We start from the raw sequence: 144,179 nt of genomic DNA, 5'->3' as shown, positions 1-144,179 counted from the left end.
CCCTTCTGTAGTCAAATTAAGATTAAAAATCCTAAATAGGTTTATGAAAGGCAAATAAACATTTGAATTTGTCAAATGCATGAATCAAATACCAAATTTAAATTGAATTTCTCAAGTGAAAGTTTGATTCAGTTGAAATCCATTTTCAATCAAGTTTTGGACGAAAATACCCTTTTCGAACCAAATTTGATAAAATTTTTGAATTTTATTAAAATTTAAATTGAATTATCATAATTCAATGGCATTTAGAGCTTAGTAACTAGGTTTTAACCTTACAAGCTCAATTTCAAACAAAAAATAAATAAATAGTACAAAATAAGGGCAAAACCCTGTGCAAGGGCATTTTCATCCAAAATTTTGGTCAAGATGGTCACCTAGGTCTGAACCCATGTTGACCAAACCTAGCCCAGCCTACCTAGCTCATGGAAATGGGCTGAGAAATGGTCAATTAGAGCCTTTAAAGCCTATTTAACTCATTTTACAAGTCCCCAAGGTCTTAAGCAAGTTCCCAAGGTGAGTTAAGAAGGTGGTTGAACTCACCTCCTCCTCTATATAAACCTCCCTTTGGCCACCAAGGGGGAGGACGAAATTTTGGAGCATTCTATCAAATTGCTGCAGCCAAGGAGCTAGGAGGGAGAAGCCAAGGAAGAGAGAAGAGGTTCGTCCAAGCCCTCTTCCCCTTTTTCTCCCATTCTCTTCTTCACTTTCTTCTATTCGCCCCATTGATTTTGTTAAGGTGCTTAAGTGAACCCTTACTTAGGATTTTCGTGGTGAGAAGCCCTCTTTACCACGGTTGGATTCTTGCTTAGGATTGCTTGAGTTAGAAAACAAGTGAAGACGAAGGACAAGCATCAAGACCGACCGCAAGGTAGGTGATTTTAACTCACTTCTCTTCTACTTTAGCTTATTGTTGTTTTATTTTAATTCCAGCAATTCATGGGAGAGTTTATTTTCATTTGCTTACGGCTGGGAATGATGTTCAGCTAAGGGAAACCTACGCTTCAATGTACATGTTAATGCATAATGCATGTATATGTCGGTTTTTCTTAAATATGAACCTAAGTATCAAATTTTGAAATGGGCCCCAAGGCCACGTCTCTTTCAAAGGAACCAACTTAATACCATTTTGAACTCCCTACCATGAGAGAATCCCACGGTGAGAGAGTGATTTTGCTGCACCATGTATGATGAAAATGCTTATAAGGGATGGATACGTTCTTATGAATGTGATCCACCCTTGCATGGCGAAATGATGGACGAATAAGCTTGAGCATTGTTTTATTTTCTTTCTTATTCACAGTCATTTTGATTCATGACTTTCAATTTAATTGATCAAGGGTAGTAGGGAAGATTTGAAACAAGTTTTCAATCTTCCTACATAAAAGAACCCAGCCATGAATCATCATGATTCATGAGTCATGCGGTCCCTTGATAAAATTTCATTTTGAAGAGTAAGGTATGTATATATATATACGTTGTTATATATATACAGACATGTGTCCAATCTCTTGTTGAAAATCATATTTCTTTTCTTAAAATCAGGTTGGAATACGTTTCCAAACTGGTTTTTAAGAAGGATGATCGTTTTGATTGATTTTCATAGTGCAAGGCTATAAAAAAATCATTTTCATTTCATTTTTACTTAATTTCAGCAACCCCATACGTAAGATGTATGTATGTTGTTGAAATCAGACCATGTTTTATGGGAATTGGTTTAAGAATATCAAAATTTACATATTTGAAAGGCCAATTATCCTAGAATCATCCAAAAAGAGTTGACGATCTCATTAATATCAAAACTAGAATTTGAATCTATTTGAAAGACTTGTCATTTCCATCTAAGAAACAAGATATTTATTGGAATCAATGTCCACAATTTTCAGCTATTTAAATCAACACAAGGTCTGATTTTTATCTATTTTGAAACGAAAGTGGATGTCATCCACATCTCCCATCCATTTCAAAGATAGAACTTGACATCATTTATATATTTTCATCATTTTGATAATTTTATGTCAAGTCTCAAGCTTATGGACTACATCTCTAATTCATGTGCTTAATCATATAATGAGCACATATAGAGAAAGTCCTACATTTTAATCAATCTTCATCCATAGATTGTATGACATGCAATATAGACTTTGAGAGATTATGAGAGAGCGAAGAATGTATGTTTCATATGAATGAATCTTGAGGGATTATGAGAGAGAAGAATGAATGTTCCATATAGTTTCCCTTCTCGTTTCATGCATTCACTTTCACTCAAAATCAATAGCACCACATGCACATTCTCAAGACGTTAAGTGATTCAAATTTGAGTTGCAAAAAGTGACCAAGTCATATTGCAATGAGAATTTGTAAACCTCACTTAACTTCAAAAGAAAACACAAGCAATGCATTCATAATTTTTTGGCCAAAGTACGTTTGAAAACAACATGTTTTCTAACAATTTGGAACCTATGTTCTTTCAAAAGAATCAATTTTACAAATCACATGATTTGACAAAAGAAGACTTCAAAATCAATTTTGATTATAAGATGATCATCATCATCTAGAGTTCACAGCAAAGAACTCAATTCCAAATCTTCAAAATCCTCAAGAATTATGTGTTTCAAATAACACCAAAACAAAGGTTTTTAAACCAACTTGAAAACCCCCCCAATATTCAAATTCATTTATTCAAAAAAAAAATGAATTTCGGTTCTTGAATCCAAAACCTCAATCCTTATGATTTCAAATCATTGGAAGATTGATGCACTTTTATTCTAAAATTTTTGAAATCACATTAAATTGATTTTGGAATTAACTTCAAATCCTTTGAAAAGTCGAGCAAATGGACTCAGAAATCACTTTAAAAGTTAACTAGGAACCCCTTGGAATTGATTTGGAAATCTTATAAACCTCTTCAAATCGCTTGAAAATCCTTGATAGTTCATTTGGAAACCTCTTTAAAGTTAACTTGAAAGTCATCATGGAATTGATTTAAAATCCAATTGCAAATCCATTTGATCGTTTTTTAGAATCATTTGCACGTCCTGAATTTAATTTGAAAATCATATGAAATACATTGAACTGAAATTTGATTCACTTGAGTTTGATTGGAATTTTGAAATGAATTTAAATAATTTGGACCGGTGAGCCCACTTTAGGAAATTGAATCTTAAATCCGGATATGAGATTATTTAGGCTTTAATCGGACATCGATCCAAATCTAAAGATGACTTAATGTCTGGATTGTAAATGATTTGGATAGACAATTCACACTCAGAAGATTAGATATATCAAAGTTCACCCAACACGAGGGGTTGGAAGTTTCAAAAGTGAGAACTAGATCCAAAAGTAAAGATTTTGGACAATAAATCTTGATTCGATTATGAATCATAATTGTGGATCCAAAGTCTGAAACAATGAACTTGGATTCTGGATATCAAAATGAGTAAGAATTTGAGACTAGGCACAATGAGTTTTTTCTTGAATTCATTTATAGGGATTTGCCTAATCATTATTAGAGCATGGTGGGACAAAACTGAAAATGATTGAAGATGATAGAACATGGGTCCAAGGCGACAAGACGATCAAAAGTAGGACAGACTGAGAAAATAGGTTCAGACTTGATCCAGGTGTGAGTTCTTCAATTTTTAAAATGCTTTTGCAAAGAAGTTCGAGAATGACATAGAGTGGTAATATGACAATTTGGTCAAGTGAAAAGTTTCGGGTGTTGTAAGTGTCTATTGAGAAGTAATATAATTATTTTAAGTAATTGCTTTTTCAGCCGGACACCTACCCTACATGTTCGACACTTCATCAGGCATTCCAGAAAAAAGCAAGCTTCTTTCAATTGAGTCCTTAAATTCAGGGGAGGAGGGATACAGTACAAGAGATGTCCAGGGAAACCTCATAAGAGAGTTTCTTGCCATGTGTTCTCCTCATGAGTCATGACATGTGTCCTGCTTCTCACCACAACTCATGTGTTGACTTGGATGCTGTCAAATGAAGTATCATAGAAACTTCAACTTTTTATGCTAAAGTATCTACCTGCTTTTCACGTACTCTTGATTTTTATTAAAGAGAACATCCCCAACTTTCAGTTGCTTTATTTCAATGTCTTTTTTGTTAGCATTTTTCCGAGGCAGCATTGTTTTGTTCCTTTCCATGAAATCTTATATGCCACCGTCAAGGTCATTTATGGAACTATATATTTTCGTTCAACTAATTTGGACGGCCGAGCACATGTTCCAAATGAGGCTTGTATGGTTGTCAAGGAAGAAAAAGAAATAGACCGAGTTTTTCTATTTTTTTCTCTTTGTGAATAACCAACCAACTGATGCATTTGGAATTTTGGAGCCTTCAAATTAAGAAGATGGCTACTCCAAAGTTAAGGGCAGGGCCGACGTACCATTTGCTTGCTTTAATTGGCATCCACTCAATCACAAGTTGTATCCCGCGCCGACCAGCACATGATGTCTATGTAGGTTGGTTGTGCTCCTTTTCAAAATTGTGTGTGCACTTGGCTTTCTCAATTGCACTTTTCAGCTTTACATGCAATCAAAGTTAAGGAACAGCTCAGTCAAGGAAGAAAACTTAAAAGCGTGCAACCCATGCCCCCACACGTGCGTGATATACACATATATTGTAATCACAATCACCTCTGTTTGTCCGATATATTGCATGAACCGGCAATACGCTATGAGAAGTCTGAGGATTTCAAATATATATATATATATATATATATATATATATATATATAGAGAGAGAGAGAGAGAGTGATAGACTATATAAGATAGACCTTAGTAGCAGAAAAAAGGAAGGGCAGCTTGGAGAACGACAGACTATTGGGCAGTGACATAAAAGACTTGAGAGAGAGAGAGAGAGCGGAAAAAATCAACTACTCATCAGAAAAACATGAAGAAAAAAAATAAAAAAAATAGTTTAAAAAATATCACTCTCATTTTTACTGGGCAGCCAGAGCAGTCCTAGAATTCTACATTTGGTTGGTAGGATGGCAACGATAATACATTCATCTGAGCTCTCATATGTAGGATGCGTTCTGTATCTCTCAAATCTTGGTTATGGGAGTTGAGATGAAATAAAGGTAGGCGGTGTTAACAAAAATATAAAGAAGGCTCTCAAAGTGAATTACTTGGGAGATGAAAAAACATGTCTCTTGAGGGATGAAAAGTCATGTCTATTGGGAGATGAAAAGTCATGTTTCTTGGGAGATGAAAAGACATGTCTCTTGAGAAACAAAAAGTCATGTATGTTGAAATATGAAAGGTCATGTTTCTTGGGAATAAGAGACCTCTTATGTAACTCCTCTATATAAAGGAGTCTCTCCACCAAAATGAATGCAAGCAAGAAATGATAGAGCAGTGGACGTAGGCCTATTGACTGAACCACTTTAAAAATTCATGTCCCTTTAGTTATTTCTTTATTTTGATTTCTAACATGGTATCAGAGTCACTGGTCCTTGTTAGTGTTGCTACTAGATCCTAAGGATTACATCTTGTGTTGACGTTTTCATTCTCATGGCAAATCAAGAAGCATCATCAAATATGGGAGTCAACTCTAATACGGGTATGAATTTTCTTGCTTCTCCTCTTCAGTACCTAAGCAATTTACAACATTTCTTCACCATCAAGTTAAATGTTGAAAATTATCCTATTTGAGAATTTCAATTCACTTCAATCTTGATCTCATTTGATCTTATGGGATACATTAATGGAAGCAAACCTGCTCCGCCAATGTTTAGATGTGGAACAACTGAAATTAGTTCATAATATATTGAATGGCTGAGAAATGATCAATTACTTTTGAGTTAAATTAAGTCCTCTCTATCTGAAGCAATACATACCCAAATTATTGGTTTAAAAACCTCTTTAGAGGTTTGGAGTGCTCTTAAGTCATATGATGCTCAATCCAGGGCTCGAATAATACAATTGAAATCACAGTTTTAAGATTTGAAAAAGGGGTCTAGTTCTATGGATCTTTATATAAACAAAGCAAAAGCTATTGTTCATCAACTAGCCATTGCATCTAAACCCGTTGATGAAGATGATCTTGTTCTTCAAATTCTTAGAGGATTGCCAAGTGAATATCTTGCTTTTAAAGTCAGTATGGAAACTCGAAATGACCTTGTCTCTTTGAATGAACTTTATGGGCTTCTTCTTATACACGAAGCCAATTTAAAAGAAGATGATTCTCAAACTTTGGAATCTATTATGTCTGCAGCGAATATTGTCTCAAAACAAGTTTACAATAAGCAAACCAACTATAGAGATCCTGGTAGAAACAACTACTAATATAGAGGAGGAGTCTGAAAAAGTGAGCAATATAAAGGTGATAGTCTTGTGTGCCAAATATGTGAAAAAGTTGGTCATATTGCAAGGTTTTATTGGTCATATACTAACTTGCTTAAAGAAAAAAGACAACATCTCCTCAAGCATATCATGCAGTTTCTTCTATCACTCTGAGTCAAGACATTGGAGATGACAATTGGTATCCTGACTCTGGTGCGACTCATCACATCACCAAGGATATCAATAACTTATCAATTCATGCCAAAATACAAAGGTGGAGATGCAGTAAAAATCGGAGAGGATCAAGTTTGAGAATTTTTCATATTGGTTCTTCAAACACATCTCAAAATTTAGTTTTAAATGATCTCCTTCATGTGCCCAAAATAACAAGAAACTTGTTATATGTACAACATTTTTCTAAGGATAACGAAGTCTATTTTGAGTTTCAACCTAATATGTGCTATGTTAAGCAGCATGAAATAGGAAAAATTCTTCATCAAGGAACTAATCGTGATGGACTATATAAGATAGACCTTAATAACAGGAAAAAGGAAGCGCAACTTGGAGAAAGACAGACTATTGGGCAGTGACATAAAAGACTTGGTCACCCTTCATTTTCCATTATTAAGAAGGTTTTGAACAAGTGTGATTTGTCTTATTACGATAATTGTTTGAATTATTTGTGTGAATCATGTCAAAAAGCCAAGAGTCATAAACTTCCATTTAGTGCTATTTCAAATAAGGTGAAACGTCCGCTGGAACCCATTTATTCTAATGTATGGGGTCCAGCTCCGGTGGAGAGTGTGAATGGTTTTAAGAATTATGTGATTTTTATCGATGTCTTTTCAAGATACACTTGGATTTATTTGATGAAAAAAAATAGACGTTAGTCGTGTTTTCAAAGCTTTCAAGGCACTTTCTGTAAATCTCATTGGACACAAGATAAAATATTTTCACTCAGATTGAGGATGAGAATTTCAAGAGCTTCAATCATATCTTGTCGATAATGAGATTGGACATAGAATATCATGTCCTCATATCCCTGAACAAAATGGAGCAGCTGAAAGGAGACATAAACATATTGTTGAAACAAGTTTATCTCTAATGGGAAAAGGTAATATTCCCAAGAACTTTTGGTCCTATGTTTTTTGTACTGCTGTTTATTTGATTAACCAAATGCCAACCAAGATTCTTGATTTTGCTTCTCATTTGAAAAAATTGCTCAAAGAGAAACCTGATTATGGCTTCCTCAAAAATTTTGGATGTGAATGTTTTCCTTGTTTAAGAGCTTATCAGAAAAATAAAGTAGATTACCGATCTGAAAGATGTATTTTCTTGAGCTATGCTCCTCGACATAAAGGATATTATTATTTAGGTGTACGAACCGATAAAATCTATATTTCGAGACATGTCCAATTTAATGAGAAAATTTCCTTTTGTTGATACTCAAGAAACTAGAACTCAAGATATAGAAAGTCAAAACCAAGCTATCATTTTAACTTTCCCTCATGAATATCAGTTCTCAAACCCTACATTACCATCATCTAGTACATTCACAACATGAGGGAACCCTTACTTCAGTCTGAAACAAATAATGAATCTCAACCTGAAACTCTTGAAAATGAGGAGCCAACCCAATCCAATGAAAATAAACCAAATGAAGAAGGAGTTCATCCTATGACTATTAGATCTCAAGTGAGAACCTTCAAACCTAATCCTAAATATAATGAGTTCCATACATATTTTTCTAGCAATTAATCTCTTACAAGAGCTCTTGTCTCTACTCTTTTTGAAGACAAAGAACCCTCAAATATCAAGGAAGCATATGAAGATGAAAATTGGAGGAAGGTCATGCAAGAAGAATATGATGTTCTTATTCAAAACAATACTTGGAAACTTGTTCCAAAGCAAGAAGCCAAACACATTGTAGGTTGTAAATGGGTGTTCCAAATCAAGCGAAAGGCAGATTGATCGTTGGAAAGATACAAAGTTAGAGTCATCACTAAGGGGTATAGTAAAAAAGAAGGAATTGACTATACTGAAACCTTCAGCCCTGTTGTGAAGCCTACTACAATTTGGACAGTATTGATTATTTCTATTAGTCACAAATGAAAAATACATCACCCAGATTTCAAAATCATTCTATCCCAAATCATGTATGCAAGCTTAAACATGCTTTATATGGTTTAAAACAGGCTCCTAAGGCATGGTTTACCCTTCTTAGTCTATTCCTTCTAAATCTTGGTTTTAAAGGGGCTCAAACAGATTCATCTCTTTTTATTTTGAGAAAAAGAAAAATAATTCTAATTGTTTTGGTATACGTGGATGACATAATCATAATAGGAAGCTCACCTGAATATATTCATAAAATTATTGGATAATTTAAAAGTGAGTTTATGTTTTCATCCCAAAATTTTTATTGGTTTTGGAGTGTTCCAGAAAAATGAGGTTTAGTTTTGAAATAAGGAAGAAAGAGGATCGACCGTTCCCGGCGCCTTTACCGGGGGTAATTAACCCAAGGGCTATGTTTATCATTGATGTATTTCATTTTGACTTAAACATTTTTTTGATTCTATATGCGGTGTTGAAAAATATTGAAAGTTTGGTGTTTCAAACTTTTGAAAAGATTCTTGAAGAATCGCTTGAGAATGTGAAATATTTTGAGGATAAAATGGAATTAGTAAATATCATTTGAAAAGCTTGTGAAATCATTTTGAAATTTCTCTTAAGACTTTAAATAGGTTTGAGGTTTTGCTCTAATTCGGTTACCACCTAATTAAAGCTTCATCCCCTCTTGCTTAAATTCAATTGGAGATGTGCTTGTGTTCATTTGTGATATTGAGTGGAAGTAAATGCATGGATGCATCTATCCTAAGATGAATGGAAGAAAAATGACTCATTCCTACCACAACATTTATCTAAGGCATTCCTACCATAACATAGATCTGAGATTTTTTGTTTTTATAGTTATCATATATATGAAGGAAAAGTTTTTGAAAATGGATTGGGGTTGTAGACCATCAAGCATAAATCCCATATTGGATCATCACTTGGTTTGTGGTCTTGATGAAGTCAGCAAATGAAAAATTAAAATCTTACATGGTAAGATATTGAAAGGATGGAAAATATGAAGGACTACATCCCAAGAGGGATATAGAGAAAGATATATATCTTAAAAATCATAAAATCACATGTTTTGAAAAAGAAAGATACGTGTTTGTATACATATATGAAAGCTTATGAAAATGATATTTATATCAAGTAGAGAAGAGAAGATCATTTTAGAAAGAGAAAGAGAAATCTAAAAATGGAATACACGTACATATATATATATTTATATATACGTATACGAGAGTTTATAAAAGTATGTTAAATCATAGAAAGAGAAGCAACAAAGAAAGATATTCATGTGTATGCATACGTATATAACATGTATATACACATACGTTTTCATGAATATGAAAATCAAGGAATGATTTGAAAATAGCCGACTTCAAATTTTGATATAGGCCGGAAGAGAGCTTGGACTCATGCAAGAGCCTAAGCTAAGTCTCCAAGGCCGCATTAGAGAGATTTCTTTTAAAAATGTTTTGAAAAATATAATTTATAACAAAACATAGAATGTTATGATTTAATTTGCCACAAGGGATATATTTCTTCCACCGTTGGGTATGGAATGAAACAAATCATACAATAAGATGCTCATTAGGGTTCTAAATGGGATGATTAAAAGGAAACTAACGAGAAATGTCATGTAAATGCATATTAACATATACATATTCATGAGGGTTTCCCCGAGTTGGACAAGTCCCAACCTCAAAAATCAATACGAAGATAAAGAATCCCCAAACAACACTCTCATTCTCACCATACATTCACATATAGACGGAAAACCAAACAACTATGCATGGGTGATACATGGACAATATTCAAGGAAGGAAAGAGAGAGAGAGAGAGAAAGAGAGGACGATAGGAAGAGAAAGATTCAACTAGGAAGGAGAGCATAATATAACTATGAAATAAAGAATCATCTCATCTTTCCATACTCCCGGTGCACTTGAGCATAACCTCTTGTCTCTAAGAAGAGATTGAGTGCTATCTCCTTTGGCTATGGGGAGACAAAGATGAGAAGAAAATGAAGAAAGGAAGACAATGCTACATTCAATAAAGGAGAAAACATGATTCAATCATGAAATGAAAGATTATCTCATCTTTCCATGCTCCTGGTGCACTTGAGCATAGCCTCTTGTCTCTAAAAAGAGGTTAAGTGCTATCTCCTTTGGCCATAAGGAGATGAAGAAGAGAGGAAAATGAAGAAAGAAAGAGATGAGATATTGATTACATATCTCTAGTCAAAATAACTTTTGGAAAAATGAACACCCTATATTGAAGATCCCCTTGAGTGAAGCTTCAAGATGATGCCTCCAAGAGGGTTGTGGCTTGCTCTAAGTTGGAGAGGAGTGGAAAGAGGAAGCGGGAGAGAGAAAGAGCTCAAGAGAAACCCTAAGTCTTCAAGTGAGAATACTCTAGGGTTTCTCCCAAGACCAACTCTTGCCCAAGAGGGGGGAAGTATGAGATATTTATAAAGGATTTTGGAGCCAAAATTCGAAATTCGAATTCAAGAGGGAAAACTTTTAAGAGCCAAAATTCGAAATTCAAATTCAAGAGGAAAGAGTTTTAGAGCCAAAATTTAAAATTCGAATTTAGGATTTGAATTCAAGAGGGAAGAGTTTTAGAGCTAAAATTTGAAATTTGAATTCAAGATTTGAATCCAAGAGGAAGGAGTTTTGGAGCCAAAATTCAAAATTTGAATTCCGCTTTGGAATTTGAGTTTAGAATTCTCGATTTGGATCTAAACTTGGATTTTGGATCTAAATTTAGATTTAAAATTTATTTTAAAAATATTAGGACCAAAATTTTAATAGCCCCCTTTTTTTGAAAAATTTGGGGTGATTACAGTTTGTCATTAAAGATATGGGTGAGCTTCATTTCTTTTTGGCCATAGAAGCAAAAAAAAATTACAATAAGCTAATATTGTCTCAAAGGTAATATATATTTCAGCTTTTCAAAAGAACAAATATGCTTGAAACTAAGGGAGTTTCAATTCTCATGGCATGCTCCCATGATTTTTCTGCTAAAAAATGAATCTGATTTTTATGATCCAACTCTTTATCACAACATTGTTGGCGCTTTTCAATACTTTACTATGACTCATCCAGACATCTCTTATGCTGTCAACAAGGTTTGTCAATACATGCATCATCCTACCGATGCCTATTGGGATGCCGTAAAGAGAATCCTAAGATATTTGAAACACATTATTGATTATGGTTTTATTATTAGACCTAGTTCAGTTCTTAAAATTAATACTTACAGTGATGCAGATTGGGCAGGATGTCTTGATGATAGACGGTCTACAGGTGGATATGTATTGTTTATTGGATCCAATCTAGTTTCATAGAGCACTAAAAAGCAGCTAGTTGTCTCTCGTACTAGTACTGACGCTGAGTATCGATCTATTGCCAATACTACTGATGAAATCATGTGGTTATAATTTTTATTAAAAGAATTTTGTGTTGTTCAATCACAACCTCCATATTATTGTGTGACAACATCGGCGTAGCCTATGTTGCAGCTCATCCTTTGTATCATAGCCACAACAAACACATAGAGATTGAGCTTCATTTTGTTTGAGAAAAATTGGCTAAAGGATATTCAAAAATTTAATACATCTCTTCCAAAGATCAGGTTGCTAATATTTTAACTAAGCCACTTATTAAGCAACACCATTATCAAATAATTAACAAGCTCAATCTCATTGCCGGAGCATTGAGCTTGCGGGGGGATCTTAACAAAAATATCAAGAAGGCTCTCAAAGTGAATTACTTGAGAGATGAAAAGTCATGTTTTTTAGGGATGAAAAGTCATGTCTGTTGGGAGATGAAAAGTCATGTTTCTTGGGAGATGAAAAAACATGTCTTTTGAGAGACGAAAAGTCATGTCCGTTGAAAGATGAAAAGTCATGTCTGCTGAAAGGTGAAAAGTCATGTCTCTTGAAAAATAGAGACCCCTTATGTAACTCCTCTATATAAAGGAGTCTCTCCACCAAATGAATGCAAGCAACAAAATGATAGAGCAGTGGACGTAGGCCTATTGGCTGAACCACTTTAAAAATTCATGTCCCTTTAATTATTTCTTCATTTTGATTTCTAACAGGCGGGTGGGGCGCTTCGAATTATTTTGTGGGGAAATCTAAAATGGTTCCTTTCCCATTCAAAAAATGGATCCTACGCTAGGGGTTTGAAGGTGAGGGCATGGTCTTCTAAGGGAAAAAATAAAGACCTGAGGAGATGGGTAAGAACTCTGTTACCGCCTGCATTACCAATGTGAGGCCCAAGACGGTTTATTTTAATTAAATGCATCAACAAACAACTAAAGTATCAACTTCTTAAAAATGTTGACAAGAGTGTTGCATGGTAATGAATTGCAATTGCATTCAGAATGAGTGACCTAGTCCATGTTTTGCTTGGGTGGTTTAGGGGTTGATTGACATTAGTAACAAATTATTACCATATAGTGAAAAAGACTACAAATCGAAGAAATTCTTACCGTATAGTGAAAAAGACTAAAAATTGAAGCAAATTCATGAAATCATGTAACATAGTGTTTTATGAATCTACTTCAAATTTTGTGGCAGGATCAATAGACAGGAATAATATATTACTTGTACCAATGTATTAATATTACGACCATCATAAGAAGGTTTAGAATCACATCTTTTGCTGTGAGAAATTTAAGAGACAACTGATTAATTTGTTGATGAGTCCACTACTCGTCCAGTCAGTAGCGATTTGTTAAGGCTACCAGAGTTGTTAGCACATCCCAATTCGAGAGGACAACTTTTGGTGCATCATTTACAGCCACCCAGCTAGCTTGCTCTTCATTTCGGTCTTTGCACCAACCCAAAAAAAACAAAAACAAACAAAAAAAGGACAGTATGGCTCCATTACTAACAGTTTGTCTTACGGATGGACTTATGGATGGACCACCAGATATGGGCTTAGGTGTGAACACCCTGACCTGCAAAGCCCCAAGTGGAGGATGTGGGTTCCACCTCCTAGATTGTCTGTAATACTCCAAAATCTGCCCCAAGTTTAAACTATTAATTGACACGTGAAACACAGATATAAATGTGGTATTGACAAGATTTGCCTGCATATTTAAGTATATGGCATGACCGGTTTTGTCATGAGTTCAACGTAACAAATTCTCTATGGCACAATCTATCCTAAGCAGATGAGAGGATCTAATAAAGTGGGTTTCCAAAGACTATAGTTACGGACTGTCTTATTAATATGCATATATAACTCAATGAGATGTTTACAAGCATGGGGTTTCAAGATACTCTGAACTAGCTAGAGAGCCATTAACAATCAACACACACATGATTAAATTAACTATAACAAATCAGAAATATAAAAGCATGCATGTGTGGGCTGCTGATCCTCAGATTGTTCAGCCAGAGCTAGTTTGCAACAGCAATCTACTAAATTTATTTGTAAGATATAGATAATGAAGGAGTATATTTCCATATACTCAATAGGTCTTCCATGTTTTATGTTATTCAAATGATTATGAATGGAGTGAACGTAAGTTATGCATGACATGGAAACACACAACATGCAATCATAACAGCGTAGGAGCCATATATATATATATATATATATATATATATATATATATATATATATATATATATATATATATATATATATATATATATATATATATAAACAACTAATCAATTAGATCACTAATGTTTAAAAGCATGATAAAGACAAGATATCACATTTTTCAGTTGTCACTTTCAGAATCCCTGCAAGGTAGGGCTGCAGAGTGCCATGTTTGTTCAGTTATCAATTTCTTTTTAATGGTTCCAACATTGAAGTAGTCCCTCCCATTGATAGACAGCCCCAGCCGTAGGGAAGCACAATGAGTTGAACCAGCGTGGGTTCTATTATGGCTGTTTTAATCAACAAACCTTGTGATAATCTTGTAAAAGAACTCGCAAAATGGATATATTCTTGTAAAGAATAGATTGCCACTGTAAACGAATACTTATGAAGACAACAACCAGCCAATTTCAATACTTAATACTACCACAAAAGCTCTCAAACTTCAAGAATGCATATATCCAATAATTACACAACTAGTGGTAATCTTTAGCATCAATACAACATGCCAAACCAAGTAGTTTGATAGCAAGAAATGTCCAAAACTGCTCATACAAAGATCTTGACAGCTAGAATAGATATAAGGCTAAAATTTCAAGAATAAATGAACATATTGTAGCAATAAAACAGTAGAAAGTATGCATACCAAATTTACATAGAAAAACCCCCAATAATGGGGTAAAAAACCATGGGCAAGGAGACTACACACATACACACAAAAAGAAGGCCAAATACACTAGTAGCAATATCTCTATTGCTTTAATAAAAATAGTTAACACAAGGAAAGAATAGCACTCTCTTATACAAATGAAAGAAAGAACCCCAAGAGATAAGAAAGAGATCACCCAATGAAGATTGTTTTCATTCCCTCTTTCTCTTTTGTCTTTTCTTTCTCTTCTTGACCTGCTGAAACCTACAAAGTAAGACTACGTTCTTCTTCTCCTCCTCTTCTTGCCTTCTTCCTCCCCTTCTTACCTTTCCATGTGAGAGCCCCTTTTTTTTATTTGAAAGAGAACGATCAAGAGAGTGAGGGTACCCGATGGTACCCTAGTCTTTTGACGAGCCCTTACTAAAGAAATGAGGTCAGGTCCTCTTTTGAGGCTGGACCCACCCCCAACAAACTACCCCTCTAGGCTCATGTGAGAGATCACACCTATAAAATGAACAAACTTAGCGCACTGCCTTCAAAGTAGTCATCCTAACTAAGTCTCTACACTTGTCATGTGTCTCCTTAGTGGAGACTTCGTCATTGCAGGATTATTCTTTGCATCTGTCTTTTCTATCTGCATTAGTTTTTGCTCAAGCACATCACAAATCCAATGACATCTAATATCAATGTGCTTGGTCCTTGAGTGGAAAGCTGAATTTTTCGCCAAGTATATAACACTTTGGCTATCACAATGCAAATAGGTCTTCTGGCTAAAACCTAGATCATGAAGAAAACTCTTCATCCCCAACAACTCTTTACAAGTTTCAATTGCTGCAATATATTTTGCCTCCTTAGTAGAAAGAGTAACACACTTTGTAACATGGACTTCCATGAAGACATAACTAGAAAGAAACTTCCTAGAGTTCAAGTCACTTGTCATGTCTGCATCTACAAATCCTTGTATCTTTAAGTTAGATTTACCAAAACCTAAATAGTAACTGAAAGTATTTTTAAGATTCTTTAAGTTCTACTTCACTGTTGCCCAATGCTCCTTGCCTAGATATAACAAGAGCTACTCACTACACCAACTACATAAGCCAAGTCTGAGCATGTGCAAACTGTAGCATACATGAGACTCCATATTGCGGAGGCATATGGTACATTCTTCATTTTTTTCTTTCTCATCCGCTAAAGATGGACATTGTTCATTTTTTAATTTAAAATATGCTGCTAAAAGTGTTTTGACTGTCTTAACATCTTTCATATTGAACTTGTTAAGCCCTTTCTCAAAGCATTTCTCTTGTGACAACCATAGCTTCTTGGCCTTCCTATCACAAACAATCTTCATGTCTAACAATTGTTGTGTTGGTCCTAAGTCTTTTATATCAAAGAACTTCCTCATGTCCTTTAATTGGCTAATCAATTGATAGTCTTGTCCAATAATGAACTTGTCGTCTACATATAACAACAAGAAAATGAAGTTACCTGATGATAACTCTTTGATAGACACAATGATCTATGACTGACTTTCAATGCTTTTGATTTATCATAAATGCATCAAATTTTTTGTACCACTAACTAGGTGTTTGTTTAATAAACACCTCTTAATTGACTACATAATTTTCCATAATTTTGCGATGCAAGGGTGGATCACATTCATAAGAATGTATCAATCTCTAATAGGCATTTTCATCACATATGTTGCAGCATGTGGGATTCTCTTATGGTAGAGAGTTTAAAATGGTTTTAAGCTTGTCGTTTTGAAATGGACGTGGCCTTGGGGCTCTTTTCAAAATTTGATACTTGGGTTAGTCTTTTTAGAAAAACCAACTCATGCATGCATTATGCATTAACATGTACATTTAATCATAGGTTTTCCCTAGCTGGACATCATTTCCAACTATAAAATAAATGAAAATAAACATCTCCTATGAATTGGTGAAATTAAAATGAACCAATAAAAAGCTAAAGTATACGAGAAATTGGTTAAAATCTCCTACATTGCGGTCAGTCTTGATGTTTGATCTTCTTCTTTACTTGTTTTCTAAATCAAGCAATCTTAAGCAAGAATCCAAGCTTGGATTCAAGCTTAGCAAAACAAGAAGAAGAAGAATGACTTGTTGGAATTTGCAATGAGGAAGAGAAAGCTTCTCTCCACGAAAATTCTACGTAAGGGTTCACTTAGCCACCCTAACTTAGCAAACTCGATAGAGAGAATAAGGGAAATGAAGAAGAAAATAGAGACAATGCTTTTATTGATCTCTTATCTCTCCAACCATCACTCACCAATCACCACCCACAATCTCAGCCGGTGAAAAGTGGCTCTGCCCACTCCGCTGCTGCCCACCATCTGTTGCCACACACTTTCGGCGCACATCCCCCTTGCACACTGCCTCTAGTCTGTGAATGAATGAACAAATCACTATTAATCTACCCACCATCACTGTGCATACGAATATCTGCCTTTGTTTGCATCTCTGTGAATCTCCGTTGTACGCTGGGATCAGTACACTGTCGATCGTTGTTTGGTGATTCTATCTTTTATTCTTTTGATTAGGACTTTCGATTTGTCCCTTTAATTGGCAGAATTGGGGGTTTTATGAATATGTTATTCTATTTGCAATTTTTTGATATATATATATGTGTGAATATGTTATTCTTGTTTAAAATTTTTTGACATATATATTAATATATATATATATATATATATATATATGTTACGTGTGTTCTCTGTACCCATACCGGCACCCGTACCTATGTGACATAGGTCTCCACACACACACACGAGTCCATGTATTGTGTGCAGCAGTTGGAGAGAGAGAGAGAGAGAGAGAGAGAGAGAGAGAGAGAGAGACTAGAAGAAGGCTTAGACGAATCTTCTCTCTCCTCCTTGGCTTCTCCCTCCTAGCTCCTTGGCTGCAGCAACTTGATGGAAACTTCAAATTTTCGTCCTCCCCCTTGGTGGCCAATGGAAGACTTATATAGAGGAGGAGGTGGGTTCAACTACCTTCTTAACTCACCTTATGAACTCACTTAAGACCTTGAGGACTTGTAAAATGAGTTAAATATGGTTTAATGGCAATAGTTGACCATTCTTAGCCCATTTAAACGAGCTAGGCGGCCTGGGCTAGGTTTGGTCGACCTTGGTTTAGACCTAGCTGACCAATTTTGACCAAAATTTTGAACGAAAATGCCCTTGCACAGGGTTTTACCTTATTTTGTGCTATTTATTTTTTTCTTTGTTTGAAACAGAGCTTGTTAGGTTAAAATCTAGTACTAAGCTCCAAATGCTATTGAATTATGATAATTCAATTTAAATTTGAATACAATTTGAAAATTCTATCAAATTTGGTTCAAAAAGGGTATTTTCGTCCATAACTTGATTAAAGATGGATCAACTGAATCAAACTTTGGTTTGAAATATTGAATTTTAATTTGGTATTTGAATTATAAACCAATTTTGGCTTTGCAGTCTCAATTTGATCATAGAAGGGCAAAATTGTTCAAATTGGTCAATTTCAACTAATTGACCAAAGTCAAAGATCTTTTGCAAGTAGTTTGATTTTGTTTGAGGTAATTTGATAAATTTGAGCTAAGAAAACTCTTAATTGAGCTGAAATGTACTTCGATTGAGTTTAGTCAAAGTGGACTCGATTCGGTCAAAGTTCATTTTCATCCACTGATTGGGTCACGGGACAGACCTGCCATTTCGACTGAGCTGAGCCATGTTGACCGAGCCTAGCTAAGATTGGTGCCATGTTTTGGTGCACTATGGTTGACCCTACTTGGATTAAGTGGGTTTGACCAACCTAGTTATTGTTTATTGGAGATTGACATCTCTTTAAAGAGTAACTAGTTAAAGAAGAGAGATGGACATAAATATCTCTATTTTCTTAGGTTTCTCATTCATTTCTCCTTCAAAATGACTTTTTTTCATTTAATTGAGAGAATTTTTTTTAAAAAAAAGGGTGTGTGAGCCCTTGGGTGGCTCTTGACCACACGGGCTAGGTGGGGCCCACACTCCCACGTAGCATTTAGATTGAATTAGATCTAATTCTTGGATTCAAGTCAAATTTGAATTTTGCAATTGGATTTGGATTTCAAATGACATTTGTAATTGGATTTGGATGTCAAATGACATTTGGACATAGTTTGGACTTGTAATCATGCATTGGGATTTGTGTCACGAGTTAAATTCATGATTTGAATCTAAATTATTCTTTAGATTCGAAATTGGCTTTAAAATTACAATTTTTCACAATTATTTTGTAAAATTTTCACATTGCTCCAATTTTGATGTGGAAAAATTTGGAGTGTTAACATTCAAGTTTCAAATCTGGTCGCTCAAGGTTTACTGGTCATGTCTGGTGTATCTGCAAACATAATCAAGCAATAAGTTCTTTACTCGCTTCGCTTTACAATTTATACAAATATGAAACATAATCATTGAGGCATGTTGTTGCCTCAAGAAGGTGTCGACGGGTAGTGTCGACCCACAAAGCCCTCCAATAGGCCTATTCCCAACTCTTTGAGTTTGTCACCGAATGATTTATGCTATGCTCTTTCGATTTGAACCAATCACTAATCTGTTTCTTCCTTGCTTCCTTAGTTGAGGCGTCTTCCTAACACCTACTATTTCCCAAAAAATGACGTGCATACATCAAAAGAAGCATATTTCCCGAGCTCGCTAAAACATTTCTAAACCTTCCCAACATCGTCAAAATTTCCATCATGTTTTCAAATTGCTTCGAAAATCAACTTATCATGCTAAAAAGACAGTTATACACGTAGATCCTTGTCCTTCTTAAAATAGGCATAAACTTTCCCCAAAATAGCAACATCGCATATGCATTCCAAATCATCGCATAATGAGTCTAGCATGCTCAAATAATAATTATATATGCACTAACAGTCAATTTTAGATAATTTAAGCTCGATTAAGCCTCGCTCACCCAATCTTAGTGTCCAAACTGCTGCAATGTTCCTGGCAGCCACCTCAAATGTTCGATTGAGTGTCAACGCCAATGATTACTCGCTGCCTTCACCACCAACATCTTTACTTCACTGGTATGGGGGGAAAGATGTGTCCCCAAACTATAAACTGACCAAACAGCCATAAAGAGGATGCGATTTAGCGAAAGAGAGGTCAAAAGAGGGATCTGTTGTTAGAAAAAGGCAGTCGGTCGAGAGAATGAGGTTCGGCTGAAGGTGAGAGGAGAAAACAAGTAGAAAATGAGGAGAGGAAGACTGACCACGAGAGTTTGAGCAGAGGGGAAAGCGTGCGGGAGAGAACCGACAGGAAGGAGAAGGAGAGTGACGAGGGGGAGAGAGCGGGTGCGAGAGAAAGAGGGCGTGCAGAGAGGGAAGACTGGTGAAGAGAGTTCGGATAGAGGGGAGAGACAAGCAGAGAGGGAAAAATCAAGCGGGGAAAATGGGGGAGATGGAGAGGAGGAGATAGAAGAGATGGGGAGAGAAAGTGAGAGCAGAGAGAGAGCGAGAGAGCGGGCAGAAAGAGGGCGTGTGAGGAGCGTGGGAGGAAGAGGGTTGCGTAGGAGGGAGGAGGAGAAGAAGGAAGAAGGATAAAGAAGAAGAAAGAGGAGAGAGAGAGGTCAAGAGTGCTTACTAGAGCACTGCCATCGCCCTTCCTCCGCCAACCCAAACGTTGCTGCAGCCACACCTTCCGCCTCTTGTTTTTCTTCGGTGTTGTGGTCGTACAAAAGAGGAGATGAAGAGGGAAATGAGGGAGAAAGGGTGTCGTCGGGCTCTTTCATGCCTGGAGTTTGGGCCCGGGTTTGGACCTGCTCCAGCCCAATCCTGAATTAAAAAGAACAAGGATTACAATAGGAGAGAGAGGGGGCACTCCCCTTTTTCTCCATCGATATCAAACTAAACATTTTGTACATTCTCTCTCCTCTCTCAACTCAAAACCACATACTAAAATAATGTTTTCAATCAAATTGTGCTCGATGTAATCTCATCCAGATTTCATGGGAATTAATCTCACATGTGAATACTGGATCTTAGTTTGATCTTTATAACCAAATCTAGGTCTAGATTTGAGGAATATTCTAGAAGATGGATCTAGATACGGTATTAGAATTTGGATTATGATTTGATATCCAATATCTGAAATGAGAATAATAGATCTAGATCTATAAATATAGATTATATCTAAGACTTGGATATGAAATCCATACATGGAAACAAGACTTGGATATATAGTATTGATTAGAAATATGAAATAGAGATCTAAAGATAGCAGGGACCTGGGTTAGGTTCAGTTTTGAAAAATTGGGTTCAAACCTAGATTGGGTTCACACTCAACCTAGGTTTTGTCATTAGAAAAATTTATCTTGAATGAAAAATTGGGGTCGTAAATGATTCAAACACTTTTGTGTGTGATTTGAGTTGAAATGGATTCAAATAAAGGGATTGGCTTGAACTAAGATTTTAAAATCAAACAAAATTGTAAACCAATGTATATATGACCGATACCCTATGTTTATGTAAAAAAAATATGGTTAAAAAAGGAAATTACAATTTTGCTCTCACATTTATTTCTAGAGTTATGGATGAATTTTCTTCACGTGAGTAAACTGGCCTATTGGCCAGGCTCCTAAACAGGCTTTGGTTAAAACTGTGTTGAAAGAATCCTCCCAAATTGCTTTGAAAATAAGAAACAAATTTTTACCCAGCCATATGCAACACGTTTCTAAAGGAAAATAGATGAAGACTATAAAAATTTTATTTTTATTGGAATTTTCACTAGTGGAGCAAAGGGTGCTGGGAAAAGCTACTTACCTATAAGGACATGCTAAAAGATTGGAAAATTCACTTTAATTTTGCAAAATTTAGCTCAACCATAGTTTAAAGAGTACTAGGAAATAGCTCCATGACCTTTAGAGATGAATTGAACTCAAACCAAACTAAAAGAAGCATGATTTATACGAGAGTGACATGATCTTAGCTCGGTTTTAACTCTCTCAAGTTTAGATGAAATTCAGCTCAAACTCCTAAAAACATGAGAGAGAAAGTACTCAGAACTAAATTGAACTTAAACCTGAATGAATGAACTCAAACCGAGTTAAGGAAACTTAATTTATCTATGATAAACATGACCCTAACTTAGTTTTAGCTCAAATTCAATTCAAACTCCTCAAATAGCAATCTGCAAGTTAGTGTATGATTGAAAGTTGGGTTGGGTAACTCGAAAATATTATTTTCTCTTGATCAAGGTTAACTTGCTTTGACTTGGTTGACCCAAAGACCATAGTCATAAATTTTGGAAGCTGATTTGAACTATAGAAGAGATAATTTCATACTATAATGACCTTGGTGAGCTGACTCTAGCGACTCTGGGGTCATATAAAGTTGAGAAATTGCTAATTGCTCAAATGCTGAAAATTTCATATTTTTTATATTGTTAAGCTAGGATGAAGGGGCAAAAAGGTAACATTTAGCTTAAACAATTTGGGTGGACTGGGCATTCAACACTTAGTCAAATAAGAGTTCATTTTGACTAGACCTTAACTTAATTCTTTATGTCAACCTTGCCCCATTTTGGCCAATCTCTAGCTAGGTCTACCCCAATCCACCAGGTCCTAGCCATGAGAATTCAGAATAGATCAAGATCAATTGGTTCAAATCTTGATTTGTAACAAATGACTTAGAATTTGAATTCGAATTTAATTCTGGATTGGGTCAAATCTCAAACTTTGGATCTATGTAGCTTGGATCATGGATCTCGCAATTAGATCAAAAAAATCTTTCAAGACTAAACTATGTGAATTTCTGTCAAATCAAGCTCAATTGGATTTAATCTCAAATCCTTGAATCTTGGATCCAAAACTTTGAACTTGGATCAAGAGAATTTTGAATATTAAACTCGGATCTCATACCCTCTTGAATTTGAAACTAGACTTAGATCAACCTAGTTTAAATTTGGACCTATCACTCTTTAGTACTAGATCTTTGATTTGATTTTATATAGATCTATTAAGTTCAAATTTGGATTATGAATCATGATATTGGATCTTGATCTTGGCGTTCAAGTCTTCAATTTGGACCTTAAAAGTTATTAGGTTTCAGATTTTAGATCTTTTAGGTCCACATCCAGGCAGCCTAGACACTAAGTCTCATATATGCTTGACGTTAGTATTAATTGCATCATATTTGTCTTAGGTTTGTTTGCAAGGATCAATGATGATCAAGAACATGAATAAGTCTTTTGACCATATTATCCACTCATGTAAACCTAAAGCATGATAATGACATAGATTTTCAAATCACAAGTTTTTCTAAACCTAAGGCACATTTATTTCTGTTTCAATAGGTTAAGACAATAATCTGAACTTATATTTAGGCCATAAACTTAGTCTGTTGCCTAATTACCCTTAGTAAAAGTACTAAGAATGGTTAAACCTTGTATCAACAGGACAGATCTTATCTCTCAAATTCTCACACAAAGAAAATAGAGGCAAGTATGAATTTTATTCCCCAAAGAAACGGTTTGTATGCAAAGATGAAAAAATTTGCATGTAGGCAAAAGTGGTGATCATGATGGGACTTGTCACCATTTACTAAGTTGCATACCTCGAGATTCTAAATTTTGAATGTGACCCAGACATTAGAGCCTCAAAGTGCCTCATGAAAATACGTATACATGTTTTCTTTGAGCATTATGAGATAGAATTGAGAGAGAAATTTCATGTTCACATAGATTTAGAAACAAATATAACCTCTCTCAATTTATGAGTTAGTTGCAGAACATATTTGTTCTCTTTGTCTATTTTAATCCTTATCTTAAGCCTCATTGCATTCGAGCCTAGTGTTTATATGTGGTCCCATCTCCAACTTCCTTGAACCTATGCAAGTCATGATCATCATGTTGCATAACTCAGCATATTAAGCAACTTCTTAAAGGAAGTTCAACAGTTGGACGAGTATAAAATAGAATAAGACAAGCAAACAAAGTTTATAGCTGACACATTGTTGTAGCAAACAATAAGAAAAAGCAGCAAAATCTTAAGGCCAATGTGGTAACAAAAAGGCAAATGACACAGTAGGTCAATCTAGAAGTTGAAGGTATTTATAGCTCTGCACCGTAAGCATCACCCTAGCTATAATCTGCATCGAAACTTCACTATAAATAACAAAAAACTGTGAAAAATTTTACTGCAGGTTAGGAAAACAATGGATTATTTTATTCCATCCTTCAGTTTCTCGCAGCCCATGTCCTTACCAGAATTGGTAAGAAGGCCAATATAGTAATCAATGGTTTGAATTTTTGTGGCTGCATGGTTATGAACCTTGATCTCCAAAAGCAAGCAGTTGTCACGTTTACAAAAGATATTACAGTCAATAACCATATCCTCACCTTTGCTTATAGGACTAGGAGTCTGACACTAGAGCACTTTTTAGTGGCTCATTTTGGAATGGGTAGCTAGATGAACATTTTAATGTAATGAAAAGGAAACCATGCTAGATATGTCATGTATATTTCCATTCTTAATACATCATATATATTTTCAATTTGAATACCGAACTCAATTCAAATCTGCAATAGAAATCTAAAAAATGGTATCCACAAATATAGATGCAAGATAAGTGGTGAACTACCAGGTAGAAACTCTATGTAAACCACTACTAAATGCTATTTATTGTACTCTACATTGTATGCCTCTAGTATCTTGATGGATTGGTGGGTAGTTGACTGGTTCGAGGCATAAAAAAAAGTGTCAAAAGCTTGGGTCGAGGCATAAACTAGGTCAGCTCAGGCATATGGATGCAGCGATGCAATGACTTGCCAAATACACACAAAAAATAAGCAACCGTATGGACAAATGCTTCGTCTGTTTCACCTGTCATGAACATTTGCAAGTAGGGATGGACACTACTCTGGGTTGCAGCGGATATGTATCCGCCTTTCTCAAATGCAGAGATAGTACATGAAACTACCTCCAGGTTATTACCTGTAGAAGCCGTGAAGTTTTAGTAAACTGGGACTACCATATACAACAAGAACTATCAATTAAGTGAAAAGAGATCATATATTGTCTATATTGGCACATCGACGACTGAATCTATTGTCACGTTAGAAGAAATGAGTTCCCTGCAGGAACTTTCTAAGGCTTGATGTGCTTGATCACCTTCTGTAACTAGGCTGTCTACTAATCTCACCAGAGTTTCCCTCTGGAACCGTTGCGAGTTGTTCTTGAATAATTCTAACCATACTTTCTTAGAGAAAGCCACTGAATATCCAGCCAAGTCACGAACACAAGCAATAGCACCAAGACAATCTGCTTGCTGCAATTTGTAGCAGAACCTTTCCTTCACAATAGATATTGGAGGAATTCTTCCTGACTGGACCAATTGACTATATGCTGTCTCCACCACATGCCCCTAAAGTGGAAACCAAAAACGTAGATCAGAGTAACTTCAAGCTAAGGAAGATAAAATAAAAATAGAATTGGTTTGTAATATTAACAAAAACACTGAAGCTCATCATTAACAAAGTCATAGCAACCCAGCCGAGTCGACACATGCAGAACTTAATCTCCCAGCTATGTCAGGACCAAACTGCTCCAAATGAACTCATTGGATGGGAGGAATCAACTTTCATATGACTTCCCTAGCCATTAAAATACTTTAAAGGTATAAACATGGTTTGACATCAGGCAAGAACTCTTGCATATTTCAGCAAACATTGACCAGCCATATCAACTATCAAGAGGCCAAGTAGGCCACTCCAATGGAATTTCCAGTTCTTAGACGTTTGATCCTTTCATAGTGTGAAAGGCAACAGGGAGTTTGAAGAAACTGCTCCCTCAGCAGGATCTTTTCCAAAAAATACTCTATTTGATATTGGTAGCAAAGAACATCAAGAACTTCGCTGCATGTCATGCAGGGTTAAGACACTAAGGTATGCAAAGCAAGGGAACCGTATGCCACAAAAGAAGCCACCTGTACCGGTTGTCAAAGCACAACCATAATTTACTCTAAGCAAATGCGTGTGGAGTCGCACCACAAAACCTTATCACACCAAGATTAAGTTGCCAGTATCACATTTTAACAATAGAAATTACATTTGGTGTATGAGAGAGTTGCCAATGCAAGAAAAGTACCTTGCCAGCTTTAGAAGCTTCCAAGACTAGCCGAAGGTGCCTTTTCACATCAAACTGGTACCCATGATGCAACATTCTCTGATAGACACACTCAAACTCATCCCACTTCTCCTCTGCTGCACATGCCTCTAACATGGTGTTGAAAGTGATGCTATCTGCCATCAGTTTTTGCCCAGAACCAGTCACTTTACTGCCAACTTCAGCACCCTCCAGGATCTTCCAAAACAGACCTTTTGCATCATTAAACATTCTATGGCCTACATATGCCTTCAGCATCATGTTGTAAGTAACCAAATTGGGGGAGCAGAATTTTGTCATGTGATTATACACATACATTCCATTTTCTATGCTTCCAGAATCAAAGCAAGCTTTGATTAGCCCAGTATAAGTCACAACCAAAGGTTTCCTGGCAACCTTGCATATTTTGTCAACCTGCAAAAAAAGGAATGAACCGAACAAAGTCAACCTTTTTTTTTTACCCTTAATAAAAAATCACACTCCTCTGAAGTATAAGAAAATAAATTGGAGATGGAGAGAAGCACCCAAAACCATCACATGGCTAGTGGGCCTTCGGGCCTCGCTTCGGGCGGTGGGATGATCCTCTCGCTCACCCGAACTGCCGTAGTTTGAATCTCTCTCTCTTTCACCAAGGGTCTAAAGCAGGGAAGAGGAAGGCTCCTGGCTTGTGAGAGAGAGAGAAAGAGAGAGAGAGAGAGAGAGAGAGAGAGAGAGAGAGAGAGAGAGAGGGATGGAGGGAGGGAGGGAGGGCGATGTCCCTTAGACAGCAGATATTCGGCAGTATGATGTAAGGATCCTCTGTCCAACTATTTGCGGTCTAAAATGGGTCATCCAGTCTCCATAACATCAGATGGTCCTCTAAAATGGGTTATCCAGTCTCCGTAACATCAGATGTTTTTCCACACATTTTGTACGTACAAACAAAAACGATTCAAAGCTATTTGATGAACAGTAAGTAAACTACAGTGATAGAATAAAATCATGGGCTCTGCAAGCTAAAAGAACTCAAGATAAGAATTCAGGATTTTATTCTTTTGCTTGAATTACTATGGTTCGAAAAGGAAATTCACATTCACTACAAGAACATGAACATACTGAGCAACTCAAATGCAAGTATAGGAAGGAAATCAATCCACAATCAGCACCCTATAGATTTAGTACAAAGTCACAAAGTACAAACTACGAAGCCTGTGCTTAAGCCTTCAAAAAGTTTAATTCAACGAAAGTCAGCTAGCATGTACATTACTTATTGATAAAAAATTAATAAAATTATAAAATGGAACTGTATCAAGTTATCAACCACTATTCCTGGACAGCTGAACCTGAACCCTTACTGTTCTTGTTCAGTATCACTCAGACAAAAAACAAAGCATCTTGAGGCATGCTGTATCGCTGTTTCCATGTTTTGGGCATGCCATGGCCCATGCCAAAAACATGGAAACGGCGATACCGCCTAGTGGGCTTGAGGCAGAAGACATTAAGCCATCAAAGCAGCCACAAGAGAGAGAGAGATATAGAAGCAGACGAGGCAAAGAGAGGCAAAGAAAGCATAGGGAAAAAACAAAGAGAGGGGGACAGGAGCAGAGTGAGGCTGCGACAGAGGAAAAGCAGAGAAAAAAACGAAGAGATGGAGAGAGAGAGCGATAGGTTGGGATTTGGCCCATTTTAGAAAACAGAAAGAAAAACAGAGAGAAGGAGAAAGACTGCAACAAAGGGAGAGAGACGCTGGAAAGAAAAAGGGAAACACGCCTTTTACCGTCAATAGCAGGAAAACGAAAACCCGATCGAGTGTTTCAGGTTTTCGTGTTTTATAACATGTCTCAATCCCCCTCCTCCCTCAAACAAATTCTAGTTTTTCTCAAGCAAGACTCGGCGAATAACACTCACCCACGACTCGTTGATGCAAAAGCTCGCCTGAGTTTTTTAAAAAACTTGACATAACTCAGGCAAGTCTTCCATGACTCGACTCGGCCGAGTCAACAGAGTCTAACCCGAGTTTGACCTAGTTTTTGTAGAATCCAAGTCCCCCTACTAGGTCGACCCAGTAAGAGGGTGAGACGAGCTGAGTCAGCCAAACCAACGAGTTGACTCGGCGAGTTTTTTAAACATTGCATTGGTGTAGCCAACACATGACACATGGTGAGAAGGTTTTCTAAAGCATCTCTATCATACTGTACAGTCCCTTCTTCCCCACTAGAGTTCTCACTCAACTTAGACATGGGGATAACCATCTGCATACTCCGACACAGATGACTCAACATTAGGCTTAACCAGCACAGACCTCTTAGTCAATGTGGGATACTTTTTCTGGACATGGACCAACTCTTGACACCTAAAACATAGGGGTGTGTCAACACTGCAGGTTTTTGACCGGGTATTATAGGCAGAACCAGTTTAGTCATGCTGGGGAGTGGACTTACACTCAGACATAGGTTTAGAGTTATCCATCTTCAAGAAGCTTGCTCCCTGTGTTTGTGGAAGATAATCTCATATGTTGGAAGAGTGAGAAACAAAATGCTATTTCTAGGTCTAGTGTAGAGTCAGAGTATCGGGCTATCGCACAAACTGATGCAAAAATGATATGGTCTAGATTTGAGTCTTGGTATTCTGACTTCCATACCTATGAACATGTTTTACAATAACAGGGCTGCCACCTACATCACTAATAACCCAGTATTTTATGAGGGAACAAAGCACATTGAAGTAGATTGTCATTACATCTGAGATATGGTTCAAGAGGGAATCATATCTACCATACATGTAGCCTCAAAAGATCAAGTAGCTGACGTTTTTAGTAATTACTTATTACTGAGTTTTCTAGATGTTGTGATAAGCTGAGTACGATTAACATCTATGCTACAACTTGAAGGGGAGTGCTGAATAGTATTTACGTTAGGTGGTTTTTTGGAATACTAAATAGTTTAGGAACAGCTTTTTATTAATATTTGCATTTTGTAATTAGTTGGTTTCACCCTAATTCTCTTCTAACAAGAGATTAGGGCAGATTAATGAACACAATTTTAGTACTTTTGTCTCTCCAAAACTCCAGTGTAGACCATTTTAACCAGGTAGAGGTACTATGCTAGTACATCTTTGTAACTTAAAATTTTAAATCAAGTAGGTCCAAAAATTATCCATTTCCCTCCATTCATTTCATCAGAATCACCATTCAAAAGGCTAAAATACATCGATTAAGCCTTTTCCGATTCAAAGCATAAGAAGGTAAATGTTCCACTATTAAATGATTTTGTAAGTTATCAAAATATACCTGGAATTTAAAAGCCTCAATCCCATAAAGAAAGCAAATGACTCTTGAATGTTAGTTGATATACATGCCTGAACTAGTGCATCCTGACACCTTCCTGCACTGCAAAGGCAACGGGCAAGATCATAATACAGAGAAGCCGAACCAACTATCCCTCTCCTTTCCATGTCTTGGACAGCAAGTACAGCCTCTTCCGTCTTACCTTCCTTCCAAAGAGTATTCACAAGGACTGCAGAGAAGCAAACATCAATTATTCACAAAGTAAAAAACCATGGTAAAGCAACAGACCAATTTTTATAGATTGGTACCTCTGTATGTCAAAGCGTTCAGAACTGATGATTTATCAACTTTGTGGAAAAATTCGTGGACCAATTTGTACTTGCCACATGTAAGCATGACCTGTCAACCAAAGTACAAAGGTCAACGAAATGAGCTTTCAGAAATTCGAATCAAGATAGAGGGAAAAAAATAAGTTTCATTAATCAGTCTACTTTGAAAAATGATTTAGATAGAAGGCCCTTTTGTTGCTCTGTTATTATTTATGTTGAATTAGAAGAGTTTAAATTTCTAACTTTCTAGGTGGCTGTTCATAATATTAAAGAGTTATAAGACCTCTTTAATATTTTCTTTATTTTTCATTGATGTAATTTGTAAATCCCTTTTCTACCCTAATCCACAATCAGCACCCTATAGATTTGTGCCGCCCAGCATCGCCGTCCTGTGACGCCGAGTGTTACGGCCCCTGAGACTCTTGTTGGGCTTTGGTGCTATTCCTCTTGGCATTGTTATCAGCTTTGATTTGGGTGTTGGTGCACTTTTTTGTTCGGGGAGAAATTTGGGTGTTTTACCGACGTGATGGCGGATTCCCGTATGGGAGAGTGGATCATCGATAGTGGCGCTACTCACCACATGACCGGCGATCCTAAAGTCTTTCATGGGTATAAGCTTTCGTCAGGAAAGGAACGTGCTTCTCTTGTTGATGGTTCATCTATCTCTGTGGCTGGGAAAGGGAGTCTCCCACTTTTGAACAAGTTCTTAGTCCACAATGCTCTACATGTTCCTCATCTTCCCTTGAACCTCTTGTCGGTTAGCAAGATCACGAAAGAGTTGAATTGCGAACTTATCTTTTCTGCTGATCGCTATGTTATGCAGGACTTGGTGACAGGAAAGAGGATTGGGATTGGTCTGACTTCTGACGGGCTATATCGTTTACCTATGCGTACTGCTCAGGCTCTCATGACGGCAATCAGTCAAGCAACGAAGAACAGAGAGGACTCCCTTCAGTTGAATCTACGTTGGCATGAGCGCCTTGGACACCTGTCTTTTGAACTTCTTAGACAGCTCTTTCCTGATTTATGTTCCAGGTTAGATATGACTATGGTGTCCTGTGATGTCTGTCACCTGGCCAAACATGTTAGGGCTTCATACCCTTTGTTTAGCCATCGATCTAATGAGGTATTTGCCATGATTCATTCTGATGTGTGGGGGCCTTCAGGGATTCCTTCTTGTCATGGTTTTCAGTATTTTATCACCTTTATAGATGATTGTTCTCGTAACACTATTGTCTACTTGTTGAAAGACCGTAGCGAAGTTCCTACTGTCATAGAGACTTTCATTGCTTATGTGGAAACTCAATATGGAGCATCTGTTAAGACCTTTCGATCAGACAATGCTCGTGAGTATATGTGTCAGTCTGTTGATAGCTTCTTTCGAAAAAAGGGAATTGTTCATGAGACTTCCTGTAGTTATACTCCTCTTCAAAATGAAGTTACTGAACGAAAGAATCGTTAGTTATTGAATATGACTCGAGCTCTTCTTTTTCAACGTCATGTTCCAAAAAGGTATTGGGGGGATGTTGTGTTGACTAGTGTGTATCTTATAAACCGTTTGCCTAGTCGCGTGTTGAATGGGCAGACGCCTCACTCTATGTTACCGAGGAGTCGTGAACCTTTCTCTCTTCCACCAAGAGTTTTTTGCTGTGTTTGCTTTATTCACAATCATAGTCCTCACATTAAAAAGCTTGATCCAATGTCTATTAAGGGCATATTTCTAGGTTATGCTCCCACTCAAAAAGGGTATAAGTGTCGGGACCCTTCCACTGGTCGTGCCTATATTACCAAAGATGTCACTTTCCTTGAACATGCTTCTTATTTTGATGAGAATCCTCTTCAGGGGGAGAATTCTATGTCAAAGGAAGAGTATTCTTCGAGTCAGGAAATTCTATTTACAGATTTTTTGGACTACAGGCATGAATCCGTTGGTCCTTCTATTGAGGTGCTTGAACAAGAGACAAATGAAAAGTGTTCTACTGGGGCAGGAGAGGAATATAATCGTCTGTTTGGGTAAGTTTACTGTAGGTGAAGAGTCTGTACTGATGAGATGACAGGGTGAGAATTCTACTCCCAATCCAGTTAGTCCTTCCCTGGATGACCCAAGTCATGCTCAGAAGCAACCTGTTGAAGAAGAGATTCAAACTGTTATTGCAAGTGAAGAGCTTCCCATCGCCCTGCGAAAGGGTGTCAGGTAATGTACTCAACATCCTATTGATAACTTTGTTTCATATTCTAGACTGAGCAAGGACTACAAATGTTTTGTATCTTCTCTTTCTTTGGCTATGATTCTCAGGAATGTTGTTGAGGCTCAAAGTGATCCCAAGTGGACTTATGCAATGCAAGAAGAGATGGAAGCCTTGAGAAGAAACATGACATGGGAAGTTATAAAGATTTCTGAGGCGGCTCACTTAGTTGGATCTAAGTGGGTCTACACCATCAAGTACAAACCAGATGGAAGTATTGAAAGATACAAAGCTCGTCTTGTAGCCAAGGGGTTTAGTCAGAAATATGGGATTGATTATTTGGAGACCTTTGCTCCTGTTGCGAAGATGAAGACTGTCAGAGTCATTATCTCCTTAGCTGTGATGAAGGAGTGGAAGATGTACCAACTTGATGTCAAGAACACATTTCTCAATGGAGACCTTGAAGATGAAGTATATATGTGTATGCCTCCAGGATATGAGGAACCTAGAAAATGTTGCAAGCTAAAGAAAGATTTATATGGGCTCAAGCAATCTCCTCGAGCATGGTTTGAACGACTTAGACTTGTCATGAGACAATGTGGATACCATCAAGGGAATCGAGATCATACACTCTTTGTGAAGAGAAATGAGCAAAAGGTTACTATTTTGTTGGTATATGTTGATGACATGATTGTCACAGGTGATGATGAAGATGAAATAATTAAGTTAAAGAAACTGTTGGCGATCGAGTTTGATCTCAAGGACCTTGGTAAGTTGAAATATTTCATTGGCAATGAAATTGCTTGGTCTGGGACTAGCCTCGTGCTAAATCAACGAAAGTACACTTTGTGAAAGGAGACTGGGAAACTGGGGTGTAGACTAGCTTCTACTCCTCTAGATGCTGGCCATAAGCTAAGTCTTAGAGATGGGGAGCCTCTCTATGAAGAGGCCAAAAGAAGATATCAATGTCTTGTAGGGAAGTAGATTTATCTTACTCTCACTAGACCTGATATTACCTTTGCTGTGAATGTGATGAGTCAGTTCATGCATGCTCCCACGGATGCCCACTTGAAGGCTGTTGACAGGATCTTGTGCTACTTGAAGAGAAATCCTGGCAAAGGTCTTTTGTATGTCAAGCAAGACACTCTTGGGATTGAAGGTTATTCAAATGCAGACTGGGCAAGCTGTATTGACACTATGAGGTCCACCTCTGGCTATTGTATTTATTTGGGAGGGAATCTTATAGTGTGGAGAAGTAAAAGACAAGATGTTTGTTCTCGTTCCAGTGCTGAAGCAGAATACAGAGCAGTGGCTGTGGGAGTTTCAAAGCTTTTGTGACTAAAAGTATTGTTGACTGATATTGGTATAAAGGTTGAAGAACCAATGAAGATGTATTGCGATAACAAGTCTGCAATCAACTTGACCAACAACCCGGTGCTTCATAGCAGAACAAAGCATGTTGAGATTGACCGGCATTTCATTCGAGAGAGAATTGATGCTAAAGAACTTGTACTTCCTTACATGAGATCTGAAGATCAAACAACTGATGTTCTGACGAAAGGTCTATCTTCGACTTCGTTCGAGAGAAATGTATCCAAGTTGGGCATGTTTGATATGTATGCCCAACTTGAGGGGGAGTGTTGAAACATATTAGATGGGTCTCGGGACCGGTCTGGATCCATAATCGATCCATCGTGTAGCCCTTGTTGGGCCTTACTTAAAGATTGTAACCCTAATTTTGTGAGAGTTAATGAAATCTTAAGAGAGAGAGAGTCTGGTTGTTAGTGAGCACCAGTCCTCTTCATCCGTGGTTTTTTCCCTCTTGTTGAGGGTTTTTCCACGTTACATCGTGTTCATCGTATTCCTTTTTCTTATTTTCCGTGTTTCTACAACTATCAACAAGTCAGAGTATGAGGACTTCATAGTACATAGATCTATTCAACCGTCGGTCTCCACAGTCATGATCGACAGCGCTATGTCTGTTGACACTAGCCCACATGATACATGCACTACTTGGATTATTGAATCAAGGGCATCGAGGCACTTTTGTAGTAAACCTTCTATGATTATTGTGCTACACTCATTACCTCAGACACGTCATGTGAGACTTGCAGATGGTAGATGGTCACCTATTATGGGTTATGGAGATATCGAGATTTCTCAGTCTATGACTATCCCCAATGTGTTATATGCTCCTAAGTTTCCCACAAATATGTTATCAGTTGGACAATTGATTAATGATTTATATTGTCATGTTACGTTTGACTTTGGTTTATGTTCATTTCAGGACTTGCAAACTGGAAAGACGATTGGTGGAGGCTATGAGAAAGTGGGCATCTACTTCCTGTCGAATCCAGTGGGTATTGCAGCATCATTGATCACCTCGTTGTCCTCCTCCTTCCAGTGGCATCTCAGATTTGGTCATCCATCTGTTGCCAAGCTCCGTCATCTTCTTCCACATCTTTCAGTACCAGAGTCGTTCCAGTGTGAAGCCTGTCAACTTGGCAAACACACCCGTAGCAGTTATTCATCGAGTCTTAGTCCGTCCAGTTATGGACTATTTGATCTTCTTCATGTTGATGTGTGGGGTCCTAACAGAGTTGCTAGTAGGTCAAGATTTCGTTATTTCCTTGTCATTGTTGATGATTATTCTTGAGTCACTTGGATCTTCCTTTTGAAGGAACGGTCTGAAGTCGTATGTACTCTCAAAAACCTTATTATTGAAATAAAGACCTAGTTTGGTATTCTTGTTAAAAGCATTCGCACTGATATGCTCTTGAGTTCAAGGCATACCTTAATGAAGTTTTACTCTGATAATGACATTTCTCCTCAGTTTACATGTCCCCATAGCTCCCAGCAAGCAAAATGGAATAGCTGAGCGAAAACATCGCCAACTTTTAAATGTGGCTCGTTTCCTTATGCTTCATACTGATCTACCTACATTTTTTTGAGGAGATGTCATTCTCACTGCTTGTTACTTGACCAATCGTTTACCCTCATCCTCCATTGACAACCAGGTTCCCATTAAACTTGTGCACCCACAAAGACCCTTGTTTCCAGTAGCTCCCAAAGTATTTGGTTGCACATGCTTTGTTCACATACTTGGACCCACACGTGATAAATTGGGGGCCCAAGCCATTAAATGTATCTTTATTGGCTACTCCAAAAACCATAAAGGATACAAATGCTTTGATCCCTTGACTAAAAAAGAGTATATCAGTGCGGATGTCACATTCTTTGAGTCTCAACCTTATTATAGCTCCACTCCTATCTCTACGGAGATGCCACGGTCACCAGACCCACTACCTATTCCTCCTATTCCTTTGGAGTCATTCCCTTCTGAATCTCCTTTTAAAGACTCTCCGGCTGTAGTGTCCAAGTTTCGTGATCCTCCGCTAGTCTACACACGTCGACAGGACCCTTCTCATGATCCTTCGCCAACCGCTTCTCAGGAGGTAAGTTCATCTGAAGTGAGTAGCCTTAGTCCGTCTGATCCCTGTCAAGACTTACCTATTGTTCTTCGCAAAGGCAAGCGACAATATCCTCTGCATCCTATATCTCATTTTGTGTCTACTGACGGTGTGGGTAAAAGTATGCAATAGTTTATTCAAGCTCTGACTACTCATACAATTCCTACGTGTCATCAGCAGGCTTTAGATACCCAATGGAGACAGGCTATGCAAGATGAGATGAATACATGAGTTCAGTAAGGCACCTGGGAACTTGTTGATCCTCCTCTTGATTGTGACATTGTTGGCTCTAAGTGGGTATTCACAGTGAAATATAATTCTGATGGTTCTGTGGAACGATACAAAGCTCGGTTGGTTGCTAAGGGCTACACACACGAGGTGGATTTCTTTGAGACCTTCTCTCCAGTTGCTCGGTTGGGAACCATTCGTCCTATCATTTCAGTGGTTGTACACCATGACTGGTACATGTATCAGCTTGATGTCAAAAACGTCTTTTTGTATGGTGATTTTGATGAGACTGTCTATATGCAACAACCACCAGGGTTTGAACGACAGGGGGAGTGTGGAAAAGTGTGCAAACTGAAGAAAACCATTTATGGACTCAAGCAGAGTCCTCGTGCGTGGTTTCACAAGTTCTCCGAGGTAGTCTCAAAGTGTAGCTTTGCGAGATTTCCTCTTGATCATTCTCTGTTTATCAAGAAGACTTCCAGGGGTATAACCGTTCTAGTGGTTTATGTTGATGATATTATTCTGACAGGCGACTTCGATCAAAAAATTTCTGATGCAAAGTTGTTCCTTCAAAAACACTTTGTGACGAAAGATCTTGGTCCACTACGTTATTTCTTGGGAATAGAGGTTGCTCGCAATAGGGATGGTGTCGTTCTCTATCAACGAAAGTATGTTCTTGATTTATTACAGGACACTAAGATGCTAGGAGCTAAACCGGCTAATCTACATATGAATCCACGCATACATCTTCATGATGACCAAGGAGAATTAGTGGATTCTCGATCATATAGATCCCTTATTGGAAAACTCCTCTATATTACTGTGACCAGACCAGACATTAGTTTTGCAGTGGGGAAGCTAAGTCAATTTATGGAAAAACCCAGAAAAGTTCATTGGGATGTTGCTTTGATGATGGTCAAATATCTGAAATCGTCTTCTAGCAAAGGCCTTTTGTTCAAAAAAGGAAAGACCCTAAAAGTGGAAGCTTATAGTGATGCTGACTATGCTGGCTCAGTCGAAGACAAGAAATCTACCACTGTATTTGTGGGAGGCAACCTTATATCGTGGAGAAGCAAAAAACAAGGTGTAGTGTCAAGATCTAGTGTAGAATCCGAATACAGAACTATGGCTCAAATAACAGCAGAAATGACTTGGGCTAGATCCATGCTATTTAGCCTAAGTGTGTCGATTCCGCTTCCCATGAAGATGTATTGTGACAATGAAGCAGCCACATACATTGCAAACAATCCAGTTTTCCATAAAAGAACTAAACATATTGAAGTGGACTGTCATTACATTCTGGATCTCGTTCAAGCAAGAAGCATTGCCACTATTCATGTTCCTTCAGAAGATCAAGTTGCAATATCTTCACCAAAGCTCTTCCTATTGGTGATTTCTCTAGATGGTGTGACAAGCTGAGCATGTTTAATATGTATACTCCAGCTTGAGGGGGAGTGTTGAATTAGAAGAGTTTATGTTTCTAACTTTCTAGGTGGCTCTTCGTAATATTAAAGAGTTATAAGACCTCTTTAATATTTTCTTTATTTTTCATTGATGTAATCTGTAAATCCCTTTTCTACCCTAATCTCTTTTATAAGGGAGATTAAGGTTAACGTAAAGGAACTTTTTCTCTCTCCAAGACTCACGGCTGCAACAATTTCTATATCTAAGAACTAATAAAATAATTAATTTGATTATGACAAATTTAATTAAAAAGATCCCAAATTCCTAAAGTTTACACTTAAACATAGTGTAAACTACAATTATATCAAAATATAAAGGTCACCCCAACGTACTCACATCTAGATTCAGACTCAAGCTGTCTTAATGCCCACTACCATGGTTGGTACCGGATTTACTACATCCAGCCATTCTCCATGGGAAAGAAAAAAACCAAGAAAACGATTCTTACTAAGCATATCCAAACTGTATTCTTATACCTCTTGTTTGCTTTTGCTAAAATAATTGATTGAAGGATTTTTCTAAAATGCAAAAAAGAAAAAAAAAGCTGCAAGCATCTCTGAGAATGGAAAAAAAAATTTCTAGATGATGGTTGCCAACACAGAAAGAGAAGCTACAATTACCTCCATCACAAGACCATATGTTGTATTTGAAGGTTGCATTCCCTGTTGCTTCAACTGTTGCAACACCCAGAATGCACCTTCCCAGTTCTTCCTCCGAACACATGCATTTAGAACCTGAGAAGAAAAGAACCATACGTGGTTCTACCACAACAGAAAAGGAACTTCCAAAGCCAAAAAAGAGTAGTTCCCTTACAGCATTATAAACGACAAGATCAGGCTCGAGGCAGGGATCCCACTTCTCCAATATCTCTTTATTTTGCTTTTGTTCTGGGCCAGATCGCATACAGTCAATAACATCAAAAAGTTCCTTCAGATAACCAGCTTGTCCTAGAGTGACAGATATGCAATGATATGCTGCCATGTCAGGATATGATGATAATTGTTTCTGGAAATTTATATTTATGTTAGGCCTGTTCTAAAATTTCAGATAAGAAAAATTTAAAATATTATGAGCCCGAGAACATATATTACACGCATAGAATGGAATACATTAAGTGCCTCCACAGGCCTTCCTGCCTTCCCAAGCACACTAAGGACAGTTGTATAAATATATCTGCAATGTAAGGTGATTGCACATTAGGCAGTATCAGTTTCGTTTGCAGTTATGGAGAGTATAAAGCAAACCAAACATGCGGAACAAAAAAGGAACCTACTAAAAGTTCGCAGTTAATAGAATTATTCTTAAACACTTATTCAAACAAAATCCTCGTGCTAACCACAAGGAAGACAAATATTAAGTTTATCAATCCAACACATGCAATTGGAGATTTAGCTTCCTGAGATAGAACCAACAAATTACCTGCTTTTATAGGACTGCAAATGTTCACGAGAGTGAAGCCACTGAACAACTTGCAATGCTCTCCGCCAGTTTCCCAGTCTACCCAATATTTGCACAATTCTCAAAATAGAGTGGTCCGTAAACTTGATCTTCGGACTATGAAGCATCTTAGAGAATTGCCATTCAGGCAAATTGACATCGGTTCCATTTAACCTTTAACGCAAAGTTAATAACTTAATATACATTCTCTTAAACCTGACCCTTTTTCTGAAAAAGAAATAAATATGCATGCCAAAGAACTAAAAGGGTTGCAGCTTCAAACAAAAGATGTAACCAAAGTAGCAGATAAAAGGAGAAAGATGATGTGACAAAAAAATAGCTTTCTCATCATGCAATTTTTAACATTTTTGCAGTTCATGAAACTTTGATTTCTAATGGCAGCATCTCCTCAATCAAGTAAAGTTGTCACAACAACCTTCAAGCTACCAGTACTATAGAAGCCATGCATAGCTTGAACAGAATGAGCTAAATTGAATGAATTAGGACATTTGGAAGTGAAAGCTTCAAAATTGCTCCCATCAATGCCAATTATTAAATTATGTATACTTTGTTTTAGACAGGAGAACTGATACTGGTACAGCTCAATCTTTGTCAGAGTCACTATACATTTCTCCAGCTTCAAAAAGTTCTCTCTTTTGAAAAGTCCCACACTTTAAGTGCCAAAATAGATTGATGCGTTCTCAAATTTTCAAATTTTAAATGCCCAAATCTGCTCAGGCATTAAAAATTTTACTTCTCTTTGTTTTTTTTCGGTTTCTTCTAGTTTTATTTATTTTCTAATTTCTAGTAGCGCCTTATATTTCCCATCGAAGACTGTGCAGAAGAAAGACAGCACGACAAACATATCTACAGAAATCTGTCCTGAATGCGAATAGATATAACGGTCAGTCAAAAGAAGCTTAAAACTGCGTGAGAATTTTTGAACTGCATGCATCTGGGTGCCTATGGTTTTCTATATCTATAAGTTCAGGCACAAAGATAAACTTAAAATCGGTTAAAGAACCCAAGGTAATTACCACTTAGCCAACTTTTCAATTTTCTCTTCTAACTCCATCCTCAATACACGAGGCTTGTTGTTGACATCAGTGAACACCTCAAACGTCCTGAAAGCAGCTCTTTCCGTATCCATGCTGTCATATGGAACCATGTTTTTAGGAGCTTTTACTGGAATCTTGGTCTCTTCATTTCGTGACATTTCACTTCCGCAGATTCTGTCACGAAGATTGGAGTTTTTATTCGCCACTCTTTCCACGTTATAGCAGCTGTTCGACACCGTCGCCCGTGCGTTTTGTTCCAAAGGGTGCTGCTCTGCCTCAATATAGGAATCCCGTAGAATGGAACTATTGGCACTCGCAAGCCTTTCTCCGTCACTGGGTTTTGGCTTAACTTTTTCCTCCTTGCTGCCAATTTTCATCATATCGCTTAAAATTTCATGTTTATGGCTGCTCTCATGATTTGTCCTCACCCGTTCACCTCCTAGAGTCATGTTTGAAGCACCGTGACCAATTCCGCTTTTGCTTGCTGTTCTTCCTTGACCATAGACTTGCTTCATCAAATGCGTTTCAGTTATTTGCCGCTCTTTCTTGGTATCTCCTCCAGGGTTCATATGCCCAATTATTTGCGAGCTCACTGCCTCCCAGTCTACGACACTCACGTTTCCAGAGTTACCCATATGACGCAATCTTCCGTTTTCAGATTTCCCCAATTTGTGAGCATAATCTACAGTACTTTTGGTTGGCACTCCAGTACTTCCAGTAACCTTTTCCAACCCTGAGTAATTACCTCTCCGTTTATAGGAATTACGTTTCAGAACACCAGCTTCTTTACCAACTCGATGTGCCTGCTTCTCCATTGAAGCCCTACTTTCCACACTAGACCTAGAAACGAACCTTATATTAGGGCTTTCTGAGCTGACCTCTTCGATCCCTCTTCCTTCCCTCCTCGGTTTGAAATTCTTGCTCATCAATTGCTTGCTTCTTCTTACTTTATGACTTCTACTTGAACCATTCAAATCCATTTGCCCAAATGAATTGCGGACCAAATCATCCTTCAGGGTCTCCATGGCCTTGAGATATCCATCAAACATCGGCTCGAAAGTCAGTTCTTTCTCGAGCAATTCAGCTTGTTTTCCGCCCGTCGCATTCACCAAGCGATGACTAGGAACTGCTCTCCCCACATTGCCGCACCAAACGAACCCACGTTTGCTAGAACGACGATGATATGCGAATGTCTTAGAAACCGATACCCCGCGGGAGGGAATTCCGCCAAGGGGTGGATTTACCAGGACTAGCTCCATCTTCTTGCTTCCTCTCGTCTGGACAGTCCCAACGATTCAAGAAAACAAATCCATTTTTCGATTCGCCGGCAACAACACAGGTAGAAGGCAAAAAGTGCCCAAAAGCCTAAACCCAGATCCGCAATCCTCGCTTTCTTCACAAAACCTCCATTACTGTTGATGGATGGAGAGGAGAAACGAACGCCATGCCTGGCTGGAGAGAAAAGCGGAAAAGAACGGACGGATACCAAAATATATATATATATATATAAGGAAAAATGAGAAAAAAAAAAGTGGTGACAATAAAATGAGAAGAAAAGAAAAGAAAAAAGAGATATATTATATAAAAGATAAAAAACAATAAAAAGAGAAACAAAAATTATGTTATATATAGCTTAATTTTTATTTCAAAAGTGCCACATGTTTATAATTTTTATTTTATTATTCTTATTGTTTAAAATTTCTTTTAAATATTTTATTGCCGTGATTTTCAAAATTAATTTACATATATATATTTTTAAATGACTTTTAAATATTTTATTGCCTTTAATTTTCTCGAAGGTTACCCTAATCTTTGATTCACATCCGTTTCGCGCCTACGGCCTTGGTATTTTCATGTTGAAAAAGTTGTATCATGTTTGACTAACTTGGATGAAAAGCTTTTTGTGATTGCATATATTATTTTTCATCTTACAAATTTTGTAAAATATTTATAAAATAAACAATAAAAAAGAAAGAAAAAATATTTTATATATAGCTTAATTTTCATTACAAAAGTGCCACATGTTTATAATTTTTATTATTTTCATTTTTTAAAATGTCTTTTAAATATTTTATTGCCGTGATTTTCAAAAATTAATTTACATATATATATTTTTTAAAATGACTTTTAAATATTTTATTGTCTTAATTTTCTACAAGGTTACCCTAATCTTTGAGGAGTAAAGTTTTATTGTTTGAAGGTTGAAATATTTTACAAGTGCCAATTTTTTATGAAATGTGAGCGAAAAATGTACTCGTGATGAACAACGAGTCGAGCTACTCGAGCTCGACTCGTTGTTTAAGCTCGACTCGTAAACCGGTTCAAAACTGTCTCAGGCGGGAAATGAAAAGTTTTAACTTTTGAGTTTTAGGTTTTGTTTTCGCTCTCCTCTCTCCGACTCTCCGTTTCTCATCTGTCATCTCGAAACTTCTCCCTCCTTCTCTTCTCCGTCTTCTCTTTCTCCTTCGCTTCAGCCTTTTCAGCCCAAGGTTCCTACGTGTGCTCTCCGCTTCAGCTTTCAGCCCAAGGTTCCTACGTGTGCTCTCCGCTTCAGCCTTCTCCCTTCAGCTTTCAGCCCAAGGTTCCTACGTGTGCTCTCCGCTTCAGCCTTCTCCCTTCAGCTTTCAGCCCAGGCCCCAAGGTTCCTACCTGTGCATGCTTATGAAGTTTCAGGCTGCTGCAGCTTTGATCTCCCCTTGTTGACGAGGACTGTCGGCGGCTGGTTCTGCTATTCTGGTGACCCTAGTAAAACACCGGCAGCTCTCTTCGTCTCTCGTTGCAGTGAGCCAGTGACTACCTCTTTGCCCTCTTGTTCTCTCTATCGTATCCAAAAATTTTTCCCCAAATGAAACCCTCGTAATTTCGTTACTTTGTGTCATCCTTCAAGGTTTCAGGTGAGTGCCTTCGCCTTCAATCGATCTCTCGATCTCCCCTTGCATCTCCTTCTGAGAAACCACAGCTTAGTTATGAACAGAGAGGGCTTTCAACACTAAGCAATGCGCAGAGGGTACTTCAGTTGACTATTCTCTCTCTCTCTCTCTCTCTCTCTCGCTCGCTCGCTGTCGCTGGTTTTGTTGTCAATGGTACATGCTACAAATTTTCACTTTGAGTTCTTGTTTCTGGGTATTTGTGCAGTGGGGGTTTGGACAGGACTGAAGGTAGCAGCCATTGCTGGTGTGGCTAGCACCATTCCAACGGTAATTTGTCATTTTTTTGGTGGTTTTCAGGGTTTCTTTTCAAACAATTTCATAGACGAGAGAGATGATTTTGTTTTGATGGACATTATCTGCCTCTTGTTTCACTTTCATGTTTATAAGAGATGGCAGAATGGATATGTCATTATTGGTGCTTTTCTTGGATATCACATATCACTTGAACTTTTTGCGTTATTGGTTATGCAGAAAACAAAGCCACATTATCGAAGCGTTGGGGAATTAAGGGCACTAGGACTGACCCCATTTACTGACTTGTCGATCTACTCAGGTAATTTTCTGTTTGTTGTTCTAGGGAATTATGCTAATTTTTCTATGCCTTGTGGATGTATGTTACTTTTTCTGTTTTATATCCGCCATGCTTCTGGCCAAAACAAGACAACCTAGTCACTATATTGAATTGATAAGAAATCTTCCCTAGGGAACCAATAGGATAAAATGTTATGTTGCAGTCAGCATTTGCATATCTGCAGGTTCTTCTGTGCTCATTGCGTGTGTGTATTAACCGTCACTGTTATATTATCAGCCATGCTTCTGGCACTTCAATTTATACAAATCTGCACTTCCTTTTCATATGCGTGTTTCTTTACCTTAGTTTGTCCTTTCTTTTTGCTTTTAAGTTGAGAGGTTTCCTTTATAATAGAATTTCTAGTTACATCATGTTGACCATATCCCTGTTTTAAGGGATTTACAATTTTGGACAGATGTTCATTGCATTGGCTTTCCTTTATAGTGTCAACAGCTTTAGATTTTTATTTGCTGCTTTTATTAGTATCCTTTTTGCCTATGGTAATTGCAAGGGCACAAGAAGTGTTGCTTTCAGCATGATTCGTGCTATCCTTGATATTCCCATATTGCCATAGCATCCAATACTGAGATCTACAAATTGTTTATATTTTTTTTGTTTGGTTGTTGACTAGAAAAGGTTAATATGATGTCACCTGCCAACAATACAAAACAGCTCTTATGCAATAACTGAATAGGCCACCTTTTGGGACTTGGACCTTTGTATCAGCGTAAATTTGTATGTGTATTTCATTTGCAACTATAATCTTCACTTCCTTTTCATATGCGTGTTTCTTTAGCTTAGTTTATCCTTTATTTTTGCTTTTAAGTTGAGAGGTTTCCTTCACTTCCTTTACATATGCGTGTTTCATTTGTGTCTTCTCATGGTTGTGTAGGGTTCCCTTGCATTTATGATATTTATCCCAATGATTCGTGTTTTTTTATATTTAATAATAAGAACTAGTGCTTTTCATTTCATATTTCCTTAGATTGTAATATGTTTCTGTCAAATTGCATGTTCAAATAGGAGAATAGCTTGAGCAGGAGGCAAAATTACTAGATTGAAGAATGACAAATTTAGAAAGAAATATGATTGATAAGGGCAAGCAAGTATGTGATTCGAGACAGAGTTCAGATGAAGTGAGTATGTGAACTCGAGTTAGTGATACAATTTCTTAACTTTCCTTCACTTCTTAAGAAATGTTCTTGTAGTATCTTTTGCTTCTTGGTGTCTTTCGTTCCATTATTGTTAGTGTTCATGACCATTGTGTACTTAAAAAGTCATTTCTTAAAATTGACAATAATGTGACATAGCCTTTTTTCTATGTTATTCAGGAACTTGCTGTTATTGTGGCTAGAGGAAGGGATGGTTCATTTTCAAGTTTTGGTTCCTTGAGAAGAGAGAGGGTTCTCAAACATTTGTTCACATATTGTTAGAACGAGTATTGTAACATAACATTATTTATGGAGAGGTAGAAAAGGAGGAAATGCTTGTGATTTCCAATTTACTTTGTTGACATTTCTTGTTTTTTTATCAAATTAAATCGTTGAATTATAGTTTGAAGATATGCCCCATAGAGTTGGTGCATAATTACCTTAAAATCAAATATGTTTAAAACAGGAGGAAATGTTTGTTCTTGTTGTTTTTTGATGCAGCATTGTGTTACATGCTAATTTTTGATGCAACATTGTGTTACATGCTAATTTTTGATGCATTTGGTATCATGTGCCACATAGCTAATTGACTGCTGGTCATCCTAATTTTCTCAGTCTAAGGTACTTAACTTTCTATCTGATCGACTATTTTGGCAGAAAACTTATTGATGATGACTAAGGGTTTTGTGTCTAACAATGTCATGCAGCATGTTGCTAGCATATGTATTAGCATTTGGTATCATGTGCCACATACGCCAAAAGGGGAACTCCACAACTTTTTTGAATATCAGCATCAGAGGCAATGGATTCCTGCACCAGATGACAGTAAACAGCCTTGCTCTATAAAGCTTCAATTCACAATGTTGGGCCGAAAGCTCAATGTGAACACAAGACCAGTAAGTACTTGTTCTAGCCTACACATTCTGTCAGATGCTTTATGAGAAGCTTTGATAGTTTGCTGCACATGTGTGCTTCTTCATGTAGCCTCTAGCTGCTTATGCAATAAATTTGTGAAAGCAAGTATAGTCAATCTTACAGTTTCGGACTGCTTCGGTCATAGTCTTATTTTCCATTGGAAAAGGAATTTTTTCTATTCTTCACTTAGTTGTTCTATTCTTCACTGAACTCCTATCTGTACTTGACACTGGAACAGATTATGGAAAAGTTGTTTACCAAGCAAAACAATTAGTGTTGTAGATGTGTTTATGATTGTTGTTGGTTTGCAGCTAATCAATATGAAATCTTTACTTACAGGTTGACTCTGGAAGGAAACCTGTAACAGGAATCTGTCTGTTCCTAGAAGGAGATGTTGAAGAGAAGCTCACCATCCATATCCAACACCTCTCCTCACTACCTGCGTTCCTGATCCTCTCCAATGAGCTTGCCTATGGATCTGGTATTGTTAACGACAAGTGTCAGACACTGTTCACATGTATGTATTGCACCTGTTGAGTGCACTCTGGCTATGACTGACAAATCGGCCTGGATAGTAACACTTAAAAATAAACTGAACCTGATTATGTTGGTCTCATTGGAATATGCATTGGATGCCACAAATCTGAATGAATAGGTAAAATCTGTTGGTCATCCTAATTTTCTGTTCGGTGGCATTGCACATTGCACAAAAAAAAAGTAATGGCATAATTGAATGGTTGAACTGACAGCAGCAAACTACTTATTCGAGCTGCTCGAGCTCGCGGTCGAGCCGAGCTGGATGACTCTAAACGAGTTTATCGAGCTTAATCGAGTCGAGCTCGAGCTCGACAAGTGACTATCGAGTCGAGCTCGAGCCAGTATAGTCGAGCTATATTCGAGCTCGAGCCGAGTCGAGCTTGTGTCTTACTTAGTCGAGTCGAGTTTGAGCTGACCGAGCTCGGGCTCGACTCGACTCGTGTTCAGCCCTATTGGCAACCCCTTCAAAACAAGTTTTGGTCGTGTTGTCTCTGAAACATCGTTCGGTGGGGGCTTGGGAGGGCACGAAAAACTTGGTTTTGGGTGTGATGGGCAGCTAAGGCTGGGCATCGGGTCGGCTCGGCCTGAAAAAAAGGGACTAAAACTAAGCCTGTTAAGGCTATCGGTCCAACCCAAAACCCGGCCCGTTTTCAATCGGGCTGGGCCCATGAAGTATCCAGCCTCGGCTTGAGATTATGCCCGAGGCCCGGCCCGATTGCTACTGCGGCCATGAAGGGTTTCTCTCACAGACACTTTCAAGTTTTTCCCCTGCTGCCATGCCATGAAGGTTTCTTTCAACCCCCTTTCTTTTTCTCCGTCGTTTTTTCCTCCACTGTTTTTCATCATTTTTTTTGAAGTGATTAAGGAACACTCCAAGGTGTATCCCTCTTCAATCTGATGACTGGTTGCAACCCCCACTTCATCACAAGGCGGAAGGAGTGGAAGATGTCGCTCCAAAATCGAAGAAAAACACCGGGCAAGGAAACCTTAAAGGAGGACGATTTCAATCGTATTGGAATCAAGGATGATGCAGATGTTGGTGGTGATAAGCCTCCGTTGTCTCCAACATTCCATGTTTCTTCCCCAACCATGCCATAGACAGATTCTCCCTGGCCTTCCAACCATCACTTCGGAAAAGCAGGATTTTGTCTACCTTGGCAACCTGCAACCTCCACTCTGTTTCACTCCCCATGGCGGCATGGCCTTCCTTCTCTGCTGCCTTCGACCAACACCGCCCAAACTTGATAACGAAAAACCCTAATGGCCTTCCTTCTTTTTCGCCTTCGATCAAAACCGTCCAGATTTGATAACAAAAAAACCCTATTCTAACCTTTGTATTTTTAAGTTAGTCGGGTTTATCGGGCCGTTGACGGTGACGGATTCAAGCCCGAGCCCGACCCATTAAAGTAGCGGGCCGGGCCGGGCAGGGCCCAATAAGACAAGCCTGATAATTATTTTTTCAAGGCCCGGGCCCGAGCCGGGCCGGGTATCCGGCGGCAGCCCGGCCCGGTGCCCAGGCTTATGGGCAGCAGTTGCTTGTTGCAGGTATTGTTGATGGGTTTTGCGTGCAATGGGTAGATGGTATCGCTGATGAAACGTGATGGGCAGAAGGCATGGGCCATGGGTAGGCGATTGCTGATGACGATGGAAAGGGACTACAGAACCCATGAACGATAGCAGAACCAGTGTATTTATATTGATGGGTGTCTGCAAGGGTCTGCATCTTGAGGGTTTCAATGAAACGATCGTCTGTTGTGTCTTCCTTACTTGAAGGACTAAGACTCGAAGAAAAGCTACTATGAGTATGCTTGCCAAGTTGACAAACCTCACATTGAAACAACTCGGGGACTGAAATACCGTTTTCAACATTTTGAAAAAAGCATTTCAGGATATTTTCACAATATTTTAAAAGGAATCTTATAATTAAGTCGTGAGTTTGTGAAAACCCCAACTATTAATACTCCACCTAAGATAGCAACTAATCAAAAGTTTAGGTGATTTAAGGTATCCTTACAACCTCCAATACATGCTATTCAAATATTTGGAATCATGAAAAATGCATTTTTATTTATTGTATTCTAATCATATGACTGCATTAGAGCAATGAATGTTACACATATTCCAAGTTTTAGTAGAAGATCAAGTTAGATAGAAAAACAAAAAATTATTTATCTCACAAAACATAATGTGTTCTTGTACATTTGGTTTACAATTTACATTTATTTATGCAGGATGGAAAGGATCTGCACTGATGCTAGAATATTTCCCAACTTCTGGACAACCCAAGTTTGGGTTTTCCACCAATTCGAGAGGGTAATGTAACTTAACCACTTGTTAGACTCATTAACATGTTCATTAGTCTATTGTATGTAACTTTAGTTTCTATTAATTTTGTTATATGCAGGTAATATTGTCTTATTGATTTAGGATATACCAACACTCTTCAATTTCTTGCTCCAATAGTCTTTAATTTCTTTGTCCAATATGTGTTATTCATATCATCTAAAAGAATTCACAAACAAACGATCATTCAATCACGATGCAAAATTATTTTTGGCATTCATCACTTAGGAATGCAATTGAAGATCATTTAAGAATTCTAAAAGATTTCTGATTTTAAAGATCTAAGTTTCATATTCTACTGATACATGAAAAGATATTGTTATTTCAACTTGTATAATGCATAATTATATTCAAGCCAATAAGATTGGTGATTGGATGCCTATCGATTACATGAAAGATTAGATTCCACCACAAACACATGAATATCAACATTGTCAAGGGTGTCCAGTTGAGCACATGTCTCAACGTACTCAATGTGATGTTCTGAAAGCATTTAGAAAATCAATTGCAGAGTTGATACTGGGCAAATTAATACAAAAGATCTATCCCGCCGGACAAGACCCCGGCACAAAACCCAATAGAACAAGGCATTAGGGATAGTGCTTCCCAATACCCAAGGCTAAACCTACTACAAAAACTAAGGGAGGGTGTGAGGGCAGGATTTCCTAAAATGAAGGTCCAGGTGGAGGAGCGTGAGGCTGCTAAAGGATAGGTACGGCTGAGCTGATAATGCCCAGGTGGGTGGCGCCTTAGATGGAGGACAAGTGGCCAAGATGGAAGGCGGCTAGGGAGTGCCTAGCGATAAGTATGGGACCGCATCTTCCTAAAATGTAGGAAAGGAGATTGCGGCGGCTACGGAGTGCCTAACGATAAGTAGTGTGGGACCGCATCTTCCTAAAATGTAGGAAAGGAGATTGCGGCGGCTAAGAGCCAAAAGGGTCAGGTTGACTCGAGCCAATGACGTGATCTTCTCTTCCTCAGATGGTGGACACGTGGACGCTAAGGACGGTGAAGATTAGGTGCGGATTAGGAAGGGTGGAAAGGGTCAAGGATAGCAGAGTCAAAATAGAAAGGGGATTGGGAGTTGCGGCTGGCCTTTTCTCAAATGTAGGAGGAGGGAAGATGGCCGGAGGTTTGGCGACGTGGAGTGAGGCCTGAAGGGGATTGCGTGGATCTTAGGACCTGGATGATGGACACGTGTTATGATCTAAGGCTGAGGATTATGGAGGGATTAGGGTTGACACTAGGGCCCGTTTGATGGCTTGAAAATCTAGAATTGGAAACATATTTCTAGAAATATATTTCCTGGAATAAAAGAATGGGAAAAATCTTTCTGATTCTCATTTTGATGTGTGTGTGATGACTGAGAAATATATTTTCAGAAATATATTTCTGTATTTGATGATAAAGAAATATATTTCCAGAATTTTTGTGTGTTATGACAAAGCAGACCTTCAACGCGAGATCCAGTCCTATGGATTTAAGTAATAACCTGCATCAACGAGAGTATATGGGTGGGCCAAAATTTCAATAACGTGAACAGCAATCACCAAAAAAGGGTATTTTCATGCATAAGGCATTACCTGAAAAAATAGAAAAAAGGGGCCCTACGAAGTAAGAAGTGGAAATGCCAGGAACACAATTTCAGTACATTTACTATTGATCACGGTACAAAATTGATATCTTAACTTTCATCTCTCCCACCCGTGACGCCCATCAATGAGCTAGCTGGGGAGGTCGGCAACTTTCACAATTCACAGCATCAGTTTACAAGGCAAGGGTGTTAAATAAAAAGGATGAGAACTAGGGACCAGCTTTCACATGGACATCTACTTGCCTCGACAGCCAACATGTTAAATAAAAAGGATGAGAACTAGGGACCAGCTTTCATGACCCCACTCTGCCGGCCACCACTCTAGAAGACCAGCTTTCACATGGACATCTACTTGCTCCTTAATTCTCAAGGAACTAGAGCTTTTAAGGGCTTCTTCCAGTCTCAAAACACATATGCCTCGACAGCCAACTGCCTTCGTCACTGAACCTGCATTGTTACCTGACAAATTCACAACTTCTGCTCCTGGACCAACCTTAACTTCCATCTTTGTTGCAGAAAATGAAAACAGAATTCTCCACAGTAGGCAGCTGTTATAGAGCATAATATTTTTTAAAGGGCATAATATTTTTTACGCCACAAAGTCTGGGGTAGCTCTGCCTTTGTTGCATATTTTTACCATCCCTCAACCTCTTCTATTTCCTCAGAAAACATGCAGTGAGTTATCAGTAGCCTTCAGATTGACATTTTAATTGAAACTCCTACTTTTCTTTACTCAGAAAAATACTTAGTAGACCACTGATTGCTTTATCAAATAAAAAAGCACAAGGCATTAGATTGATTCTCTGCATGTCAAAGAACCATCAGCAAAGAAAAGAATGGAACTGGTGGTGAACCTCACATCAATGCTTTTCAAAGTCATAGAGCACGCAAAACCTTACCATTTCATAAATGCTAACTGCTAAATCTATAATTACAATTCACCTGAAGCTGACTAGCTTAAGCAATTAGACAAGCCTGACAGCCTAGGAGAACCTAGGCAGAAGCCCCAAATAGCATTTGACAACATAGCTACAACTCAAGTTGATGAGAGGGATGGACAACCTTTGAAAGATTAAAAAAAAGTCTTGCCAAACCCAAAATGAAGCTGAAATTGACTATAAGGAACTTGTTAGAAGGAACTTATTCAATACGCAGAACGATTAGGCTTCCAATGAATATTTTCATCAAGCATGATCTGTGAAGACCAAAGTCTGAAAAGCTGGTCTGAGATAGGTATAAGAAGGAAAATCATAGTTAGGATTAACAGGAAAAGTATCATAAGTCAAACAGCAACAGGAAAAAGTTTGTATGCAGTTTCCTCCATTTGAAAAACAATACAACATCTTCTAAATAATTTTAAGCAGCATTAACAAATAGACAAAAGCAGCGAAATGAATATCAGTGCACAAATGATCTTAGGCAAAAACCAAATGCATGATTCACTTGAATTTCTTCATCTATTTTTAACAACAAAATACAACATCCAATTCACAAACTGAGGGGAAAAATCCTAACAGCTTTACCTTTTAAATCCAAAATATAGCACGAGAAACCGGCTGAGTTGCGCTGGTTGGCTGTGGCATGCAACTCTGCATTGAAGGCTATGATGGTGGACTTGAGCAGCTTCTGGACAGAGAAGCCGGAGACAATGAGATTCTGGACGAAGAAGCCTGTGCAAAATGGAATTCCGAGATAAAAGTCCTGAGAAAACCCTTGTGTGTTTTAGTTTAACTTTAAAAAATTTAAGTACATCAAACCAAATTACCCAACGTTTTCTTCACTCGACCTGAGGCATACGCCTCTGCACTTCATTCACAAGACAAAGAAGCGAACAAAAGGAAATAAAACCAGAAGATAGAGGGAAAGGAAACCCCGAAAATTTTCCTTGTTATTCGGATTCGACCGCTGAACTTCATTCAGAAAATCCTATCAGAAATTTTGTGCGCAAGCATTTCAACATAACAACAAACCCAAAATTTTTTTACCCATGATTGTACCTTCTTTGAGTCAAATTTGGGGACGAGAGTAAGAAGAACCGCACCACCCGATAAAAGGGAGAGGTAGGGAGAGCAGCCGAGCAAGAAGACGCGAGGTAGGGTTGCGGCAGTGGGAGGACGGAGCTTAGCAAAGGAGGAAGACGCGAGCGTGCCCCAACGGTAAAAAAAAGATAACCGGAAATATATTTCCACCTTCCACGGTGGAAATATATTTCAGGAAAAAAAATTCCGGAATCGACCTCAACGGTCATAAATTTTTTTCCAAGTTTGTTGGGTTGGAAAAATTTTTTAAATTTGAAATTTTTTTTTCTTGTTCAACAGTATATTTCTAGCCCATCAAATGGGCCCTTAGGAAAAGAGAATGAAAAGGGAAAGTGGACCGGGCGCGAGATTTTCTTCCTCAATTATAAAGGGATTGACGCTAGACGGGTGGCGGATTGGGGCAAAGGTCGAATAGATGATCGACACGTGGAGGTAAGGAGGGCAGATGATCGACACGTGGAAAGATGTGAGGCTAGGGTTGAAACCGAATTTGGAAGAGAGGAGACTTACCAATATTGTAACCGGCGGCCAAGGAACTCCATGCGACGCACTGGCTGACTAGGGAGAAACCCTAATGCGTTCCTCCAGCTCTTGACCAAATTGCCCTTGCGAACTTTAAACCCAATGAAGTAAGTTTGAGGGCAGTTCTGTCCATGTCACCGAAACTTGTAGTGGTGGCCGGAAATATGGCAGCGGCCACCGGAGAATCTAAATTCCGGCCGAGTGTTGATCTTTGCCTAGAGAGCTCAGACGAACACCGAATTTGGCCGAAATCTTCCTTAGTCCTGGGCAATTCCTTTTTTATATTCTCCTTTTTGAAATGGCACCCAAATCCACCACTTTCTAATGATTTTATGCTGCTGGAACCGATGGAGGACAAAGTTGATGCAGAGACCTTCTTGGATGGACTTTCGAGCTTTTTCACCACGCGATCTCTTGGCAATCTTCGAGGTTATAGTAGATTCTAAGACTTGTAAGAGAGGGTCTAAAGGCGATTTCCACCTCCGGATTCCAGATTCAACTCACAGGTTTCCACCGTGGATTAGACCGGTCCTTGGGCCGAACTCTTCCCTAGAACGTTCCCAACAAGTTGCGTATCTTCTTACTAGAAATCTCAAAGTACTAACAGAGTGCTTGAAGTCGATATTAAAGACGAACGTGTGACCAAACTCCTTGAGTGCTTGAAGTCGATATTAAAGACGAACGTGTGACCGAACTCCTTCAATCATCCTGGTGCTAGATCGGCCTCTCAACTCTTGTGTGGTTCAAGAGAAGGCACCGAATCTAACCTTGTCTTCCGTGGGGTATCTTCGTGGTCAAGAGGAACCGCTGGTCGCCTGAGCAGCCATGGATCCAAGTGTTGTCATCCTAAGGCCGAGGGGTAGAGGGTAGACAAGAAAGGGGAGAAGAAGGAAGATGAAGCCTTCAGTTGCAGAGGGATGAACGTCGTCGCCTAGGGAGGTGTCGTATTCCACCAAGGGGTTGGAAAAGATGGGGAATGCGCCACAAAGATGGGGACACAGGGGGGAGAAGGGGAGCACCACCGCGGGAGAGGGAGGAAGAGAATAGCTTGAGAAGAGAGAGAGGAAATTCACAAATGAATTCCTTATTCCAAAATTGCATACCAAATCAAAGTTACAAAAAGTTTAAATACTATCTACAGTGACTCGGTTCACAGATGTATTGAACCAGTCCACGCTGAATCAAATCAAAGCAACTTGAGACACAATCCGTCTCGGTATATATACAATTTGAATCAAAAGAACTTAAGCAAAGAACAAAATCAAATTGGGCGAGACACCCCCAAATCTTTGAAACACCCTTGAGCCTTGCGATCCCAAGGTGGGGACTTCGTCTGGGTTGCCGCCCAGACTTTGGACTTTCTGAAGCGCCTTGCTAAACTTGGTTGGTTTAGCCCATTTGCTTAGGTTCTTTAGCCCTAGACCGCCTCAATGGATCATGGACTTGGACTAGCATTGGGTTTAGACTTCTCTAGACCGGGGAGTCCTAACTTAGGTCCAGTTGGGCTGTGAGGATCAACCTTGAGTTGCACGCACTTGGTCCTAGTTGTTTCTCCCACTCCTCCCGCTGCAACTTGCTCAAGTGCCAAATTAACCTCCTCGGGCTTATCTTAATCCTGCTGTAGTGCTTGAGCCCACATGGTCGTGGGTCTGCGCCCATGTCGGCTAGTCTCGGCCTGCTCTGCGCCTGTTGGGTTCGAACCTAGAGTATGGTCCGTAACAGATCCCTCCTCCTTAAATTGAGCTTGTCCCCAAGATCTTTCAAAGGGGAAGCGGTGTACCACTAACTCATACTCTTCCCAAGAAGTCCTTCTATCGGGTCCCTCCCACTCTGCTAACACCTTGTGCCTTGTTCTACCCTACCGCTGCATGTATCGATGTTTGAGAATGTGGTAGGGGGTAGGCAGCTGGTCCAGTATTTGTTCAACCAATGTAGGCACGTCCCCTCTTGGATTATGAGATTTAGAATTTGCACACCACATTGAATATGGAACCCTTTCATTTCTTCCTCCTAAATTCTTTGTTAGTATATTTATTGCGCTATCATTTGTTGAACAATTGTCAACAGTAATTGAAAATAATTTTGATTGAATATTCTATATAAAAATGCATTCTGATAATGCATCGTACAAACTCTTAGCATTGTATGGTGCAAGTACATGTACAAAACTAAAGATATGAAAGTGCAACTACCAATTATTATCAATGTATTGACCTGTTGGACATAAATAACCTAATGTCTGTTGTGATGTCCACATATCACAAGTCAACAAAACTCATTGTGCATGATCATTTATAAACTCCCTTAACCAAATATTTTTGACTTTATACAATGACATAATATCTCTCTTTAATGTTTTTCTAGAAAATGGAATAAATATTGAATTACAAGATTAAAACCCTTTATTATATATTTTTGTTCCACCAACCTAAATCACAGTTTGTGTACTATTACTACTTTGACTATCAACTCTCTTGTATGATCCATATCAAATTTTTGTAATGCAAGAGAAATTGCACCAAATTCACTAGGTCAAAATGATAAAGTTTGTTGTATGTTATCAATTGCGTGTCTTTTAACATGTTTTCTTATGCCGACTTAAGTTCCCCATTCAATTGTTCACCACAATGCACGTATTTAGCTCTTACTTTTTCTTTATACTTAACTAGCTTAAAATCCGCCCACACAGGTGGGCTTCAATTTCAACAGAATCATTATCATTACCTTCATTTCCAACCACACCATATCTTATATCATTGAAGAAAACATGACTGACTATGCCAATATAACATAATCTACATTCAACAAGATTTCATAAATACATGCATATTGAAATATATGCAACATAAATACTCAAATATATGTAGCAAGAGAAAGGAATTAACAAGCATATTCAAGAGAAATGAACAAATACATGCATATTCAATATAAATATCTACATCAAAAGAGAAATGAACAAATACATGCACACTGAATCCAGCTTTGACTTTCACCTATGATTGCTTTGATGGCAAACAAGGTATTCTTTGTGATTTCTTGAAAGCAATCTCAGCATGTTCTCTTCTGACTCCTCGTTTGTTTTTGTTCACACACGAGTCATGATCAAGAAAAGTAAGCAGAGCCCACTTCTAAATAGTGAAGGTTATAATAGAATTTGCTAGAATCTACAGTAAATGGAAAAGGCAGTAACGATTTATAAGGTTTTAATTGTCTTTTTGCATGACGTCACAGCAGTGCTTGTTCTTGACTAAGAGCATTGCTACCAACTTCCATTCCAATGCAGTTGTTACAATTTTTTGAGATTTTTTGGAATGTCTACCAAAAATTCTATCTTAATTTATTTGCATGTAAAAGTTAACTAGCTTTCAATTTCCACAAAGAGGTTTAGCCACATGGAATCGAATCACCCCATTAACCAAGAATCAACACAATTGCCACAAAAAGGTTTAGCCATATAGTCGGCTAGCAAATTTTTCAAGAAACCATGTGGATTTCTGCAGGTTAACTCAAATCATGTCTGATCTCAAGAGAAATGATCGCAAGTATGAGATTGAGAAGAAGTGAGTCAGTTCATCAAGTCAGGGTAAGTCACAGGATGATGTGCTGTAGAATGACAAGAACAGTTGATCATCCCTCCTTAGAGGGTCACGCTACTTCATCACATGGTCATTCATGTAAAAATTCCAAATCTCTTCTTCCATTTTAATGAAAACAACTGCTTGATCCTATCTAATTCATATGGTATAAGACTTTTGTTTCTAAAGGAAGTACTCTTTTTTGTTTGTTCTTATTTTTTCTGTGGTGTGTTTTTCCTGAACTTAGACACACTTATAAAATGGTAATAACTTATTTCGTGAGATTATGCGATGTAACACTTGTTTTTATTTCAGGTCGGGTTGGAGCGGGTCCAGACCCGGACCCGCAACTTACCCGCGTGAGAGCCCGACAAGGGCTGTTCTCCCTTGTCCTCCTCTCGCTCTCCCCCTTCGTTGCCTCTCTTGTTGTTAGGGAGCTCCACGCAAAGAAGAAGCAGGTGGTCGAGGGTGACAGCGGCGACGCGTGGGCCAGCGAAGGAAGGGCGGTGGCGGTGCTGCTCTGGTAAGCCCTCCCAACCTCTCTCTGCCTCTTCTTCTCCTCTCTTCCTTCTTCTTGTTCTCCTCCTCCCTCTCTCGTTGCTTTCTGTCGACTCCCCTTCTGTCCCTCGCTCTTCTCTGTCATCTCTCTCTCTAGTCCGAGCTCCCTCCCGACATCTCTCATGTCCCCTTACTCACCCTCACGTTTTCTTCTTCCTTCTCATGCACTCTCACCCCCACTGCCGTCTTCTCCCTTTTTGTCTGAACTCTCTCTCTTTGTCTCCCCTCTCTGTCAGTGCCCTCTCTCTCATTCGTTTTCAGCTTCCCATACCACTACCGTGGGCCTTTTCTAATGACAGACCCTTTTTTGAACTCCCTTTTGTCAATTTTTGACTCTTTTATAGCTTTTTGGTCTATTTGTAGCTTGGAGACACATCTTTCCCCTCATAGCACTGACTAGAATGCATTGGTGGAGGTGGCACTGAGAGATTTTAGATGTTTGATAATCATGTGAACTCGTGAGGTGGCTACCTGGAGGATTGCAGCAGTCTAGACTCTAATATTGTGGTAAGCGAGGCCTAACCAAGCCTAAATCAGCTATTATTTTTTATTAGAGCATGTATAATTATTGATTTGGCATGCTAGAATTAAGAATTGATGATTTGAGATGCTTGTTAGCGACTTTGCTTTTTGGAAAAAGTTTAGGATTATGTTGAAGAAGCGTTGATTCATGTCTATAATGATCTTTTAAGCTTAAGGTGTTGATTTTCGAAGCTATTTGGAAATATGGTAGAGATTTTGATGTTGGTAAGAAGAATATGTAAGTTGGGTGTACTATTGGGAAGTCGCCTCAACTAAAAAAAGTTAATGAGAAATGTGTTAGTGATAGATTGATCGAAGCATTGAATTTTGACGTTTGGTGGCAACGTCAAAAAGTTAAGAGGATGCCTATTGGAGGGCTTGTAGGTTGACACTACCCCTCGACACCCTCTTGAAGCGATGACATTTACCTCAATGATTTTGTATTATATTTGTTTGGATCGTGAAACTAACTAGTAGAAATCTTATCTTTTGCTTATATCTGCAGGTACACCGGGCACGTCCCGTAAACCTTGAGCGACCAGATTCAAAGCTTGAAGCATTTTGAAGAGTTTTGTGGACACGCGACAAGTATGGCGGCATTCGAGGCAAATCCCTTCATGGGGCCAACAAAGCCTTTTGATGTTAAGCCCTTGGTCTTCGAAAATGTAAAGCGTAACCTCATATTAGAAACCTCTCTCTACTGGTGACTCAAAGTGGCACAGAGAGAGACATTTCTAATTTGTGAGGGATCCAACACAACCTGCTTGGCCTGTCAAGAAAATTAAAAATGGCCAGACCAGGCCTCAAACATGGTTGTCCTGACCCAGTACCCAGCCCGAACTGGCCCGTTAATAGTCGAGCTCGATAGCAGGCTGCCTCGAGTAGTTAACGGCAAGAAATAACCAGGTCAGGCTATTTGCTATTGATGAAGACTATGTTCAGTTGCCTGACATGAATTATGTAATAAATCTTGAACAAGGTGTCCTTCATACACTTCCACTAATGAATCATACGTCTCTTTCAGATATCAAATTCAACAATCTCAAGAAACGCAAGAACAAGGGATACTAAGAAAATCTATTGGATAAATGAGAAATACAATTTCAAATGATTATGTGATATATCTCAATTAACATATAAGTATTGATGGAATAGAAGATAATTGTGTTAACTTTTGTGAGACCATCAATAGTTCTAACTCTCAAAAGTAGATTGATGTCATTAATGAAAAGGTGAAGTCTATGAAAGACTGACATTTGAGTTATCGTTTCATTACCTATCTTATGAAACCCATTGGTTGGAAATGGATATTTAAAACCAAATGATATTCAAATGATTATATGAAAAAAATATAAAACTTGGCGCATTGCTATCTCATTTCATTCTGAGATAAAATTTTACGGAGTCAAAATTATATCCTTGGTGTTGTATGTCAATGATACACTTTTTGCAAGTATGGTGTAGACTTATCACATGATACTGGGAAATTTCTAAGAAAGAATTATGAAATGAAAGATATTAGTATCGCCTCTTTTGTATTAGTAATTAAAATATATTGAGATGGTTTCTGAAGTATTCTTAGACTATTACAAAAAAACTATATCGATAAAGTTTTAGAAAAGTTATTCATGAAGGATTGCAAACATAGTGATATTCACACTATTAAAAGAGATAAATTTAATCTAAAGCAGTACCCAGAAAGAGTTTGAAGTTAATGAAATAGAAAAAATTCCCTATGTCATGGCGGTTAGGAGTATGATGTATGTATAGGTGAATTATCAAGGAAATAATTCAGACTACTTTAGTGTCCATTGAAAACATTGTTAGGAACTCCATGATTATGGATCTGCTCATGTTGTGTTTTAACCAATGCTTTCATGAGCATACTATTCATCTAGGCATTGTACCATTTTAGGACTTGTTGGTTTGAGTGGAAGTTTGTATCAGGACACCTTTCGTTACAGACATATTGGCCTTTGGTTATGGGATAAAGTTTATGTTTTTAGTTCACTTTGAGTTTTTTTGTTTGTGATATTGCTAATGCAGATTAAGGTAAGATTACATTAATTATATTGATATGTGTGACCATTAATTGATTTGGCTATAGTGATCATAATCATTATCCCTTTAATCCTATATTAGTATGGTCCATAGACGAGATTGTTCAAGATGATAGTAAATACATTTGTTTTGAGTTTATAAGAAATTATGTTTTAATGCACGATTCTATTATGCATCTAAGTAAGAGATATTAGAAATCTACTTAGTGTGCCAATGTATGTCAATGATCACATATTGCAGGCTACATGAATAGAAAAGCCAATTAAAAGTGATCATAAAAGCTAGGGCCTATATAATCTCATTTGGTTGAACCAAGCGTAGAAAACAGCGACAATTCATATTCAGTTTATGATAGGCAAAAACCATTACTTACCATACATTACATGCTATTTGAATATAAAACCATTTAAAAGTGAACTTATAAGCCAAGGCATTGACCATCGTCATATATGTATATAAAGTTGAGAATATTCATATTTGCTTTATGATCCATTTGGACCATCATAAGTCTATAAAAAATGTTATAGTCCTTATGGCTCAAAGATTCCTTTGTGTGAGTTCTTCTAATCCCATCATAAAGGACTTGGTGTTAAGTGTCAAAAGTTTTTGGAAAATCTATTGGCCCATCTTGCAATCTTGCACAGATATCGGTAAGCTTCCACTGTCTTTTCTTTTGTGAAGAGCAAGTTTGTTTGTGCCATCACTGAAGTCCTGTTACCGGTTAAAAGAAAGTCCAACCCTTCAAGGCCTGACTAAAAGGACTGAATTTTTTTAACGTTAATAGGGCAAAAGCCGTAGAATAAGCGGAAGTATTTAATGTCCTTATGAGGTAAGGCAAGATCAAATATCAAAGACAAGCTTCGGACAAAGTGAAGTTGATTCCAGCCATCAAACACGTCACAGAGGAAGCAATGAGATGTAGCAGCTTTCCCTCCTCCCTCAGCCAGTGGCCTTGGTAAAACTCTGAACTTTGTGGATGGCCAAAACCCTGCCCTACCCACTACAACTGACAAGCGTCACTTACGTTTAAGTTAATAAACTTTCAATAACAAATATTAAGTGAAAACCTCACTTCTAAATACCTTATAATCGATTTCTTTCTTTGTTCCTTCCTACCTTGTTATTTTTTCCTTTTTTAAAAATCCTGTATCTTATTTATTATATTAATACTTTTGGTATTGTTGTCATCTATACAGAACGAAACTCTCTCGTCCTCCCTCAGATCTCTCCGAGTCTCCTCCGGTGTGCTATACAAAAAAAAAAAAAAGGAAATGAAACGTAAAATCGAAAATAGAAAAGGAGGCAGCTCGACGCTCTCCTCAGAATTCTTAGTAACTACCCAATTCACCCCTCTGCTTCTGTTCGTCACTTCTCCTTCCTTTCCGACCCCGCGCTCCTTCTCTCTGATTTTCTCCTTCCTGTTCTCTCTATCTCTTCGGGGGCAACTCGTCTCGCATTTGTCTCCATTATTTTCAACCTCCATCTTGGTTGTGGTTCTTCACGCACTCCTTTTTTCATCGTTGCATGGTGAAGGGAAGCCCTCAGGTTCTATTTTCCTTCTTTCCCATCTCGCCTCTGGGCTGATTTCGAATCTTAACTTTGAAGAAAAACCTTGATTTTTGAGCAAGGGTTTTCGATTCCAGATTTTGGCGTTAGGGCTTCCGTGATAAGGGTATGGAGGGGTTCGACGATGATGGTCCCTCCTCAGGAAAACCTAAAAGGCACCAGGGAATTTCGCGATGCTGGTTTCTCAGGTTGTTCTCTATTTGACCCTGGCTTCTGGTTCATATCTTTAGTCTGTGATGCACAAACCCAATTGCGTTTGTCCTTTAGAATAGCTGGATCTGGTTTTCAAATATGCGCCGGATGACTGGTTTAGGAACGACGAATGGATGTATCTTTTTCTTTTTCCTAGTCCCGTGCTTGCTGAAGATCCAAGTGTTTCTTCTTTTCACGTGTTGTCAATTTTTTTGTTTGGTGTTGAGTTTCATAATTGTTGCGGTTTTATTAGATCACTTCGCTTTCATTAACCCATCGCAAGTTACATGCATTACTGCCAACACAGCCAGGGGAAAGAGCATGGCGCTGTTTGATCGATCTGTGGGTCTTACAAATTTTGGACGGAATAATTAGCAGAAAACGTTACCTCAGTCATCCTGATGGAACGGCAGTCCTTTTCGTTTGACTACCCTGACCAATCGTTGTAAGACTTTGTACTGGAGAGCTGATTACGTGTTCCTTCCATAAACACCAACTGAAACCATGCGGTGTACGAGCAACTCAGAAATCGACGCATGTTTGATATCTCCTGCGAACTCGTTTGGGATATTCTTGCCCAGATATAGTTTTTAACAAAAACAAACTCAATTCAATTATTTTGTCATCGTAGCTGTTTGGGAGAGTGCTGGTCACTCCACCAGTTGGAGGTGCTTGTCAACCCTGCAGAATATCTTAGTGTGGTCTGTTTGAAGGCAGCATAGTTATTATCTTGTTGATAAAGAAAATTGTCTTCTTATCATCTCTAACCTAGAACGGATTCACTCTTGGATCTGTTTCCTCACAATTAATATGCAGTAGTTTCTGTCTCTTGTCACTACAATTTTCCGTTGCTATTTAATTAATTTATTACATTCCATGTACCAGAATTTCTATAATCACATTCTTTACATCTTTAAACTTAGCTACTGTAAGGATGAAAAGACAGCTGCACTTTGCGTTTAGTCTTTTGCTTGGTTTCCTGCATTTGTGATGAATGCAGATGTGGATTAAGCTGAGACGATTAACATTTCAAAGGCAGGATTTAGGTTTAGTAATGCTGTCTCTTCCTAACTTCAGTTTTATAGTAGAGGGTAGATTAGTTTGTTGTTTGCTCATACAATTGAGTTCAATATTGTTGTTGTTGCTGTTTCATTTGACACAAGTGCCAGTAGCTGCAGAACTGGAAATGGCTTCTGGTCAATCATTGCATATTAATCATTGTCATTCTCCTTGTAAATGATCTGTTTTATCAAAGGTTCTCAAGCTCTTTTGCTATCTTTTCTGTGTAAATAATTGTTGTTCTATGCTTGCATGTGCACATGCATCTTCACCTCTGTGTTTATGATTTAGTTTACTCTCATCTAAAGTAGTAGCTTGAGGTAATATGGTTGTTTTTTGCTTTCTGATGCTCATTCACATGCTTCATACATTAATATATTGAATACCTGATCAGCTTTTTGCATATACTAAGAATGAGTTTTTTGTTATTAACGCATAAGCTCATTACTTATCCACATGCGTCATAGTCATACATATATTAAGAATTAGTGCTCAAGGAGCCTGAGCTAGTTATCCCAGGCTGTACTCTTGTTTATGCTTCAGAGTTTAGGTTGTCCTGATGTTTACACCATTTATGTTGTTGAAATGTGCCCACACTTGCATAAGACCTCTAGGCTTAGCTGGTTACCTATGCTGGCTATTAATATGTGATCGGTGACTTCAAAACACCCAAGCCCTCTTGGATACTCAATGGACTAGTTTCTTTGCCACTTTTGTCTTTTGCTTTTGCAATCTAAGATATAATTTTTTCTTTTCTTTTTCTTCTTCTAGTTCTGTGATATGAACTAGTTTCTTTTTCTGTTCTCACTCATATTCCTTTCCATCATTCTTTTCTAATGCTGCTTGTAATTGGTATTAGAAGCATGTATATTTTTGTATTTTGTGTATTTATGAGTTATAGGCTTGTAGCTAATGTTGTAGTTCATACGTATTATACTTGAATGATTGAAAGAATTTGTATTTGCTTTGCATATATATGTATGAGCTTCCTAGTAGCTTTCTTGTGAAATTTTAATAGATGACTGTTTTATGACCAGCAAGTTTGATTGTGTTGAGGCCGAACAAGGTTGATTATGTTGAGGAATTATTCTGTAGAAAAATCAAATGGGTTATTTTGTTAATGCTTTAGTTTAGTGACTTTAGTCTTTAAGGCCTCCGCAGCTTAGGCTTCATTTCCTTTGAAGAGAAACATCTTGCACGTACTCTCTCCTTGGTAAAATGAGTTCCCCCCAAACTCTTTTTTTTGACTTTGTTTAACACAAGAAGTGTTCCAATATTGCAGACAACACACGGTTTGATGGATGCCTCCCAATATGCATTTTTTTGAGAAACGTGTTGCCGAACAGGTTGAACTGGGTGGTTTGGATGATCCTGGTGAACCACTTGTTGGGTTTGATGATGAGAAATATCGGTTTTCTTCAATTGGAGTGATCAAGGAGGTGGGATATTGTAAATTGTAACATAGCAAGTTGCTTAATCCATGGTTATTTTGCTTGCTGAATTCCCAGTAGTGTACTTAAATTTTTAGTTGACTTACTAATCCAGTTGGTTTGCTCTTTGATTACAAAGCTTGTTAACTTTGTCGCTTCGCTGCAGTTATTGTTTATACTTTATACCATTAATTTCCTTTTCTCTTATGGATTTTGTGGCCTTCATTATTGTTATTGTGATTGAAATTATTGACATCGTCACAGCCATATCCATAACTAGATGTCTTTTTAGCAGATAGGTTGAAGGTAGTTGTCTGAGCATCTTACAAGGAGGCCTGAATTTCCTGTATTGAACTTGCATCATGGCCCGACTATATGGCCAATGTTGAAGCTTGGTTTCACAAGCTTTATCGACCCAAGGAACTGTAAATCAGGCCCAAAGAGACAAATACTTCAAGTAAATCTGTCTTGAAGCTTCCACCAACAAGTCAAACTCACAAGCCCTCAAACAAGAGGTGAAGAAGAACTTGAATTAATCACAATAAGAGATACATAAAGTAGGCTAAAAAGCCATATGAAACAATAGAGAAGCTGCCCTATTTATAGAGGAGAGGGCCAAAGAGAAGAAGGAGGAGGCAGTCCCAACGACTAGAAATCTAGCCGTTGGGACTAGTCTCCCTCTAGGTAAAACAGAAAAAGGAGAAGGATAAAAGGGAGAAAACAGAAAATAAACTAAAAGAAAAGATACATAAAGAAAGTAAAAATTACATAAGTGTCCTAAGTACCCAAAAGATATAAAATATATATATACATATAAAGCATATATTAGATGACTAATATATGTGATATATATAAATATCTATATGTATATATTTGGGATACATACATTCTAACACCCCCCCTCAAACTTACGGTGTGATAACTGAAAGTTTGCCCAGGAGAAATTTAAATCTTGCAGCGGCAAGAGCCTTTGTGAAGAAGTCGCCAAGCTAATACTCTGATGGAACATAGGAGAGATCAATATTCTTCTGAAGGAATTCTTCACGAACATAATGACAATCCATCTCTATATGCTTTGTTCTTTCGTGAAATGTGTGATTGCTAGCAATATATATTGCACTTTTGTTCTCACAACAAAGCTTGACAGGATCCTTGATATGAATTCCCATATCTTTCAGTAAGCTTTTGAGCCACACTATCTCCATTGTTGTAGTTGCCATTGCACGATACTCAGCTTCTGTTGATGATAGTGACACCTTATTTTGTTTCTTGCATCGCCAAGAAATTAAGGAATCACCTAAAAACACACAAAAACCAGTGGTGGAGTGCCTATTATTGGGATCTCCACCCCAATCAGCATCTGTATAAGCAACTAATTCTAATAGAGAGGAGGAAGACAAAAATAGTCCTTTGTTGATAGTGCTTTTCACATAACGGACAATCCGCATTGCCGCTCCTATGTGCACTGAGGTGGGTCTTTGCTGAAATTGGCTTATCACATGCACAACATGAGCAATGTCAGGTCTGGTGATGGAGAGATAAGAGAGAGCGCCAACTATTTGCCGAAAAGGAGTGGGATTCTCCAATATCTCTCCATCATCAATTTTCATTTTTACTCCCAGTGCTTCTGGAGTATCCACAACTTTGTCATCTGAAATACCTGTTCTGTCAACTAATTCACTAGCAAACTTCATTTGAGAAAGAAGATAACCCTGCTTGCTATAAGCAACTTCAATTCCAAGAAAATAAGTTAGTCTTCCCAAATCAATCATTTGAAAACATTTGTTAAGAAAATGTTTTACCTCTATAATCCCTTCATCATCACTCCCAGTAATAACCATATCATCAACATACAATAATAAAACAATTACACCTACGGAGGTGGTTTTTACAAACATGGCAGTATCAGAGTAGCAAGATTGAAAACCTTGATTAAACATGACACTACTAAACTTGTCAAACCAGGTTTTGGGAGCTTGTTTTAAACCATAAAGGGCTTTCTTTACACGTAAAACTTTGTTTTGAGGTAGATCAAAACCAGGGGGAGCACTCATGAAAACTTCTTCCTGTAAGTGACCATTTAAGAAAGCATTTTTAACATCCATTTGAAAAATAGTCCAATGTTTAACTGAAGCAATGACAATAAGAGTTCTAACAGAAGTCATGCGAGCAACAGGAGCAAAGGTTTCTTCATAATCAATCCCATATTCTTGAGCATATCCCTTGGCAACAAGTCTGGCCTTATATCTTTCTGAGGTTCCATCGCTTCTAGTTTTGATTTTATATATCCATCTACAACCAATAGTCTTTTTCCTCGTTGGTAGAGGTACAATGCCCCAAGTCTCATTGCTTTCAAGAGATTTAAGCTCAAGATTCATGGCTTCAATCCAATTGAGATCTTCTTCCATAGCTTCAAGGTAAGAAGATGGCTCATAAAAAGAATGATGTGCCATAAGACAAGCTCGAAATTTTGGAGAAAAAGACTCGTAAGAGATAAATCTTTGAGGAGGCCTAATGTGCCTTTGGGATCTCTTAGGAAGAGATTGATTAGTTTCTTGATTTTGGGGATCTCTACTTCTATAAACTAAGATCTCTTTTGGAGGAACCGTACGAGTAGAATTATCGTTGTTGACTTCTTCAATTGGCACTTCTACAACTTTATCGGGTTCATCATCATCAATATCATCGTCATCATCAATATCATTAGTCCAAAGAAAAGTATAATCTTCTAGTTTCTTGGGTTCATCTTTGAAACCATCTTCATTTTCTAAAAAGATCACATTTCTAGAAACATAAACTTTACCTTTTTCAATATCATAACATCTATAACCCTTTTGAGTTTTGGAATACCCAATAAAAACACAAGAAATAGTTTTGGAAGAAAGCTTATCGTCTTTGTCACTTAACACAAAACATTTGCAACCAAAGACTTTAAGTTTATTGTAATTAGGTTTAACATGGTGAAGTTTTTCAAAAGGAGAAATATGTTTCAAAAGTTTGGTAGGCATTCTATTAATTAAATAGGTTGAAGTCAAAACAGCCTCAGCCCAAAAGTTTTTGGGAACATTTTTAGATAAAAGAAGGGCTCGAGTAGTTTCAAAATTTCAATAATGTGCCTATGTTTACGCTCGGCCACTCCGTTTTGTTGTGGAGTGTTAGGACAAGATCTTTGATAAACAATGCATTTTTCTTTTAGAAATTGTTGAAATTCATTTGACATAAGTTCTCCTCCCGAATCACTTCTAAAGATTTTGATATTTGAGCCAAATTGGGTGCAGATCATGTTGTAGAAATTCTTAAAGTTGGTGAAAACCTCCGATTTATGTTTGAGAAAGTAAACCCAAGTATGCCGAGAATAATCATCAATAAAGATCACATAGTACAATAATCCTCCTTTTGACATAATAGGAGCGGGTCCCCACACATCCGAATGCAAATCAAAAGATTTTTGGGCAATAAAGTTTCTATTATCAAAAGGTAAGGCTTTCATTTTAGCCTTAATACAATCATTACAATCAAAGTTCTTTTGACAAAAATTCTCCATGAAGGGAAGATTAAACATTTTTTCTTTATTGGAATGTCCAAGTCTTTGATGCCAAGTTTGAATGTCACATTCTTTGGAGATATTGCAAGATGGTCTTGAAAGGTCCAAAAAGTCTATGTAGTAGAGATCTTTTGTTCTAAAACCTTCCTCAATCGTCTTCTTGGATACTCGGTCTTGTATCAAACATTTGGATTGTGAGAAGATTATTATCAAAACCAAGGTCGGTTATTTGAGAAACGGACAATAAATTTAAACTTAATTTAGGAATGTGTCTTACTTGAGGTATTTTTAAAGTTTTGGATCCAAAAGCTAGGTCAAGATTTCCAATAAAATCAATTTCAAGAGAAGTACCATCCGCCGTTTTCACAAAGGAATAAGAATCATTTTTAGTGGATTCGGTGAGAAGGGATCCACAAGGAGTCATATGAAAAGATGCACCCGAATGAATAATCTAAGAATACTTACTTGAAGAAGTAGATGCCACGGTAGCTCCCAAAGTTGAAGGTGTGCCTCGTCCCTTTAGAAAAGGTTGAAGAGCACTTATGAGTTGATCAAGTTGGAATGAGCTTGCTTCTTTTCTTTCTTCTTGAATTGGAGCCGCAACATTGCTTCTTTTGTCAAAAGTTCTTAGTTTTGGACATCTTGGCTTGGTATGTCCTTCTTCTTGACAATGATAGCAAATAACTTTTCTTTTGCTCCTTCATTTGTACGATTGAAGTGAGGAGGTCTATAAGGTCTCAAATGGGCCCCCGCCTAGATGTGGCAAGCACATTGTTGACTTTCTCTTTATGAAGAAAAAGACGATTTTCCTCCATTTGAAACTCCGCAATAGCCTCATTCATAGATGGTGTTTTAGAGCGATGAAGTAAAGCTGTTTTAACACCATCAAATTCAGGTCTAAGACCTATAATAAACTTGTAAAACTTGTCACGTTGTATTTGCTTTTCTCTAAGAATAAGATCTTGTGTCCAATGTGGTTCAAAAATACTTAATTCATCATACAATTGATCCATTTCAGCCACATAATCTTTAATGGATCTATCTCCTTGTTGAAGATTGTGAATTTTGAGTTGAACATGATGCATATAAGCAACATCTCTCATGGTATGAGTTTTCTTTAGATATTCCCAAGCTTCTAGGGCAGAATTTAATTTAGAGATTTGCCCGCTAGTAGCATTGTCAACACAAGTCAAGATCCAAGTAATAATTTTGTGATGACCAACACTCTATTCTTCCCATTTCTTGTTGTATTTCGCCACTACTTTTTCTTTTTCGGTTCCATCTAATTCCATAGCTCTTCCATCAACGACTTTAGTAAAGACTAGTTGTGGTTCAAGTTTTGTCCCATCAACTAGTCCCCAAAGGCTTTTACTACGAATAAAATGTTCCATAGTTCTAGCCCATTGTATATAGTTTGTTGATGAGAGTTTGGGAAATGGAAAAGATGAGACTTTGTAATCCATGATCAAAATGAACAAGGTAATTCCACTTACAAGTTATGACGAAGCTGGCTGCCACGTGAGAGGAAGTCCACGGCAATAAAAGAATCCAGTCACCCTCCTTCTTGTATAACACTTGTATGTTTGAGATGACGAAAAAATAAATAAAAACAGCCACAATCTTCACCACCAACAGAGGCCAGCAAAATAACACCTCAGCCACAATCTTTACCACCAATAGAGGCCAGCAAAACAGCACCTTCTTGTGTCAATAATCAGCCAGCAATAACGTCGAGCACTTGGAGTGCTTCACGGCTCCAAAGAAGGAGTAAAAGCTGAAACTTCAAACTTAAGGACCGCTAGATGAATATCCAAAACCCGGCTTTGATACCATGTAAATCAGGTCCAAAGAGACAAATACTTCAAGTAAATCAGTCTTGAAGTTTCCACCAACAAGTCAAACTCACAAGCCCTCAAACAAGAGGTGAAGAAGAACTTGAATTAATCACAATAAGAGATTAATAAAGTAGGCTAAAAAGCCATATGAAACAATAGAGAAGCTGCCCTATTTATAGAGGAGAGGGCCAACGAGAAGAAGGAGGAGGCAGTCTCAACGGCTAGAAATCTAGCCGTTGGGACTAGTCTCCCTCTAGGTAAAACAGAAAAAGGAGAAGGATAGAAAGGGAAAAACAGAAAATAAACTAAAAGAAAAGATACATAAAGAAAGTAAAAATTACATAAGTGTCCTAAGTACCCAAAAGATATAAAATATATATATACATATAAAGCATATATTAGATGACTAATATATGTGATATATATAAATATATATATGTATATATTTGGGATACATACATTCTAACAGGAACATTGTATGCAATGTTTTAGAACTCAGTGACATGGGACTCCACTCATGCATCATTGACTGGTGACTCTACGGGTTAACTTGGTCCTTTCTTTAAGGTTTTCTAACTAATGTTTCTAAATGCACCTTCAATTCATTGGTTTTTTGTAAGCCATATCTCTTATGTAAAGAATATTCTTATAAATTTCTTGAGATTTCAATGTCTAATATTTTTCAGAAAAAATGAGTTATGTAATGAAAAGAAAATCCAAGGAAACTTCAAGAAGAAAGAGGAAGTGTGCCATGCTTTTTCTAAGCAGATCAGTAGGAACCTTTTTATTTCACTGTTACTCTCAACAAGTGGGAGGTTTCAATAGATGTAGGAGTGTTGCATGTTTCGTACCACTATCAGAGACTATGATATTGTCCAGATTATTTGTAAGGTTGTTACAGGCCGAGTTCAAGCTGGGCTGGGCTAGCTCGAGCTCGGGTTACTATGCAAAATGCAAACCCAATGCTCGATCTTCAGTTGAGTTCGAGTTGACTGCCTCAAGCTTGGCTTGGCTTGAGCTTAACAAGGCTCAAACTCAGCTTGGTTAAGCTCGAGCCGAGATTGGCTGGGTTTAGCTAAACAAACTTATTAAACATTTATTTTTCATTAAATGTAGCCACAAGAACTTGAACTCTTGACCTGTCCTTTGGTAATTGCTGGCAAAACATTGATGATTGAACCATGATGAACTTTTCTTACTTGTCCACAAACCACCAGCTTTAACGAGTTTAAACAGGATGAGCCTGCCCAGCTCGAGCTCGACTCATTTAAGCGAGTCATGACTTGACTCGAACTCGACTCATTTATTAAATGAGTTGAGCTCGAGTTGTGCTTAGCCAAGCGAGTTCAAGTTGAGTCTGAGTTGGTTCGACTCTTAACTCGTTGAACATCTTTAATTGTTTGCCTTCTCTTTATTGAGAGGGGCCATCTAAAACTGAGTTCCTAGCCTTTGATATGCTTTGGAAGAAAATAATTTGAGTTCAGCTTGCTTAATATGGATTGTCCATATGAGATACAATATAATTGAGCGCACCTGAGGTAATCTGAATGTGTCATTCTGTTCAATTGTTCAGCCAAACAGATATTTCTCGAGCAGATATTTAACATCCTTTTGTTGAGCACATTTGCAGTTTCCAACAGATTTATGTATGGTAGCAGATTTTGATTATTTGAAGATTTTATCAAAATAGTAGCCTTTGAGCATACAAAAAGTTACACACTGCTGGACAGGAGTGTAGATGTAATTGAGATTCTGATTAGACAACTGCAGTTCTTCTCTTTAGTTTCTTAATGAACTATAAATTTTTAGTGATTACTTTTGCAACTTGTGTAAATCCAATCTGTTATGTACAACAACTTATTTATTCTGCATCATTCTTTGGAATATATATCTACTTTATGCTTTTCTATGTCACATGGGTGCAGGTGCGGATACAGGTGCATACCAAATTCAAAATCACGGGTACGTGGGTGTGGCTGGCCATATATATATATGTATGTATGAAAATATATGAAAAAAATACGTTCATAAAGATTTTAAACAAACTAAAATTGTATCATTCACCATTTCAAGCATAATTCATCAATTCAAGTAAAGTATGATCTTAAAATTGGGTACATTATTCTAAAATTTAACAAAGTAAATAAATACGAAGTTCTAGTTCATCCGACAAATGTGTTGTCATTGATTTAGTTCATCAATACCACAATTGGAAGGAATCACCAGGTGAGGAGCTGTGTCTAGTGACACAGCAAGAATTTGTGTTTGGTGATGCCGCTGGCGAAGAGATACTCTTCGTCTGGTCACAAACAGGCTATGTCACATGAGTGCGGGTGTCGGCGCAATGTATCCCAAAAAAGTTTGGCTCGAAGGTGCGGCGAAGGTATATATATAATATATTTATTATATATATATATATATATATATATATGTATGTATTCATAATATATATAATTTTAATTTGTTTCTTAGCTTAATTTGTCCTCTCTTATTACTTTTATTACTATACATAAAGAAAGGAAAAATAATAGAAAATATTTTGAACTTGCATAAGAAACTATGTCACATAGGTGCGGGTGCGGGTGCCTGTCGGTGCGACACATCTCAAAAAATTTAGGTGCGACAGTGAGGCGAGGGTATTTATTATTATTATTATTAATTTATTATTATAATTTCAAATATAAAAAATTTAATGGGTCAGTTGCACAAATTTAGTTCAACTTCAAGAATAGATAGTCTGCATAGTTCCTTTTCAATCATAAATCAGATTGAGTTTATATATGACTATGTCAAGTAATATCAGAACTGATTCAGAATTTATGTATCAGGCAAGTAATGTCCGATATTGATTCGTCCGAATTGAAGTTGAATCCTACCACATTGTCGGTTTTTTTTTTTTTTAACTTTAAGGTGTTGTTAACAAAAGAATCTAAATTGCGTATAAAAGTTCACAACCAAATAACTAGTTCGACACTACAAAACATCTTGTCTGATGCTCAATTAGAATATGAACCAAACAGAGCTCAACAAAATTTAACTTATTTAAAAACAAGCATTATTTGCTCGAGGACTTGAGAGAAAGAGAGAGCTAACAGGAAAGAGAACAACAGACGGAGAGAGAGCAGCGGCCGCTGGTGGAGGAGAGAGAGAAGCGAACGGAGAGAGAGCAATTGTCATCGGTGGAGGAGAGCAGCGGACAGAGAGAGAGTAGCGGCCGCTGACGAGGTAGATGATAGAGAGAGAGTAGCGGACGCCAAACGGAGAGGATGCCGCCTGTTGACGGGTTTTGTTGTTTGGGTCCGGATCCGTACCCGATCCGGTTTGTCCTAATTAGGACTACTTATACTTCTGTAAACCCTAATCTTTGTGTTAATGAAGTGTTGAAGAGAGAGAGTGTCTGGAGGCTAGTGGGCACCAGACCTCCTCACCCGTGGTTTTTCTTCCCTCGAGTCGAGGGTTTTCCACGTTACATCCGTGTGCTTTCCTCTTCTCTCGTGCACATTTTGTTTCTACATGGTATCAGATGGAGGTGTCCTCACGACCAGATGCAGTACATGACTGATAAATGGGAAAACAGGGTATTCCTTTTCTTATCCGGACTGAATGATGACTTTGAAAATATAAGGGGTCAGATTCTTAACTCTGACGAATCATTTAGTATTGAAGATGTCTATTCCCGTGTTGAAGCTGAAGAACAGAGAAGGCTGCTCTCTAGTGGACGAAAGGGGGAAGAACAGTCTGCCTATGTTAGCCGTGCCCCTGTTGGAACTCCTCGTTCTTCCCGAAAATGTACTCATTGCAAAAAACTTGGTCATACTAGGGATTTTTGTTGGGACCTGTATCCAGAGAAGAAGGATAGTAGGGGGAGGTCTTCGAGTGGGAAGAAGCCTGTATCGTCTGCAACAAGTCTGAGTGATGGGAAAGGTTCTATTTCTGCAGAGCAGATTCGTGAGCTACGAGCATATTTGAGCAAGATTGATGTTGGTCAGGCAGATACACCAGATGAGGTGAAGATCAATCAGGCATTGGCTGTTTCAGGGGGAGAAGGTACTTCTTCTATGGGTGAATGGATTGTTGACAGCGGTGCCACTCATCACATGACTGGCAACCCCAAGCTTTTCCATGACTACAAGCTATCCTCGGGAAAGGAACGTGTGTCCCTTGCCGATGGTTCCTTTACTTCAGTGGCAGGGAAAGGGAGTCTTTCCTTGTTAAATAATTTTTTAGTTCATGATGCCTTACATGTTCCTCATCTTCCCTTAAATTTGTTATCTGTTAGTAAGATTACCAAGGAACTGAAGTGTGAGCTTATATTTTCTGAAAAACGTTGTGTTTTGCAGGACTTGGTGACAGGGAAGAGGATTGGGATTGGTTTGGTGTCTGATGGGCTGTATCGGCTTCCTATACGCGTTGTCACAGCTCTTATGTCAGCAGTCAGCAGAACAGAGAAGAAGGAGGAAGAGTGTCGTCAGTTATTTTTGTTTTGGCATGAACGCCTTGGTCATCTCCCATTTGGGATTTTGAAACATTTGTTCCCTGAACTATGTTCTAGTTTAAACATTTCCATGTTATCATGTGATGTGTGTCAGTTTGCGAAGCATGTTAGAGCTTCTTATCCAATTTCAAATAGTCGTTCTAATAAAGCTTTCTCCTTGGTTCATTCTGATGTGTGGGGGCCTTCGGGCATTCATTCTCGTGGTGGTTTTCAATACTTTATAACCTTTATAGATGATTATTCAAGATGTACCTTTGTGTATTTGTTGAAAGATCGTAGTGAGGTGCCTCACATTATTGAAACTTTCATCCTCCTAGTGGAAAACCAATATGGAAATTCTGTCAAGACTTTTCGGTCTGATAATGCTCGTGAATATCTGTGTCTCACTGTTGAAGAATTCTTTCGAAAGAGGGGGATTGTTCATGAGACATCCTGTAGTTATACCCCCCCTCAAAATGGGGTTGCTGAGAGGAAAAATCGTCAGTTGCTCAATGTCACCCGAGCCATACTGTTCCAAAGACATCTCCCAAAATACTATTGGGGTGATGCAATCCTTACTAGTGTCTACTTGATTAATCGCATGCCCACTCGTGTGCTAAAGGGTCGTACTCCATACTCTATGCTTCCAGGGAGTAGTCAACCTTTTCATCTTCCTCCTCGAGTCTTTGGATGTGTGTGTTTCATACATAACCACAGCCCCAATGTAAAAAAACTTGATCCCAAATCTATTAAGGGCGTCTTTCTTGGGTATTCTTCCACTCAAAAAGGTTATAAATGTCTAGATCCTACCACTGGTCGTCTTCACATTACCAAAGATGTCACATTCTTGGAACATGTCTCCTATTTTGGTGAGAATTCTCTTCAGGGGGAGAAATTAATGTCTAAGGAAGAGTATTCTCCCACACAGGAAATTCAGTTTACAGACTTTATGGATTACAGGCGTGAAGAGAATCCTGTTGCCAAGGTGCTTGGCAAAGATGAAGATGGCAAAGATGAAGAGGGGACGACTACTGATGTACATGAACAGGAGAAGGAGGGAGAGCATCCTTTGGTGACAGAACAAGAGGGTAATCGTATGTTTGGACAGGTGTATTCCAGGAGAAGAGCTTGTACTGACAAGGTGATTGATGATGAGGAGGTTACACCGAATCCCAATCCTACTTCTTCCTTGGATGATCCAAGTCGTGTTCAGAAGCAAGATGTTGGAAAAGAAAAGGAGGATCTTCCTATTGCCTTGAGAAAGGGGGTCAGGTCATGTACCCAGCACCCTATTGGTAACTTCGTATCTTACTCTAGATTGAGCACTGACTATAAATGTTTTGTATCCTCCTTGGCTGTGGTTGTGATTCCCAGGAATGCTACAGAGGCTCAGGGTGACACTAAGTGGTCTCATGCAATGAAAGAAGAGATGGAAGCTTTAGACAGAAATCAGACATGGGAGGTGGTTGATATTCCTGAAGCAGCCCACTTGGTTGGGTCGAAGTGGGTCTACACTGTTAAGTACAAACCAGATGGTAGCATTGAAAGGTACAAAGCACGATTGGTGGCCAAGGGGTTCAGTCAGAAATATGGGATCGACTACTTAGAGACGTTTGCTCCTGTTGCAAAGATGAAGACTGTTAGAGTTATTATTTCATTGGCGGTGCTGAAGGGTTGGGAGATGTGCCAACTTGATGTAAAAAATGCCTTTCTCAATGGAGATCTCGAAGAGGAAGTGTACATGTGCATGCCACCAGGTTTTGAGAAGCCTGGAAAATGTTGTAAATTGAAGAAAGCTTTGTATGGGCTGAAACAGTCTCCCCGAGCATGGTTTGAACGGCTCAGACTTGTTATGAAGAAACATGGCTACAAACAAGGAAATGGAGATCATACCCTGTTTGTAAAGAGAAGAGAGAGTAAAGTTACTCTACTATTGGTTTATGTTGATGATATGATTGTTACAGGTGATGATAAGGAAGAGATAGCAAGATTAAAGGGTTTACTATCTACTGAATTCGATCTAAAAGATCTTGGTAAGCTGAAGTATTTTCTGGGTATTGAAATTGCTAGATCAGGTACAACTCTTGTACTTAGTCAAAGGAAGTATACCCTGGATCTACTAAAGGAGACAGGAAAACTGGGATGCAGACCAGCCTCTACTCCTATAGATGTTGGGCATAAACTTGGTAGCAAAGATGGAGAACTGTTGGGTGAAGAAGCTAAAGGGAGATATCAACGTCTAGTTGGCAAACTGATTTATCTCACTCTGACTAGACCTGATATCACATTTGCTGTAAATGTGATGAGCCAGTTCATGCATGCACCTACAGATATGCACTTGAAGGCTGTAGATAGAATTTTGTGCTACTTGAAGAAGAATCCCGGAAAGGGACTTCTATATGTGCAACAAAGATCTATTGAAGTTGAAGGGTATTCTGATGCAGACTGGGCAGGCTGTGTTGACACCAGAAGATCTACTTCAGGATACTGCGTCTACTTGGGGGGAAATTTGGTTGTTTGGAGAAGCAAGAGACAAGATGTGTGTTCCCGCTCGAGTGCAGAGGCTGAATATAGGGCTGTGGCTACTGGGGTATCAGAATTGTTATGGCTGAAGATCTTACTGACAGATATTGGAATAGAGATTGAAGGGCCTATGAGGATGTATTGTGATAATAAGTCTGCAATTAACTTGGCTAACAACCCGGTTCTTCATGATCGAACAAAGCATGTGGAGATCGACCGTCACTTCATCAGAGAAAGAATTGATGCTAAGGAATTAACGCTACCTTACATGAAGTCTGAAGACCAAACTGCTGATGTCCTAACCAAGGCCTTAAGTGTAACTCCATTTGAGAGAAATGTATCCAAGTTGGGCATGTTTGATATGTATGCCCAACTTGAGGGGGAGTGTTGACGGGTTTTGTTGTTTGGGTCCGGATCCGTACCCGATCCGGTTTGTCCTAATTAGGACTACTTATACTTCTGTAAACCCTAATCTTTGTGTTAATGAAGTGTTGAAGAGAGAGAGTGTCTGGAGGCTAGTGGGCACCAGACCTCCTCACCCGTGGTTTTTCTTCCCTCGAGTCGAGGGTTTTCCACGTTACATCCGTGTGCTTTCCTCTTCTCTCGTGCACATTTTGTTTCTACACCGCCGATGGAGGTAGAAGATGGAGAGAAAGCAGTAGAAGGAGACGTCAAAGAGAGCAGCGGGAAGGCACAATATCGTGCCTTAAATTGGTTTTTACATACATAAAAAAATACAAAAAATGGACCAAAATGTCCATGATGCGGGTTGACCGCATCGGACTCGCGTTTGACGAGAGTCAGGTGCATGTCAAACGCGAGTCTGGGTGCGCGTCGACAGTTGACAAAAATAGTTGGGTGTGGTTGACCGCACCCAACTCACATTGACTGAATCTGGGTGCGAATTTGGGTCACACCCGCATCCGTGTAACTTTGATAAGAAAGGATGTAGTTAGGGTGCGTGTCGAGCTGCATCAGCATTAGCATTGTGTCGACACGTGTGCGGCCCCTTTTTGAAGAGTCTATGTGACATAGCAAACAAGAAGAAGGGGTCGAACTGGAGGGAGGGGATGATGGGTGAAATGGGCAGAAGGAGGAGGAGTCAAAGGCAAAGGGAAAAGAGAAAAATTCGAGGGCAAGTGACGATTACAATCAATACAAAATGGTAAGTTCTCTACTCGTTTCGCTTACAATCAATACAAATCTGAAAATACCATCATCGTGGTATGTCTTCGCCTCAAATGAGTGTCGACCCAAGAAGCCCTCCAAAAAGGGTCTTTTTCCAACCCTCGAGGTTGCCACCAACGATTATAACTCAAACTTATATTCAACTTATCACATGTGCGATTCTCACTTGTTTTCCATAGTTGAGGCGTCTTCCACACCATTAAGATTCTCAACATACAACGCATATGTACATGAATAGAAGCCTATTTCCCAAGCTTGCTAAAACGGTTCTAAACCTTCACCACAACATCACAATCTATACCATGCTTCCCTATTGCTTCGAAGATCAACACATCATGCTAGAAAAACACTTATACACATAGATCCTCGTCTGTCTCAAAATGGGCATAAACTTCCCCAAAATAGCGACATCTCTAGCATGCCTTCTAAATCATCAATTTCTAATTCTAGCATGCTCAAACAATAATTATACGTGCTCCAAAGGAAAATATACAATAAAATAGGCTCAATTACGCCTTGCTCACCCCAAATCAAGAGTCTAGACTATTGCAATCCTTCCGGCAGCCACCTCACAAGTCCAAGTGTCTCCAAGCGGCTAAAATTTCTCACTACCGCCTCCACCAATGCCTTAAAGTCGCTGCTATGAGGGGGAAGACAAGTTTTCAAGCTGAAATCCGACCAAACAATCGTAAATAGGGTGAGCTTTTGCAAAAGACATGTCAAAAGGGAAAATCTGCCGTTAGAAGAAGGGGAGTTCGCCGTGAGTATGAGGTTTGGCTGAGGGTGAGAGCGTGTGAGAGAAGAGAGAGAGAGAGAGAGCAGGTGCTAGGGAGCGAGGGCGCTAACAGAGGGAAGTGAGCATGGGCTGAGCGTGCTTGAGCAGAGAACGTGGGTGAGGGAGGCGTCGACAGAGGGAAGTGAGCAGAGCAGAGAGAGCGCGAGAGAGACGAGAGTGTGCAAAGAGGGAAAGAGAGATCGTGCGAGCAGAGGGAGGGCACTGATGAAGAGGAGAGGGCTCGAGCAGAGAGCCTGGACAGAGAGAGAGTGCGGGAGAGAGGGCTGGCAGAAAGGGGAATAACAAGGGAGAGAGAGGGAGACATAGGAAGAGAGACCGCTGGTTCACCTGAGCGTCGCCGCTGCGCCGTCCACTTCCGTCGCCGCCGCACTGACCTCCGTCTTTCTCGTCTCTGCACTGTGGTCGCAACAAAGGGAGAGACGAAGAGGGGAAACGAGGGAGACGAGGGAAAGACGAGGGAGAGGAGGGTGACGTCGGGCTCCCTTCCACGAGTGGAGCTCGGGTCCGGGTTTGGACCCGCTCCAGCCCAAACTGTCTTAAACAAAAGAACGAGCATTACAGGCAAGAGGCAAGCTGCAGCTGCTGCACCTAAACCGCATTAAAAAAGTAAACTAATATCAAATCTGTGTATGTACGTTAGACTGTGCCATTATTTGCAAACTTAGCACAAGGAATAAACTGCAGTAAGGCATACAGTCATCTCCAACGAACAACACTACTGTGAAGAACAATAAACGCCCAAATCAGGTGACTGCCTGTGAGCAATCTACAAAATCTCCAGCAACGCAAACTTGAAGCAACAAAAAGAGGAAACCGGTGGACGGGCCAGTTCAAAGTTGAAACCGAAGAAGGGGAAAGGGACAAATGTACAACTATTTGGAAAAGGCATGATAAAATGTAAAAGAGAAAGGCTGCCAGAAAAAACCTGTCGCCAGATGATGGGATATTTTGCTGGTTATGGGAAAGGCTGTCGGAAAAAAGATGAAGCATAAAATTTCAAGCTTCAACAAAAAATCCCCAAATCAAGCGATGGAGAAGTCAGTGACGCCAAAATGCCACAGGAGCTGCGTTACCCTTCACTGGAGACGTTGCCTCTCACTGAAAAAATTGGAGCATGTGCCGGAAAATGACGGAGCAGCAAAGGTCGGGCGACGTTCTGTTGCTCTGAGTTGGTAATACCTAGAGCCTGTCGAGGGTTCTGCGTTTTCTTTAAACATTAGAAAAAAAATCGTACCCTAATATAAAGATATTTTTTGGACTCAGTCAACTTTGACCGAATCCAAAATGTAGCAGATACGTACTCGGGTACGTTGAGCTTACTCGGTACCGCCAGACATGTACCTGGGACGTACCTGAGTATGTATCAGTATCCGTACTGGTATCCCACACACTGAATGAGCATATGCCTGTCCTCAATGCAAGATTGATCTCCCATGCACAAATTTGGCCTAGGATTAGCTTATTTTGTTGTACTACATTACACACTGTTACCTACAAGGCTATAACACTTGGCCGGACCCAATTTCCTGCCTAGATAGTTTTGTTCCTTACTTTTTGTTAGTTCTATTCGTTACTTTTTGTGTCCATATGCATGTGTATATGTTACACACACACACACACACACATTAATTTAGATAAGTGCTACTTCCTTTATTATGCTGATCATTTCTTCTAACAGCTAAACAAGGATGATGAGGAGCCGAGGGACATAGAGAGCATTGGAAATTGTGAGTTTTTGTTCGGAGTTGTGTTCTTTCTAATTTATGCTATCATTTACACAATGTTTAGTAAAACTTGTCTAGGCCAGATGATTTTTCTTTTCTATTGTTAAAACAAAAGAAACATTTAGCGTCATTTCAGGTTCTTCTGTTCCCAATTTTCATCATTCAAGTATGCAAAGGAAGTAAGAGATGGCTCTTCCTTTTAGTTTGGTTTACACAAAAATGATATGTTTGTGTATTGTGCGATACTGCTAACACATGGTGCATGGAAAAAATGTGAAATTCTGTAAAGAAGAAACTTTCCCATGCTATTTTCCTTACACACTAGTTTATTGTCATTAAACAGGTGGAGTTGCAGTACAAAATGTCCTTGGCTCTCCAAGCTCAACTTATGTTGGTGGCTTTCTGAATTCTAAGCAATATACAATAAATTTTTGAGCCCTTCCGCATCATTGCTTACAATCCTGAAGTGGAGAATTTCATTTTTCTCCAACTTTTTAGCATAGCCAAATATATCACAATATTTTCAGAAATATCCTGATATTAATGGGAAACATGAAAAAAATGACAAAAATGGGAAAAGTATGCCTTGTCTAAAAGAAAACGTTAGAAATCAAATTTTTGGTATTTTTCCACTTCTTTGTTCATTTATTTGTTTTCATAATTTTTAATTTTTGTTTCATTGTTTTATTTCCTATTGTTCTAGGTACTTAATGTTACCTCATAGATGCAATATGATACTTATTACTTTACCATTTTAGCTGGATATTTTTTGTCTTCACATTAGTTTCTCATTTGTTTTATTTTTACCTAATATTTTATCTTTTATTTTAATTTTTATTATGATTTTATTATTACCTAATATTTTGATTTTTTTTTTTTAAATTTCCTAGGTTTTCTCAAGCTTTTCCTAAAAGAGAACAATTTTGCCAAAAATATACCTAGAGAAAGCCTCACTGATAAAAACTCGAAAAATATATTTGTGGCTTTTTAGAAAGATATGTAAATAATGCTCCTTGACACTACGTGGGCACTTTGTTTCTTGAAGTTATCCCTCAGGAAAAGTGGCATTCAATGTTGCATTTTTCTTGTGTAACACATTTAAAGTATTTTCTTTAGTTTAACACTTCGAGATGTTGAATAGCTATCACATTTTTTTTAGTTTCGCACCTGGAGATGTTGAATATCTATTAGATAAGCTAGTCATATATGATATAACATTGATTGAGCTGTAAGTACAGGAAAACTGGAAAATGTGTTTTTCTTTTTAATTTTTTAATTTCTAAGCGGTTAAATAAATGCTTCTTATGTATTATTTTTGTAAGCTACATAAATTGAGGTAGACATATTCCCTAAAAGCATAGCCACAAATACAAAAATAGTGCAATATTGACAAAAAAAATTAAAAGGGGAAAAATATGCAAAACTCGTCCCTTGTTCCTTCGAGTTTACTTGTTCGTACATGTTTGACTATGGCTAATGATGCTGAGACTTGGGAGTCGAGACTCTCTCGCTTGGAAGAATCTGTTGGTTCACTGACGACTCAAATGTCCTCTGCTTTGTCAAATAACCACCAAATCATTGAGAATCTGACTCTTCTTGAGAATCAGATGAAGGAACTCGCTGCTCGCTCAGATGACATGTTCGAAGACCTTCACAACGAGCTTGGGGAAACAAGATTAGTTTGGCATCAAGTACTTGCTATTGTGCATTGTGCGCTGAGAGCGACCACAAGGGAGACATCAAAGATAAAGGTCCCGAAACCTAAAGCTTTCCACGGAGTCTGTTGTTCGAAAGTCTTTGAGAACTACCTTTGGGACATGGAGCAGTATTTCAAAGCTATCCATACCAAAGAGGAGGACAAAGTCACTCTCGCAGCCATGTATTTGCACAGGGACGTCACATTGTGGTGGCGGACCAAGCTAGAAGAGGATAGTCACGCCGGCAAGGCACCTATCAGGTGGATTGCTCGGGAAGGTCTGCGACAGCTTAAGCTAACTGAGACCATTCGAGATTATGTCAAGGCATTTTTTTTTATTAATGTTTGACATAAAGAACATGGCGGAAGAAGAAAAGCTATTTTACTTTATGAGCGGTCTTCAATTGTAGACTCAGACTGAAATCCGTCGGCAAGAAGTGAAAGATTTGCCTTTTGCTTTAGTAGTGGCCGATCGCCTCGTAGACTTTCGCGCACAGTCCAGTGGCGAAACATCTAAGAATCGGCTACAAAAGCAGTACAAGTTGACCAAAGCGAAAGATAGTGGTAAGAAGGAGGAGTTCCAAAAAGACTTACTATTCAAATCTTCAAACCATTTTCGGTGCTTCATTGCAAAGGCCCTACCATGGGTGAGATTGCCCTTATAGGAAGGAGATGAATGCGCAATGCGGTCGTCCAGGAGCTTGATGATGGACGACCTTGATGATGAGTAAAGAGCGCTTGCTATTGGAGTCCCAGTGCGTATGAACCCTGTCACACCCCGACCCTTTTGACCCTCAAATTCTTTTTCTCTAAACACAAAACATTGAGGTGCGACGACACAACAATTTAAAATGAGATGAGCCAAACAATTCAAAACAATGGGCAAACCTTCATGTGTATAACAATTTCAATTGACACAAAATTACATCAATGTGTGTGACAAAGTGCTCAAAACCATATGCTTGATGCCCAACAACAAGACATCAATATAACCCAAAACACGACGCGCCGACACTACAAACGACCCAAAACCTCCCCAATAGGATGTGGGTGAAGCCATCTGATCAACCTGCTTCCTCGAGTCCGCCAAAACCTGAAAAAAGAAACAACTGAAGGCTTAGCCTTCGCAGTATGACAACAAGCCAGGAAAATCCCAAACCCTCATAGGTAGGGCTCAAATATGAGATAATACAATCATAAAAACAAATCATCATCATGTCGTGTCAGAGCATAGTCGCATCATTTGCCAAGAAGGCCCCTCACATAGACTACGACATGTAAAGGCCACTCAATGGCCAAGATAACACACTTCCAATTTACATGCACATCAATCACATACACTTCATTCACATATACTTCATTCACATACTTTCACTTTCATTAGCTTTAGTGAATTGAAAGTTCCTGTGGGTGAAAACACAAGCACGTGCACACCATGGGCGGCCCATAGTCGAGAGACAATCTCCATGGTGGCTCATAACAATATAGATCCATTCATCCGCTGCAGCGGTAGAGCACTCATCCATGGGTGTGTGAATTCCAAGGAGAGATACTCAGCCTTCCTTAGGACATCCAGGTTGGGAAGGCGGGAGCTCAACGCTCCAAGCACATCACACAACAGTACCCTGGGGCTTTGCACCGCCTGCGCTCCGAACAGGCGAGATCAAGGCGAAGGCGGGACAACTTTCAAACACATAGCCACATCCCACTGGCCTCTCATCGCTTATTCTTTCATTATTATCATTATAATTGTGCTCATGAGGTTGGTACACTTCACGAGTGCACCCACACCTCTAATTGCCTCCACACGAGGGCCATACATATCATTACATTCTTAGCTAGCCGTCATATAGTATGGATACAACTACCCTCCAATTCATTCATTTGCATCATTGCTCGTGGCAATGCAGATGCAACAAATCACAACATTCGCATTCATAAGCACTCACATCTTATCAACCACATCATTTACATCTTTCAAAACTTAGCCAAACTCCGGAGAGTAGTCTCGATCCGTGATTGGCTTGTAGCTGTCTTAGGCAGTTATCATTCTAGGATGCTTTTTAATGCACAATTCGGGTCGAGGATACACTCGACTAGATACCCCGCTTCATCTGTTATAAGCAGTTATCAATTCTAGCATGCACATGCAAATGCGTAACAGTTTTCAAAACAAGTTTCTAATAGCTTTTCAAAACAAACCTTATCATGAATCAAATCATTTGCATACATACGTACATTCACTCACAAAGAAATCATTCAATCACATCACAATCCTAGGATCCCACGATCCTAAGAACACACATTCACACATTGGCCCCAGGTAGGGATTTGCCTGAAATGTCGCCATACCTGTCGCGTGTCCACAAAACACTCCAAAACGCCTTGAGCTTCACGTCTAGTTGCTCAAGGCCTACTGGACGCCGGTGTACCTGCAAACATACACAAGTGCTAAATTCTCTACTAGCTTAGTTTAGCAAATCATACAAATATAAAACAAAATTATTGAGCCACAAGTCATTGCCTCAAAAGGGTATCGACGGGTAGTGTCGAGCCACAAGGCCCTCCAATAGGCCACTCCCCAACTTCTTGACGTTGCCATCAAACGTCAAAACTCAAGGCTTCGATCAATCCCTCATTAAGACATTCTTAAATGTTTTCTTTATTTGAAGCGTCTTCCCAAAAATACACCCACCCTTACATATTCTTTCTCCAAATAACGCCAAGATACACCCGTTCACAAAAGTATGCGCCACGTGCTTACTAAGACGGTTCTAAATATTCTCACCCACATCAAAATCTCTACCATGTTTCCAAATAGCTTCGAAAATTACCACATCAAGCTTAAAAGATCATTATAGGCATGAATCATCGCTTGTCCAACGTAATCCTAAATTTTCCCCAAAAAGCAACATCGTTAATATGCATCCCAAATCATCAATTCTAAATTCTAGCATGCTCAAACAATAATTATACATTCTCCCATGGAAAATTTACAACGATCTAAGCTCGATTAGACCTTGCTCACCCCAATTTAAGAATCCGAACTGCTGCGTTGCTTTCGGCAGTCACCTCAAGCATTCAAATGATCCCCAAACAACAAAAATCGTGTAATGCCGCCACCACCAACACCGTCTAGTCGCTGTTATAAGGGGAAGAACACGTCCCCCAAGCTGAAATCCGATAAAACAGTGATAAAATCAGTGAGGAAGAGTGCTTGGTTAGGGGAAAGGAAAAAAAAAATAGAAAAATGGGGAGAGAGCTCAGTAGAGAGCGTGTGGGCAGGGAACAACGAGGGAGAGGGAAGCCGGAAACGGGAGAGAGCATGAGAGAGTGGCGGTGGGAGAAATGCAGTAGAGAGGACGAGACAGTGTGGGAGTGAGAGCTCAAGCAGAGGAGGAGAGGGAGAGAAACAACAAAAAAAAAAAAAGGAAGGGAAGAGGCTGCGCAAGCGGAGGCCGTGCGCTAAGGAGGGGAGACGACAGAACAATGGAAGAGGGAGGAGGAGAAGAAGGAAGAGTTAGGGCGAGGTTGAGGGCTTACCCGAACGCCGCCACTGCCGTCTTTCCTCTGCTGGCCCAAGCGTCGCCACTGCACCCTCGTCCTCCTCCTGGTCTCACACGGTCGAAGCAGAGGAAGAAGGCGACGAGGAAGAAGAGGGAGACGTGAGGGAGAAGGGCCTTCGCGTCGGGCTCCTCACGCACTTGGGTTCGGGTTTGGACCCGACCCGGCCCGCCTGAAAGACATCGAGCATAACAAACCCTCTTCGACGGGTGAACACCTTGCACCAGCCTCCAATGTTGTAAAACGCGTATCGTAAGGCGTATCGGTCGGGCTATAAATAAAAAAATTAATAAAAATCGGAAAATTCATAAAAAAAATCAAAAAAAATTAAAAATAATAAATTCTTCATAGAAAACACGTTTTAGATAATGATAGACTTATTATTGCTAAATGCTATAAACTTACGCGTTCACGGTTCATCATTCATACTTCATAGACTGATAGACATCAAAATTCATAACAATATCATTCAATTTCAATCAACAAAGCATAAGTCATGAAGTGATAAAACTTTTAAACTTTCAAGTGTTCAACAACCATAGATTCGTAACTCTTAAGTGGTTCAATACATATAATGATTCATCATTCATAATCTTCATCATCTTCATCTTCATCTTCATAGTCAAGAATTGGAGGATCCCCACCAACATATTCAGCACCAGCAATAGCACTAGCAGACTCTCTTTCATCAACAAAGCCTTCTGTTGCTTAAGCATTCAAGATCTTCAGCATCAAATATTGTAGCCGGTTCTTCCTCAATCCATGGCTCCAGATCATCAAAGTTTTCCAAGTTGATAGGATCGAACTGAGATGTGTGCTTCCTTGCTGATGGGCATATAAAACTTTTAAAGTCCACACCTCCAATTGCCTCCACCTTTTATCTATCATCTTCCATATGGGCATATAAAACTTTTTCTTTCCTTTTAAGTTGCCTTGAATTGCCTCTTTTGCTTTATCCATGGCCTCATATAAGTACCCTATGGAAGGCCTATCCTCGTTGTCACCTGAGGACTTTCACTAATGGAACACAAACTTTCAATAGCTTCACACATGATTCCCAAAATTCGTTATTAAATATGATATCCACAACTAAAGAAGCATTTCTTTTATGAGCATGTGGATATGCAGCCCATTCTTCACTAGCGAACATCTGCCTCAAAGGAGTTCTTTGTTTCACCACACTCTGCACAGTTAATACATTTGTGGCAAATCTAGTTTGTGCAGGTCGTATCAATTCAACTCCTTTTGTAAACTTTCTCATCAAACTCAATACATATGCATGATTATAGATAAATTTTGTTACCTCTTGACATTAGTCAATGGCTGATTTCATATCATGCATCTCATTAAGATCTTGAAGCATAAGATTAACACAATGAATGGCACATGGACTCCAAAAGAATGTTCCATACTTTTGAAATAACAAATCTCCTGCAGCTCTATAATTCGCAGCATTATCTGTAAAAACCTGTACAATGTTTGCAGGTCTAACTTCTTGTACGACATTATAAAAAACATTGAACAAAATCTGAACAGTCTTAGGAACATCAGACAAGTCAAGAGATTTCAAGAACATAGTACCTTTAGGGCAATAAACAAGAAAATTTACAAGTGTTCTTGACCTTGTATCAATCCATCCATCTGACATAATGGAGCAACCTGCTTTCTTCCAAGATAATTTCAATTGATCGCAATGTTCAGACACTTCTTTCACTATATCTTGAAGAATTTTACCCCTCAACTGATGATATGATGGCATTTTGAATCTGGGGCCTATAGAAGCAATTGCATCTGCTATGGCTTGGAATTGAAAAGAATTAGCTGCATTAAATGAAATACATGCATCATAAAACCATTTTTCTACCATCCTTTGTGCTTGATATAGCATATCTTTAGATGTCATAACAGCATGAATCTGCTGACTACCTGGGCTAGTATATGAAGGGAAAAAGTTCTTAATAGAGCCAACACTAGACCTGCCAGTAGGAACTCTACCACTAGGTGGTTGCATACCATGCCTGACCCTATCTGTTGTGCGTCTTTTCTTTCTTCCCGTTACGCCAGATCGACCTCCTTGATACATAATCCCTTTTCCTCTATGATCTCTACCTCTTGAGGTCTCCAAATCTGTTCTTAGAATGTTATCATCTTCATCATCACATTCATAAGCTTCTTCCTTTTCTTCTTATCTTCCAAAGGCTTATTATAGCCTACATCTGCCTCTTCAATTTCTTTCTGTATCCTCTTTTGATGTAAAGCATGAAGCATATCTAAACATTGCTGACGCACATATGGAGGCAAAAGTTTGTTTGGTCCTCCAACACAAGGAGACACATTTTTGGAGGTCTCTGCCAAATGGTGTTTCATTCTACTAATCCCTCCTGAAAATGTATTCCCACAGAAGTTACATTTGAGTTTCAAGCGGTTATTCTCCTTCACCCTTTCGCACCATTGCCATGTGGGATCCATATCTTCAAAAAAAAAAAAGACGAAATCCTATGGTAAACTTAATGAAAAACACTCAAAATCTTTCAATCTACGATTATACGATAAAAAATTATGAATACATGGTAAAAACATGAGATTTCATAGCTTACGAAGAAGAAATGAAGAAAACCCCTTTCCTCCCAACGAAAATCAACCACCCACGCACAAATCGACCCCTTAATCTTCGATTTCACGGTGAAAATCAATTTTTTGATGGTGAAAATGGACGATCGCCCTCCTTGACGGCAGTGTTCGAGCTTGAGAAATGAAGAATGGAGGCTTTTTTTCAAAAACAAGCCGAATAAGTAGGTCTCGGGCCCCCTTTTGCAAAATCAGCCCGTATCGTACGATACGGGCCTTCTATCGCACGATACGTGCGATACAGAACGATACACCCCCTATTTACGATACGGGGGGGTGTATCGTACCGTTTTTTTAAAACGATACGATACGTATCGTACGATACGGGGTCGTATCGTACGATACGTACAACACTGCCAGCCTCCCAAGGGCACTGCCTTAAGTCTTGGGTTGCTGTATGTTGTGGTCCGGTTGAATGAAATTTCCAGTCATGCTTTGGTGGACACAAAAGCGACCTATAATTTTGTGGCTAGTCTAGCAGAGCATTTCAGCCTTATTGTGACGCTGAATGCCAACTGCGTGAAAGACATCATTGTTGTCCCTTCAGTCGACCAAAGGTGAAGCGGAAGCAGTCAGGACAGAAGTCGGGCTGTGGTTGGGTAAGTGTAATTTCAGGTCTGCACACTAAAAGATTTCGACGTGATGCTGGGAGTGAATTTTCTCAACCAATCAAGGGTGACAGTCTGGCTGCACCTGAAGTCATTAATGATTTGAGATGAGAAGATGCATTGCTTAATTTCTTTGGTGTAAGGCATGGCCGGTAGAAAAGCTATCTCGTCCTTGCAACTCAAGGATGGATTGAAGCGTGGAGAGCCAACTTCTCTTGCTGCTTTGAAGGAAGTCGGCCCAGACCTAGAGCAGGTAATGTTCCCCTTCAGTGCAGGAACTACTCGGCGGATTCTTAGATGTTGTGCCCAAACAAATGTCAAAGGAGTTGCCACCGATACGCGACGTGGATCATGAAATAGAAGTGGTGTCAGACGCTCGTCTCCTACCCAGGCCCCATATCGGATGTCCCCTTCAGAGTTGGCTGAACTGGGACTTGAGTGGAAGACTTGTTTGATCGATTAGGCAATGCCCATATTTTCACTAAGTTAGATTCGTGGAGGGGAGCGTAGATTACCTAACGTTAAACTTGACTTTCCAAAGTTTAACGGACGAAATGCTCAAGATTGGATTTTTAAGGCAGAACAATATTTTCAATGTCAGCAAATTCCAGTTGAACAATGGGTAATTTTAGCGGTATTACATTTTGAGGACGAAGCCATGTAATGGTATAGATGGCTTAACCACGTGCGACCGAGATTAAATTGGGCTGAATTCTTACATGAACTCCTAGTACAGTTTGGCGAATCTTCTTTCACTAATTTTGAGGTCGAGCTCAAAGACCTTAAGCAAACCACTTCGGTCCAAGAGTATCAAAGTAGATTCGAAAACTTGGCTTGTATGGTGAGAAATTGGCCCAAAAGCGCATTGGTTGGTACTTTTATAGGAGGCTTGGACGAAGAGATAAGGATTGAATTGTTGTCTCAACGGCCGACCGAACTACGAGATTGTTTTGGATTAGCAAGGACTGTAGAGGAGAAAACCGAAGATTATTTGCCTAGCGAAAACCAAATAAAATGTTTGATTCACACCGGTCAAACTACCAGATCCAAAACCTTTGCACAATTCTAAGAAGAATGAGTTGCAGCAGCCCATATCCTCTAAACCACGAACTCAATACATAAGTCAGGAAGAACGGGAGGATAGAATAAAAAAAGGCCTTTGCTTTACTTGCGACAAAAAAGAGGAGAGAGGACACAAGTGTAAGCATATGAGATTGATTGTGGTGGAAGCAGATGTTGAGGAGGATTAGCCTCTTTTGGAGCCCGAGCAGCATGTCGATGATGATGACAATGCAACAGTAGAAACACCGAAGGAAATTAGTGTTATAGGTCACAACTTGGCCGACACCACACAGCCCAATTCTATGTGCGTGGTAAGACATATGGGCGAGCAATGTGTGTTGGTTCTCTTTGATACTGGAGCCACACATAATTTCCTCAACTCGGAGACGGTAAAGGCAATCAATTACTAAGTCCACTTGCAGCCCACATTTGCAGTCATGGTCGGCGATGGCTGACGACTTGAGTGTTCTTCCAAGTGCAAAGGGGTCGAGTTGATCATGCAAAACGTTCCTTTCAAAGTGGATTTATTTGTGCTGCCCATAGGAGGAGTAGACTTTGTGTTGGATGTACAATGGTTGGAGACGTTAGGCGATATTACTTGGAATTTCGCCAACATGTCTGTCTTTTCCTAAGGAAGGTGGCGACAGTAAAGTCACCTTGACTGCCATCAAGTCATATGTGGAGCCGAAAGCTGACAGCGCAACAGCCAACGTGGTTAGTGTCAATGGCCACAGACGTATCTCCGATGGAGAAGCAAGAAAAGGTAGTGCCGAGTAGTATAAAGCAAATATTGGTCGAATTTGCAGATATCTTTGCCGAACCGACAGGCCTACCGCCGAAACGATCTTATGATCATCAAATACCTTTGACTATTGGGGCCGAACCAGTCAATGTGAGGCCTTATCGTTATGGGTATGAAGTATCAACACCGACGCAACAACGGTGGCTAGCTAAGTTGCTAGGTTACGACTTTTGCATTGAATACAAGCGTGGAACGGAGAACTTGGTGGTTGACGCCTTGTCCCGCCTGAGTGAACACATGCTGACATTGTCTATCATTGGGACAGATTTTTGGAGTCGTTTAGCAGCCGGGCAAGATGTGGACGATAACATGAGGCTTATGAAGGCCTCTTTACAGCAGCATTTGGGTACGATGCCCCATTACAACACGAGAGGCGATCTTTTATGCAGGAAGAACCGAGCAGTGGTACCTCGTAGTTCTCCTTTAACACGGGAATTACTGGCACATTTCCATACATGTGCAGCTGCAGGCCATGAAGGCGGGGCCGAGACACTCAGCCAAATTAGATCCCAATTCTGGTGGGAGGTGTTGAAATCGGATGTTAGAGAATTCGTGCAACAATGCCAGATTTGTTAGCGTGAGAAGTATGAGGCAACTAAGCCTTTGGTTCATTTGAACCCTTTGCCAATACCGTCCACACCGTGCGTTGATGTTTGTATGGATTTTATAGATGCCAATGCCATGTTCAGAAATCAAAGAAGCGATTATGGTGGTAGTAGATAAGCTGACTAAATACAACCATTTCGCACCTTTGCTGAGGCACTACCACAGGCCAATGGTAGTTGGAGTCTACCAAGAGTATGTCGGCAAGCTTCTCGGGATGCCATTTCACACCTTTGGAACAAGATTGGTGCCCCATAAGGGGCCTTGGACGGTTGGATGTAGCCAACATCTAAAAATTTATCGAGTTGTCGTCCCAGTTCGGTGGACTCTGAAGGGGACATCCGATATAGGGCCTGGGTAGGAGACGAGCGTCTGACACCAATTCTATTTCGTGGTCCACGTGCGTCTTGGTGGCAATTCCTTTGGCATTTCTTTGGGCACAACATCTAGGAATCTGTCGAGTAGTTCCTGCACTGAGGGGGGACATCACCTTGCTCTGGGTTTGGGCTAACTTCCTTCAAAGTAGTAAGAAAGGTTGGCTATCCACGTCTTAATCCGTCCTTGAGTTGCAAGGACGAGATAGCTTTTGTACCGACCATGCCTTACACCAAAGGAATTAGGTAATACATCTTCTCATCTCAAATCATTAATGACTTCAGGTGCGGCCAGACTGTCGCCTTTGATTTGGTTGAGGAAATCCATGCTGAGCATCACGTCGAAATCATCTAGTGTGCAGGCCGTGAAACTACACTTGCCCAACCAAGGCCGAACTTCCGTCCTGACTACTTCCGCGTCACCTTTGGTCGGACAATATTAATGTCTTTCACGTGGCTGACATTCGACATCACAATAAGGCCGAAATGCTCTACCAAACGACTAGCCACAAAATTGTGGGTCGCTCCTCTGTCCACCAAGGCATGAGTAGGAATTTCATGCAACCGGACCACAACATACAATAGCTCAGGACTTAAGGCAGTGTCCTTGGGAGGCTAGTGCAAGGTGTTTACCCGTCGAAGAGGGTTCATACGCACTGGGGCTCCAATGGTGAGCACTCTTGACTCATCATCAAGCTCCTGGACGTCTGCATTTATCTCCTTCCTTAGGCCACTTCATCAACCATGGAAAGGTGGAGAGGTGGAGATGGATTCCAAAAGGTTTAGGCCATTCTTGATTGGCCAGCCCCCACAAATGTGCCGAAACTTCGGTATTTCTTGGGCCTAGCCAACTATTATCGTCACTTCATTGACAGGTACTTAAGAGTCACGATGCGCTTGATGGACTTGTTAAAGAAGAACTGGACTTGGCATTGGTCGTCAGAATGCGCGATGTCTTTCAGTTGCTCAAAGCAAAGTTGAGCAGCGAGCTGGTCTTGCGCCTGCCCAATTTCACTCAACCATTCGAGGTGGAGACTGATGCTTCTGACCGGGCATTGGGTAGTGTCTTAATACAAGGTGGACATCCGATGACCTATGAAAGTCGGAAGTAGTTAGATGCAGAACAGCGATACACAACCCATGAGAAAGAAATGACAATGGTAGTTCATTGCTTAAGAGTTTGGAGACAGTATCTGTTGGGACGACATTTCAAAGTAGTGATAGACAACATGACGAACAACTATTTCTTGTAACAGAAGTGGCCGAGTGCCAAACAAGCGCGTTGGCAAGATTTTCTAGCGGAGTTTGACATGTATATAGTGTGCATAGGTCGGGTGAAGCCAATCAGGCTGGCGATGCACTAAGCCGAGGGGCACAAGCAGGAGCCTGCACGGCGGGAGTCTACACCGCGGCTGCGATAACTCAATTGTCTGTTGACTTGATGCAGAGGATTCAATAGGCTACGACCACTGATTCTTCACTGGCCCGTCTTCTTAACTTGGTGAAAGAGGACACCTATCGTTGGTTTTGGCTACAAGAAGAGTTCTTGTTCGCTAAAGGGAATCGTATATATGTTCTTCAACAGGTGGGATTCAGAAGGAGTTCTTGAAGGAGATGCATGATAGCCCGTGGGCTGGCCGTCCCGGCTAAGACTGCACGCTGGCTTTGATTGTTCGGCGCTTTTACTAGCCAAAGATGGAAGCGAACATAGAGCATTACGTCTAGACTTGCTTAGTTTGCCAATAAGATAAGGCTGACAGGCAACTGCTAGGCAGATTTCTGCAACCACTTCTGATCCCGGACCTATCGTGGCAAAGTGTTTCATTGGATTTTATCACGGGTTCGCCGGTAGCAGACAGAATGAGTTTGATCTTGGTGATTATTGATCGATTTTCAAAGTATGCAACATTTCTTCTGTCATGTGGTGAAGTATTGGGAGGTCCTTGTCGACATTGTAAACCGTGATATTAGGTTAACTGGCCGGTTCTAGACCTGCTTGTTCAAGTTGCTGGGAGCAAAACTAAACTTTACGACTAGCAATCATGGCCAAATCGAGTGGAATGCTAACTTATGGCAATTTGAAGATAAATTGCACGAGTGCTTGGCCTTGACAGGGACGTCGAGCTTAGTTGGTGGGGGAAGGCTTGTAAGACCGCTGCCCTGGTCCCTTGCTGGGGATGGCTTGGCGTAGTGAGGGCCATGGATGGCGCTTACCTGGTCCCTAGGAAACAACAGTAGGCCACAACCCGGAAGCAACAAGCAGTGGGGCAGAAATCCAAAGGGAGTCCGAAATTTATGGTAGTGCAGGGGTTTTTGGTGTTTCTTCTGTACACGAGGAGCAATCACCCCCTGCACCTATATAGGGACTACTATCTGTTGAGGGTTACCGGCCCCTCGACATGTGGCCGCTGCGAAAAGGAAGGCTGGGACACTTGGTAGCACTTGATGGCAGAAATTTGAATATGGTTCCTTGGAGGAAATAGATTTGGTTAGGTGGCAGCCAGGCTGCGCCTAGCAGCTGCTGGCTGCGGGACAGATGTCAAATAATAGAGGGCCAGGTGCCCTATGGGCAGCAATACGTGTGGCCAACCGCTGGCCTTACATGGGCAGTGGTTTTTGGACAGGTGGCCGTCAGGCAGTTTGAGCCTGCGGCCATATTTGAATCTTTGCGGGTTCTTGTTGCCGCCTTGGTTTTGAATTCAAACATTGTAATAGCTCTGGCTGGATACTTAAGCCCAACCGGGCCGAGCAGTGTGGTAGAAGAGAGGGCACATGTATTTGCTTTGACTATCATGTAAGTCTTGCTTGATGAAAAAAAACCAAGTCTTCGACCTGGGGCAAAGCTGGGTTGTTCCTTCGAGTTTACTTGTTTGTACGAGTGGTGGTTTGGCTGGTAAGTCTAGGCTACAGACTTATGCCGTATAAGTTGAGAACGAAAGAGAAATTCGTCCCTGTAATAGTTGGTATTGAGGCGTGGAAGGCTGACCTTTCTTGCTGCTTTGAAGGAACTCGGCCTAGACCCCGTGCAAGGTAATGTCCCCCCATCTTGTAAAAGTTTTAAAAATTAATTTATAGCCTTTTATCACAATTTATTCATGATTTTTTCACGTTTTTTAATTTACCTTTTTTTTTTTCATTTTTTCCCTACTTTTTGTTCTCATTTTCATTCACTTTTTAAACTTGTTCTGAAGGTTCTTGGTGATTTGTAGAGATGAAAATAGTCTTGATTGCTCTTGGGTAAAACCATTCTCAGGATTTCCATGATTCGTTTGCAAATTTGGAGAAAAATGGGGCACAATGGGGTGATTAGAGGCAAATTGGTCATTATTCTAGCTGGCGATAACCTGGGTGATCTAGGTCATGGTGTCAGATACTTGGAGTGTATGAATAGCTCTGGTGTAGTTCACATCCCTTTACATTAAAAATCCTTTTGGAAAATCAATTCAAATTCCTATTTGTAAGGGGTAAAATGGTCATTGTTTCTTGTAAAAATTTGGAGGTGCTGAGTGAGCATCAGACAAGCTTTTGACTATTTGAAAGATGATTGGTCTAACATAGGCAGTCCAAAGTCCAAACACAAGAAAATGTTTGGGTACATCAAGAATGTGGATTGAATATAGGAAATGCCAATTGACAGTGACATAATTAGTTAGACGCACTGCATCAAATAAATAATTACCACCAGGTATGATTGATGCTTTCATTTTTCATGCTCTAACATTCTGAATTTGCACAACTTTTAGAGACTTTTCTTTTGTTTGAAATTTTGTCATTTATTGTTTGCTAAGTCACATGGGTACTTCAGTAAGGTCCACGTACCCGTGTCGCCGCACCCGTACCCGTACCTTTGTGACATAGATTGTTTGTTATATTGCTTGACTTTTAAATGTTTTTCTTCAATCTTGGCTCTTGCAGAAAGCCTGCCAATTGATTTCGGTAGAACAAAAGGAAAAAATGCATCATTAACCTCGTTTTTATCATGTATCAGGAATATTTTGGTCCATACATATCTGGTATGTCTGCGTATGTGATTCATATGAAGTTTTTGGTTTTGTTTCTCTCTCTCTCTCTCTCTTTTCTTTACTGTATTGTCACGTTAAGAGTGCATAGATCTATGTACTGTTTCTTTGAAATACTTTTATAACATGTTTGCGAATTTTGAAATAGGTAAGATGGAGAAATCAATGATAAGAGATCTCCTCAACAGCATGTCTCACTTTCATCACATATTCTCTGTGGATAAGGGAAAGACAGGGTCAGCTCAGATGTACTATCAAAGCATTGCTGATTTACTGATGCTTCTAATGCCTATGCTTAATGATATTATTGATTCTGAGGTACCCTCCAATGAGCAACTCAGCAGGAGATTGGAAGAATTGGACACTTTTGTTGATGATGCTAAAAAGTTCCTGGAAGGCTGGCACCCATTGATGAGCAAGACCTACAATGTATGTTTCTTTCTCGTCTGACTGGTGGTCCTTTGTTTGTCAAGGAACACAAAACTTTTGACAAAAAGCTTATTATATGGTAGATTCACATGCATAGCCAGATTAGTTTGGAACTATGAGGAAAACAAGTAGGAATTGTTGCCACCCTTATTTCCTGGAAATTATACAAGCTTTTGTAGGCCAATCTGACATAGTTGGGTGCTATTTTTAGTGAGAAATTGGAAACTATTTGCATTCAATTCCCACATTCAATAATGATTTTCTTGCTAAAGTCTCTCCCTGGACAGAGAATAAAATGGTATCTATAATAATGGACGATCAACTTTTTGATGGTGAAAATGGACGATCGCCCTCCTTGACGGCAGTATCCAAGCGTGAGAAATGAAGAACAGAGGGTTTCTTTCAAAAAGAAGTCGAATAAGTAGGTCTCGGGGTGGGTTTTTGTGAAATCAGCCCGTATCGTACGATATGGGGTGTATCGCCCCGTATCGTACGATACGGGCAGGAACGATACACCTCCTATTTACGATACGGGGGAGTGTATCGTATCGTATTTTCAAAACGATACGGTACGTATCATACGATACAGGCTCGTATCGTACGATACGTACAACACTGATCTATATGAATGTCAATGAACAGGCTGGTGCAATGTATTCCTGTAAAGAAAAGGACCACCAATGTTGGAACTGTCGTATATTAATGGTATAGTAAGTATGGCTGAGGAATGAAATTTTATCGGTGTAGTATATATTATATTGTAATCAATGTCATTCTTGACATTCCGAATTGGGCCTTACTCCTTAGTCAATCATGATGAAAAAGAAAAGTATAGGCTTAATAGTTTCAGTAAGCATGTAGTTAAAAACATAATGTTATTTGCTATGATTTTACAAAATGAGTTATGAAACAATTTGAATGTTGTTTAAACTTTAAAAGCACATTTTTTTGAAAAAAACATGGAAAACGAAAAAAACACGTTTTTTGTCGCATTTTTTTACTTTTTTCATTTTTTTAATGCCAAACAGTTTTTTTTCATTTTCTATTTTTTATTTGTTGCAAATCTACTTATCTTTTGATGTTTGTGTTATTTTTTTCACTTATTTTATATTTTTCATTTTTAGTTTTTTTTTAAATACCATTTTTTCCCGTTATTTTCCTGTATTTTTCAAGCCCGCCATATCATACTCGAGAAAAACCTCGCCGTTTAAAACTCCGAGATGTTATTTGTGACTATGATACATACATATATAAAATACAGTTTATTTTGATGAATAGGTGAAAGGGCCACTTAAAAATTTGGAAAACAAATGTCTTTTATTGTCTTCTTTTCTTCACTTGTATAGTATATATACCATTGTCACAAATATCGTTCTCGGGAAATCTCAGCCAAGTTTTTCTTGGGTATTGTTCAGCAAAGTTGTTCTTCTCAGTTAATTCTTAGAAAATTTCGACAATTTTTAAAATGTTAAAAAAAATAATAAAAACCTTAAAATTCAAAATATTAAAAAAATTAAGAACTCGGGAACAAATTGCAATAAAATGGTGAGATTTTCATTTTTAGTGAGTTTTTAAAGATCTCACATTTACCAAAAGAGACAAAAGCTTTGCTTGTATTGTGCATCTTACTTTTGAGGTTCCGTTTCCTGCTCGTTTTCCCATTTACTCTGGCCATAAATCATTAAGCCAGACCTCCTATGTTCCTCTCGTTCGAAGGCTACTGCAAGAAAAAATTTGGTTGAATGTCAAACTGTTCTCTTCATTTTTGTAAAATGTTCCAAATGGTGTGGTCGTTGCAAACTCTAATGAATGAATTACCTCCAACCTAAAACCCCAAAGGAGAGAACGATAAGAAACATTAGGCCACCAGAAACCAGCTCCACAACATTCCCATTGAAATGTGGCGACCTAGCAAACAATGTCCTCTAAAGTTGCTCCAAAAATCATATGGTCACCTATATCACATGGGTATGAATGCGGGTGTTGCAAATTTCAGAAAAAAAATGGGTGCAGGTGTGATCTCTCTCTCTCTCTCTATATATATATATATATATATAATTGGTCACTCGGGCACGGATGTATATATATATATACACACACACTATATTCCAAAATCTATAGCATTCCATATAATATACATGCTCTAGAGTCTGATTTCAGATTTTACAATTTTACTCGTAATAGCTGTTATATATCTAGTATTATAAATTTATAACTGTCTAAATATACAACATAGATTGCATATAACATATGTAAAACTGATTATAAAATTGGCAATACAATGATACATGTATAGAACTTACAAGCAGCACTCTCTCTCTCTCTCTCTCTCTTTTAAGACATATAAGACCACTTATAAACAGCAACAACATATATGACCACATGATATATGCAAGATATAAAATTATAAGCATATTATAATTTCTAGTATTAAACTGCAAAAGTATGCAGTAAAATACTAAAAACAGAATAAGGGATGTAGCAAAGCAGAAAAAACTAAAAAAAAAGAAGCATTGTTTCTGGAAAAAAATAAAAAGGGGGACAAAAATTATCTCGATGCAGTTTGAATGCACCAAATTCGCATTGACTGCACCCAATGCCATGTCAGAGGTACACCTGCACCCGAGTTGTGTCGACTCAGGTGCTTTTGCTGTTTTGGTGAGTGTGTTTTAATGGCAGTAGGATCCAAAGTGAACCAAGCTCAATTGTGATGTACATGAAGAATGTTAGATGGAAGTGGGTGTTACTCATAATTTATGTCCACAAGCTCATAATCATTTGGACATCTTAAATGCACATTCTCTTGTATCCATAATGGGATAAATGCACATAAAATTATGCATTGGTTGGTATGAGTAAGGAGAAGATTTTGCCTCATTGCCTTCTTAACTTAGGCAAATCAGATCACAAATTGTCTATATGCATTAGATGGAACTTATGTTGCAAGGACATGGATGCAGGCGTCACTGTTGGACATGAGTACGAGTGTCAGATACCACGAACCTTAAAAAATTGGTCACTTGGGCACGGCTCTATGTATATATATGTATATAAGTATATAACATTTCATAGAGAAAAAATAAATCCTGCAAGCCAAAAAAAAAAAAAAGGAAGACAAGATGCTAACTTAAAATCTGTTATATACTTAATTAACTTTTTAGTTGCTTTATTTGTTTATGTATGATTTGATATCAAGTTTACTACTTTGAAATTTAATTAAATAAAATAAAGTTTTTTGGCTTTTAATACCATTGATCATCCTTTTTAAAGGACGATAGTCCCAAGGGCCAGGGCCCCTGCCACTCCTTGGCTTTACCCTTGCATAGTCCTCCTGTCATTTTTTTTAAAGGATGACCAGGGGGGTTGGATGACATGCCGCCTGTTGTCCTCCGTTTTCCTTAAGAAAGGATGACAGAGGGTGAGAGGGATAGAGGGTTTGTTAAGCATGTCTGAAAAGAATTTACATATATTGACATCATCTAGAGGATTAGGATGTAACAATATCTAGAATTTACATATATTGACATCTATGGTTTTTGCAATCTGAAGTTTTGTGAAATCTGTTTCCTCGTCCTATATGACCTATATTACAATTACAGTGTGTAGGATGTACCACCCTCACATCTATGTGCCCAGAATCCAACTCATGAAAGGCTATGGACTAGTGTCTGTAACTTTTAGCAAGTTGCCTCCTGAAGAGTTGGATATGTATAAGATAGTTTCTTAATAAAGTTATATGTTACTGCTATTTCTCATATTTGGTATGTTGAGTCTGCAAGTTCTGTAGTATCTCGTAACGAACTTGTCAAATATCGTTTGTTTATTAGCTTGGTCAGACTACTTTCCTCTTGAAGGCACCTTAATGCTTGTTCTTAATGCAATATTTGTTCGTGTGGATATTATCAGCTTTTGTGAGGTTAAGTGTTGGCTTGGACATGTATGTGTTAGTTTCTTAATAAAGTTATATGTCAATGCTATTTCTCATATTTGGTAGATTCAGTTTCAAGATCTGTAGTATTTTTGTGCTGTATATTACTCATAATGAACTTGTCAAATACCACTTGTTTATTAGCTTGGTTGGACTCTCTCGAAGTTACCGTAATGCTGATTTTAATGCAATATTCCTTTGTGCGGATATTATCAGCTTTTGCAAATTGAAGTGGTGGCTGAGAAGATTCAGGAGTCTATACTAGTGATTTGCAGAATCCTTAGTTCTTTTACCTTATCTGCTGCCTCAGTATCTAATATAAATTGTATTCGGGTATCAACCAAACTTATCCTCAAATTCATTTATTTTGCAATCATCATGAGCAACTGAACACTAATCTCTTTGTTGCTTTAGGCTTTGCAGAATCATGAATCTGTGTGCAAGAATCATGTATCATCTGTGATCAGGGAGGCCACAAAAAATCAGAGAGAGAGCAATTTCCCTAGCTCTGAGACCATGGTGAAGATTGCAGATTGCCTGAGTTTGTCATCAAGTCAGGAACTTCTAATGGAGGCTGTGGCTCTGGAGAAGGCGAAGATAGAGGCAGGACACGAAAAAAATGCTGAAGAAGTTGAGCTTATAGATGATCTCATTGCTCTTGTTACCTACATGCATGACTGCCTTGTGAAAATAAAACAATCCCAAACAGATGGTAGAGTGCCAATTCCTTCTGATTTCTGCTGTCCACTTTCTCTTGAACCGATGTCAGATCCAGTGATTGTGGCATCTGGACAAACTTATGAGCGGGCCTTTATCCGAAAATGGTTAGATATGGGTTTGACAGTTTGTCCAAAGACACGGCAAAATCTAGCTCATACTAATCTCATTCCCAACTTTACTGTCAAGGAACTCATTGCAAATTGGTGTGAATTAAATAATGTCAAGTTGCCTGATCCAGTGAAGTCTATTAATTCAAATCAGCCCTCTATGCTTCTAGCTCATGTGGAATCTCTTCCTACTGATGCCCATCTTCCTGTGTCTCCTAGCGCTAAAGCACTGGAGCCATCCATGCTTGCAGCTTCAGTTGATCAGAGGCTCTCAAATGGAAGCAGTCTAGAAGCTTATCCAAATCAAAATGTTTCTTCCCATTTGGACCCTCCTAGGGTTTCTGATGGCGCTTCTGTGAGTAGTTCAACTGAACCTTCAGACATCGAAAATGGATCTGGCAAGGGATTGCTTAAGGTATCAGCAAACAATGAAAATGGGATGACTAATTTGGGAAGCTTAGGTGTGAACTCTGCCCATCTAGCTCCAGCATTAGTTGAAAATGATTCTTCTGAAGTTGGCTTAATTGATGAGCAGGTTGAAGGTCATACACGCAGTACATCCATGTCAAGTGCTGTTTCCAGCACAGACGTGCAAGGTGAAGCTGGGGATGTCAATGAAATGTCCAGTGACAACACAAATGACAACAGGGATGCTTCTGGGGAAGTAACTTCAAAGGATCCTGCATCATCTGCTCCTCCAAGGGATTCAGATATTCCTACTAGGTTGTCAGATTTTCGGACTAGAAGCCAGCCTTTATGGAGAAGGCAGTCAGAACGAAGCTTTGTTCCAAGGATTACTTCTTCACCTCTTCCTGAATCAAAGTCAAACATGTCAGAAGTTGAGGCTCAGGTTAAGAAGCTGATTGAAGATCTACAGAACCCATCTATAGAAGTAAAAAGATCTGCTGCTATTGAATTGCGGCATCTTTCAAAGCACAACATGGAGAATCGAATTATGATTGCTAGCTGTGGAGCCATCAAGTTCTTAGTTGAGCTACTCTATTCGATGGATGTGAGAACCCAAGAAAATGCTGTGACTGCATTGCTGAATCTATCAATCAATGACAATAATAAGAGTGCAATTGCCAATGCTGGAGCAATAGATCCTCTCATTCATGTGCTTAAAACAGGAAGTCCAGAAGCTAAAGAAAATTCTGCTGCAACCCTTTTCAGCCTTTCAGTGATAGATGAGAACAAGGCCAGGATTGGAAGATCTGGTGCAATCCATCCGTTGGTTGAACTATTGGGCAATGGGACTCCCCGTGGAAAGAAAGATGCTGCTACTGCTTTATTTAATTTGTCGATCTGTCATGAGAACAAGGCTCGGATTGTACAAGCTGGGGCTGTGAGGCACCTTGTGGATCTAATGGATCCAGCAGCAGGCATGGTTGACAAGGCTGTTGCTGTCTTATCCAACCTTTCAACAATCCCAGATGGGCGTACTGCGATTGGTCAGGAAGGTGGAATTCCAGTTCTTGTGGAGGTTGTGGAACTTGGATCTTCAAGAGGAAAAGAAAATGCAGCAGCAGCATTGCTACAACTTTGTACATACAGCCCAAGATTCTCTAATATGGTTCTGCAAGAAGGTGTCGTGCCTCCTTTAGTAGCATTATCCCAATCTGGCACAGCCCGAGCAAAAGAGAAGGTACCTCTTTCTCTCTCTTGTGTGTGTTTGGATAATGTTGATAAGTAGGCATGGAATGGTTACACTTCTAAGTACAATATATATAAATACAAAATGTTTCATTTCCTAATTGTTAATAATATTTAGAAGATAAATCTATAAACCATATTATGAATTGTGATTACTTATCATGTAATGTTGACACTATGACCATTTAAGTAGTGTAATCTTAAATATATATAAGAAAAGAGTTAATGAGGGGGCATTCCTATCTTCATCCTTATCTTTGAATTTAATTGCATAATTCAACCAAGTAATTGCCATTCCACCATTGCTTGCATGTGTTCTTAGGAGAATTTGTAATATCTTAGAGATGTAAAAAGCAACAAAAGGTGTTGTTTTCATCAACTGAAGTTGAATCTAGATCTATAATGACCACTACAACGGAGATGGTTTGACTTGGACAATTTTGGGTGATATGCGAAAGCACCTGAAGGAGCCTACCGGTGTTGCCACAATCAGATCTTCATCTGTATGAGCACATAAAACAATATATAGACATGGACTGCTATTAGGCCTGAACATGAGGTGAGCCGCTCGACCTCCGCTCAACTAATGATACCTTAAGCTCGAGTTGAGCTGGACATAAGAGCTCAACTCGACAGTACAATGTCAAGCTTGAGTTCGACTCGAGAAGCTCAATGAACTCGTTTTTGCATTTTTGTTTCTAGATTCTTTTAAATGTTTTCATCTTCTTGCTTGTTCAACTCATCGAGCTCAGTTGAAGCTCGTTTAAATGAGGTCGATAAAGCTTGTTAACTTGTGAATAAAGCTCGATAGGTTAACAACACAGCAATGCATATACCTTCAGAAAGGGGGGGAAAACAATGATATCAATAACCAAAAAAAAAAGAGAAAAGAAAAAGAAAACAACTGCAAAAATAATCACAACAACAACAAGAATAACAACAACAATACCGATAATAGCTGTAAATCAGGCCCAAACAAGGCAAATACTTCAAGAATATCACTCTTGAATCTCCCACTAACTCAACAAGGCAATACACAAGAGTCCTCTAACAAAGAAGATAAAGAAAACATATATTGATCTTCAACAATAAACAAGATGTGGCTTAACAAGCCATATGATAAAAAGAGGGGAATGTACACTATATATAGAGGAGAGAACAAAGGGAAGAAGAGGGCCAGCCATTGGGACTAGTTCCAACGGCTAGAATTCTAGCCATTGGGACTAGTCCCCTTTGGGGAATAAGGATAAAGAAAGAGGGTAAAAGGGGAAAGTAAAAATATAAAAAAGGGAAAAATTACATAAGTATCCTAGTATCCAAATATATATAAAATATATATATATATACATATACATTTAGAATGCATACAATCTAACATTCTAACACCCCCTCTCAAACTTACAATGTGATAACCGAAAGTTTGCTAAGGAGAAATTTAAATCTTGCAGCGGCAAGAGCCTTTGTGAAGAAGTCGCCTAGTTGATATTCAGAAGAAACATAGGAGAGATCAATATTCTTCTGAAGGAATTCTTCACGAACATAATGACAGTCCATCTCTATATGCTTCGTTCTTTCGTGAAATGTGTGATTGCTAGCAATATAAATTGCACTTTTGTTCTCACAGCGAAGCTTGACAGGATCCTTGATATGAATTCCCATATCTTTCAGCAAGCTCTTCAACCACACTATCTCCATTGTTGTAGTTGCCATTGTACGATACTCAGCTTCTGTTGATGATAGTGACACCTTATTTTGTTTCTTGCATCGTCAGGAAATTAAGGAATCACCTAAAAACACACAAAAACCAGTGGTGGAGTGCCTATTATTGGGATCTCCACCCCAATCAGCATCTGTATAAGCAACTAATTCTAATAGAGAGGAGGAAGACAGAAATAGTCCTTTGTTGATAGTACTTTTCACATAACGGACAATCCGCATTGCCGCTCCTATGTGCACTGAGGTGGGTCTTTGCTGAAATTGGCTTATCACATGCACAACATGAGCAATGTCAGGTCTGGTGATGGAGAGATAAAAGAGAGCACTAACTATTTGCCGAAAGGGAGTGAGATTCTCTAATATCTCTCCATCATCAATTTTCATTTTTACTCCCAGTGCTTCTGCAGTATCCACAACTTTGTCATCTGAGATACCTGTTCTGTCAACTAATTCACTGGCAAACTTCATTTGAGAAAGAAGATAACCCTGTTTGCTATAAGCAACTTCAATTCCAAGAAAATATGTTACATAGTCTTCCCAAATCAGTCATTTGAAAACATTTGTTAAGAAAATGTTTTACTTCTATAAGCCCTTTATCAGAACTCCCAATAATATCATATCATCAACATACAATAATAAAACAATTACACCTACGGTGGTGGTTTTAACAAACATGGCAATATCAGAGTAGCAAGATTGAAAGCCTTGATTAAACATGACACCACTAAACTTGTCAAACCAGGCCTTGGGAGCTTGTTTTAAACCATAAAGGACTTTCTTAAGACGTAAAACTTTGTCTTGAGGTAGGTCAAAACCAGGAGGAGCACTCATGAAAACTTCTTCCTGTAGGTGACCATTTAAGAGGACATTTTTAATATCCATTTGAAAAATAGTCCAATGTTTAATAGAAGCAATGACAATAAGAGTTCTAACAGAAGTCATGCGAGCAACAGGGGCAAAAGTTTCTTCATAATCAATCCCATATTCTTGAGCATATCCCTTGGCAACAAGTCTGGCCTTATATCTTTCTAAGGCTCCATCACTTCTCGTTTTGATTTTATAGATCCATCTACAACCAATAGTCTTTTTCCCCGTTGGTAGAGACACAATATCCCAAGTCTCATTGTCTTCAAGAGCTTTAAGCTCAAGATTTATGGCTTCAATCCAATTGGATCTTCCTTAGCTTCAAGGTAAGAAGATGACTCATAAAAAGAATGATGTGCCATAAGACAAGCTCGAAATGTTGGAGAAAAAGACTCATAAGAGATAAATCTTTGAGGAGGCCTAATGTGCCTATGGGATCTCCTAGGAATAGATTGATTGGTCTCTTGATTTTGGAGATCTCTTCTTCTATAAACTAAGATCTCTTTTGGAGGAATGGTAGGATTATCATTGTTGACTTCTTCAATTTGCACTTCTTCAACTTTATCGGGTTCATCATCATCAATATCGTCATCATCATCATCATTGGTCCAAAGAAAAGTATAACCTTCTAGTTTCTTGGGTTCATCTTTGAAACCATCTTCATTTTTTAAAAAGATCACATTTCTAGAAACATAAACTTTATCTCTTTCAATATCATAACATCTATAACTCTTTTGAGATTCAGAATACCCAATAAAAACACAACCAATGGCATTGGAAGAAAGCTTATCGTCTTTGTCACTTAACACAAAACATTTGCAACCAAAGACTTTAAGTCTATTGTAATTAGGTTTAACATGGTGAAGTTTTTCAAAAGGAGAAATATGTTTCAAAAGTTTGGTAGACATTCTATTAATTAGATAGGTTGAAGTCAAAACAGCCTCAGCCCAAAAGTTTTTGGGATCATTTTTAGATAAAAGAAGAGCTCTAGTAGTTTCAATAATGTGCTTATGCTTACGCTCGGCCACTCCGTTTTGTTGTGGGGTGTTAGGACAAGATCTTTGATGAACAATGCCTTTTTCTTTTAGAAATTGTTGAAATTCATTTGACATAAATTCTCCTCCCGAATCACTTCTAAAGACTTTGATACTTGAGCCAAATTGGGTATAGATCATGTTGTAAAAATTCTTAAAGTTCGTTAAAACCTCTGATTTGTGTTTTAGAAAGTAAACCCAAGTATGTCTAGAATAATCATCAATAAAGATCACATAGTACAATAATCCTCCTTTTGACATAATAGGAGCGTGTCCCCACACATCTGAATGCACCAAATCAAAAGATTTTTGGGCAATAAAATTTCTATTATCAAAAGGTAAGACTTTCATTTTTGCCTTAATACAATCATTACAATAGAAATTCTTTTGACAAAACTTCTCCATAAAGGGAAGATGAGACATTTTTTTCTAGATTAGAATGTCCAAGTCTTTGATGCCAAGTTAGAATGTCACATCCTTTGGATTTATTGCAAGATGGTCTTGAAAGATCCAAAAACTCTATGTAGTAGAGGTCATTTGTTCTAAGACCTTCCCCAATCGTCTTCTTGGATACACGATCCTGTATCAAACATTTGTATTGTGAGAAGATTATATCAAAACCAAGGTCGGCTATTTGAGAAACGGATAATAAATTTAAGTTTAACTTAGGAATATATCTTACTTGAGGTACTTTTAGAGTTTTGGATCCAAAAGTTTGGTCAAGATTTCCAATAAAATCAATTTCAAAAGAAGTACCATCCGCCGTTTTCACAAAAGAATAAGAATCATTTTTGGTGCATTCGGTGAGAAGGTTCCACAAGGAGTCATATGAAAAGATGCACCCGAATCAATAATCCAAGAACACTTACTTGAGGAAGTAGATGCCACGGTGTGCCCAATGTTGTGGGTGTGCCTCCTCCTTTTAGTAACGGTTGAATAACTTCAATGATCTTGGGTTGAAGAGCACTCATGAGTTGATGAAGTTGAAATGAGCTTGCATCTTTCCTTTCTTCTTGAATTGGAGCCGCAACATTGCTTCTTTTGTCAAAATATCTAAGTTTTGGACATCTAGGCTTGGTATGTCCTTCTTCTTGACAATGATAGCAAATAATTTTTCTTCTTGCTCCTTCATTTGTACGATTAAAGTGAGGAGGTCTATAAGGTCTCAAATGGGCCCTCGGCCTAGATGTGGCAAGAACATTGTTGACTTTTTCTTTATCAAGACAAAGTCGATTTTCTTCCATTTGAAGCTCCGCAATAGCCTTATTCATAGATGGTGTTTTAGAACGATGGAGTAAAGCGGTTTTAACACCATCAAATTCTGGTCTAAGACCTATGATAAACTTATAGAACTTGTCACGTTGTATTTGCTTTTCTCTAAGAAGAAGATCTTGCGTCCAATGTGGTTCAAAGATGCTTAATTCATCATACAATTGATTCATTTCAGCCACATAATCTTTAATGGATCTATCTCCCTGTTGGAGATTGTGAATTTTGAGTTGAACATTATGCATATAAGCAACATCTCTCATGGTATGAGTTTTCTTTAGATACTCCCAAGCCTCTAGGGCAGAATTTAATTTAGAGATTTGCCCACTAGTACCATTGTCAACACAAGTCAAGATCCAAGTGATAATTTTGTGATGACCAACACTCCATTCTTCCCATTTCTTGTTGTATTCAGCCACTACTTTCTCTTTTTCGGTTCCATCTAATTCCATAGCTCTTCCATCAACAACTTTCGTAAGGACTAGTTGTGGTTCAAGTTTTGTCCCATCAACTAGTCTCCAAAGGCTTTTACTACGAATAAAGTGTTCCATAGTTCTAGCCCATTGTATGTAATTTGTTGATGATATTTGTTCAAAATTTATGTGTTTTTTATTTCTTATCTTCTTTTAATTCAGTTCTGGTTAAAATTGGACTTTGACCAAAAGGGACTGAACAAATGTTGTAAAAGGTGTATCATAATGCACATTGGTTGTACTGACCTATATGCCTTATCATAATGTATCGTAAACATATCATAAAATTATTTTAAGAAATCAGAAAAATAAATTAAAATTTCATAAAAAAAATTATGAAAAATGTATTGTACGTATAAAAAAAACTCATCACACACACAATGAACATTCACTATTCATTATTCATCAGCCATAATATGTTAACAACACGTTCAGAAAATAAACTTCAAAGCCCTTAACACCACATCAAAACAGACATAATTGTTCATTGCTAAATGAGAATTGAAAATATATCATGATTATGATCAATTGATATGAAGAAACACAAAAGCCTTTCTTTTTCAAACATGAACGAGTTTCCCACTAGCAAATCTCACTTCTCAAGCTGGTGGATTACTCCTACAAAATTGAGTGTTTTTACTGGTTTCTCTCTAAAACCAGCAAAAACTCCTCCTCCCAAAGCTCTTAAAAATGTTAAAAATGGAGGAGAGGCAGTTTTAAAAGAGAAATCGACCAAAAGGGGCATCAGGCCCCTTTTTGAAAAGCTACATCTGATTGTACAATACAGGCATTGCCCCCCATATCATATGATAATGTCGTATACACATGCAATACACACACAAAATGTTTATTGAACGTGTATTGTAGAGGTTTTCACAACCTTTATGATACATATCTTATAAGGTAAATAACACTAAACTAAACTAGCCATTGGTTTATATATGGGGGATTACTTTATCATTTACGTGTTTAATGCTTTTCTGGGAATTTTGTGAGTTTAAATCAAAGTTCTTTTTTTAATCTTGTATGCCTGGTCCTCATTGATAGTCTGCTTTTTGTGCCTTGTGCAAATGCTGTGATTTCAAACAAGCCTTGCACTCCGACTGTTTTCAAGTTATTGGATGAAAAATTATGAATGTAAAGCAACAAAAATATCAAAAGACATCACCCAAAAATAGTGAGCTGGAAGTTCTCGAAATATTCATTTTCAGGAAAATTTTGAAATGCACGAGGAAAAATTGAGCTGTCTTCCAATTCATTATGAAACAAGTAAAGAAGAGAGACATTCTAATTGAAAAATTGAAATAATAACCTAAAAACGTGGAAGAATCCTGCATCTTGAGTTAAATATTGAGTGAAGGGCAGCTTGAAAGAATTATTAATACGAAGGTGTTGCGTCTTAAAATATACAATCATTGCATTTATTAGCTGAAACCTGAAAGCAAGATGTACTAGGTCACAGAATGGCTGCTACTTCCTTTTTAAGGAATTGAAAATAAACAAATCTCATGATTTGGCAGACCCTATGTCACATAGGTACGACCGTACGGGTATGGGTTCGGAATATTTTTAAAAAACTTGGGTACAGCGGTACAATGTATGTGTGTGTGTATATATATATATACGTAAGGAATTGAAAACAAACAAATCTCATGATATGGCAGGCCCTATGTCACATAGGTACGGGTATGGGTTCAGAATATTTTTAAAAAACTTGGGTACAATGTGTGTGTGTGTGTGTGTGTATATATATATATATATATATATATATACACACACACACACACATATATATACTTATAGATATAACGTAAAATAAGAGTTCAAATAAACAAAATAACACATGCATGATTCAAAAGTTATAGATTCTAAAGAATAAACTATTGAACAAAATATCAAAACACAGGCCAGTATGCGTTTACTGAGTATGAATGATATGAAGAAGAAAATTGAAATCCTAAACTTTGGCTAGGAAAAGGACTCTGTCAACTTTGACGGAGTCCTAAATTGCATGGATATGGTCCCGATTACGTTGATTGTATCCGGTACTATTTGATTGGTGCCCAAGAAGTACCCGGGATAGTAGTGGTACCAGTACTGGTGTCGTACCCGACCGGTACATGTATGCTGTCTTTACAACTGTACCCATGTGACAAGAGACATACTCTATTTCCATGCTAGATTCTAGGTTTCTTTCAAATCCTTAAGCGAAACAACATCTTAATTGCTATGTCACATGAGCACGGGTAAGGGTACGATGCAGGTACAACGATTTTAGAAATTTGGTGGAGCTACGACAGAGTGCATATAACTAAATATATATATATTATATATATAATAATCCAAAAAAGATCTCAAAATTAAAGTAAATGAGAGGAAAATATAGAATCTTAGTGGAAGGGAAATACAAAGAAGGGAAAAATCACAATTAAAGAGAAAGTTAAGTTTGAAAATATGATTTTAAATGTTTCAAAATGCAGCCGTACCCACGTACCCATGTTGCCGTACCCATGATCCGACACATGTGCTTGGGCAAATCTCACGTACCCTTGTCACATAGCTAAATTCTTATTCAGACGCTTAACTAGGGAAAGTTCAATAACATTGTGAACCTCTAATTTGCACATTCGGAAAACAGCCCTAGTGAATTGGGCTAACATGGTCATACCTTCTAATGGCTAAATTCACAGCCTAATCATTGACCAAGGGTCTGCTTCATTGATGTGCACAATCAAGGTTGACTTGGACAATCAGGTTTTTTGGAGGTTTTTGGATAGAAAACCAGTTTTCTTTAGTAGGTCTTCCAACTTTGCTATGAAAAGCCTGTGTGTAGCTCTATGTTGTCAAGGCACCAAGGCGCTGCCTAGGCGAGCCTAGGGGCACCTAGGCCAAAAAGGCTACCATTTTTTTAATTTTTTTTTTTACTTATGTAAAGGTATAATACATATAACTGATTGCAATATATAATAGTACAATATTACATATTACTACAGCCATAGACAGCTTCAAATGGAGTTGTTTCAGTGGAAGAATGCCAACCTGTATTATAGGCATACTCTGCCCAAGACAGGTAATCAGCCCATAATTTTGGTCGTTGACCAGCAAAGCAACACAAGTATGCTTCCAAACTTCTATTAACAACCTCCGTTTGGCCATCCGATTACGGGTGATAGGCTGTATTCATTTGTAACTTATTCTCCTGCAATTGGAAATATTCTTTTCAAAAATTACTCAATAATAGGGAGTCACGCTCATTTGCTATTGAACAAGAGACCCCATGCAGCTTGCCCACTTGTTCTTGGAGTGCTCTTGCCATTGACTTAGCCGAAAATGGGTTAGCTAAAGCAATGAGATGGCATACTTAGTCAAACAATCCACTACTACTGATTTGCCGCTCGAAAGTGGGAGCACTTCTATGAAGTGAATAGAAATATCTTCCCACACTAGTTCAGGTATGGGAAAGGGGTGAAGCAGCCTGCTGGCTTCCTTGTCTCCTATTTATTTTGTTGGCACGTGGTAGTTCTTGATGTACTCTATGTCTGCTTCTTCATGCAAGGCCAATAGAAGGTGCTCCGAATTCGGCGGTAAGTCTTCTCTACTCCATGGCCTGCTTCCTTGGAATCCTGGTAGTGTTCCATTTAAAATTTGGGAAGTTTTCTGGTGGGATATAGATCTTGCTTTGGTACCGTAAGTAGGGCTCCCTCCAAGTGTACCCGTAAGTCTGGACTGGGCTTTTATTTAATTGTGCCTTTATCTTCTACACTGCCTCAGCTTATTGATGGGCATGTTTAATCATTTCCCACAGTTCAACCTAGACCTGGCAAAATAGAAAACAGTGGTCCTCTTGATAACTGTCCTGTTTGAACAGCCCATTTGCCACCAAGTTCTCCTTCCTTTTTTGTATTGGACTTCAAAATCAAAGTCCATAAGCTTGGCTATCCAACGTTGTTGTGTAGGAGTTAGGGAAGATTGCTGCAAACAATATTGCAGACTATGGTGATCAGTCATCGCCACAAACCTTCGCCCCATTAAATATTTGCTTCCATTTAAGGATGGCAAACACCATGGCTATGAGCTCATGCTCTTTAGCTGACTTGGCCGTGAAGTTGGTACCCGTTGCCTTGTTGAAAAAGGCAATAGGATGCTGCTCTTGACTGAGCGCAACCCCTATGCCATGATCTGACACATCAGCTTCTATAGGGAAAGGGACTTGAAAATTCGGCATCTTCAAAACTGGTGCTGACGTAATGGCTTGTTTGAGTGCTTTAAATGCCTCTCCCTCCTTCTCGCCCCGCTGGAATCTATCCCTTTTTGTTAACTCAGTTAAAGGTGCTGCCAGCAGTCATAACCCTTGAAAAATCATCGACAATAGCCTGCCAAGCCCAAGAATGACCGTAACTCCTTCCCCGAGCTAGGTGTTTTCTGTTCTCTTACTGCTTTCACCTTATTGTCCTCCATTTTGACCATTCCTTTACGGATCACATGGCCAAAATACACAATCTGATCAGTTCCAAATGCACACTTAGACTCTCTAGCATGCAGTTCATGTTGCTGCAGTGTGGATAAAACCAACTGCAAGTGCTGAAAATGCCCTTCCTCCCTTGGGCTTTTCACTAAAATATCATCAAAGAACACAAGTACAAATTGTCGAAGATAATGTCTAAAAAGATCGTTCATTAAGGATTGAGAAGTGGGAGGGGCATTGGTTAGCCCGAAGGACATCGCCTTGGACTCATAATGCCCATTGTGAATTTGGTTAGCAGTTTTGGGTATGTCTCGGTTTGCCACCCTGATTTGATGATACCCTGCCTTTAAAATCTAATTTGAAAAATAAGCAACTCCATAAAATTCATCTAATAATTCTTCGATGAGGGGAATGGATAGCATTGTTTTAAGATTATTGCGTTCAATGCGTAGTAATCAATGCAAAATCTCCACCCTCCATTCTTCTTATTTACCAACAATGCCGGGGATGCATAGGGGCTGCTACGAGTCGAGACAACTTGGGCTCGACTTGAACTCGCTCGAAAATACTCGACTCAAGCTCGACTCATTTGGTAAACAAGTTGAGCTCGAACTCCAACTGAAGCTCGACTTAAATGAGTCGAGTTCGAGCCTGTGGAGGGCAAGTCGTTTAACTCGACTCGCTTCCCTTGTTTATTTCTGCAAAAAATTGAACTGCTTTTGAAAACCCAAAATTTTGGTTTTCAGAACTTTGAACCACCTTGCGTTGTGAGCTTTGGCTCTGTCACGCGCCTCTCGCTTCTCTCTCTCTCTCTATCTTTCATACTCTGGCTCTCTCTCTCTCTCTCTACCGGTGACGACGGCCGGTCATCGGCCCACAACTTTGCAGGCTGCAGCTGTAAATATTAAAGAGAGGGGAGGTGAATGGTAGCGACAAGCGTCCAACTCTAGGGATGGAAGGGGGATAGGAAGCACTAAATGGGGTCAAAGGGAGTCCTTGGGTTGTGGCAGAGATGAAGGACTCAGCCCACCAGGGCATGAGGGTGTGGCTTGAGACATTCAACACAACAGAGGATGCATTGCTTGCCTATGATAGTGAAGGACTGAACCTTGAAGGGCGAAGGTTGAAGCTTGCTGGTAGGAAAGTTTCTCTTCCGAAATTTCCATTTCTATGTTCTTGTATTGCCATGTTGAATCATGTGTTATTAAAGTTTGGCCCTCCAAATCATATTTCCCCATCTTAAACCCTAGAGCTGAAATGGTCCCTTCTTGATCCAGCGAGTACCATGCTCCAACTATTTTTATTAATTATTTATTGGGCACCAAGACATATTAGCCATCTAGCATAGTTGCCATTGAAATGAGCAAAGGCTCATGGAAACCAATAATTGACAAATTTCTGATATTAGAGAACGGAGCAGAGCGATATGATGATGAAGTCGACTAACGAGCTTAAATGAGTCGAGCTCGAGCTCAGACTCGTTTTATCAAGTCAATTTGAGCTTAGCTTATAAAGCTCGACTTGAGCTCGAGTCGAGCAAGATGTGACATGAGCCGAGCTTGAGCTGAACGAGCTCGAGCTCGGCTTGCTCGTTGAACATCCCTAGGGGCTGCGGTTGGGTGGAATAAAATTACCATATGCTAGCATCTTTTTCACCAATTCTTCCAGCATCTCCCACTAGTGTTGGCTGTATTGGTTCGAGCATCGGCTGTCATTTCTAGCCCCGTTTTGGAGTTCTATATGGTGGTCATAGGTTCTTTGCAGAGGCAAACCCTTGGGAGGCTCAAATACAGTCCTAAACTCCTTCAATAGAGCTTGCAGACGTTGTTGGCATATGTAACCTTGTGCTTCGGATCTCTGGCCTGTTTCTTCTACTCGTAGTTTAGCTGTCATCAATAGCATGAGGGACGTCACAGGCCCTTTCATCATCCTCGATACTTTTTGCTCTCCCATTGCTTTCCTTGGAACTGCTTCTAAAGTCGGTGGGCCTCCCTTCGCCTTCCCAAAGTGCATCTTCATTCCTATGAAGTCCCACACGCCTTCACCTAGGCTGGGCAGCCACTGTACCCCCAACACGAGGTTTGCTCCTACCATTCCTAGAGTGAAATGCTCAACCAAAAACTTATGACCCTGAAAACAAAATAATACAAGACACTACCTGGCCGGACAGGAACCCAACTCAGAAACCCAATAGGAAAAGGAGTATGGTTAATCCCAAACCAAAGGCCAAACCTACTAGAAGAATCTAGATGGATGTGAGGCTAATACAAACGGAAGCGATACATAAAAACTCTCACAACTAACTCAAGCAAACCATAACAAACCATGCCTAATCGTACAAACCACACCCACCCGTGGAAGGCTAGTTGCCTAGCGATCGTGTCTTCGGCTTCGAGCCTCCGAGGGGCCACTAAGTGCAACGGTGGCCGAAGCCGGGCTAGAAAGCAAAAACAAAAGCAAGAACTTCCACCCACGTATCTATAGGGAGTTCAGAAAAGTCACCGGCCAAGCCGAGCTTGGCAATAAGCAGCAGGGTAGACCCGAGGTGAATCCCAAGCCTCGGGTAATGCAGCTAAAGGGCAAGGAAGAAGGTCGAAGAAGGCCCTCCTGGCCGACGACGAGGATGTTGCCGGCAGTGGCTCAGGCCTCCTGGCCGAGCGGTTGAGAGGCCTGTCGACAGATGCGGCCCGCCTGGCTGCCGCAGCAGGTGAAGGCGCTGGACGGCTGCCGAGAGCGCACTGGAATCCCTGGCCATTGTCGAGTGGGACGGATGGAGCGGGGGCTCAGCCCGCCCGGCCGGGCGCTGACGAGGGACGCCCCAAGACTACCACCCCGGCTGTTACAAGGGGGGAAAAGAATCAATACCGGCCAAGAAGGATCTTGGCTAAGCCAAAAGGTGACTGCGGGGAGAAGAGCCTAGCCCCGAGTATTGTAGCTTCGGTACAAGGAAAACCGCTTGAGGCGAGCCTCCACGTACCTAGCTGCTAAAGACTACCGCCTGTAGTTGGGACCTGCTGAGGAGGGCCGTGAGGTGCCATGGTCTCGGGCCGAGGACGCCGGTCTTCGCAGCCGCCTGCTGCCGAGGTGCCGGGCGCGGATAGAGCAGCCGTCTGCTGCCTAGCGCTGAGAAGATGTGGTCGCGCGCTTGCGAGCGCCTGTCGAGAGATGCGACCGCCTGTCGCTAAGGCTGCGGCCTGAGATGCCGCTGAGAGTACCGAGGGGGGCTGAAGCCGTGGGACGGCAACACCGACCTACCTTACGCCGGATGTGGCTCGGCCACGTACGTCGGAATGAGGCCGATGCGAGGGAGTAGGACCGAGGAAGGAGCCGGAGGAACTAGCGGGGTAGCTAGCTCGACGGGCTAAACCTAAACCTAACTAGGCTCGGTTGGGCTTGGACCGAATGAGCTCTATAGCTTGGCTGGGTCTAGTCAAGTGGGGTTACGGTTCGGGTAGGCCAGGGAGAGACGGGCTTAGGTAAGGGATTGAGGTTACTAACTAGTAGGATGGTTCAAGTGGGCGAGGCCTAGGTGAGAGCACTAGGCTCGGGTCGGTCAAGTTGACGTAGTAAATGAATTGGTTTGACTAATTGGGTAAGCTAGACTAGGCTCGGGTCAAACGGGGAAGGGGGTTAGGTGCGAAGCTAGATGGGTCCCACGAGCTATGCACGTGGCAACTAGGGTTATGTTGGAGGTGAAGGGATGGTGCGGCGGCTAGGTGGGCACTTACCTAATTCGGACGAGGGCAAGGAATTTGGGGACTTGCCTAAAGTGTAGGGCTGATTGGCACGTGAGGAGGTCCTAACGGGTGGGGGGATTGAGGCTAGGCTGGTGTTGCCTAGTGTGGCGCCAAGAGGATCGCACAAATCCGTAGAGGATCGCTAAAGAGATTACCGAATAAGGAAAGGAAGATCGCCTCTTTCCTAAAAGGTAGGAGAGGAGATCGGATGGGGTTTCCTTGGCGATATGGAGGTGGGCCAAGGAGATGCACTCGAGATCTTGGTGGCTCTCGATGGGGGACACGTGTGGCGATGTAGGGCTGGTAGAAGACGCTGTTTTGGCAAGGGAAGGTGAGGCAATCTGGCTGGTGACGAGATAGGAAAGGCTAAGGGACGCGTGAGAGGGTTTCCAAATACGAAAGGGGAAAGACGCGTGAAGATGATGTGGATGCCGCGTGGGAAAACGCGTGGCACCGCGTGGGACCAGGTGGGACGTGTGGAGGATGACACGGCTGATGAGATGGCAGGAGGGTACACGAGATGTTGACACGTGGAGAGATGGAGGGTAAGGACGAGCTGCGACTTGGGGTTGACGTGATGAATAATGCACCAAATAGGAAAGTAGGGGAATGCGGCTAGGGGTTTTCAAGATGGTAGGAGCGCGAGATCCAAGGGTGATTCTCGGCTAGGACAGGTAAGGCAAGGGTTGACACGTGGCTAGGACGAGGATGGGAAGTGGCTGGATGGGAGACACGTGGCTGAATGGACGAAGGAGATGAGCCAAGAGGAAACTTACCCGGAATAGTACCGGCGGCTAAGGAATTCGCTCTTGGTGACGCCGGCGGCTAGGGTTCACCTTGCTTCGGATTTTGACCACAATGCCCTTGACGCATCTGAGGAGGACCTCGTTGGGGACGAGGACACTTCTGTCCTTGACGTCGGAATGCGCAGCGGTGGCCGGAAAACCTAAATTTCTGGCCGATGGCCGGACTTCGCTTGTAGTTGTCCAAACGAGCTCAAAATTGATTATTTTGTTCCCTGTGATATGCCGATCAATCTGAGCTAGCTTGCTGGTCCAACACACGCCTAGATATACGACTTTTGATGGCGTTTATGCTGCTGAACTGCGAGTCCAAGAGGAAGAACCCGAGAGCCTTAGATTGGATTTTCAAGGGGTTCTACCGGTCGGAATCTCTTCAAACTTCGTAGAGGTTATGTCCAAGATGAGTAGAAGATTACAAACCGTATAAAAGGGGATCTTGAGTGGGTTTAACCGTGGAAACCTAGATCAAGCACTCGGGTATGCCGAGCAAGAGACCTAGTCCCTAGGACGAAACTTCCAAAAGAGCTTCCTCAATACAAACCTTGGAATATAGCTAAAAATCTTGTTAACTAACCTTTGAAGCGTCGATCTTGAAGAAGTCGTCGAGACGAGATTCTTCAATGAGGTCCCGACCTTTCAACACCTGCGGGAATCAGATGAAGGTGCCGAGGACTTCTTGCTTTTGTGTGGGGATCAAGTGCGTGGTCGAGGGAGTTGCCGCTAGTTGCCGGAGCGCCCGTGTAATCCTTTGCCATTGTCCTTTGGCCGATTGGGTAGAGGTAGAATGAAGAAGGGATTAGGGGAAGGAGGAGGAAGCCGTCGGATTCTTGGAGAAGATGACACCTTTGTCGTGGAAGACACCGAAGCACCAAGGGGGTTCGGGTGAGAGGTGAGGCACCTTGGGGGTAGAGGACGCGAAGGGGGAGAAGGAACACACCACGCGTGAGAGAGGAGTGCGAGAGAGGTGGAGAACTCCAGACAGGAGAGAGAGTGCAAACGTTCAAATGAACTTCAATTTCTCAAAAAGCATACCAAAGTACATGATCCAAAAGAATATATACAAGCCTATTTGGACCGGTTTACAAGTCAATCCAGGTCCGCTACCCAAAACCCAAATAACAAATGAAAGTGGAGCACAACCCACTCCGCTAGGTCTTAACTAAAATCCAAATCCAAAAGCAATATTCAAAGTGCGTTAAAATAGAAATCGGGCCTAGCGCCCAAGTAAAAGTGGATCTCCCCTGAGCCTTGTGAGCCCAGGGTAGGGACCTTGTGCGGGGATCCGCCCGCACTTCGGATTTGGATCGAGGGCTAGGTCTGGATGACCTATCCATTTGCCTAAGACTCATGGTCCTAGACCGCCTCAAGGGCTCTTGGAACTAGACTTACGTTTAGGTTCAGACGATTCTAACTCGGTGAGCCCTACAACTAGCTTAGAGGAGCCTTGAGGATCTTCCTGCACAAGCACGCACTCGGACCTTGTTGCTCCGCCCGCTCCACCCACTGCAACTGGTTCTAGTGCTGCCTTAACCTCTCTGGGAACTTCTGTCAAGCTTTGAAGAGACTGAGCCCACATATCTGATGCTTTACGCTTTCTACTGCTAGGCTCGGCCTCTTCGGGGTTCGGACCTATAAGTGGGTCCGTAACAAATCCCCCCTCCTTAAATTGAGCTCGTCCTCGAGCGTTTTTGGAGGGGAAGCGATGCGCGACTGTTCCAAACTCTTCCCATGAGTTGCCTCTGTCAGGCCCTTCCCACTCTATCAGTACCTCATGTCTGGTTCTTCCCTGCCGTTGAACATATCTATGCTTTAAAATCCGGTAGGAAGTTGGTTGTTGGTCCGGCACCGGCTCTACCAAGGTAGGCACATCCCCATGATGTGGTTTCAGACGTGTAACATGAAAAATGGGGTGTACCAAGGGGAAGGCCAAGTCTGTAGGCTGCCTTCCCAACCTTCTGGAGCACAGGATATGGCCCGTAGTACCGAGGCAACAACTTCGAGTAAGGCTGCCCATCAACGATTTCTGCTTTAGGGGCAGCCTTTTCAGCCATACGTACTGGCCCACCTCAAATTCACGATCCTTACGACCCTTGTCGTAAGTCTGCTTCATGCGATTTTGCGCCTTTGCTATTTTCTGCTTGAGGGTGTCAACAACTTCCTCTCTTGTGCGCAACTCACAGTCTACACCATCATCTTCTGCTGTGCCTCCTTCGTACCTTGGAATAGACAGAGGAGGGAAACTATAACAGTCACAAAATATGTATTTAGCAATAAAGAGGCACTAAGGCCAAGTGAGGAAAGATAAAACTGATTCAATATAACATATGAAGGCTGTAAAACACAGCATATCTTTACAAAGACTGTTACAAGAATATATACAAGAGGGAATAAGAAGAGTGGAGCTGAACTAGCCATGGAGCTAGTTCCAACGGCTCTTAATAGAGCTGTTGGAACTGCCAACGGCTAGTTTGGCAGTAATAAAATAAAAAATAAAGAGAAAAGAAAGAAATAAACTAAATCCTAAACTAAATTCTAACTAATCCTAAACTAATTCTTAACTAAGATAATACCTAATTAAGAGATAACAACAATAAAAATTCATATTTCTGAACACCCGCCTTAAATTTACGGTGCTATCACCGACAGTTTATCTAAAAGAAAGTTGAATCTGGGAGAACATAGAGGCTTTGTGAAGAAATCAGCCTGCTGGAACTCGGAGGAGACATGGAAGCTTGATAGTCTTCTTCAAAAATTCTTCACGAACATACTGACAGTCCATCTCTATATGCTTTGTTCGTTCATGGAATGTTTGATTCTTGGCAATGTAGATAGAACTCTTGTTGTTGCAGCATAAATCAGTGAGTTCTTCTATCCTTGTTCCCATATCGAGAAGCATTTGGCGAAGCCAGACAATTTCCATAGTTGTAGAAGCCATGGCTCGATATTCAGCTTCAGTAGAGGATAGTGAAACTTTATGTTGCTTTTTGCACTTCCATGAGATGAGTGATTCCCCTAGAAAAACACAAAATCCAGTAGTTGAGTGTCTATCATTTGGATCTCCTCCCCAATCAGCATCAGTATAAGCAATCAAGTTCAAGGAGGATGAGGAAGACATAAATACTCCCTTATTTATTGTTCTTTTAATATATCTGATGATACGAAGAACAACTCCCATATGAACAGTTGATGGAGCATGTTGAAACTGACTCACAGTATGAACTGCATGAGCAATGTCAGGCCGAGTGATGCGAAGGTACATCAAGGATCCCACAAGTTGTCGGTAAGGAGTGGGATTGGCAAGTGTAACTCCATCATCAATCTTCATCTTACTTCCTACTGCTTCAGGAGTTTCTGTGACCTTATCATCTGTTATGCCTGATTTATCAATGATCTCTGCAGCAAACTTAGTTTGTGACAAAAAATATCCTCTAGTAGAATATGCAACCTCAATACCCAAGAAGCAGCAAACTTAGTTTGTGACAAAAAATATCCTCTAGTAGAATATGCAACCTCAATACCCAAGAAATGCGTTAGAAAACCTAAAGCTTTCATTTCAAAAGTTTCTTGTAGTAATTTCTTATATTCTCTAATACATTCCTTATAACTACCTGTAATAATCATATCATCAACATACAGTAGAAGAATTATGATACCTGCAGTAGTATACTTAACTTACAAGACAGTGTCAGTTAAGCAAGAATGAAACCCATAATCAGAAATAACAGAGTTAAAACGGTCAAACCAAGCTTTAGGAACTTGTTTGGGGCCATAAAGAGCCTTCTTAAGTCTAAGAACTTTCCCTTGAGAAACAGACAGCCTTGGTGGAACTTACATATAAACTTCTTTCATAAGATCTCCATTTAAAAAGACATTTTTAACATCCATTTGGTAGATATTCCAGCTTTTAATAGATGCTAAAGCAATAAGTGTCCTAACAGTAGTCATTCTAGCTACAGGGGCAAATGTTTCCTCATAGTCAATACCATATTCTTGAGCGTATCCTTTAGCAACAAGCTTTGCTTTATATCTCTCTAGAGATCCATCGCTTTGAGTTTTCATCTTGTATACCCACTTGCATCCAATAGTCTCTTTCCCTATGGGTAAATCTTGTATTTCTCAAGTTTGGGCTTTTCTCAAAGCATCCAATTCTTCTAACATGACATTTTTCCACTCAATATATTTGGAGGCTTGATTAAACATAAAAGCTTCAAAGTGAGAATGAATGACATTAATTCTAGCTCTATGTGTTGGGGTAAAAGTTTCATATGATACAAACCTATTGGGTTGTCTTACATTTCTAGTAGATCTTCTAAGGTATTCCTCACTTGGAGTTGGAGTTGGTTGGAGATCACTAGTCTCTTGATATTCTTCCTCACCAACATTTTGTTGCTGGTTTCTTATATGATATGTGATTATATCCTTGGTTACTCTACTATCATTATCATCAGTGTTACTACCATCAACATCATGCATTTCATCATCACATTGAGAGAGATATTTAAATAAGAATGAATAATCATTGTTGTGTTGTGACCCTCCACAATTTTTAAATCCATTTTCATCTTCACAAAACTTTACATTTCTTGAAACTATGATCTTGTCTCTAACTTGATCATAACATTTGTAGCCTTTTTGTGTCTCAGAATAACCAATGAAGCACATTCAACAACTTTTGAACTTAGTTTGTCAGCCTTGTCATTAAAAACAAAGCATGTGCATCCAAAAACACGAAGTCTATTAAAATCAGGTTCATACTTAAATAATTTTTCAAATGGGGTTGTATTGTTTAAAACTTTTGAAGGCATTCTGTTTACGAGGTAAACAGAGGCAAGAGCTGTTTCAGCCCAAAAGTTTTTAGGCACATTTTTGGCAATAAGAAGAGTTCTTGTTGTTTCAATTATGTGCCTATGTTTTCTTTCAGAAAGTCCATTTTGTTGAGGTGTTCTTGGACATGATTTTTGATGAACTATACCATAGTTTCCAAATACCTTTTGAACTCATTTGAAATGTATTCTCCCCCAGAATCAGTCCTTAAAATTTTTAATTTGGCATTGAACTGTATTTGGTCCAACTTGTGAAAATTTTGAATATCTCAAAAACTTCATATTTATATCTTAGAAAATATATCCAACAATACCTAGTGAAATCATCAACAAAGATTACATAATATGACAATCCTCCTTTTGACATGATAGGAGATGGTCCCCATACATCGGAATGAACAAGCTCAAAAGGCAAAGAAGAGAAGAAGTTTTTTTGTCCAAAAGATAAGGATTTCATGCAATCATTACATTTAAAGTTCTCAATACAAATGTCCTTACAAATGGTCCTTGATAGGGCTTATCATAGACAATTTTCTAATGTTTGGATGACCTAATCTTTGGTGCCAAACATTGATGTTCACATTTTCGACATAGTGACAAAATTTTTCTTTGGGGATACATAAATTGTTCATGTAGTAGAGGTCCCCTTTTCTAAATCCTTCCCTAATCAATCTCCCGGTTTGGTGATCCTGCACCAAACATTTATTTGATGAGAAAACTACGTCGAAACCAAGATCTGAGATTTGCGACACAGAAAGTAAGTAAAGATTAAGTTTAGGGACATAACTAACTTTTGGAACAAAAATTTTTGTTTTCCAAATTCTTTTTCAAAATTCCCAATCTCTTTAACACTTAAAGAAGTATCATCGGCGGTAATTACATTTGATTTTTTTCTTGTTTGTTCAAAATTGGTCAAAGATGATATATTTGGTGTCATATGAAAAGATGCACCGGAATCTAAAAGCCAAGAAAACATACCGAGAGTGTTGGAGATGGATGCGGTTGTTGCTAGTGCTCCGGAATTTGACTCTTCGATCATTGGTTTAAGGGCCGTCATGATTTGATTCAACGTTGTGGAGATTGATGAAAGGTCACATCCTTCATTTGCAACATTTGCAGCCCTTCTTTGATCAAATTGTCTAGTGTTGTGTTGTCCACCTTGAGGATATGAAATTCTCCGATTGTGTTGCCCTCCTTGAGGATATGAAGTTCCTCCTTTGAAAAGATTTCCTCCATGATTTCGAGATTGTCCTTCATTGTTGTTCAACTTTGGACAACTAGGTCTTATGTGACCCGGTTCATGACAATAGTGACAAACAACTTTGTATTCTCCTCTATTTTGATTTTTAAAGTGAGGTGGTCTAAAGGATTTGATGTTGTTTCCGGGTCTAGAGGCGGCTAAGACTCTTTCTTCTTCTTGCTTTGAAATAAGAACACTATCCTTATCCATTTCTTTGGATAGTTTCATTCTAGTTTCTTCTCCACTTAGCTTTGTAAGTAGTTCATGAATGAGTGGAGGAAAGGCTAGGGAAAGAAGGGCTGATCTTATTTGTTCAAATTTGGGTCGTAGCCCTTGAAGAAATTGAAAAAACCTAAATTCATCAACTTCATTTCTTCCAATCTCGACATTTGCAATCCATCCCTAGTGTGGGACTAAGTTGATCCAACTCATTCCACACACTAGATGTCACACCCCAACCTTTTTGACCCTCAAACACAAATTTTTTTTTCTAACATAAAGCATTGAGGTGTGACGACACAACGATTCAAAAGAAAGAGCTATGCCATTCAAAACAATGGGGCGAACTTTCATTCATATAACAATTTTGATTCATACAAAATCACATCTAAGTGTATGACAAATATGTCCCAAAACATATAATTGATGTCTACAAAAACAAAACATCAATACAATCAAAATAAGAGGCGCCAGCACTACAAAAGACCCAAAACCTCCCCAGTAGGACGTGAGTAAAACCATCTGCTCAACCTGCTGCCCCTGGTCCACCAAAACCTGAAAAAAAATGAAACAACAGAAGGCTTAGCCTTCGCAATATGGCAACAAGCCAGGAAAATTCCAAACCCTCTTAGGGAGGGCTCAAATCTAAGAACAATCATAAAAACAATCTATCGTCATGTCGTGTCAGGGCATAGGCACATCATTTGCCAAGAAAACCCCTAACATATACCACGACATGTAAAGGCCACTCAAGGGCTACAGTATCACAGTCTCAATCACGTGCAAGACATGCTTAAACATTTAATTTCATTCATATAATTCACATGCCCATCAATCACATACATTCGTTCACACACAATTCAATCACATACTTTCATTTTCATTAACTTTAGTGAATGGACAGTTCCTGTGGGTGCAAACACAGACACGTGCACACCATGGGCGGCCCATAGCCGAGACACAACCCCCGTGGTGACCCATAACGGTATGGATCCATTCATCCGTTGCAGCGGTAGAGCACTCATCCATGGGTGTGTGAATTCCACAGAGAGATACTCAGCCTTCCCTAGGACACCCAGGTTGGGAAGGCGGGAGCCCAACACTCCAAGCATAACACACAACAGTACCCTGCGGCCTTGCACCGCCTACGCTCCGAACAGGCGAGACCAGTGGCGAAAGCGGGACGTCTCCCAAACACAATGCCACAACCCACTGGCCTCTCATCTCTTATTCATTCTTACTTAACATTATGGAAACACAATCACAAAATGACCAGCTAGCTCATGAGGTTGGTTCACTCCTCGAGTGCACCCATACCTCCAAATGCCTCCACACGAGGGCTACACATATAATTTACTTTCTTAGCTAGCCGTCATAGCAATACGGGTACAACTACCCTCCAAATCATTCATTTGCATCATTGCCCACGACAATGTAACAGTCACAAAATATGTATTTAGCAATAAAGAGGCACTAAGGCCAAGTGAGGAAGGATAAAGCAGATTCAATATAACATATGAAGGCTGTAAAACACAGCATATCTTTACAAAGACTGTTACAAGAATATATACAAGAGGGAATAAGAAGAGAGGAGCTGAACTAGCCGTTGAGCTAGTTCCAACGGCTCTGAATCGAGCTGTTGGAACTGCCAACGGCTAGTTTGGCAGTAATAAAATAAAAAATAAATAAAATAAAAAATAAAAAATAAAAAATAAAGAGAAAAGAAAGAAATAAACTAAATCCTAAACTAAATTCTAACTAATCCTAAACTAACTCTTAAGTAAGGTAATACCTAATTAAGAGATAACCAAATGTGGAAGGGATAAGGCGCGGGACCGTGCACCAAATGTGGAAGGTGAATGCGGGTTGATCAATGCCAAATGTAGAATGGAAATGGCGAGTTATCACTCGCCAAATGTGGGGAATGATTGGCGCGGAAGTTCTTGCGCCAAATGAGGAAGGTGTCGCTGGTATGCTCGGCTGTCTCTCGCCCTAGCGGTCTCGACCAAATGTACCAAATGTGGGATAGGGTGACACGAGAAAAGGCAATAAACCACTTACCAAATGCGGAGAAAGGGCCGAAGATTCCCAATTGCAACAGCGGCTAGGGTTAGCGCGCCCTAGGCGATCTTCCATAGATTCCCACGATTTTCGATTCAACCCTCGACCAAATGAATTGAACTTGAGCTGGTACTTGGGCAATCTTGTCCTCTGGTCGGAAGGTACCAAATGACGCCGGAAAAATAGCAGCGGTCGCCGGAATTTGCAGAAATTCCGGCCAACCCTAGATCTTCACCGTTAGACTTCTGAAATCCTCCAAACTTTGCCGATTTGCTTCTTTCTTTTGGGTGCTTCGTCTTTTATATTTTTCTTTTTTTTTTCCGCCTCTTTTCACTGATTTTTCTCACTTTTTCTTCTGCTGGATTTCGGTGATAGGACGGGTGAAACTGAGGCTTCAACCTTGTCCTCTTGCATGGATTTTGCCGGTGAAATACTATCAAACTTTGAGCAAGAGCACGAGAAACCAAGGGTAATCCTTGTGACTCGTAAGGGCTGGTTTGAATCGAGTTTCCACCGTGGAGAGATTGCTCAAACTCTCGGGTGATCACCGAGGGATTAAGCACCTATCCTTGGCCGAACCTTGCTTCAAATCAGGCCAACGAAGTTGTACAATTCAAATCCCAAAATTCCAACGTACTAACCTTGTGTTTCCGATGAGATGTCGAACACCTCAACTCTCCTAGTTGCCTAGACGAGTTAAAGCCTTCACAGAGACAAATCTGACCTCTAACGTTCACTTGGGTTTGATGAAGGCTGCACCTTGATCGCCGTGAGTTGCAATGGGGAAAATCGTGGGCTATGGAAATTGCAATACGCCGGAGCACACCGAGATCTTCAAGCCACCAATCTTTCGGTCGAGTGGGTGAGGAAGAGAGGAAGAAAACAAGGAGAAGAGAAAGACCATCAGTTTGAGAAGGGGGCTAGTGCCGGCAATGATGGCTGGAATTCACCAAGGTTCGAAAGAAGAGAAGAAAGAGGGCGCCGTGGGGAAGAGAGAGCGCGAGGGAGAGAAGGGAGTCAAGAGGAGAGAGAGACAATTGTGACCAATGAACTCAAAATCTCAAAATTGCATAATGTGAAACCTAATTACAAAGTATTTATAGTCTTTAAATAAACCCGGTTCTTAAACAAGTGAACCGGTTCAAGAAACTAAATCAAATGCGCATAAGCAAAGTGCATAAGCAAAAACGTGAAAAGTAAAATCGAGACTAAACTGTCTCGGTCCCTAAGCTTGACCTCCCTTACCCGCACGTGCTTGGGACAACTTCAAGGAGGCCATCCTACTTAGATTTGGAGAGTCCACCTATATCGACTATGATATTGAATTGAGGAAATTAAGGCAAACTTCTTCGATTCAAGAATATGAAAGTCGATTTGAAAATTTGGCCAGTATGGTTGTCTGGACGTCAAAATCTTTGACAGCAGCCTTCATAGGAGGATTGAAGGAAGAAATACAATCGATTTACGGGCAGAACGTAACACGTACTTGGTAGAATGTTTTGCTAAGGCTCGTACTATTGAGGAAAGGCAGCGTCGCAAGCAAGCCTTGCATAAACCATGGAGAACCCCAGAGGCTAATCGGCCTAGAATGATTCTACCACGGAATCCTCCACCTCCACGTAGGGAAGAGCCACGTAGGGAAGAGCCGAGACCTACCTACAGAGATTGAGTGCCTACTACCTACCTCACAAGCAAGAAAAAGAAGAGATGATTAAGAACCGGCAATGTTTTAAGTGCAAAGAGAAATGGGATCAGAACCACAAATGTAAACATCTACAAGTCTTTGCAGTGGTAGAGGATAGTAGCGATGAAGAAAAGGAGGAACAGCCTCCTAAGACCGAGGAGGAACAAGGATGTATGATAGAAAAGAAAGGAGGTTGTCTTTAATTTGGTTGCTAGGCAAGTTAGTACTCAGCAACATAGTTGGATGACCAGGAGTTAACCAAGTTGTTGCAAATTTTTGTAATATTCTCTATTCGTGTTTCCCTCCCATAGGAGTGATGTTTATCCTAATTTAAGATGACGCCTGTAAAGGATTTGAGCTAAAGTATGCCCATCGTTTCTGTATTTGTGTATTTCGTTTGGAGTATATATTCTTGGTTTTTTTTTTTTTTTATGTTGTTGTCAAAGTTAATGATGACACAACCACACAGGCCCACACACATTGATCTTAGGCAGTACCACTGGCGGAACTTTTTGCCTCTTAAGAATTACCCTGATTATGTTTTACCAATTTCCCATTTACCATTTCTTTTGGATCTGTAGTGCAAGTGAAAATGCAAAAATGATTCATGTAATTACTTATCCTAACTAGTTGTAAATTTTTATTCTTGTTCTTATGTCTATGTCCAGGCGCAGAATCTTCTTAGTCATTTCCGAAATCAACGCCATGGTAATCCAGGGAGGGTTTGATATGTGAAAAGGATCTAATTACACGTACAATCTTAGTGCAGCTCTGGGGCGACTCGCTCATGGTTCAAACCAGAGCACAGTATTTGTGGTATATATGTAAGAATTGTTCATTCTGCTGAAATAATTCTTTATGCTGGTAAGGTGTCTCATGTTATGATCAGTAGGCAAAGAAATGGTTATTACTGCTTATTCTTTATTGCTGATTTATGTATATTTTGATCACCTGATATGATTATCCGGTTATGCTTGAAGGTCATGGTTGAGGGAATGCAACGTTGTTTCTGTAATTTTAATCATTTGATCTTCTTTCCTTCTTTTGGTCGACACATTGTTTGTATCTAGACTAGTCTATGCGTAGTCGTGTGTGTGCATGCTTGTCATGAATGTGAATCTTATTGATTGAATTGGCAGACGGCGGCTCTGGTTCTGTAGAGGAGGAGCATGAAAAGGGGGAAGACTATATGAAGCATAATGACGCTAAATTACACATACATGCACGAGTTATCCTGATCTTATATGAAAGTGTCTTTTGTACGCCTGCATGTAATTAAGATCACTCTAGGTCTTCTCGGGACTGAATCTGTTGCATCGGGACTTTCTTAATATATGCAGGCAATTGTGTCGATGCCATTCATCCAAGTAGTACCTCTGTTCTCGATGAAGCAAATCTCATTAAATACGATTTACGTATTTAATAAGTTGCGATGCCGTTTTTTGTCCTTGGAAGAAAGTTAAGAAAGTTGGTAAATACCAGACAGATCGGGCAAGGGACAAAAACAAGACTCATTAAAATAGATTACTGAAGTATTTTTTTTCGGCAATCTAATCTGAATATTGATTTGGCAAGGAACATATATTAAGGTAGTTTTTTTTTTTTTTTTTTTTAACTTTGATGATGTTTTCTAACAATTGTAAAATGAGCTGTTTTTATCACTTAAAAATTTTGATAATAGAAAGGTTAGATTGTTTTACTAAAATAACTTTTACTACATAGTAGTCTCAGATTTTGTTCATTACTGTAGGTCTTATATCCAAGGTGATTGGAGTCCGATTCGCTGTATTCAACCTTCTCTGGGCTAGAATAGACTGGTCATAAAATCTCATATTAGGTTTGATTAAAATGCATCATACGTGCAAATGGATATTTTTGTTAGACATCACCTGACAGATGAGGCGTGTATATCTTGCAACTACCTTAGTGGATTCAGATCTGACTTAACCATGAGTGGATGAGGATTCAAGCTGAATTTGGGAGCTTATTCTAGATGGTCTGGATTCAGTTTCAAAGTTTGAGCCTAAGAGTCGAGCCCAAATCTTTTACTGATTGAGTTGGAGTAGGCTATGGCTGCATCTGACCTGAGCTTTAGCTGCTTACCTCTCTATTCCAATTCATCTGAAATCCCTTCTATGGAATACCATTGAGAAGTGGGGAGTAAGGATAGGAGGGATCCATGTATGTTACTTGTTATTTCATCAAACCCCATTTGTGGATTACGCTAACTTGATTATGAGTTTGCATCTCCACCTAGCTGCCTATTTGTCTACCGCTGGGGCTTTGTACAATATCCAATACATTGCCTTCTCATCACTAACTTCTATGTCAATGTTGTAAAAGGTGAGAAATAGAGGGGAGACGTTAATCAAAACGTAAGCTTCATGGACAAATTTGTGAATTATATAATATTTATAAAAACAACACCAAAAGACAAGGGGATCATCCCATCGGATGTAGCTGGTTTCCAAGAAGCAAGTGATAGCCGGGAGCAAGAATGAGTCTAGAGAGTTCTCAACATCGTGGGATTGACTTTGCATTAGACTCCAACATGCTAATATGCACTGGTGTGGCTAAATGAGTGACCTCCAAGGGTGATGTTTTCAACTTTGGAACTAATGTTTAACCTTACGGGCCTTGTGAAAATAGAGCCTCAGCTGGGCCCTTTCAATCACTGCCTTGCATGTTCAATTACTGAACATAAATTCATGTACCATGGGGATAATAGGTCCACAAAACATATATCCCTTTCCATATCATCAATCAATTGAAAAATGAATTGACCGTAAGTACTTGCAAAACGCCTCATCCATTTTCTTAAATTTAAATCGCTCCCTAAAAATAAATTCTTCAGTTTCTTTTGTCATCTACTTTCAGTTAGTTCATGCTAATAATCTAAATCACCCATTTGTTTTTACATACAACTCAACGAAGCCTAGCTCCATAAAAACTAAACCACTCATCTATTTTCTTAAATTTAAATCGCTCCCTAAAAATAAATTCTTCAGTTTCTTTTGTCATCTACTTTCAGTTAATTCATGCTAATAATCTAAATCACCCATTTGTTTTTACATACAACTCAACGAAGCCAAATCACCACCTATAAAGTTAAGTTTGAAGTATTGTCTAAGATTAAATAGCAAGCTAATCTCTTTTGAGCATCTACTTTAGACTAAATCACGCTAATAATCTAAATTGTCCATCTGTTTTTGCCATCAATGAAGTGTCCTATCACGTAAACTAGGTGCACATTTTTTCATGACATTTTGTACCATAGATTGCTTGATGATAGTAGTGTCATCATCATCAGTAAATGATAGTGAAGAATTTGGATCTCTGTAAGAGGAAAGTGAATATAATTATACAAAACTACATAAATGACACATTTGGGAAGTTCAATTCACACGATAATTTTGTGGACAACAATATTTCACATGAATGCATGACACACTTGAAACTGGCATTGTTGTCAGCTATTAAACATATTTTCAGCAATTGTAAGAATGGTGCAAGTGCATGCCTTGAAAATGTTGTTGACTCTTGTACTACGATAGAAGGAATACAGTTTGATAATAAGGACAACATGTACAATCTTTATAATTTGTAAGCTCTAAAACATAATTTTAGTGTTGGAAGGTATTTTTGAGATAAAAATGCACATGATATCATTGTGAGAGGACAGTCTTTTCTGTTCCAAACAAGGTTAAAAGAATTCAAATGGAAATTTATAAAGAATAGCATTAAGAAAGCTTTTCAATGGAAAATAGTCCATATGTACCTTTGAAAGTATCATAACCATCCTTTGTCAACTCCTCATATGGCTTATATGTTAAGGTCACATTGTAAAGTGACATTTTCACATCCTACCATGAAATAGCTGATAATACTAACATTCGCAAGAAATATTTATAATTACTTTGCCAAAGTGGATGGTGCTCGGAGAATGTGCCATTCACACCAATAGTATAAAAAAATTGTTTGAGAAAGAGGACACCAACCATGAGAAAAATAAAGAAATGTGCCTGTAAAACAAATCAAGGACTCTAGTTTCTACAATGCAACATTATTAGGTGAAGACGAATATACTAAATATATTCTACACAAACTCAAGTCAGTAATAGATTAAGGTTGCTCTATAAATGTTCTTATTTTTTATGTGACGCTAAAGATTAATGCACCTCAGTGGTCATTTGCTGCCCAATTTGTCAACATGAACTGCCACTCATAGAATTACATTTTTTATGATTTTTTTTTTTTGTATGATGGAGACCTTTGGATGGTCGTAAGTCTTCACAAAAGCAATGAATGGAAAATAGATGGTGAGAAAGCAATAAAATCTATAGGGTCTCATGTATGGTTGAGCATTGTGAGAAGGAGAATAACCTTCTGAAAGGAATGAAGCATATGTTGCATATGATGTTGGCAACGAAATAGTTGAATGTATGTGTAAAATATACCTTTTATGTCTTTAAAGATATTCAATTACAAAAACATGAACAAAACACCAAACGTATATTATGCAGAGATGGACGAAACATGCGAGGATAGAAATGTTGAGCACAAGTCGTCTAAGTCCTTCACATGAGAGCGACAAATGCTACATGGTCCCATATTATCGCCTCCCATACAAATCACTTAAGAATGCTATAGATTGGGACCAAAAAGTGACAAAGCCCAAAATCACATGAGGCAGGTAACAAATTAATGTATTGGAAAAAGTGTCTTCACTTTACAAATCAGCACATTGCAGCTCATGCCGACTAGTCTCACTGAATAAGCATGATTTGTGAAGGAGTTAGGATCCTTATCCCGCATGAAATGCAATGCTCAAGTGTAGATTTCGTCTTCAACAAGTTAGAAGTCAATATTGTAAATCACCATGGATCAATGTACGCAATTTAGGTATTGGAGAACAAAGAGTCCAATACGGACTGCTGCAAAAAACAAAAAAACCAAGCCATCCACATGAACAATGTGCACTGTATATAGTATATGCAGCCTTATATATAATATATCTCATATACCTTGTAGATAGTGCATAGAGCATATGCATCCTTCTATGTAGTATATCATATATTTTGTATATTATATAATGTATCTTATACAGGCATAATATATTGTATATACATTATATAATACATATTTATATGCATCCTTGCATAAAGAATATCTTATATTCATTGAATATAATATATTGCAATGTGTATTGTATATAGTTTATCGCTCTACCCTCTACATCCACGACCATCAATACTTACATGCATAGCGGTTAGCACAGTAATCACTTTTGTTAGTTTGCATGCATTGCCATCAATACAGTAACCACTTCCATTTGAAACGACATGACTATCAATGTAGTAACCACTCTCATGTATATAACATATATCACTATTAATGTTCATTACAAATAAGCATTCATATTTCTACGTGCATCATCATCAATAACCACTCTTATATGTTTACATTTGATGTTGCGAATACAACAATCCCATATATTTATATGCAAAACATTAGCCATTGTTAGGAGTAATCACTCTCCTATGTTTACATGCATTGCCATCAACATGTATGCCAATGTGAGTGTTCAATGAAATGTAACAATCTTCCATAGAGTATTTCTCCAAAGAATGATCTACAACCCAATAACGTTTCAAAGAATTACTGTTACAAATAATTATATTATAAAGAAATAATATTACAATCATGAAATTGATTATAAAAGTTAGTGTTACAAAGAGCCATTTCTTATTGTTGTCCATCTTCAAGGAGCATGTGTAGGATTCTATGCAATAACTCCACGGTTGTCATAAAATGTTCTTCAGGTTGTCCTGCTTGGGGACAGTCTAGGAAGTTGTAATCTAGAAAGGGTAGGTTGAGTTGTAGTCTTGATGGGAGATTGAGAGACAATTTGGGTAGCAATTTGACATGTAGTTTGCGAGAAAATCTAGGACACAATGATCTGCTGTAATGACTCGTGCTGGAGGACCACCGTACTATCACTTTTAGTATAAGGACGCACATGTCGCCAATTCATGTGCAAACCATTCCTTAGTGTATGGAATAACTCCGAGACATTTTGCTTGGCATATTGAACACTAGTCTATTCCTTCCTAGTATCCACTACTATCCTTTGTTTCCTTTTGTGGTTTAGGCAGCTTTAGATTCGATTGTCCTACGCTAGCTTGTAGAAACACATAATCTAACTCATATAATAGAATAAAAAACAAATTAAACTTGCCTTGACGTACCTCGTATTGCCTCAAACCCCCTATAATGGGGATTGCGGTATCATGAACTTGTAATACTGGCACTTTCTAGGCCCCCAGTTATAGACTATGTCACCAGCGTGCGGGGTGCGGCGGTGCGGGAAGACTATTTATTATTATTATTATTATTATAATATATATGACAAAATTATCTCTAAACCATAAAATTATTAAATATCAAAATCAAAATTGCAATTTCCCCCATTCCTTTCTTTCTTAATAAGGAGGTTAGCTGGTTAGGCTCGGCGTCGAAGGGACGGGGCGAAGCGCTCCGTTGTTCATTAACGAGCATTATTCTTATAATAATTTTGGTTTTAGATATGTCGAATTGGATCAAGATCCAAATCCAGACCCGAACTCTATCACTGCCCGACGGGTTCCCCTTCCTCTTCTTCCTCTTCCTCGTCTTCTTCTCTAATCTCTATCTCCCACTTAGTTGCCCTCTCTCAAGTTTGGGAATAAGCCCAATGTTCGCGTAAAGGAGAATTGGGCATTCTGGCAACCAGATCTGCTCCAAGTACTTAGCCAAGACCTAGAACTCATAGTCCTACCAATTATGACTAGTCCCCCATCTCACCACAACATACATTAATTCTCCACATTTCCTCTTAACCACTTTTGCCACTATGATCTTCGGTTTAGAAGAGTGCCCAACCACATGGATGTTAACCCTGAACTATAGGAAATTACCAGACTTGTTGTCCATAACCAATAAGCTCCACATGTTCACTACCTAATTAATAGAATACAAGTAGAAAACACCTAATCTTTGCTACATCTTATACCTTAAATTACAAGAAATTAAATAAAAGTGCTGTTGGACACAGCCAGCAGCCTCACCAATCAGCTATAGAGGTGCTGATGTGCTCCTATGCTTTATCTCAATCTAAAATGCTATTCTAACAAGAAATTTCAAAAAATAGTCGATGAAACAAAATATGTACATATGTTTCTAGGCTGCCACAATAAAGAACGATGCTAAATCAACAGACATCTACTCGAGCTTGCTGGAATCCAAAGAAGGACGAAAGCTACATGATTGAGAAGCATGTTAATACCTTATATTCTACAGTAACCAGCAAATGCAAATACTCTACCTAAACATGAAAAACATGAAATGCATACATGAATGAGATGACCAAAGCACGGTAACAGAAATGCATAAAAAAAAAAAATAGAAAAGCCCTAAAATAAGTGTATGAACATAGTGGAAACTATCTAATTTACAACTAAAAACTACTGAAAAATGCAAAACCTGCCTAGAAATGGGATTGTGCTCCCTTTAAATCCCATATTCGAGTTGTAGATACCTCCTAGGATCCTCCTTTGGATTAAATCTTCCCTTGACCTAGCTAAGAGATTGTTTTAAACGTTTTAGAAAATGATGGCTGATGAATGACTGCTTTAATCTAGGAATGAGATTTAAGTCATCCATTTTATGCAATTATTTTCCATCAAGTGAGATTAACCTATGATTACATCTATATTGATTCATTTAAATGATTGCAACCAAAAGTTCTTATTCAAACAAATAAGATTTAGGTAATTCATTTACTCAATTATAGTTCATCAAATGAGCTTAAATTGGAATACATCTGAATTGATTGATTTAAAGGACTGTAATTAAATTATTATAATTACATGTTGGTATTCACGTAAATGAGATTTAAGTCATTTATTTGTTCGATTGTAATTAATCCAAGGAGTTTAACTTGTAAGTCATCTATATTTATGGATTTTCATTATTGTAATCACAAGTTCTAATTCAAGCAAATGAGACATAAGTTGTTCATTTATTCAATTATAGCTCATCCAATAAGTTCAACTTACAATTACATCTATATCGATTGATTTAAATTATTCCACTCACAAGTTTTTATCTGTTTGCTCGATTAAATGTTATCCAATGTGTGTAACTTATGATTCCGTCTATAAAGGTTCATTTAAATGATTGTAATTATAGGTTTGTATGAATACAATATGGAATTAAGTCATTACATCAGTTGTGATTTATTTAAATGATCATAAACATAAGTTCAAATTGATACAAATGGGATTTAAGTCATTCATTTACTCAATGCTAGTTTTTCAAATGATATTAACTTGTAATTACATCTATATTGACTATTTTAAAATATTTTAATCACAAGTTCATATGAAAATGAATGGGATTTAAGTCATTATTTGCTTAATTCTAGTACATTCAATCATATTACATCTTTTGATTGATTTGAATGTTCGTAAGAACAAGTTCATATGAATATCCATAACCATAAAATTTTACTAATAATTTCATTTGTAAAGATTCATTTAAATGATTGTAACCACAAGTTCGTATGAGTATGAATGGAATTTGTGTCATTTATGTATTTAATTATAGTTCATTTAATGTGTTTATCAAAATTCCTATTCATATAGATGGCATTTAACTCATTCATTTACTCAATTTTAGTTCACCAAATAAAATTAACTTGTAATTGCATTTATATTGATTGATTTAAATAATTATAATTCTAAGCTTGTATGGATATGATAGGGATTTAAGTATTTCATTTGTTCAATTCTAGTTGATCGAACGAGTTTAACTTATAATTATAGCCACAAGTTCGTATTAATTTGAATGGTGTTTGAGTAATTTATTTACTCATTTATAGTTTATCTAATGTGTTTGACTCGTAATTACATTTATATAGTTTCATTTAAATGACTATATTCACAATTTTGTACTCATGTGAATGGGATGTAGTTCATCCATTTGCCTAATTTTAGTTCATCCAATGAGTTGAGCATGTTATTAGATTTGTATTGATTTATTTGAGTGATTATAATCGCAACAATGGGGATTTAAGTCTTTCATTTGCTCAATTGTAGTTAATCCAACGGATTTAACTTGTAATTCCATTTGTGGTTGTTGACTCAAATGACAGACTCACAAGTTCAAATGAATATGGCAGAGACTTAAGACATTCATTTGCTTGAATATGGTTTATCCAATGAGTTTAACTTGTAATTCCATTTATTAAAGATTCATATAAATGATTGTAATCACAAGTTTGTATGCATAAAATTAGGATTTAAGTCATTCAGTTGCTTAATGATAGTCTATCAAATGAGATTAACTTGTAATTACATTTAAATAATTGCAATCACAAGTTCATATGAATTTGAATGAGATTTAAGTCATTCCTTATTCAATTCTAGTGCAGTAAATGAGATTAACTTGTAATTATGTCTATGTATATCCATTTAAATGATTGTTAGCATAAGTTCATATTCATATGGAGAAGATTTAAGTCATTCATTTGCACAATTCTAGTTCATCAAATGATATTAACTTTGTAACTACATCTAAATTGTTTGATTTAAAATATTATATTCACAAGTTCATATGAATACAATAGCAACTGAAGTCATTCATATACTCAGTTGATCAAAATGATTGTAATCTCAAGTTCTCATTCATACATTTGCTCAAATTATAATTCATTCAATAAGTTTAACTTGTAATTGCATATATATATTAATTCATTTAAATTATTGTAATCAAAAGTTAGTACAAACATGATTGGTGTTTAAGTCTTTAAGTGAGATTAACTTGAAATTACATATATATTAATTGATTTAGATGAACTTTTAAACACAAGTTCATATGAATACAAATGCCACTAAAGACATTCATTTGTTTAGTTATGATATACACTATGTATTTAACCTATAATTTAATCTATAGAAATTCATTTATGTGATTGCAATCACAAGTTCATATGAATACAATAGGGATTTAAGTCATTCCTTTTTTCAATTGTAGTTAATCCAATGAGTTTAACTCGTAATTCCATCCATCTAGATTTTTTTTAAATGATTGTAATTCTATGTTTGTTTTTAAACAAATGAAATTTAAGTCATTCATTTGTGCAATTCTAGTTCATCCAATGAGTTGAAGTTATCTTATAGAGATTTATTCAAATAATTGTAGTCATAAGTTCATATTCATATGAATGAGATTTATGTCATCATTACTCAATTATAGTTAATCCAATGAGTTGCACTTCCAATTACATCTATATTAATATATTTAAATTGTTGTAATCATAACTTGCTATGAATCCGATAGAGATTTAAGTTGTTCATTTACTCAATTCAGCTATCATATGAGTTTAATGTTTGGTTATATCTATATTAATTGATTTAAATGATTGAGACCACAAGTTCATATGAATATATATTGAGATTAAAGTCAACTATATGTTCAATTAAAGTTGCTCCATGTTGCTTGCACATTCAAATGGGAGTGAGCAAGAGACAGAGAAAGAAGAAGTTGCCTAGTAACCATATGTCTAAGGCTGCATCCAATGAGTTTGACATATAATTACATTTATAAATATTCATGTAAATGATTGTATTTCAGAGTTCATATGAGTATAGTTGGGATTTAAGTGGCACATTTTCTCAATTCTAGCTCATCAGATGAGTTTAACTTATAATTATGTCGATGTTGATTGATTTTATGTTTTGTAATCACAAGTTTCTGTGAATATGATAGAGATTTAAGTCATCAATTGTAATTAATCTAATGAATTTAACTTGTAATTGCATATATATTGATTGATTTAGATTATTGTAACCATAAGTCGGTAAGAAGGTGATTGCGATTTAAGTCATTTATTTGATCAAATATTGTTCATAAAATGAGTTTAACTTGTAATGATATCTATATTGATTGATTGAAATGATTGTAATCACAAGTTTGTATGAGTATGTTAGAAATTTCAGACATTCATTTTCTCAATTGTTGTTCGTTTAATGAGTTGAAATTGTAATTAAATCTGCATTGATTTTGAAAACTCCCTATTGGAGGATAGTTTTCCATCATTTTTATTCAATTCGAATAAAAATATACAATGCCAATAAAAAAGCACTTGTTGCTCAAAAAATGGAGATAAGATTGACCCTCCCGATAGGCATGGACTAGCATGGGAAGGATTCTAGATGCTTATCAATGACGTCTATGGCAGGGTCAAAGTAGGGGGTATAAAACCAATGTATCTCTTGTCAAAACTCTAAGACTGTAAAGCCAACGTTTAGAGTTAGAAACTACAAAAAAAATTTGTGCAAATGGTCCATATGCATCTCAAGCAGTACCTGATTGAGCATCCACAACTTTGCTGGCTTATGCTCTTCTCATGCCTGAATAGGACATTCTACCTTTAGATCCCCTTTTTGGGCTTTCACTCCTAATTGCATCTATACTGATTGATTAAAATGATTATAATCATAAGTTCGTATGAATAGAATTGTGATTTAAGTCAGTTATTTTGTTCAATTGTAGTTCATCCAATGAGTTGAACTTGTAATTGTATATATATTGATTGATTTAAATTATGGTAACTACAAGTTTGTATGGATACATATGAGATTTGAGTTATTTATTTCCTCAACTATAGTTTGTCCAGTGTGTTTAACTTGTAATTCCATCTATAGAGATTTATTTAAATTATTGTAACTAAACTTTCATATTCAAACAAATGACATTTAAGTCATTCATTTGATCAATTATTGTTCACCAAATGAGTTTACTTTGTAATTACATATATAATGTCATTTAAATGAATGTAATCATAAGTTTGTATTTATATAACGAGATTAAAGTCATACATTTGCTCAATTCTAGTAAATCCAATGGGTTGAACTTGTAATTATGTCTTAATCGATTTATTTAAATGATTGTAATCATATGTTTCTATGTATACAATAGAGATTTAGGTCATTCATTGGCTCAATTTTAGTTAATTCAGTGTGTTTAGCTTATAAGTACATATATATTGATTTATTTAAATAATTAAAACAACAAGTTTGTACGAATACGATAAGGATTAATGTCATTCATTCGCTCAATTATAGTTCATCCAATGAGTTTAACTTGTAATTACATATAGAGACATTCATTTATATGATTCTAACCACAAGTTGATATGAATATAAATGGGTGTTGAGTCATTCATTGCTCAATTATAGTATATCAAATCCGTTTAACTTGTATACATCTGCATTGATTTATTTGAATGATTATAATCACAAGTTAGTATGGATACGATAAAAATTTACACATTTATTTGTTAAATTGTAGTTAATCTAATGAGTTGAACTTGTAATTTGTTGACCATGCAAAATTTAACGATCTTACACATGATGACCATTCACTTGGGATGAAGAAAATCAAATATCAACTCACATCTCTATTTCTCATTAAGGGAATCTGCTAGAGATAGGATTCAACTCCTGGTATTAGATCTGATCATTCTTGCAACCTTTAACCGTGGTGATGAGATCAATGGATAGATTACATATTTAAGGTTCCAAAATGTGATTGTCATCAAACTTAAATGCAAAGGGGCAGTCTTGAATCTTGAAGTAAGAGAATTTTAAAAAGCTAAGGGATCTTCAAAAATTGGAGAGCACAAACTAAAGATGCTTGAACCAAGAGATATAGTTCATGATATGTATCATCATATATCCATACAAGGGCCAATTCCTAAATCTAATATGAATGCATGTGGAACTACATTCATTGAATAATTGAGATTGGCCTCTAAGTTTGGGACATGGGCCTAAGAAGATTTTGGTTCAAAGTTTGCACGAGGGCAAAAGTTAATGTAATGATGTTCAATGAATACGAAACTTGGTATACTCACTTTCTACATATCAAACTTCCAATCATAGGTGAAATTTTTTCCAAATGCTTTTATGGAGTAAAATACCCAAAGTCAAAAACCTAGACTGTAGAACAATTTTTTGTGAACAAAAGAAGTAGAAAACGTAAAACAATCTAAATCATGAGCTCCAGACATGTGTGTCAAGAAAACAAAGGGAAAACAAAGCTAAATTCTGTATGAAAACTCAAACTAAGCTTAAGATAGTCAGTTCTGACACTAAAAAACATGTTGCTAGCTCAACCTAAGATGATTAGCTATAGGTTAAGAGAATTTCAGCCAACATTAAAAAATGAAGGAGAGTGACTAGCCATGATGTCAGGACAACTTTTTAGAGATCAAATTAGCATGAATGAATGAAAAATAAATTTGAAAATACTCTCTTGGCACTAAAAAGAATGTAACGTGAACTTTCTAGTGATTGACAAGGTGTCATTGCTGAGAATTATCTGATCACTAACAAGTGAGCTCATTTAAGCTAAAATAGATGGAAATGGAAGGTGTATGATGCGAATTGAGGTTTCAAAAATGAAGTATCACTATAAGTAGTTTTCTAACACTAAAAATATTTGAATGTGAAGTTGGAAGGTCAATAGATGTTCTAGTGTGAAGAAATCACTGAAAAATAGTAAAAATGTGCATTTTAACCCAAGTTTGAGTAAATGTGAGCTGCAAAATGGATTGTGGAAGCTCTAGATGATCAACAACTATCAGCATTTTCATAATTGATTTGGTAAACCTTAATTCTCAAGAAATCCACAGTATTTACATGAAAATTGGATAAATTTTTTAGTAAAACGAGGGGTGATCAATTGCAAAATGGTCACTTTTTGGATTGATGCGAGGGTGGATGATCTAGGCCTAGTTGTGCGATCACCCCAAATTTTTTCGAAGTCTATATTAGCATTTTTTAAACATATGATAAATTTACAACAAATTTCAAGGATTTTTTGCCTCAAACATTTCAATTTATGATCATTTTTTTCTTTTATTTGCCTACCAACTATATTTGAGACTTATTTTTCAGACTTTGGGCACAAAGCCCCACCTCAATTTGAACTTATTTTACAATTCAAACTTGAATCCGTCCCAAAAACTCATGAAACAATTCCCTACATCCAAATCTGAGTCCAAATCCTAGCATCAATTTCAAAATAGATCACTGGATCAAAATATTGACCCATATCCCAGTCCCATATCCAAAATAGAACCCCAGATCCAGATTCAGATCCTAACTTTAGATCCAACACAGATCCCTACAACCATATCTAGAAACAACCTCAGCTCCATATCCAAAACAAATTCCAAGATCTAGATCCATATCCAAATTATAGCTCTAGATCCAAAATAGATCCCTAGATCCACATCCAAATCCAAATTACAGCTCCAGATCCAAACAGGTCCCTAGATCCATATCTAGATTCAAATCTCAGCACCATATCCAAAGATCTAGATCCACATATAAATTTCAGCTTTAGATCCAAAACAGATCCCTATATCTATATAAAAATCCCAATTACAGCTCTAGATCCAAAATACATCCCTAGATCCATAAATTCTGAAACCAAATCCAAAACAAAATTTCAGATCCAGACCTAGATCCCAATCTCAATTCTGGACTCATGTGATCCCAATTTCAGCCTTGGATCCAAGTTTGATCTGGTTTAGATCCAAGATCAAAACTCTACATCAAAATTTAGATCCAATATCATGTTTCTACCTCAATCTAGCTCCAAAGCTAAATTCAGATCCAAATTCAAGATCCGAATCCAAATATATTATCCATTATACGCTTTTGATCCAAATCCCACTCCAAATTTGAGACTTGGATCGATTTAACATCCAAACCCACATTTGAGTTCCAAATCTATTATTGTATCATTTTCTAGCTTAAAAATTATAAATTTGACTTGTCTTGGCATTTGGATCTAGTTTCATATCCAATGGCTCTTCTCAGGCCCAAGCATCAAGGTGTTATGGTCATTTTCCTAATACCTGGTCAAACTTCCCAACATGCCCTTGATTTTCTAAAAATATCCTTGAATTTTCCAAAATACCCTTGATTTTCTTAAAATATCCTTGAATTCCCAAAATGTCCTTTTTTTTTAATCCATGAGTTTTCTAAAATGCCTTTGATTTTCTTGAAATATCCTATTTTTTTTAAAAAATACCCTTATTTTTTACCAAAATACCCTGGGGGGCCATCGCTGACATGGCAGGTTGTCCATAACGTGACAAGGCTCTATCAGGCCATATCTTGCTCAACTAGGTGCGGCCCTAGCCATTTGTGTGAGAGAGGCTAGGCCTGGCCTAGCCAGCTATGACTAGGTTGGCCTGCACTTGGATAGTCTAGGCCTGGCTCTACTAGGCTAGGCTTGGCCAGGCCTGCTCTAACCTGGCATGCGGTCAGCCAACCTACGCCTACAATTGACCATGCCGAGCCTCCAACTTGCCAACTCTCACATGTCAATAGAGAATTTCACCAAATTGCAAATGCTTTGACTAGTTTGGGCTCTACCATCACGTTCAAACCTGGAGGGTTTATCAGATTTTTGAAGTCGGTAGACTCGAACAACCATCTCATATCATGCCTATAATCACCCCAAATTTTTTTTCTTAAAAGATGATGTTATTTTACCCAAGTACGGAACCCAAATTTAGACGCAAGATTCAAATCCAAGATCTAATTTTCAAATCCAAATTAGATCCAAAACTCAATTTTAGATCTGAATCGATCATGTGAAGCTCAAAATCCAAAACAACAGTCTGGTGCCATAAGCGCCGCACACGCATGCAAAGACCTCTCATCGTGTGTTTTTGAAAGCCTAAAATGAAGTCGACCACCTTTTATAACAAAAAAATCGGTTTTCATCATATTTTAAATAAAAAGGGGTTTTAAGGTATTTTATCTTATTCACGTTAATTTTATTTTATTTTAGAAAAAAGTTTTCCACGCCCGTGACACGCAGTCGTGCGACCGCGTGTCGCGCAGCGGGATTGCGCATTGCGCGTGTTGCACGATCTCCTGCAACAATGCAGGCCCCCATTTTCTTTCAAAACCGACCCCTAAGGGTCGGTTTTTGAAAATTTTGGGTGGGCATAGCCCTTACCATACCCCAAAGAGGTATTTGCAGGGTAGTGACCAATCTCACTTAGTCAAAACCTTTTTTTTTTAAAATAAAATAAAATAATTCAAAATTATGTGAAATTCGGATGAAAATGTTGTGAAATTTAAAAAAATTCAAATTTTGAGTTTTGGCTCCAAAATTTTCTATAAATACCCCTCACAATTCCCTCCTCTTGGGCATATGCTAGCTCTTGGAGAAACTCTATGAATTCTCACTTGAGGATTTAGAGTTTTTTTTTACTATCTTCCTCCATTTCCCTCTTCCTCTTTTCTTCTCACCTCTTTTTCTTCTCTAACACTTGGGAGCAAAGATTCATCAAGCTACAACCCTCTTAGAGGCATGATCTCGAAGCATCACTCAAGGGGGTCTTCAAGTGCATGTGTTCATTTTTCCAAAAGCTATTCTCACTAGAGGTATGTAATCAATATCTCACTTTTTTTTTTCTTCATTTTTCTCTTTTATTCATCTCCCCGTGGCCAAATGAGATATCTCTCAATCTCTATTTTAGAGATAAGATGCTATACTCAAGTGCACTGGGAGCATGACAAGATGAGATGATCTTTCATTTTATGATTAAATCATCATCACCCTCATTTCTTTTATATTTTATTTCATCTCTTCTTCCGCTCCCCATGGCCAAAGGAGATAACTCTCACTCTCTATTTTAGAGTCAAGAGGCTATGCACGAGTGCACCGAGAACATGAGAAGATGAGATGATCTTTCATTTCATGATTAAATCATGTTCTTTCTTTTCTTGATTATACTGTTGTTGTTGTTGTTCTTCCTCTTCTCGAATATATTCTTGTTGTTATTGCTATTTCTTTTTTTGAATATAGTCTTGTTATTTTTTCTCTTATTTCTATTTATTTTTCTCTCTTCTTCCTCTTCCCATGGCCAAAGGAGAAAGCCCTCAATCTCTATTTTAGAGTCAAGAGGCTATACTCGAGTGCACCGGAAGCGTGAGAAGATGAGATGATATTTTATCTTCATGCTTGAATCATGTTATCTCATTTCTTGAATACATTTTTGTTTTTGTTTTTTTTGCTTCCTTTTAAGTTCTCTCTTCTTCATTTCCCCATGGCCATATATGATAGCCCTCAAACCTTTATTTTAGAGTCAATGAGCTATGCTCGAGTGCACTGGGAGTGTGAGAAGATGAGATTATATTACATTCTATGATTAAATATGTTCTCTCTACTGCTTGAATGTTGCTTTATTTTAAAAATATTGTTCATAGTGGCCTAATTTTTATCTATTTCATATATGAATGCACAGTGAGAATGAGACTGTGGCATGGAATTCTCTCTTTATTATTGTGGTGATTAATATTTGAGGTTGGGGCTTGTCCAACTCGAGAAAAACTCTCACGAATATGTACATATTAATGTGCATTTGAATGTCATTTTGCGTTAGTTTCTTTTTAATCATCACATTAGAAACCCTAATGAACACCTTATCATATGGTTTGAGCTTCTTCCATACCCAACGGTAGAAGAAATATATTCCCTTGCAACCAATGAATTAACTATGTTTTATGTTTGTTTTCCAAAATATTTTCAAAAGAATCCTTTCTAATATGGCTTTGGAGACTTAGCTTAGACTCTTCCATGAGTCCAAGCTCCCCTCCGGCCTACATCAAACTTGAAGTCGGATGTTTTAACTTATCTTTAATCTCATGATGACATACATGTACATGTTATATATATATATATGTGTACATGATGATTTTTATCATTCTCTATCTATGTTTACATATTTCATTTTACAAATTTTTGTATCAATATGAATGCATATATATATATATATATATCTCCTACTTTTTCTCTCTAGAATCTTTTTCTCTTTTCAAATTCAATGCCTTCATCTACAAATTAATATAAATATACATATATATATATATATATATATATATATATATATATATATATTTTCTTTTAAAATCTTTCTTTATATTCAAGTCAATGTTATTTTTACAAGCTTCCATATATGTGTATGTGTGATGGTATACACATGTATGTGCATCTTCTTTATCTCCCTCTCTTTCTCCCTTTCTTTTGAAAGTTTCATTTTCTTTCTCTACTTATATTCAAACCTCATTTTCATAAACTTACATATATGTATCTATACATATTAAATACATATATATATATATATATATATATATATATGTATATTAATGCATATCTCTCTTTCTTTTAAGTCTTTGATTTTGTGATTTTTAAGATCTCTTTCTCTCTCTCATTCCCTATATTTTCTTATGATCAAGTATCTCATCTCTTGCATTCTTTTGGACATTTTTCTTCTCCAAGATCATTTTTATTTACCGACTTTCTTAAAACCGCAACTCAAGTAATGACCCAATATTGGATTCATGCTTGGTGGTCTACAATCTCAATCCAATTTCAAAATTTTTCTTTTTTTGTAAAAATATTTATGTTAACTATGAAACAACAATCTTATATGTATGTTGTGGTAGGAATGTCTTTACATGTATGTTATTGTAGGAATGTTTTGCTTTCTTCCAATCATATAGGATCAATGCATTCATGCATTCACCTCCACTTAATATCACAAATGAGCACAATCAC

General features: G+C 38.6%; 4 protein-coding genes and 1 long non-coding RNA gene across 21 annotated transcripts; 2 read left to right on the top strand and 3 right to left on the bottom strand.

Moving 5' to 3' along the window:
* Positions 1-24,576: 24,576 nt before the first annotated feature.
* On the bottom strand, positions 24,577-40,725 carry LOC116264253 (pentatricopeptide repeat-containing protein At1g30610, chloroplastic). The gene is made up of 9 exons (XM_031644377.2): positions 39,236-40,725; positions 38,181-38,372; positions 37,853-37,934; positions 37,575-37,766; positions 37,382-37,495; positions 29,393-29,483; positions 29,156-29,313; positions 25,802-26,233; positions 24,577-25,079 (listed from the first exon to the last, which is right to left on the bottom strand). Exons 1-9 carry the CDS (start codon positions 40,513-40,515, stop codon positions 24,735-24,737), a joined length of 2,886 nt encoding a protein of 961 aa, XP_031500237.1. The 5' UTR covers positions 40,516-40,725; the 3' UTR covers positions 24,577-24,734.
* Positions 40,726-41,632: 907 nt separating this feature from the next.
* On the top strand, positions 41,633-45,490 carry LOC116264535 (MACPF domain-containing protein At4g24290-like). Of its 10 annotated transcripts, none has more exons than XR_007574766.1 (9): positions 41,636-42,037; positions 42,144-42,263; positions 42,392-42,453; positions 42,658-42,739; positions 43,781-43,893; positions 44,089-44,225; positions 44,410-44,529; positions 44,616-44,804; positions 45,163-45,481. XR_007574766.1 is itself a non-coding variant. In XM_050080629.1 (2 exons), the coding sequence occupies exons 1-2, from the start codon at positions 44,577-44,579 to the stop codon at positions 45,358-45,360; spliced, it is 426 nt and encodes a 141-aa protein (XP_049936586.1). In that variant the 5' UTR covers positions 44,491-44,576; the 3' UTR covers positions 45,361-45,490. The 10 variants fall into 10 exon arrangements, 1 of the variants encoding a protein (XP_049936586.1); XR_007574767.1 differs by having other exon boundaries at positions 41,637-42,037; positions 44,491-44,529; positions 45,163-45,480; XR_007574770.1 differs by having other exon boundaries at positions 41,635-41,745; positions 41,785-42,037; positions 44,089-44,804.
* A 3,841-nt stretch (positions 45,491-49,331) lies between these two features.
* Positions 49,332-51,593, bottom strand: LOC116263794 (uncharacterized). 3 transcript variants are annotated; one of them, XR_004174698.2, is made up of 3 exons: positions 51,295-51,488; positions 50,821-50,967; positions 49,332-50,521 (listed from the first exon to the last, which is right to left on the bottom strand). It is a non-coding gene; the product is annotated as an uncharacterized LOC116263794 (long non-coding RNA). The 3 variants fall into 3 exon arrangements; XR_007574773.1 differs by having other exon boundaries at positions 49,332-49,950; positions 51,295-51,485; XR_007574772.1 differs by having other exon boundaries at positions 49,332-50,967; positions 51,295-51,593.
* Positions 51,594-59,876: 8,283 nt separating this feature from the next.
* Positions 59,877-126,524, top strand: LOC116264390 (U-box domain-containing protein 4). 6 transcript variants are annotated; one of them, XM_031644563.2, is made up of 8 exons: positions 59,877-60,119; positions 60,218-60,328; positions 62,674-62,830; positions 78,860-78,908; positions 94,410-94,690; positions 98,835-98,951; positions 99,042-101,090; positions 126,155-126,524. In XM_031644563.2, exons 3-8 carry the CDS (start codon positions 62,693-62,695, stop codon positions 126,212-126,214), a joined length of 2,694 nt encoding a protein of 897 aa, XP_031500423.1. In that variant the 5' UTR covers positions 59,877-60,119; positions 60,218-60,328; positions 62,674-62,692; the 3' UTR covers positions 126,215-126,524. The 6 variants fall into 6 exon arrangements, with proteins under 6 accessions (XP_031500423.1, XP_031500422.1, XP_031500424.1 ...); XM_031644562.2 differs by having other exon boundaries at positions 99,033-101,090; XM_031644564.2 differs by lacking the exon at positions 78,860-78,908 and adding an exon at positions 70,126-70,162 and having other exon boundaries at positions 99,033-101,090.
* On the bottom strand, positions 62,842-103,285 carry LOC126410541 (secreted RxLR effector protein 161-like). Its single transcript, XM_050080581.1, has 2 exons — positions 103,249-103,285; positions 62,842-64,481 (listed from the first exon to the last, which is right to left on the bottom strand). The coding sequence occupies exons 1-2, from the start codon at positions 103,280-103,282 to the stop codon at positions 63,811-63,813; spliced, it is 705 nt and encodes a 234-aa protein (XP_049936538.1). The 5' UTR covers positions 103,283-103,285; the 3' UTR covers positions 62,842-63,810.
* Positions 126,525-144,179: the final 17,655 nt, after the last annotated feature.

Source organism: Nymphaea colorata, chromosome 11 (genome assembly GCF_008831285.2).
Source record: "Nymphaea colorata isolate Beijing-Zhang1983 chromosome 11, ASM883128v2, whole genome shotgun sequence".
Classification (NCBI taxonomy): domain Eukaryota; kingdom Viridiplantae; phylum Streptophyta; class Magnoliopsida; order Nymphaeales; family Nymphaeaceae; genus Nymphaea; species Nymphaea colorata.
This window is presented reverse-complemented; position numbering and strand designations above follow the sequence as displayed.

Bases quoted from the DNA above. Each gene is read 5' to 3' on its own strand.
- LOC116264253 (XM_031644377.2), bottom strand. From the start codon at position 40,515: ATGGAGCTAGTCCTGGTAAATCCACCCCTTGGCGGAATTCCCTCCCGC. The intron at 37,935-38,180 runs GTAATTTGTTGG...CTTACATTGCAG, and splicing joins TTGCAGTCCTATAAAAGCAG to ATATATTTATACAACTGTCC. The intron at 25,080-25,801 runs GTACTTTTCTTG...TTTCCACTTTAG, and splicing joins AAGCTTCTAAAGCTGGCAAG to GGGCATGTGGTGGAGACAGC.
- LOC116264535 (XM_050080629.1), top strand. From the start codon at position 44,577: ATGATGACTAAGGGTTTTGTGTCTAACAATGTCATGCAGCATGTTGCT. The intron at 44,805-45,162 runs GTAAGTACTTGT...CTTTACTTACAG, and splicing joins TCAATGTGAACACAAGACCA to GTTGACTCTGGAAGGAAACC.
- LOC116264390 (XM_031644562.2), top strand. From the start codon at position 62,693: ATGCCTCCCAATATGCATTTTTTTGAGAAACGTGTTGCCGAACAGGTT. The intron at 78,909-94,409 runs GTGAGTTTTTGT...ATTTTGAAATAG, and splicing joins CATAGAGAGCATTGGAAATT to GTAAGATGGAGAAATCAATG. The intron at 94,691-98,834 runs GTATGTTTCTTT...GGATATTATCAG, and splicing joins TGATGAGCAAGACCTACAAT to CTTTTGCAAATTGAAGTGGT.
- LOC126410541 (XM_050080581.1), bottom strand. From the start codon at position 103,282: ATGAAGTTTGCCAGTGAATTAGTTGACAGAACAG. The intron at 64,482-103,248 runs GTATCTCAGATG...TTGACAGAACAG, and splicing joins TGAATTAGTTGACAGAACAG to GTATTTCAGATGACAAAGTT.